General features: G+C 44.8%; 2 protein-coding genes across 2 annotated transcripts in view; both read left to right on the forward strand.

The window, feature by feature from the left end:
- Nucleotides 1–26,768, forward strand: part of TRIP11 (thyroid hormone receptor interactor 11) — a 105,688-nt gene extending 78,920 nt beyond the window's left edge. The window contains exons 16-20 of the mRNA XM_073609680.1: nucleotides 6,765–6,846; nucleotides 10,983–11,097; nucleotides 13,933–14,055; nucleotides 16,613–16,754; nucleotides 21,300–26,768. Of these exons, the coding sequence (XP_073465781.1) occupies nucleotides 6,765–6,846; nucleotides 10,983–11,097; nucleotides 13,933–14,055; nucleotides 16,613–16,754; nucleotides 21,300–21,511 (674 nt within the window). The 3' untranslated portion in view covers nucleotides 21,512–26,768. The remainder of the gene's footprint in view (nucleotides 1–6,764; nucleotides 6,847–10,982; nucleotides 11,098–13,932; nucleotides 14,056–16,612; nucleotides 16,755–21,299) is intronic.
- Nucleotides 26,769–40,266: 13,498 nt separating this feature from the next.
- On the forward strand, nucleotides 40,267–121,038 carry FBLN5 (fibulin 5; the record flags this gene model as incomplete). Its single annotated transcript, XM_073609686.1, is given in 10 exon segments — nucleotides 40,267–40,612; nucleotides 57,845–57,899; nucleotides 70,945–70,996; nucleotides 75,481–75,720; nucleotides 85,781–85,903; nucleotides 107,778–107,894; nucleotides 108,492–108,611; nucleotides 108,805–108,927; nucleotides 117,684–117,810; nucleotides 120,843–121,038. Coding segments are annotated over 10 exon segments (1,167 nt in total), but the record flags the coding sequence as incomplete, so codon positions are not given.
- Nucleotides 121,039–128,889: the final 7,851 nt, after the last annotated feature.

Raw genomic sequence — 128,889 nt, forward strand, 5'->3', positions numbered from 1 at the left:
AAGTGGGAACAGGTTGTGTCTGGGACGAAAGTCCCACCGGCAATAGGGGCAGATGCACTGGTAACACTTTAGGGACCAGTTCTGCCTTATTTGATGCTTTCCCTCTGTTTCGACTTCTCCCACATCTGTTGCGAAAAATCCAGGAGGTGGTAACACTGATAATCGTGTTAGTCGAATTAGCCCAGGAGGGTTTGGTACACTGACATAGCGAGGCTTGCGGGGGTCGCTCCTTGAACACTCCCAGTTCAGCGGGACCTAATGGTCTTGAGTCCTGTATCTCAGCACTGTTGAGCCCTGGAAGCTGGTTCCAGGGAACCTCAATTACAGGACTTGGAAATATTTTTTTCCTGGGGGAAGTGGCACCCACAGGAATATGAGTGGGAAATTTTCTTTTCTTTCTCCAATCAGTAGGGGAAAGGAGATTGGCCTTAAGTACCATTAAGGGTTTGAGTTCATTCCTATCCATTTTTTCCAGAGGCCATTGTTTCTCACTCCTGGATTCATACTTCATACAGCGTGTAGTGTAGATAGTTCCACATGTCATGCCACTCTTGTGTCCTTGGGACTGGGATTCGCTCTTGGCTGTCTTTGCAGAGACCATTTTTTTGAACCAATTGGGAGACTGTTAGTCCCTTATCTCGGAAGATGGCTTCTTTGGGGTGTTAGAGCTGGCGGCTCTTTCATGCAAGGAGCCGTTCTTGGTCGCACATCATAAGGTGATGTTGCGTCCTAATCCATCTCTATTGCCTAGAGTGGTTTCTAGTTTTCACTTGAATCAGGACAGTGTCTTGCTTTTTTATTTGTTCTTCTAATCCACAGTCGGCAGGAGAAAGATCGCTGCCTACTCTAGAGGTAGTTTAGACGCTCAGGATCTACATGAGTTGTCGCAGAGGTCAGGAATCCTGATTTGTGCAGCCAGAAGAGCCCAGGAAGGGCAGGCGGCATCCAGGTCGAATGTTTAGCAGTGGATCTGCCAGTTTACCAAGGATGCCTTTGGTTTTAAAGGGCAAAATACCATTTTTTTGTCTGGGAAGAGATTCACTACCAGGTGTGTGGGAGTATCTTGAGCCATCTGCCATCAGGTGTCAGTGGTCCAGGTGTGCAAGACCGCTATTTAGTCTTTAGTTTATACATCCACTGGGTTTTTACTAGGTGGACATCAAGAACATGGAGGAGACTGCCACATCTCAGCGTATTACAAACTGTAATAGTGGCAGTCTGGAGATGTCGGCTCAGATGCGGAAGACTGACGTTCTGTTTGTATTGCCAGAAGGACCCAAGAAGGGACAGGCAGCATCTAAGTCGAATATTTCCCAATGGATTTGACAAGTGATTGTTCAGGCGTTTGGTTTAAGGGGTAAGACCCCGCCTTTTCCAGTAAGGGCACACTCTACCAGAAGAGTGAGTGCTTCATGGGCAGTTCATCATCAAGCATCGATGGCTCAGATTTGCAAGGCTGCTACTTGGTCTTCGGTGCGTGCATTGACTAGGTTTTATCAAGTGAATGTTAGGACTCAGGAGGATGTTGCATTTGGACGCAGTGTACTGCAGGCAGCAATATAGATCCTGTTGTTCTGATGGTGTTTCTTTGGTCATAATAGGTTCCCTCCCCTCAAAAGCATTGCTTGGAGACATCCCAGTTATTATGGCTGCTCTGTGTCCCGTGATGTACGATAAAGAAATTAGGATTTTTTCTACAGCTTACCTGTAAAATCCTTTTTTTGGAGTAAATCGCGGGACACAGAGATCCCTCCCCTCTTGTCTGGGAAGTTTATTGCTTGCTACAAAACTGAGGTACTTCCTGTGTAGGAGGGGGTTATATAAGAGAGGACTTCTCGTTTGATTGGTTTACCAGTGTCCATTCACCAGTAGGTGGCGTATAACCCAGTTAGTTATTATGGCTGCTCTGTGTCCCGTGATTTACTCCAAGAAAAGGATTTTACAGGTTAGCTGTAGAAAAAATCCTAATTTCCCTGTTGACACCTGCAGTCTGCACATCACAACTCACCAACCACCACCTTCTCTGGTGACACCCACAGTCTGCACATCAGACTTTACCATCACCTTTCCTGGTGACACCGGCAGATCTCCACAACAGACCCCCGGCAATACCTCTGTTCCTCATCACACACTCAGGTCAGCACAACAGGCTCCACCACCAACTCCTCTGACGACACCCTCAGTTCTGCACATCAGAGCCCACCACAATCTCCTTCCTGGAGATATGCATATCAGATCGCCCCACCACCTCCTCTTGTGATGACACCTGCAGATGTGCACATCAGGCCCTGCCGTTATTTCCTTCCCGTGACACTTGTAGCATGCACATCAGCTTCCGCCCCAGCACCTTTACTCATAACACTTGCATACCGCACATAAGACCCCACTGCCACCTCTTTCTCTGATCACTCCCTCAGTCCAAACATCAGATACCGCCACCCTCTTGTTACACTTGCAGTACATACACCAGCCCCCCCATCACTAACTTCATCTCTGATTACACCCACATTCCACACATTAGACCTCGCTACTACCTTCTTCCCTGATGACACCCATGATCTGCATATCATACCCCCCCTTACTAACTCCTAACTTGATAATACCTGCAGTCTACACATTGGACCCTGCTACTAGCACTTTCCCTGATAACACTTATTGTCTGTACATCAGACCCCCCTTTGCACTTCCAGACCACACATTAGACCCTGCCACCACCATATCCGCCAACACCTGTAGTCCGCACATGTCACCTGGTAGCAGGAGTTTTCTTCGGCTCCCAGCAGCTGAACAGACGAGCGTGGGAGTGAAAGGAAGGAAAGTCTTAGCTGCTTTTTTGAGCTTAATGAAGGTAAACCTGTTGCTTGGCCCTGTATATGCAAAACATTGGTTCACTTAAAGTTCAGAATAGACACAGCTGTGTATAAGAAAAATGTCTGTATAGAGCAGGGATCTCCAAACTTTCTAAAGAAAGGGCCAGTTTACTGTCCTTCAGACTTTAGGGGGGCCGGACTGGTTAATGAGATTTGGATAGCCCTGGGTATTCTTTATGGGGAACTGGTGCCGAACTGTCTGGGTGGGCACTGACCTGAGTCACCTAGGCTTGTCTAGGTGACTAGTTGTTAGCTTACTGTTGATTAGATTACTGTTGGGTGCTAGCTGTTGAATAGCTTACTGTTTGTTAGCTGTTCATTAGATGTACTGATATTACTGTTTAAAGTTTGCATTGTTTAGGATAATGTGATGAAGCTCTTATCTTATCTTGTGTGGTATAAATTCTGGGTGAGTTTTTCAATAGAGTTCCAGTTCACATTTATGCTAGTGTCGTCTAGTTCTTGGATGTAATGCTCAGCTATAATTCTTGGTTCCAGTGGAGGAAGCTGTATCTTGGCGGAGACACCCAGGGTGGGTGCCTGGCGGTTTGTCACATTTTACACTGTCTCCTTTGAGTTGACTGTTTATGTATCAGCTTATGATATCTGGAAAATGCAACAGTCATGTCACACCTAATACATGTAGCGAGGTCCCCTGAGACCTAATGGTGACCTCCAGAGTTATGGATAGCTGACATCCTTCTGTGTAGAGTAGGTTACAAGGCATGGCGGGTGTAATGCAAGATGAAATGGTAGGTGCCAGCCACTTTTTGAATGCAAAGAGATTTATTGTCTCTTGAACAGAACTGTGGGAGAGAGGGTTAGGGCCAGGACACCCTTAAGTCAATGCAATGCTAATTGGCAGACTCCAAGACTTCTATAGGAGGACAGCTATACAGGTGAAGGCCTCCAGCCAGACACCACTTCTGTATAGGTAGGACCGCTGTCTCCTATGGCAACAATCTTGTAGCAGTTACTAACGGTAGTTGTATTCAACTATTGGCAACACAAACAGTTCTCCGCATACTCCACAGTCACTCACTGTGTATCTTCACTCAATAAACTCTCAGGCTTTCACTAAACTTTGGATCCAATAGCCACTGGATCCCCTGAGCTCTTCCACTTTTAGCACTCAGTATCTTCCTCAAGTGCCCCCCTCCGCTCCTCGCTTCCCTGCTGGGTCCCTGGCTTGGCACTCACTGATGCTCCGCAAGCATCACCTCTGCTGTCCCACTGGGTCCCTGACTTGGCACTTGCCGAAGTTTTCCCACTTTTTCACCGTCCCCGGCTGGTGAGAAGACTGCTCTGGTACTGGCTTCAGCTTACTCACAGTGGTCTCCAGTAATAAGGTGGATGGTCCCTTAGTGGGGACAGCTTCCCCTTCTACATCTGACCACAGCTGGTTCCCCGGCCGGCTGAACCGCTACTTCTGGTTGGACTACAAGCCAGTAGTCCCAACCGTATGCTACTTCTCCTGCTCCTCGATAGGCCTCAGGCAGCTTAGAAGCCAGGGGTGTCCCCGGGATAGGTCTATGCTTCCAGCCTAGCAGCCCGGGGCAGCATAACACACGTCCAACCAGACAGCCATCCAGGTGGCGCAGAACCCCGATCACCTGACCTCTCCCCAAATAAATAGGTTCTCCCAGCAGGCCAAGGGACCAAAGAAAATCCCTGCCCATTGACTGAGACACCCCATCATCCATTGATGTCTGAGCCTGCAGATCCCCGGTCTTATCTAATGTCACTAGCAGAGTGCCACCCAGTGACAGAAGAGAAAGGGTGCAACAAGTCCAGATTTAGAGAGGAGTCAATGGGTCTCCTAACAATTGACCAAGGCAACTATCGCCTGGCAACTAAATTTGATAGCAACCCTGCCTAAACATCAGGGTCCTACATACATGTGCTCTGGTGAGGGTGCCAGTCATATGACATGTCATACCTATCTTCATACAATGGTTGTCCAGTAGCCAATCAGAATGACGTTTTTAGCTGCTCATTGTCGGCAGGCTCCTGAGAGTTGATTGGTTGAGGTAGGTTCCAAATCCGCGATTGGTTTAGCTGGTAAATTATACTAAACAATAGCAGGGATGTGAAATCCCAACCCCCCCTCCCCCCCCATTTTACCCTTCACAAGAGAACGTTGTTGGCACATTATGGCTTACATAATCCATCCTCCAGTTTTCATAAATCATCCCGCTTGTTTATGATTCGTCTCAGCTGTTTCTCTAGTGGATTGGTGGTGGAATCGGTGTTACCCCTCACATGTCGCCTGGATCCAGACATTGACATATATGGACTTATTGTATATCATTCCCTTTTTTTTTTTTTTTTCCCTCAGAGAACTTCTCACGCCTTGATGCAGAATCCACTGGGGAATATTTAAGGTCATTTAGTAATCAGGCAAACATTCCATTTCTGTCGGGGAAAAAAAAAAAAATCAAGATATAGTATGAAAACAATAGAGAACTCCTGGCCCCGTCTGCAGGAATGAAATTAAGTCTTGGGATTTTCTTCTTGATAAACATGCGGATACAACATGCAGATACATACACCCCGGCATCCAACTGTCACACTTTTGTGGCTTACATTACAGTATATGGCACTGATTTTCTTTGCATTCATACATATCTACTTTTTATTGGTGCTTTAAAATCTAAATTATTTTTTTTAATTTTTCTGTTTTTATTTTATTAATTTTTTTTCTAGGTTATTTAAAAAATTCTACCTATTCTCATTCTACTAAATGTGTGTTAGATTCTGTTGGAAAGATTTCACATTACTTCAAGTGAAGGGATATTTCTACAGTAGTAGCAGCACACCCTGCAGTAGCACATGGCTCCCTCCTAGATTGTAAGCTCTAAAGAGCAGGGCCCTCAGATTCCTCCTGTATTGAATTGTATTGTAATTGTACTGTCTGCCCTCATGTTGTAAAGCTCTGCGCAAACTGTTGGCACTATATAAATTCTTTATTATAATAAATAATGACAGAAGCTTTAAACCTCTTCTCATCTCCCTAAGGCCCCTTTCACACTGGGGCGGTTTGCAGGCGTTATTGCGCTAAAAATACCGCCTGCAAACCGCCCCTAAACAGCCTCCGCTGTTTGTTCAGTGTGAAAGCCCTCGGGCTTTCACACTGAAGCGGTGCGCTGGCAGGAGAAGAAAAAATCTCCTGCAAGCCGCATCTTTGGAGCGGTGAAGGAGCGGTGTATTCAATCAATGGGACAGCGCGGCTATACCACGGTAATACCGCGGCTATAGCAGCGCTATACGAGGGGTTTTAACCCTTTTTCGGCCGCCAGCGGGGGGTTAAAACCGCACCGCTAGTGGCCGAATACCGCAGGAAAAACAGCGATAAAAATAGCGCTGTTTTACCGCCGACGCCCCCTACCGCCCCAGTGTGAAAGGGGCTTAACAGTTGGCCCAGCAGGACTTACACTGTTGAGATTTCAGTGCAGCAGAGGTACTGTGTTGTCAGCTCAAACAGGAAGTTAGGAGCTCATTGGATTTCTGACAGATCAGCAGGTTTTTTTTTTCTGCACTTGCAAATGTCTTTGCAAACCAAGATATCACCTTGTAAAATTAGAAGTGACATCATCACTGTGCTGTACATAGCCTGAGCAGAGCTGTGGGAGGGGCCCAGCAGGCTCCACCCACTACAGAAGACTACAGGAGGGGGGCGGAGACAAGACCAGTCACTCTGCACAAGGAGAGAGAGCACAGCAGTGAGTGGTCTTTATTACAGGAAGTCTCACACACGACTTCTGCACAGATCTGGAAGAAAATACAAAACACACCTTGAATGTGTATAGCTAACTGATTTTTTTTTTTTTTTTTTTTTTTTTTTGCAAAATTGGTACCCCAGTGACTGACTTAAATCTTTTCTGTCTCTTTTAGGAGATCTGAAGCAGGAGATGCTGGATGATGCTCAGAATAAGCTCATGAATCTGATCCACAGCACCGAGGGGAAGGTAGACAAGTAAGTGACTCCCTGCATTGTCAAAGACCTGTACTAATGTTCTACTCAGAGACGTGGCCACCTTGCCCGTTCATGTCTGTGTGAATTGATCCCTTTTATAGAGGATACAGATCGATCCTTCCTTGTCTTTTAGGGCTCGTACACATGCTTCAAAATGGGGCATTGGACACACTTTTCTAAAGCGCCCTGAATGGCAATCAAAGCCCCTGTCACTAAATAAAATGGTCACCTTACAGTCCTGTTCACACATTTTTTTTGCTTCACTTCCCTTGATGCTTTATTGGTGCTCCATAGCATCTCCAAAGCCTCCATAGAAGTCTGACAATGATCGCTTACAGCAGCTGCAGCTTTTTAGAGGCTTTTATTGAGTTAGCTTTGCTTTGTTTTGGAGGTATTGCAGGTATGAGATATCCCAGCATGCACTGGGAAACCTAGAAGGGAACTGGAAAGATATCGTCAGCAGTCATTCCCAGTTCATTTGTGTATATATTCTGGGAGTGTCTGGTGCGCAGCATGGAGCAGCAGGAAGGTGAGTGGGGTCCGGATTGGAGCAGAACAACTAGCAGATGGCACATGTGGTGTGGAACATAGGAATGCTATAGCAGAAGGTGAATGGGAATAAGGAAAGGGGACTGAGTGGCAGAGGATCAGCGGAGCTGGGGGACCAGTGCAGGAGAAACTAGCAATGTCACACGTGGTGCTAAGCATTGGAACAATATAGCCGGAGATGAGTGGGGCCAGAGAGACAGGAGGATCAGCAGAGCTGGGGGTCACTACGGAGCGGGGATCAGCAGAGCTGGCGGTTACTACGGAGCAGGGATCAGCAGAGCTGGGGGTTACTTCAGAGTGGAGGATCAGCAGAGCTGGGGGTTACTACGGAGCGGGGGATCAGCAGAGCTGGGGGTTACTACAGAGCAGGGCATCAGCAGAGCTGGGGGTTACTACAGAGCGGGGGATCAGCAGAGCTGGGGGTTACTACAGAGCGGGGGATCAGCAGAGCTGGGGGTTACTACAGAGCAGGGCATCAGCAGAGCTGTGGGGGTTACTACGGAGCGGGAGATTAGCATTGCTGGCTGTTACTAATGAGCGCGGGATCAGCAAATCGTTTTTTCAATTCTATTGGGAATACATTTAGTTGTTTTTATATTTATTTCTGCAAAAAAGGTCTAAATTAAATTTTTATATGTGATCTGTATTTTCTGCCACCACGGCCTGCAGCTTCAGTTTACATCCTGCTACTGCCACTAAAGGGAGCTACTGAGAAAACAGCCTCATGCAGAAGTACTCCTTTCTCATAACAGCTCCCTCTAGTGGCAGTGCAGCCTTCTGCATCACAGCAGGATGTGGAGGCTGCAGGCCATGAGTCCAGGAACATACAAATCTGATCAGGTAACTTACAGAGCCCAGCTTAGATTTTTTTTTATATATTTTTTTTTGCAACCTGCAGAGACCGTGGCCTCTTATATGCCTTCAGGGCTCTGTCATTGGTCTACTGATAACTGCTTCGTACCTCAGAGATCAGTGGCTTCCATCTGAAGAGTCTGTAATGCTACTTTTTTTTTTTTCCCAAAGATTTATAAACTTAAAATAGGCTGCATGTGTTCTGTGTGATTCATCTCCCCGTGGACTGCAGGGTCCGTAATCGGTTTATATTGTGTTCTTGCTAGCAGGAAGGGTAACAAGTTGTGAGTCCTGACTGACAGATATGAGGGAGGGTGGTTGTTGGTTTTTTTGTTTTTTTTTAAATAGATAAGCCCTTTAAACCTCCTGTATGGATCTCTCCCCGTCCTCCAGCCTCTCGTATCTTGTTTGTGGTCTTCATTTCCATCCTGGGATCAGAGAAATGTAAAATGTCAAACATGTTGATAGCCCGGGGCTGCCGGCGATTGATCCCACATGTGTGTTCTCGGCTTGTTGTAAACTGTCTGCAGAACCGAATCTTCCCAGTAAAGGAAAACGAGGATTATTATTTCCTGGGGATCATCTGCTACTCACTGTGTATAATGTGGAGGAGAAAGGCTTCCAGTGAGGGATTTTTCGGCAGTGTGTTGGGGGTTAGTGAAAGTCCGTTGCTCTGGGTTACTGCACATTGATACATCCCTATAAGATCGCCTGGCTCCTGTTCTCACTATTCCACATAGCTTGTTCCTTCAAATGTATGTAAAGGCTGAAGATTTTTTTTTACCTCCATGCATTCTATGAATGAAGGTAAAAATAAACCTTCTCTGTGCAGCAGCCCCCCCCCCCCCCCCCCAATACTTACCTGAGCCCCATCTCCATCCAACAATGTGCACGAGAGCCTCGGCTCTCCAGGGACTCTCCTCCCTCATTGGCTGAGACAACAGTGGGGGTCATTGACCCTGTATGACTCCCCTGTACTCCTCTGAATGTGTAATGCACATTACACTGCATTACATTCTTTCCTGGCCTTGATCGCTGAGGAAACTTACAACGGGGACCCGGAAGTGACATCACACGTCACTTCCGGGTCAGCAACAAGTGGGGGAGGAGAGCAGACGTGTGTCCTCTCTCCCTTCTACCCAGCTGCACCTGCTATGCCGGTCCCGGGCCCGCCGATGGGCAAGCGGAGCCCGTGATATAAAGCGCGGTGTGCAGCGCCAGGACGCAATTTCTTGTCACCATGGCAACTGGGCGCCTGGGGTTTGTCTAGCCCTGTTATATAGAGGCTACAAACTATAGGATATATGTTTTGAAAATCGATCTATCATAATGTACTGATGGCCTGTCCCATATCTTGAGGAAATTACCCCTTTTTGGAAAGTAGACAGTCTGAGGTATTTAGTACCGTAAGAGGCATGGCAAGTTTTTTGTTTTGTTTTTTAAGTAGTTTTTTATCACAATTTTTGGGGAAAATTAAGAAATATAATGAATTTGAATAATATATATATGACTAGTGTGTGTGTATGTATGTGTGTATATATATATATATATATATATATATATATATATATTTATATACACTAGTCAGTGTCCCTGATCACTGTCACACCAGTTATATGTTGATGCACTGCACTGGAGAGTAAGAAAAAAATCATATATATATATATATATATATATATATATATATATATATATATATATATATACATTTTTTTTTTTTTACATACACTTACCAGTGCAGTGTTACCATAGTGACACTGTACTGCTCTAGTAAGGTGATCAGGATTTTATTATTATTTTTTTTTACATAATGATCACTGTAATAAACTATCTCTTAACATTGTTCATTCATTAAACCTTGCTTATTACTGTGACGCTGTGATTGGTCACAGCTATTACATGGTACAGGTCTGCTGTCAATGGCCTCTGTACCATGTGATCACTGTGGCCAATCGTAGGGATCACAGTAGTAAACACAATGGCTATGAATGAAAGCCATTGTTGACAACTGACATGTGATCTCTGTGATTGGTCACAGCGATCACATGGTATTAGGGACACATACAGAAGCTCGGTGAAACGATCTGTGCTCCGCTGTGTACAGTGGATACAGCAGGTCACGGATTGCGCCACTACGCACCCCCTAGGGTGCACAAATGGGGGAGGACATTATATTGCATCCTCCCAGAATAAGTGTTCCCACTTTTTTTTTTTTTTTGTTTTTACTATGCTTCGGCTGGGAGGTGGTTAAAGGGTTCTGTAAACCCTAAAATTGAACTTCCTATTTTTTTTTTTCCTTTTCAGTCTATTAAATAAACCCTTTACAAGCATTTTGTTATCTGTCCAGTAAGTACAAAAAAAAACGTTCTGTTAAACCTGACAGAAATCTTTTGAGCTGATATCAGTTACATTGTCCTCTGCTATCTAAGTACTACAGAACCCCTCTCTGTTATAGAAAGGAGGAAAGTGGCGTAGTCATGTAGTCCTGTTTGTTATCCTGATACCGTACAGTTAGTGATCATTGTCATCTTAGGACAGGAAGAGTTTTGCTGGCAGGATCCCCCAAAAATGCAGCCGCCACATCCCAGAACTGTCAAGATGCAATATGTTGCATTTGTTTTTGAGTCTAGGGAAGCTTCTACTCTATTCTATTTTTTTTTTTTTTTTTTTTTTTTATCTATTTTTTTTTTTTATCTATTTTTTTTTTTTTATCAATTTTTTTTTTTTTTTTTCAGGCTCTTAATGCGGAATCTGTTTGTCGGGCACTTCCACACCCCGAAAAACAAGCGTCACGAGGTCCTGCGTTTAATGGGCAGCATCCTCGGACTCCAGAAAAACGAGGTGGATGAGGTGTGTATGACGTTCCTTGATTTGTAGTGTGTCCATCATTTATTGTGCGCACTGTCAGACCATAGCATTGTACAACTACCACAGGGGATGTGCTGTAATGAGACCACTGGCTGAATTAGATTGTGACTGCAGAGCTGACAATCCGCCTTATAACTTGATAGCAACAAAAAACGGTGTGTTAAAGCTGATTTCCAAGATTTCAGCTTCTTTGTAAAAAGCACAGGCATACCATGAGTCGAGTCCAGCGAGATGCATGACACCTCCTGGGCTTATCTGTATTATTTACATCTGGTTTATGGAGCTCCTGGACGAGCGCTATCACTATAATTCCAAGAACTCCAATACTGGATCCTTTTTGGTTTCAGCTCCTTCAGCAGCAGAGTTGATGCAGCAGCAATGCCCGCTACTCCCATGCCCAATCAAAGAAGCCTTTGTATGAAGTGAACTAATTCACAAAATACAAAGGCTTCTGTGAATGGGCAGCAGAGGGGAGGGGCAGGCATAAGCTGCTATGTGTGCTTCTCTCCTCTCAAAGGCCTAAGTCTCTCCTGTAGGAGTGCAATAAACCTGTCAGATGTAAATAATAGAGGTAAGTCCAAGAGGTGCCATGCACCTGGTTGGACTTAACTCAGTGTGGCTTCACTTTGACTGAATTTCTCCATTTAGATTTAGGTATTGCTGTGCGTACACTATATTTTCTTTCAGTCTTCAACATTGGTCATCATAATAAGCATTTTGTATTTTCCGCTACGTTATTTTCCCAGTTATCAACTCATTATTGTTTTATATTTCTTGTATAGCTAGTACACATGCTGTAATCTGTCTTTATATTAGCTCCCTGTAGTGCTATACCCAGCAGACTGGGAGGCAGAGAGGCAGCAGAATGAGAGCTAGTCGGGGCTCTATTGTGTTTGCTCTCTAACATTGCAGACATGCTTACAGGAGGGGAATCACAGGTACTACCTCATTTAACATTTTAAGGCCGGCGCCTCCCAGCCCTTTAAGAGGTTTATAATGCTGGGAGGCGGGGCTTGAGAACACATGACCGCCATCATTGGCAGTCACGTGATCCAAACACTCGATCACAAGCAGCAATCAGGAGCGCGCGTACTCTCAGTACAGCTCTTTGCACAGCAATTCACGTAGATATGTGGCCCCTCGGTGCCAAGGACCCGGCGCAGAGAGAGACCGCATGTTTACATGCTGCCAGCCCCAAGGGGTTAAAGGCTACTGCTTTTTCATTACCCAAACTGTAGTTTGGGGGTGGAGCTGTAAATGTACTTTAGAAATGATTCTTTTTTTCACCCCCTTGGATTTTTGGGGGGAGCTCTGCACATAAAGGGTTCCGGGAGCTACAAGAAAAGTTTGCAGATGCAAGAGGTATATGACGGAGATCCTAAAGTGTTACTAAACCCACAACAGTAAAATTAGTCTGTATATGCAGTAAAGCGTGCTTGTTATACTCGCTGAGGAACCTAAGGGGTTAATCCTCTGCATTGTGTAAAAAGGCTGTTTGATCCTGTCTTCTGTGATCCTCCCCTTCTTTTACTGTCCCCAATATATCTCCTAACAGTATAGACCCTTGGGGGCACTCTGCACATGCTCAGTTTGGTGTGTATTGCTAGAAAGTTTTATTTTTTTTCCTTGGGAGAGTGCGTGTGATTAGCACAGGGCCAATCAGCACTGTCCAGACAGAGGGTCCAGGGGGTCATGCAGCCTCATAGGACAGTCAGACGAGAATGAAAACTCTTACAAGCTTTAACCAGACACTGATAAAAGTCACAAGACTGCTATATACTGCTGATGAGAAAAGGTATTTAGCAGTTTATATTTATTAAAATAATTGCATTTGGGAGACCAGATATAGTGAATGCAGGCTCCTGGGAAGACCAGATATAGTGAATGCAGGCTCCTGGGCAGACCAGATATAGTGAATGCAGGCTCCTGGGCAGACCAGATATAGTGAATGCAGGCTCCTGGGCAGACCAGATATAGTGAATGCAGGGTCCTGGGCAGACCAGATATAGTGAATGCAGGGTCCTGGGCAGACCAGATATAGAGAATGCAGGCTCCTGGGGAGACCAGATCTAGTGAGTGCAGGCTCCTGGGGAGACCAGATCTAGTGAGTGCAGGCTCCTGGGGAGACCAGATCTAGTGAATACAGGCTCCTGGGGAGACCAGATCTAGTGAGTGCAGGCTCCTGGGGAGACCAGATCTAGTGAGTGCAGGGTCCTGGGTTTAGTAACACTAAAGCTGAAATCCAGGCAAACCGCTAAATACACAAATGAAATGCATGCAGTATATAGGAGCGTTTTTCCTTTCCAAAGGATTTGTTTCTGTCCACCAGTTCTGAGATTTTACACAGCTCTGCCACATAACACAACACTGAGACCTCAGTTTTCTGTGTTGCATTTAAGTAAAGCTTGTCCCCCTCTCCCAGCTCTGTGACTGAACAGTGAAGGGGTAAGCAGCAGACTGAGCTCATATGTCACTCTGCTTTCTTCCCTCAGTCAGCATGTACTTCGTCAGCACATGAACACTGCAGCACAGCTGGCTGCACCTCCCCTCTCTTAGTCTGAGCTCCGCTATAAAAGGACTGCAGTAGGACAGATGCTAGGTGAAATTCAAGGATTGGTACTGCTTGCAGAAGTCACCTATTTGACCCACCTCTATGTAACATTGATCAAGAAGAGGGTGCGATGTGACTGGGACATTTCTTCTCTCAGAATCTGGGGGGATTGGAGGTGACCCTGTCCTGGTCAGGGAGGTGTGGAGGTCCCAGAATGTGCAAGTTGTCTTTGCTGAGATCTTTCTGTGGTGGTTTCTTTATTGCAGCTTCTGGTGGAGGAAAACCGCGGTGTAACAAGGTGGGTGACTGGTTGGCTTGGAGGATCAGCCAGCGCCAAGAGTGTCCCCAACACCCCGCAAAGACCGAGTCCTGCATCCGCGCTGAACAATGTAAGTTTTCTGTATACAGTAGGATGATAATATTAATAAATAAATTATATATGTTTACACACACATTATCTCACAAATGTGAGTACACCCCTCACATTTTTGTAAATATTTTTATATCTTTTCATGTGACAACACTGAAGAAATGACAATGTAAAGTAGTGAGTGTACAGCTTGTATAACAGTGTAAATTTGCTGTCCCATCAAAATAACTCACCACCTCCCACCAAAAGCTCTGTATGAAAAAAAAAAAATGATAAAATTTTCATTTGGGTACAGTGTAGCATGACTGCTCAATTGTCTTTCAAAGTGCAACAGCGCTGAAAGCTGAAAATTGGCCTGGGCAGGAAGGGGGTGAAAGTGCCCCAAGTGGTATACCGGGGTTATGGCTGAAGCTATCAGCCATAATCCCGGTATTGTTTTTTGCAGCTTTCTCATGCAATCGGTCCCAGCGGCTCATTAGCAGCTGGATTGCTGTCCGAAGCGGGGGGGGGGTGTTGCGTCCACCCCCCAAACCCCCGTTCACGGTTTTTCTTAGGCTTACCGTTTTTACCAGCGCGCCTGGGAAACAATCAAACTGCGGCCAGCTGGTCACAGAGGTAGACAGAGACCAGATTGTCTATGATCGTGTTGATGGCTTTGGAGGACTGAACCGACGTTATGACTTCACTTCCGATCTACAGCGAAAGTAAACTATGTATATTTTTTTTTTTTTTTTTTAAGCAAAAGTTAAAAAAAAAAAGTTTTGGGATCCTTTGCTTTAAAAGGTAAATAAGAGATTTGGGGTCTTTTTGACCACAGATCTCTCCATAGAGAGGACCTGTCATCCTTATTTCTATTAAAAGGGATGTTTACATTCCTCGTAATAGGATTAAAAGTGTTAAAAAAAAAATTAAAATTAAAGGGACAGTGTAAAAATAAAATAAGAAAAACAAAAAAATATGTAAAGCGCCCCATTGCTCTGTGCTGGTGCGCAGAAGCGAACAAATAGATAAGTCGCGCATATGTTTGCACCACACATGTGAGGTATCACTGTGAATGTTTGAGGAAGAGCAATATTTCTAGCGCTAGACCTCCTCAGGTAACTTGTAAAAAATGTTAAAGCGTCGCCTATGGAGATTTTTACGTACCATAGCTTGTCGCCATTCCATCAGCGTGCGCAATTTTAAAGCATGACATGTTCGGTATCCATTTACTCGCCGTAACGTAAACTTTCGTTTTTTCCAAAAAAATTGGGGTATATCACACATGGGTGGTGATTTGGAGCGGTGACAGGTTCAAAAAATGCACCAACATCCCTGAATAAACAATATAGACAAGAGGGAGTTTTTAGCTGGATTCTTTAGGTGCTGAATACAATGAAGGACCATATACAATAAAAATATCACTTTGTATTTAAGTCCTATAAAAACACAGATATTTAGTGTCAGATAAGATTATACATTGGTACAACAGGTATAGAAAAAGATATATTGGCGTGCGGGTGGTGATACATTTATCCCGACATGTTTCGCCACCATGGGCTTCCTCGGGGGATATACCAAGGTAGCACGACACACATCACTAAATATATAGAGAGAACATACACTTAATATATAGAGAGAACATACACTTAGGACATAATTTAATTCATTCTTAAAGAAAAAAAACAAAACATAAACAAAAATGTCGAGAACACTGTCTGCCAGGGCCAGTCACCCAAACAGGACTCCACGTAACTCCACCGACGGGCGCCCGAGCCACTATGGAATCATATAATTTATTTATTTTTTGTATTATTTTCTATCTTTCTTACTTTATAGTTGGGGTGTGTGTGTGTATGTATATATGTGTATATATATATATATATATATATATATTATATGGAGAAATTTTTTTCTGCCATCACAGATAATGGACAGACACAGGTAGCTGAAATCAGCATTTTTGCATTTCTTGGCTGATTTCAGCTACCTGTGCCTGTCCGTCAGATTTTGGTATATACCCTGAGAAAGCCCATGGTGGCGAAACATGTTGGGATAAATGTACCACCACCCGCACGACAAGATATCTTTTTCCATACCCGACGCTTTTCCATACCCGACGCTTCTCCATACCAGTTGTACCAATGTATACCTTATCTGACACTAAATATCTGTGTTTTTATGTGTCTTAAATAAAAAGTGATATTTTTATTGTATATGGTTCTTCATTGTATTCAGCACCTAAAAACTCCTGTCTATGGGGTATATATTGTGTTTTTGTTTTTTAATTAATTAATTTTTTCCCCAAAAAATTGTATTTGAAAAACCACTGCGCAAATAACATGTGACTTAAAAAATTGCAACAATTGCTTTTTTATTCCTTAGGGTCTCTGCTAAAAAAAATAATAATAATGTTTGGGAATTATAAGTAATTTTCTAGCAAAAAATACTGATTTAAACTTGTAAACAAAAAGTGCCAGAAAAGGCCTGGTCTTCAAGTGGTTAATAACGTAAAATTTCAGTATTTTTACTGATTTTAATGTATTTAAATCTTCAATATTTTAGATTTTTAAAAATGTCTGTTTTCCCCGCTTCAGTCATTTTCAGAGCTGTTTGTCAAGTTCCTGGAGGTAGAATCACTGCCGAAACCTGCTCCACTCAGGATGACGATGCATGACATGGCACCCCCGGGCACTTCCAGCGGGACTCAGAGCTCCAGCGGGTCTGCAGCGCTGCCAGGTAAGTGGACGCGTATTGGAGAGGCATAAGCGTAAAAATAACAAATCGATAAATTATGGATAAAAATTGGATTTCCGCTGGTCTGAAGAAAAGTGCGGATGCTACAGGGCAGGAAGCTGAGGCTGCATATGTAATATGCAGATATGGCTGTCAATATAGATTTATAATAGGACTATATACAGAAACAATGATAAATGTAATTCATACATATGTGTCAAAACTTTATTTGTATCTACAGTTGGGAAAATAATTATTTAATCCCCTGCAGATTTTGTAAGTTTGCCCACTTACTAAGAAATGAAGGGTCTATAATTTTTATCCTAGGTGTATTATATATGATAGAGACAGAATATCAACCAAAAATCCAGAAAAAACACACGATACAAATGTTGTAAATTGAGTTGCAGTTCAGTGAGTAAAATAAGTATTTGATCCCCAAGCAAAACATGACTTGGTACTTGGTGGAGAAACCCTTGTTAGCAAGCATAGACTTTTCTTGTAGTTGGTGACCAGGTTTGCACACATCTCAGGAGGGATTTTGGTCCACTTTTCCTTACAGATCTTCTCTAAATCCTTAAGGTCTCTTGGCAAATCGAAGTTTCAGCTCCCTCCATAAATATTCTATAGGATTAAGGTCTGGAGACTGACTAGGCCACTCCATGACCTTAATGAGTTGAGTTGAATCTTAATATAGTGCGGTCTTACCCCGAAGGGGCTTCTTCTTGAGCCACTCCTTTGTTGCCTTGGCCATATGTTTTGGGTCATTGTCATGCTGCAAGACCCATCCACGACCCATCTTCAGTGTTCTGGCTGAGGGAAGAAGGTTCTCATCCAAGATTTTACAATACATGGCTCCGTCCATTGGCCCCTCAATGCGGCAAAGTCAGCCTGTATTTTTAGCACAAAAACTGCCCCAAAGCATAATGCGCTAACACTGGGTTATATGTAGCCTACGCGTTTCAGAAGCTTACAGATTATGTAAATGCTAAAGACCGTTCAGTGCACTATAAATAACGATGGCATAATGTAATAAACTTTTTAAAACAAAATATTATCACTAAATGACTATATTGTGAGTGGGCAAGGGGGCGTGTCTCCATTGCTTGGCGTCAGCAGGGAAATACATTCCTGTCTATGTGGGCTGTGTCAGGCAGGGCTGGGCAGGGGGTTGTGTGGTGGCAAAGCTGACTTTGGGACTACGGTTTCCCTGCAGGTCAGCACAGCATCCAGTAGCTGACTCTGCCAGTACAGATCTGCTTCCATGTCTGGTGTGATTAGATTGCTGCAGGAATAGAAGGGAACTGGCAGGATCACCAGGTATTTGCTAACAAATAAGTGTAGTGAAATTTTTAAAAATGGAAGTCATTAATAATGATTATTTAGGAGAGTAACATGCACTTTAAGAATGTCCCCTTCATCAAGACTTGAAGTATTGAAGGAGCTTGAAGGGGGCAGTTGGGAGGAGAACATGGTATTCTATAGCCATCAGACATGCTTCTCAGCAGGTGATTATGCCTCATATTTTATTTTTTTTCTCTTTGCTGAGATCTCTTGGAGCCTCTTTGTAGCCACTTCCTGTCTACATGCACTCCAGCAATGTCTTCGTGGCATTTCTCAGGGTAGGTTGCCTGAGAGTGACAACACATGAGCAACGCTGGGAGATGGGGACAGAGCATTGTGGCCCTGTAACAGGAAGTGCCTGAACAGGGACCTTCATGGCAGGATCATCAGGGATCATTTTAAGGAAAGCTGAACATTTTAAAATGTCATTTCCTAAATCCTGTTAAAGTTTGCAGGAGATTCTACGAGTGATTGGGTATCCCTTTCCCCTAAGGGAATAGCAGTCGTCTATGTATGTATGTATACGGCATGGCAGAACAGACAGATGTAACGCTAATCAGTATATTTATCATTTGAATGAGACAAAATAATGTATCTGTGGGCAGCGTTACTGTCAGATCTGGATTGATTTATAGATCATCTCTCCGGCAAGTAACCCTGTCATCAGATGGAGAACAGGCCCCAGTAATTGCTTCCAGACTGTAAAAGACACAAGAGATCTTCATTCCCCAATATGACCAGGAAAACCCAATCTCTGCAGAGCATCTCCTATGTCGTCTTTGTTTTGATGGTTAAAAGGACATTCCACCCAAATAGGATATTTCAGTTATTATTTGTCTTTGTGTTTCGTTCACTCTTTTGCGCTCTCCCTCGCTCATTTAAATAAGCTGTATTGGCAGGACCAAATACATTTTAGCATTGCCAAAGCAGTCTTTCTTTTTCTTTCTCACTGTCTCTTTCGCTCGCTCTCACTGTTTAGCTCCCTTGCTCTCACACGCTTTCTCGCTCGCTTTCTGTCTTGCTCTTTCTATCTCTCACTTTCTTTCGCTCTCGCACTCTTTCGCTCTCGCACTCTTTCGCTCTCGCACTCTTTCGCACTCTTTCATTCAACTCAAATCTGGCTTGCTCTGACGGCCGCGGTCTGGCTTGCTCTGACGGCCGCGGTCTGGCTCGCTCTGACGGCCGCGGTCTGGCTCGCTCTGACGGCCGCGGTCTGGCTCGCTCTGACGGCCGCGGTCTGGCTCGCTCTGACGGCCGCGGTCTGGCTCGCTCTGACGGCCGCGGTCTGGCTGGTTCGCTCTGTCTGTCGCGGTCTGGCTGGTTCGCTCTGTCTGTCGCTGTCTGGCTCGCTCACTCTCTCACTCTAGCTTTCACTGTCTGGCTCACTCTCGTTGTCTGGCTCTCTCGCTATCGGGCTCACTCTCAACTGGCTCGCGCTCTCTGGCTCGCTCGCTCTCACTCTCTGGCTCGCTCGCTCCCACTCTTTGGCTCGCCCGCTCCCACTCTCTGGCTCGCTCGCTCCCACTCTCTGGCTCGCTCGCTCCCACTCTCTGGCTCGCTCGCTCCCACTCTCTGGCTCGCTCTCACTCTCTGGCTTGCTCTCGCTGTTGCTATCTGGCTCTCTCGCCCTCGGGCTCGCTCGCACTCTCACTGTCTGGCTGGATCGCTCTCACTGTCTGGCTCGTTCGCTGTTGCTGTTGTCTGGCTCTCTCGCCCTCGCTCGCACTCTCACTGTCTGGCTCGATCGCTCTCACTCGCGCTTTTTCTCTCACGCTTTCCTTTGAACTGGCGATGTAACCCGTTTGCTATTCCAGTTTCCATCCCTATATTCTCTCCCCATGGTTTTTTTGAATAGAGTTTTAGAACCTCTTGATGACCTCCAGAATAGCCGTCTGACCCTCTCTGCTCAGCCCTGGGGACCGGCTGGGTTGTCTGCTGTGTAATCTGAACCTGAGAACACCTGCTTATTCTCAGCAATCTGAAAAGACATTCATAAGCCTAACTTAAAGGAAACTTGTCCTAAGAGAAATATGAAGGCTGCTATTGCTACTTCCTATTGTGCAGCCCGTCATGCTGTTTCAGTGACGTCATGATTTTTTTTAAGTTCCTTTTTTTTTTTTTTTTTTTTAAAAGCAGTTCAATAATGTTGTCAAGGTTTTACTACCATCTCACTGGCTGCTTGCTGTCAGGGCACACTGGTGTGATCACAGGTGTTTGCAGGTACACGTCTCCAGTTTGATTCCATTGGAGCTCCTTGGGTCCAGGCTGAATGGGGTTGACCAAGCTTACGTATGCTATGCCAGCAGCTATTGAATGGTCAGCAAATCATGAGAATTTTATTCTGCCTTTTTGAAGGACGAGTCGTTGTCGTCTTCGTCTTCATCACTGTCTTCTTCATCGTTGTCGCCGTTTTCAGTCTTCATAGTCGTCTTCTTTATCGTTGTCTTTGACAAATGTGCCTATATTTTTGTTCACGTATAGTCTGCTCGCTGCTGAAATGTTTGTTACTGTTGTCTACAGGGCAGTCTGATCCAACATTGTACACACCCAGCTGGAGCTATTGAAAATCAGTGCTATAAACATACCTGTAGAGTGTTTTACATCCATGTGGAAAAGCCTTTTAAATTTACTGCCAGAGTAGTGGTGCAGTGTATTGGTGAATAGGGTGAATTGCACAGTGAATGCTAGAAAAGATACAAATTATTGCAGCTTTGTAATCCTTAATACATCAATAAATGTATTTTTTAAATATAAGCAGTGTAAGTACGTGAACGTGACCTGGTATCAGCCTCTTGCAGTCTATGTACAGCAGAGCTGGTATGTGAGAGGAATAAGCAGTACAAGAAGAAGCCAATCAGTTCACGTTTTAACAAAAACGATGCTGATAGGAGGAGAGAGTGGCAGCCACTGTGCTGCTTCTCCTTTGACTGTGCAGTCACAGGTTGGGGGCTGGTCCGGGATGACCTGGGCTCAGAGGAAGTTGGGTAAGTGACCATCAGACTAAGGACGTCTAGCTGCAGGAAAAAAAAAAGTACAGCAGGGAAATCTTTTGGATTGAATGTAAATATTGATGCAAAAGCTGTTTAATATTTCAGCCTGCTGTTCATTTTTATCTTATTTCTGGCTGGCATTTGTGCTTTTAACTTCTGTTTTATGCATTTTGATGAGTCCATGCATATTTATCTTTATTTATATGTTTTTAAGGTTCTGGATCAAGTCGAAGGCAAGACTCGAACCCCTTCTTGGCTCCTCGTTCAGCAGCCATCCCCCTCATCTCCCCGGGATCCCTGGGAGGGGGCACTTCGGGGCATCTTCTCATGAAGCCTATCTCGGACGCCTTGCCCACCTTCACCCCCCTGCCTGTTTCCTCGGATGGCAGCGCTGGAGCGGTACTGAAAGATCTCTTGAAGCAATAACCCGGTGTAGACCCACCGCAGGGCATTGAAGCACTTTATAAGGAAGACACACTATTGTACATACCAGCCAAAGAGGCCTTTTGTATAATCCTAGCTTTATTTAAACAGAACAGTTTTTTTTTTTTTTTTTGTCCTCCAACTGCCGACACAAAGCTCCAACCTGAAACAACCGGATATTTAAACTTGACATAAATACTGAATTTGAATAATGAGCCTTGTTTCTGATTGGACGGGGACTTTAACCTGGGAGCTTTTACATATTGTACAGCCAGTTTCTTATCTTTATTCTATGTGAAAATGAGCACACGGTTCTCCTGCTCCAGAGGACGCGGTGGTAGCTGAACATTGTCCGTTTATGTTCTGGGGGTGGGGAGCAATTCCCCTTCTTCTGCCAAATATCTGCACCGATCAGTGTTCTCATCCTGAGCGAAGGGGATCGGTGAGCTGCACTGTGACATTTGCTGCAAGGTTGCAATGCTCTGCAAAATATGGACTCTCCCTGTGGGGGGGGGGGGCATGGAATGGTATCTAGAAAGAGGGATACAACGTAAAGAAATGCTGCTCTTCAGGGCTGCTAATAAAGTCAAGAACCAATGACTCTGCAGCAGTCACCACGGTAGCTTTATACGCCCTGCTGCCCATTCTGAGCAAAATGCCCCACAGCCCCCAACGCCGTCGTCCCACCTGGTGGCAGTGGAAGGGAAGCTGGCTTGGGGCCCCAACCCTGGGCAGACTGGAGTCAGCGAACTGCACTGGGGCTCCCCCTGCTGACCCAATTGGGCCTAGTACAGGAGTACTTGCCTGTACCCCCCCCCCCCCCCTCCTTCACTAACAGTCCTGCCACTGTTCAGCCACCTGGTGACCATGAAATGGGGAGCTGGCTTGGGGCCCCACCCTGGGCGGATAGGAGTAACTGAACTGTGGTGTTGCTGCACTGGGGCTTTCTCCCCCTGCTGACCCAATTGGGCCTGGTACAGAATTACTGCCTGTCGTCCCCGTCCCCCCCCTCCCCCTCCCTATTAGCAGCCCTGCTGCTGTTCACTGCTAGGCTTATACACACAATAGCAGGCGCTTCCTCCTCAGTCACTGAGAGAAGCATTGCTAAACTCTTGTAAGACAGGCAGCATTAAAAAAAAAGCCTTCGTAAATTACTGAGGGTTACCATTGGTGCAGAGATGTGTGTTTCACTCATCAGTGCCCAGTTTATAAAGGATAGAACAATCCTTCACACCCATCAATCACAAGGCCCCCACATCCTCTTCTCCTGCTGCCAGCAGTGATACATTGTAACAGTCACAGGAGGGAAAAGTGGCAAGCTGCAGCTTACAGGAGTGCAGAAGGCAGCAACCAGCAGCTCTGGGATCAGATTCTATGCAGCTTGTTCATTCTGAGTTTGTCTTCCTTTCCTCTTATGTTTGTACGATGCACTATTGCTCTTGGATGTAGCTACAAAAATGATTGTTTTTCTTTTGTCCCTACCAGAGTAATTGTATACTTCTTGTCTAACTCTTGCTGTGAGTCTGACACCAAAGGGATCCATTTATAAAGGTTTTTCACTCAACTTTCACACTTGGTCACGCCAAAATCGTTGGCAGAATCCAGCATTGTTCTTTGCATTTTCAGAAAACACACAACGCACTTGCAGGCATATTATTTTAATTTTTTGTGGAGGATGCGGGCAGTGGCATTATTTCTTAAAAGCCACCCCAACCGCAGTGCTTTTTTTTTTTTCCACGCAAAAATCGCAGCAAAACACACATTGTCAAATGTGCCTGGCTCTGTGCCAAAATTTGGTACATGAGCTTCTTTGGCCCATTCGGGTGAATGATCTGCCCTATGCGCAGCTCGCAATAAAACACAACCGGGAATGTGTGTTCTGCTACACAAAGTGTGAATGGGGCCCCACTTTTTTCTAACTGGACTCCTTTGGGACATGTGTGACACCTGGGTGAAAGTTGTGTTAATCTTGTGTAAAACTATTAATGGACCCCTAAATGTCAGATAAAGCATAAATTATAATTATCAACCCAATCTTAACCCTTTAAAGATGGTGTCTGTGGAAAGCTGTATTTCGGCTCGGTTCACACCTAGGCGTTTTTTTAGTGCTTTTTGCAGAAACCCACTACAGTCCATTTACTATGGTTTCCTATGGGACATGTTCACATCTATGCTTTTTTTTTTTTTTTTGGAAAGAGTCGAGGACTTTTTTTTAAAATGCATAAGCGTGAACCAAGCTTTAATGCCGAATTCCAGGAATTCAGCCACTTTGTAAAAAGTGATGGCACCCTGGAAGTTAAGTCCAAGGAGGTGTACGACATCTCCTGGGCTTATCTCTATTATTTACATCTGACAGTTTTATTGCACTCCCAGATAACGGCTATCGCTGTATTTCGTATTTCCGGGAGACCAATGCTGATGCTTCAGGTCTAAGCATCTTAAATGGAATGGTGAGAAACGCACAGAGCAGCTATATGCTATTCACAGAAGCCTTTGTATTTTGTGAATGTGTTGACAATATTACCAAGGCTTCTGTGATTGGGCAGGAGGAGGAGGAGAAGGGCATAGCAGCAGCAGTGACTCACCTGTTCAAGATGCAGAGCTCAGAAAGATCCAGTGTCGCTCTCCCATAACTACAGCGATAGCTGTCTTCCAGGAGTACTATAAACCTGTCAGATATAAATAATAGAGCTAAGCCCAGGAGGTGTCATGCACCTTACTGGACTTAACTCATAGTGTGCCTTCATTTTTTACAAAGGAATTCACCCTTTAATTCAATAGGTTTTTGTCACCTAAGGTCCACAGTTCAGTCCTCCTAGTAAGATGGACTTTTTCCATTCAGCAGCCAATGACTGGTTCTTGATGAATTGACCCGCTGAAAAAGGTGTACTGCCCAAAGCCATGAAATGGTATGGAATACAGATTGGTCGTCTGTTACTGAAAGATACTCTCACCTATCTACAGCCAATCGAATATCCTGTAGTTGCAACCAAGCTGCAACAATGTGTTAGTACTACAACCAATAGACGTGTGAGTATCTCTGGTCTGAGATACCGCCACTTGTGAAGCATCAGTGGTTGTGTTGAGGGCCACCTTAATGCTTTGTGTGTGTTTATTTTGTTCAGTAAATACTGAAAGTTAAAGGCCACGCTCTGACGTTTAATGAAGGGAAGAGTTTTTATTTGGTTTTGACTTTAGTTTTAATTTATTAGTGAAGAGTGTGTTTAAATGGGTCCTTCAGGAATTGGGGAAAAAAAAAAAAAAAACTTTATCACAGTGGGAGGCTATTCATTGATTTTCCAGCTTTTTAGCTTCAATGAGATAGTGAAGAGCTGTGTGAGGTCTGAGCCCCAAATCTGAAATCTGCTGTATCGGGGTGAAGATTTGTAGTGCAGACATAGATACCATTTCGATTTTTTTTTTTATGAAGAGGTGATACTACTTTGAGAAGGTCAACCTACAGTGGAGGTGTGATATATAGAGAGCTGATTTTGGTCTTAGGCTGCTATCCCTCTGGTCGCAGTGAGAGCGCTGGTCACAAGATGATCCATTTTTTGAGTAAGAGGCTAGAAGCGACTAGTGAGAATAGTCGGGTAGCATGATGATTGCTATAAAAAGTTTATTAAGAATGGGCACCATCTTCTTCAGGGATTAAAGTGGTCCTAAAGATATGAGGGTTTTTTTTTTTGTTTTTTTTTAACCTTAATGCATTCAATGCATTAAAGAGTAAACCTTCCTCTATACTTTGTACCTATAGATAAGCCTATAATAAGACGTACCTATAGGGTACCGTTAAAGTGGTTGTAAACCCCCCCCCCCCCCCCCCAAAAAAAAAAAAAAACCTGCAAGACAAAGGCATAATGAGCTAGTATGCATACTAGCTCATTATGTATTACTTACCTTAGATCGAAGCCCTTGCATCGGTCCTCGTTCACCACTCCGGCCGGCAACGTCTCTCCCAGAGTTACTTACGGGTATCGCGGGCTCCAGCGCTGTGATTGGCTTGGGCCGCGATGACGTCACTCCCGTCAGTTGTAAGGGTTTACAACCACTTTAATATCTCAATCCAAAGCACCAAGTGTTATTTCTGTCTGTTGCCTCCTTCCTCTGCTATCTGCATTAGTCACTTCTGATAAGTTTTCCTGACACCAAGAGAAAAAGGGTGACAGGACAGACCTCCAGCTGACAGCCTCAGCTCTGTTCCTCTGTGTGTGTGTGTGTGTGTGTGTGTGTGTGTGTGTGTGTGTGTGTGTGTGTGGGGGGGTGTCTCTCTTCCCTCCAATCAGCTCTCCTCACTGATGTAACTTCAGCTCTCCGCCCCCTGCTTTTCATAGCTGAGAAATCTTGTGTAAATTCTGCACTTTGAAGGGATGTAGGGGAAAGATGACTTCTGATAAACAGGTACAACTTATGTAGGATGATTTCTTTAATCTCTATCACCTGAGACCAGTCACTTCACTGGGTATATGGTGAGAGTTTACAACCACCTTAAGGTATGGTAAGGTGCAATTTATGACATTTTTGGGGTGTTTTAGATCTGAGTAACCAGGTTAAGAAGCAGCACACAGTTCCTTTCTATGGATTGGTGGGAGTATATGTCCTCTTTTTCTTGCATGCTGTATCAGCAGCTGGAGTCATACTTTCAAGGCAAAATGTCACGTGATTGGTGACCGTGAGATATCTCTCAGTGAGACATTGCTGTCCATCACATAGAAAAAAAACGGTTTCCAGAGTCTGCAGAGGGTGTATTTCAGAATTTCTCACCGGTGACAACAAAAGTGAGCCAAGTTGGCGGATGTGCCAAATGCCCAGACTAAATAGTGAGGGTACTGAGCAGGTTGGTAGGGCGACCCCATGTGCCACTCAAGCCTTCAGTTTTTATCCCAAATGCAGTTCATTGTGTAATGTAAAGGCAGGTGACTGAGAAGGGCTCAGGCCAAACACAGCTCTCCTGTGACAGGTGATCAGGTAAGGGCTGGAATTCACTAATCTGGCGGCGGTTACATTTCTGCACTTTCCTGAAGGATCTCTTTATTCTTTTAATACCATACCACTATCATCAGTGTGACTGTAGACTGAGAATGGAGTATGATTTATTTGCCGCTAAGTTGCATCACCCACCGAAAAATTCAACATTTGGGGTTTTCTGTGCCCTTTGCTAATGTATATTGGTTGTTTGTTATATAGCTGGGAAATATGATCATTACAGGGCTACCATGTCAATATTATGTATAGAAAATAAATCTAAATTAATTCCAGATTCGTGTTGTTCAGACCTGAAGTGATTGAAAAGGGTTTTTTTTTTTTCTAAATAACAAATATTCTACTTACCTGCTTTGTGCATAGAGCGACCCCAGACCTCTATTTCAGGTGTCCCTCTGCTGCACTCTTGGCTCCTCCTCCTCTTCCCTGAGTGCCCCTATAGGAAGCGGCTTGCTATGGGGGCACTTGTGCATGCTGGATCTTGAGCTGGGCTGTGTGCTTCTATAGACACACACACCGCGGCTCAGCCCCGCTCCCTCCTTACAGCTGTCTGACAGCAGCAGGAGTCAATGGCTCCTCTTGGGCAACAGCGTTGGAAAGTGTTTAAGGATGGGTGAGGAGGATCAACTCAGGTGGAAATACTCTGCTCCTGACCTGTTATTCCACCTACAGAGCGTCGCACCCCTCCATCAGATGGAAAATACTCTGCTCCTGACCTTCTACCTTTGTGAATACACTCACCACTGGGATATCACACTTCCAACATGACCCTCTGAAAGTTATAAAATATTCTGCTCCTGACCTCCTCTACCTTTCTGATTACTCACCGGTACATCACACCTTCTAACCTGACCTTCCATAAGGTGGAAATACTCTGCTTCTCTCCACCTTCCTTTTTCCACCAGCAGGATATCGCACCACTCCAACATGACCCTCCATCAGGTGGAAAATACTCTGCTCCTGGCCGTCTACCTTTCTAAATGCACTCATCTCCAGGATATTACACCCTCTCAAGATGGCCCATAAAGTGGAAAATTCTCTTATCCTGACCTCTCTGATTACATTCACCACTGGGGGAAAACACCCTCCAACCTGACCCTCAATGAGGTGGAACATAATCTTCTCCTGACCTTCTTTTTACCTAATTACACTCACCAGCAGGATATCACACCTCCAACATGACCCTCCATAACATGGAAATACTCTTCTCCAGACCTTCTCTCTACCTCTCCCATTCCATCAACAGGATGTCACACTCTCCAACATGACCCTCCATCAGATGGAAAATACTCTACTCCTGACATTCTCTCTACTTTTTTTGAATACACCCCCCCACCAGGATATAACACCTTCATTACCCTCTATAAGGTGGAAAATACTCTTCTCCTAACTTTCTCTCTACCGTTCTGATTATACTTCCCACCAGGATATAACACCTTCAACATGACTCTCCATAAGGTGGAAAATTCTTTGCTCCTGACTTCTAACCTTCTGATTATACTCATCACTGGGACTAAACTCCCTCCAACTTGACCCTCAGTAAGGTCAAAATGCTGCCCCTGACCTCTCTATCTCTCCGATTACATGCACCAACAGGATTATCATACCTCCAACATGGCATAAGGTAGAAATACTCTTCTTCTGACCACCTCTCTACCTCCCGTATTCAACCAATAGGATGTCAAACCCTCCATCAGATGGAAAATACTCTGCTCCTGACCACCTCTATACCTTTGTGAATACACACTCCACCTGGATATCACACTCTCCAACAAGTGAAAAATATTCTTCGGACTTCTCAACCTTTCTGATTACACTCACCATTGGGACAAAACACTCACCAACTCGATTAATAAGATCCGAAATATTTCTGACCTCCTCTGATTACACTCACCACCAGGATACCACACCTCCAATAGGCAGAAAATGCTCTGCTCCTGACCTCTCCCATTCAGATTTGTTCTACCTTTCTGCTCCCACCATGATATTCCCCCCCCCCCCCCCTTCAAGTTGCAGGATAAGGTGAGTATACAGAACATGGGGTTAGTTCAGTGGAAGGGCCTGGTTTACAGGGGGCTGGGAGGCTTGGATTGAAGTTGAAATGTAGGCAAACAAGTCCATTTACAGTTGAATTACATGATTGTGAACTGTTTAGCCTGCCAAAAATGTTGTAATTCCGTTCAGCCATTTTTCCAGTTCAGACATCCGTGTCAGACGGCGTGGCCAAGTTGTGACCTCATCTTACTCTACTGTGGTTAAAGCAATACAGCTTGATCAGGGACCGCCCCAGGCTGTGAATGGATGGTGAAGGAGGAGCTGCGCACTGATGAGGTCATCTTGTGCTCACTCAACCTATCAGCCTGCTCCCCTTTCCTCTGTACAATGTACGAAGACCTGATTGGCTTACAGTGCTGCCCCTTCCTCGCCCTGTCCAATTCCTGATCTGTAGGGAACAACCTTGTCAAAGCTGACAACTTCTCTGCCACTCCTTCCACATCCACCGCCTTTAACCTTTGGTGACTGGACGCTGATTATGTACAGTGGGGACGGAAAGTATTCAGACCCCCTTAAATTTTTCACTCTTTGTTATATTGCAGCCATTTGCTAAAATCATTTAAGTTCATTTTTTTCCTCATTAATGTACACACAGCACCCCATATTGTACACACAGCACCCCATATTGTACACACAGCACCCCATATTGACAGAAAAACACAGAATTGTTGACATTTTTGCAGATTTATTCAAAAAGAAAAACTGAAATATCACATGGTCCTAAGTATTCAGACCCTTTGCTCAGTATTTAGTAGAAGCCCCTTTTGATCTAATACAGCCATGAGTCTTTTTGGGAAAGATGCAACAAGTTTTTCACACCTGGATTTGGGGATCCTCTGCCATTCCTCCTTGCAGATCCTCTCCAGTTCTGTCAGGTTGGATGGTAAACGTTGGTGGACAGACATTTTTAGGTCTCTCCAGAGATGCTCAAAGTCAGGGCTCTGGCTGGGCCATTCAAGAACAGTCACGGAGTTGTTGTGAAGCCACTCCTTCGTTATTTTAGCTGTGTGCTTAGGGTCATTGTCTTGTTGGAAGGTAAACCTTCGGCCCAGTCTGAGGTCCTGAGCACTCATCTTTCCCTCGATTGCAACCAGTCGTCCTGTCCTTGCAGCTGAAAAACACCCCCACAGCATGATGCTGCCACCACCATGCTTCACTGTTGGGACTGTATTGGACAGGTGATGAGCAGTGCCTGTTTTTCTCCACACATACCGCTTAGAATTAAGGCCAAAAAGTTCTATCTTGGTCTCATCAGACCAGAGAATCTAATTTCTCACCATCTTAGAGTCCTTCAGGTGTTTTTTTTTTTAGCAAACTCCATGCGGGCTTTCATGTGTCTTGCACTGAGGAGAGGCTTCCGTCGGGCCACTCTGCCATAAAGCCCCAACTGGTGGAGGGCTGCAGTGATGGTTGACTTTCTACAACTTTCTCCCATCTCCCGACTGCATCTCTGGAGCTCAGCCACAGTGATCTTTGGGTTCTTCTTTACCTCTCACCAAGGCTCTTCTCCCCCGATAGCTCAGTTTGGCCGGACGACCAGCTCTAGGAAGGGTTCAGGTCGTCCCAAACATCCTCCATTTAAGGATTATGGAGGCCACAGTGCTTTTAGGAACCTTAAGTGCAGCAGAATTTTTTTTGTAACCTTGACCAGATCTGTGCCTTGCCACAATTCTGTCTCTGAGCTCTTCAGGCAGTTCCTTTGACCTCATGATTCTCATTTGCTCTGACATGCACTGTGAGCTGTAAGGTCTTATATAGACAGGTGTGTGGCTTTCCTAATAAAGTCCAATCAGTATAATCAAACACAGCTGGACTCAAATGAAGGTGCAGAACCATCTCAAGGATGATCAGAAGAAATGGACAGCACCTGAGTTAAATATATGAGTGTCACAGCAAAGGGTCTGAATACTTAGGACCATGTGATATTTCAGTTTTTCTTTTTTAATAAATCTGCAAAAATGTCAACAATTCTGTGTTTTTCTGTCAATATGGGGTGCTGTGTGTACATTAATGAGGAAAAAAAAATGAACTTAAATGATTTTAGCAAATGGCTGCAATATAACAAAGAGTGAAAAATTTAAGGGGGTCTGAATACTTTCCGTCCCCACTGTATCCCCTGCAAAGTAAGTAAGCTAAGCAGCTGAATCACGGGCAGGAGCAGAGTCACCGCTGGGAGGGGTAGCAGAGTGATGTGAGCTGCTGAGTCACTGTTGGGAGAAGGAGCAAGATTATCTAAGCTGCAGAGCCACTTTTTGGGAAGGAAAGGGGAGTAATTAAGCAGCTGATTCACTGTTGGGAGGGGGAGCAGGGTGATCTGATCTGCTGAGTCTCTGCTAGGAGGGGAAGCAGGGTGATCTGAGCTGCTGATTCACTGCTGGAAGAGGAAGCAGGGTGATCTGAGCTGCTGATTCACTGCTGGGAGGGGAAGCAGGGTGATCTGGAGCTGCTGATTCACTGCTGGAAGAGGAAGCAGGGTGATCTGAGCTGCTGATTCACTGCTGGGAGCGGAAGCAGGGTGATCTGATCTGCTGAGTCTCTGCTGGGAGGGGAAGCAGGGTGATCTGATCTGCTGATTCACTGCTGGAAGAGGAAGCAGGGTGATCTGAGCTGCTGATTCACTGCTGGGAGCGGAAGCAGGGTGATCTGATCTGCTGAGTCTCTGCTGGGAGGGGAAGCAGGGTGATCTGAGCTGCTGATTCACTGCTGGGAGGGAAAGCATGGTACAGGGTGATCTGAGCTCCCGGGAGGGAGCTCAGATCACCCTGTTTTAAAGCTCATTTACTGCTTTTTCAGAACTTGTAAGTATTTGAATACCCAATCCCTGGCCACGGGTTCACGTTTTTTTTATCCAACTGTTTTAAGTTACTTTAAAATATATGGAGCTGATTCTTCTACATCTGCTGTGTCCCCTATTATTCCAGTGTCCCATTTTATTATCTATTGGTAATGGTTTTATGTGACCTGTAGAAATTTAGGTTTTTGGCATTTTAATAATTACAGCAATTATGGTACGATCTAATAAATCACATGCTAATTGCAAGCACATCATCTCAAAAGCACGCGGAGGGGGGATGGGGGGGCTCTAAGTGGAAGAATCACCAGCAGAGCACAGAGATTCATTTACACCAGGTATTATGGGCCTCTATGTAGAGTTAAACCTCTCCTGATATTTCCAGCCATCCTTTGGCTGTACACTGTCCTCCATGTTACATGGCTGCTGAACCCCAGACATTATCATATCTAAGCGTGAGCAGTAACTCCAGACATGTAGTGCCTGAAACATGAAACTATTTGAGCTGGTGTGTTAGGAGGAGTCACAAAGCCTCTGTCATTCACCAGCCAGCACAGGTACTTTGAAGTCCATCTTTTTGAAAATAGTCAATGCACATTTTGTTTCTGCACATATATGTGCATTTATTATGTTTTTGCTGATGAGCCTGCAAAGCATTTCAACCGCCATCAGTGGATGACTGGTGCAATGCCCGGGCTCCTGCAGACTCTTCCTGCAGCTCTGTCTATACCGAGGCACAGGCTTTCCATTAGAGCAGGGGGTCCTCAAGCTTTCTAAACAAAGGGCCAGTATACTGACTGTCCTTCCATTTTTAGGGGGGCTGGACTGTGGGAGTAAACAATGCCCCATGATTGGTATTAGGGGGAGTAATAGTGCCCCACTATTGGTGCCAGTGGGAGGAATAGTGTCCCATCGTTGGGTGTCAGTAGGAGGAATAGTACCCCATTGTGGGTATCAATGGGCGAAATGGTGCCCCATCGTTGGTGTCAGTGGGAGGATTAGTGCCCCATCGTTGGTGTCAGTGGAGGGATTAGTGCCCCATTGTGGGTGTCAGTGGGAGGAATAGTGCCCCATCATTGGGTGTCAGTGGGAGGAACAGTGCCCCATCGTGGGGTGTCAGTGGGAGGAATAGTGCCCCATCGTTGGTGTCAGTGGAGGGATTAGTGCCCCATTGTGGGTGTCAGTGGGAGGAATAGTGCCCCATCATTGGGTGTCAGTGGGAGGAACAGTGCCCCATCGTGGGGTGTCAGTGGAAGGAATAGTGCCCCATCGTTGGGTGTCAGTGGGAAGAATAGTGCCCCATCGTTGGGTGTCAGTGGGAGGAATAGTGCCCCATCGTTGGGTGTCAGTGGGAGGAATAGTGCCCCATCGTTGGGTGTCAGTGGGAGGACTGTGCCCCATCGTTGGGTGTCAGTGGGAGGAATAGTGCCCCATCGTTGGGTGTCAGTGGGCGGAATAGTGCTTCATCATTGGTACAAATGGGAGGAATGCAATGTCCAAAGACATGCTGGTAGGTTAATTAGATCCTGTCAAAAAAAAAATTGGCCAAATATGTGTATGTGTTTGTAAGCGTGTCGGGACCCCATGGGGCAAAGGACTGCGCTATACCGCAGATGGACACCGGCAGCAAAAAGTGCCCTGAGGCGATTCAGTTCGCATAGGTAGCGCTATACAAGTCACTCATTCATTTACTCATTCATTCAATGGTGTGCCAATGAATGGCATGGAAAGCCAAGACACCAGCTGAAATCTGTCAGTAATTAGAAAGCAATCCTGCCCCTTGTCAGTGCAAATTAATATCAGCTGGTTCAGTCTCAACTGATGGCCTATAAAAAGGTGTCTCATTACCAAGAGTAGGTGTCTTAAGAGTAGCAAGAATGCGATGCAACTCAGCACATCACAGCACCCCCAAGGTGAATAGAACTCCCTTGAAATGTATAATAATCCTGCCATGAAGTTTTACCATAGAGGCATAGTACAACAGTTCCTCCACAGGTTGCTAGGGGTATGCCCAATTGACCTCCCATTTAATGGTGCCTGCATAGGGCCAACATCACTTGGCAAGGCCGGCTGCATGACGCCAATGATCTTTTTTTAGCGGTCTGTAGGGGTGGCATTCTGACCACCATTGTAAAGGTTTTATTCTTCCCACTAGCTACCAATGTATACGGCATTTTACCCATTGCTCCCACATGGGCTGATTTTCAGTAAGGGTTCCCCAAGACTTGAAAATTATTTTAGGGTTTCCCATAGGTGTGCATTAGGGTGTGCACCCCAAAGCTCAAACACACGTTTGTGTGTGGATATATAGAGCAGTGGACAATGTCAGTAGATTATTTTCTATATTGCTTTTATTATAACTTTTTTTACAATTTTATTATTTTTTTTTACAATAATGTTTTATTTATTTATTTTTACAATTTTTTTTTTTAGGCACCCTATTGGGGGGGGGCTTTGGTGACATATCAGGGGTCCAAACAGACCCCTGATATCTCACTTTTGAGACAGAGAAAGGGACAGAGATTCCCCAGTCCTTTTTTCTGCAGCCAGGCAGCAGGGGGAATCTGCCCAGCACAGGGTTATTAGGGTGGGCCCAGGCACACCTGGCACCCCCTGTGCGCACGCCTATGGGGTTCCTCTGGGGTAAAAAGGAAAGGCTGCCCTATTTTATTTATATATCAAAAGTCTAATGTTAAAAAATGTCATAACTAAGAAGTTCCTCTTAACCACCAACCGGACATAAACATTCCACGTTAGAATGTAAATGGTGGAATATTAGTCACATACAGTATATCAATATATTAAGTTGAAGCGTTTGTTACCCCAACACTTCATATTTCGGATATGCGCCTCCTGTACCATGTGCTCTTTGTATGATTTCCTTTGTGGGAAATCCCTGGGTGTTCCTGCCAGTCCCCCTGCTTTCCTATTAAAAACTGACCACACTAAGCAGGAGAGCACAACGTGGTCAGTTCTCAAGCTAGGCCGGGAACTCAGCCTGCTCTCCTCCAATGATCAGACTTGTCCTGACATACCCCCGCTGCGCAGCCATCCACTGGGAAGCTCTGTGTGCTGTTGCTTCTCCCCCCCCCCCCCCCAGCTCTTATGCATCTGAGTACAGAAGGAATGTGATCACTTATAGAAAAAAAGGTATTTATACAGTTTTTCTCATATCTATGCAAAAATGTTTTACCTTTCATTTCTATTTTAAACTGGGTTGTTTTACAGGGTGATTGCTTAGAATCACTTAAAGAGGAAGTAAATTTCCTTTACTGACTTTTACCTATAGGTAAGCCTATAATGAGACTTACCTATAGGTAGTGTAAATTTCTCCTAAACGTGCGCCGTTTGGGAGATATTTACATTACATGCAGCCAGTGAAATCACTGGTGCGTGCGCTCTGAAGGAACGGTCACCCGTGCCCTTCCTTCAGAACCCTGTGCCGTAAATGGTGGCTCCCATGCACATGCGTCATTGCAGCACCATCCATCCAGTCACAGAGCCGGAGCCCGCGAGCCCGGAGGCAAGACGGGTGAAGATGGGAGCCCCTGCAGCGCTGACATCGCGGCACTGGAACAGCTTTGTTTTAAGGCAAGTTTCACATAATGTGCTAGTATGCAATGCACATTATGACTTTACCTTGCAAGGGAAAAAAAAAAATGTCCAGTGGTATACAACCGCTTTAAAGAGATGTGCATGGTATATTCGCGATTGTTTCGTATATTAGTTGTCCCGAATCGATCTGTATTTTCAGGAGTGGCTGTATTAATTTTCACATGTTAACTTGTTATTTCGGGAGATTACTTATGTACTCTGAGTCATCCCTACTAGTCCAACCCACAAAGACAAATGGAATGAGCTGATTGGACAATATCAACTGGAGTTGCGTGCATCCAAATGTAACAATTAGAACAAAAGTAATTTTGGATTCATTTGTTGTATTATGATTGGGAGATTCTTTTGGATCCACCTCCATCCAACGCAAACACAATAGGTAGGACTTTATTTCACTTTATGAATTGTATTTTACCACATTTTATTTAGGTTTTTGTGATAATTTTATCTGCACCACCTATTGAATAATATTTTTGAGATATTATTATTCACCATTTCATCTGATGCTAATATTATTTTTATTTATTAGTTACTATTAATTATTTCTGTACGTTATTTATTTATTGATATATCACACACACTACTTGTGGTATTTGTCCAGCGCTGCACTCTTTCTCTCTATCTTTATTTCTTGTGCCCTTGTATCGGGGTTACAGTGTTCAGCTGCAGGACATCCTTCACGTTTTTTTCTAACATTTAAAAAAAAAAAGAAAACATTTTTACACCATTCACGCACCTAGCACAATTCTTTCTTTTATATTTTGCTCCCCATTCACACCTGGGACCTTGTAACACTAACGAGTCACATGACACCGGGGAGGGAAAATGGCTAATTGGGCCCAATTTGGACAGTTTCACTTAGGGGTGTACTCACTTTTGTTGCCAGTGGTTTAGACATTAATGGCTGTGTGTTGAGTTATTTTGAGGGGACAGCAAATTTACACTGTTATACAAGCTGTACACTCACTACTTTACATTGTAGCAAAGTGACATTTCTTCAGTGTTGTCACATGAAAAGATAGAATAAAATATTTACAAAAATGTGAGGGGTGTACTTACTTTTGGCAGATACTGTATGTGGTCAATGTGACATAGGATGGGGTCAGCAGGGCAGAGAATGAGGCGGCACTGGTGAAGTGGCGCTGATAGGTGGCGCTGATTGGCAGCACTGATTGTCACTGATGGGCACTGATGATCAGTGCCCTGATTATCAGTGTACATGTCTCCTTTACACTTGCTGGTTACTGACTCTCTCCTCATGTTGCGACAAGATAAGGAAAGAAATGTCGATATCTGGCAAATGTGTTTAGATCATGATCAGCTGCGATTGGACACAGCTGATCAACATGGTAAATAACCGCTGTCACTGGTTCTTTACCTTGATCCAAAGGGCACAGTAATCACAGATCACACTGGGTGCGCATCGCAGCAGGCGTGCAGAGGGTGCGGTTATGGGAGGGGTCAATAGACACCCTCCCAGAACTGTATGACCGCGCAGTAGCTGGCATTCGGCTATATCGCGAGCACCTTGTTTGCCTCGTGGCAGATATGCCCCCTGGTCATTATGTTATTGGGTTGAATTTAATTTCCCCATTCCCAACTGACTTTGTTGGGCAGCACACATACACATTAAACGAATGGTCTCAAGTTCAACCCCAATAGAAAAAGCCAAGAAAAAAACACCTAGTAGTGTGTAGCAGGCTTTACACACAGCTTGTTCCTTCAGTCCCCTTTATCTGACTGCAACACCTTATACACCGATCAGCCTTAACATTATAACCACCGATAGGTAAAGTGGATAACATTGATTATCTCGTTACAATGAGATGCATCTGAGAGTGGGTGGAATATTTTTGCAGCATGTGAACGAAGTTGCTACGTTCAAAGCAGAAAAAAATGGATGGGCAAGCGTATGGATTTGAGCGACTTTGACAAGGGCCAAATTGTAATGTCTAGACGTCTGGGTCGGAGCAACTCCAAAACTGCAGCTCTTGTGTGATATTCCCGTTCTGCAGTGGTCAGGACCGACCAAAAGCGGTCCCAAGGAAGGAAAAACTGGTGACAGGGTCATGGGCAGCCAAAGCTCATTGATGGAGGTGGGGAGGGAAGACACATTGATGGAGGTGGGGAGGGAAAACTCATTGATGGAGGTGGGGAGGGAAGACTCATTGATGGAGGTGGGGAGGGAAAGACTCATTGATGGAGGTGGGGAGGAAGACTCATTGATGGAGGTGGGGAGGGAAGACTCATTGATTGAGGTGGCGAGGGAAGACTCATTGATGGAGGTGGGGAGGGAAGGCTCATTGATGGAGGTGGGGAGGGGAAGGCTCATTGATGGAGGTGGGGAGGGAAAACACATTGATGGAGGTGGGAAGGGAAGACTCATTGATGGGAGGTGGCGAGGGAAGACTCATTGATGGAGGTGGCGAGGGAAGACTCATTGATGGTGGTGGGGAGGGAAGACTCATTGATGGAGGTGGGGAGGGAAGACTCATTGATGGTGGTGGGTAAGAAAGACTCATTGATGGAGGTGGGGAGGGAAGACTCATTGATGGAGGTGGGGAGGGAAGACTCATTGATGGTGGTGGGGAGGGAAGACTCATTGATGGAGGTGGGGAGGGAAGACTCATTGATGGTGGTGGGGAGGGAAGACTCATTGATGGTGTGGGGAGGGAAGACTCATTGATGGTGGTGGGAGGGAAGACTCATTGATGGAGGTGGGGAGGGAAGGACTCATTGATGGAGGTGGGGAGGGAAGACTCATTGATGGAGGTGGGGAGGGAAAACACATTGATGGAGGTGGGAAGGGAAGACTCATTGATGGAGGTGGCGAGGGAAGACTCATTGATGGAGGTGGGGAGGAAGACTCATTGATGGAGGTGGGGAGGGAAGACTCATTGATGGAGGTGGGGAGGGAAGACTCATTGATGGAGGTGGGGAGGGAAGACTCATTGATGGAGGTGGGGAGGGAAGACTCATTGATGGAGGTGGGGAGGGAAAGACTCATTGATGGAGGTGGGGAGGGAAGACTCAATTGATGGAGGTGAGGGGAAGACTCATTGATGGAGGTGGGGAGGGAAGACTCATTGATGGTGGTAGGAAGGGAAGACTCATTGATGGAGGTGGGGAGGGAAGACTCATTGATAGTGGTGGGGAGGGAAGACTCATTGATGGAGGTGGGGAGGGAAGGCTGGCCCATGTAGTCCAATCCAGTAGAAGAACTAATGGAGCACAAATTGCTGAAAAAAGTTAATGCCGATTCTGATAGAAAGGTGTCAAACACATAGAGCATCGCAGTTTGTTGGGTATGGAGCTGTGTAGCTGCAGAGACTGGTCAGGATGCCATGCTGACCCATGTCCACAGCCAAAAGTGCCTACAATAGGCACATGAGCATCAGAACTGGACCACAGAGCAAAAGAAGAGAGTGGCCTGGTCTGATGAATTCAAGAATGGTTTGAGGAGCACAACAACGAGTTTGAGGTGTTGACTTGGCATCCAAATTCTGCAGATCTCAATCCAATCGAGCATCTGTGGGATGTGCTGGGGAAAAAAAAATTCAGATCCATAAAAGGACCAACCTCACAATTTACAGGACTTAAAGAATCTTCTACTAACAGCTTGGTGCCAGATACCACAGCATACCTTCAGGTCTAGTAGAGTCCATGTCTTGGTGGGTGGTCCTATAATGATGGCTGATTGGCATATTCCTCAATAGTCACAAAGACACAAATACTGAATCCGGAGAGGCTATAGCTGCTGGGGCCGTTGCTTCTCCTCCCAAGCCGGACAGGAAGCGGGTCCTGAAACCCCTTTGGCTAGGCATCCTAAGGATCCCTGGCCAATATTGTCTCAGGACCAGCTTCCCGATTGGCCAGGAGGAGAAGCAGGAAGACATTAGCGAATATTAATTTGCAAATGTCACACAAGTGGGTGGCCTCGGGGCACAGTGCTCTGCGCCCCGAGCCCACCCTTTTTGACACCAATTAGAGCCTCCAGCTCTAATCGTGTGCTTAAAAAACAAACAAAAAACCCCACATTGAAATCCATGCTGGAGTTGGTGACTTTTCACTTGCATTACTAGCCAGGGTCAATTTTCAGACTTTCTACTATTGAAAGCTCAGGTAAATCTACCAAAAACCCAATGCGGGGGGGTCATTGTTATCAAGTGCTGCGGGGGGGGGGGGTCATTATTATCTAGTGCTTGGGGGGGGGGGCATTATTATCTAGTGTTTGGGGGGGAGGTCATTATTATCTAGTGCTTTGGGGGGGTCATTATTATCTAGTGCTGGGGGGGTCATTATTATCTAGTGCTGGTGTGGGGGGGTCATTATTATCTAGTGCTGGTAGGGGGGGTCATTATTATCTGTTGCTTGGGGGGGGGTCATTATTTTCTGGTGCTGGGGGTTATCTGGTGTTGGGGGTTGTTATTTTTTGGTGGTAGGGATTGTTATCTGGTGCTTGGGGGGGTCATTGTAATCTGGTGCTGGAAGATTATTATCGTAGGGTGCTGGGGTCATTATTATCTAGTGCTGGGGGGGGGGTCATTATTATCTAGTGCTGGGGGGGGGGTCATTATTATCTAGTGCTGGGGGGGGGGTCATTATTATCTAGTGCTGGGGGGGGGGTCATTATTATCTAGTGCTGGGGGGGGAGTCATTATTTTCTGGTGCCAGGGGGTTTTATTATTTGGTGCTGAGATTGTTATTATCTGGTGTTAGGGGGTTGTTTTTATCTGGTGTTGAGAGTTATAATCTGGCGCTGAGGTTTATTATTATCTGGTGCTTGGGGGGGTCATCATAATCTGGTGCTGGAAGGTTATTATCATCTGGTGCTGGGGATCATTATTATCTAGTGCTGGGGGTCATTATTGTCTGGTATCTTGGGGTTATTTTTATCGTCTGGTGCTGGAGGGTTATTATTATGCAGTTTTAGGGGTCCTTGTGCAGTGCTGAGGGTTATTGCTTGCCCTAACACTTGCAAAGGGTTATTGCTGCGGGTTACTGGGAACTCCTCCACCTCTTACCCACTTCCAAGGGTTCAGCATGTCCCTTGGCTCGTTGTGCTTCTCCCTCTCCAAATCTGAGCTCTGCTGTACAGGTACTACCAAGTATTATCCAGGTACTTACCCTTTGCATTTTACTGGTGCATTTATTTGTCTTTTATAACTTCTTGGAGTTGAGCTTAAAAAAAAAAAAATCTTTAAAAAGGGTGCAGTTTCTCTAATGTTTGTTCGGTCTTCCATCTCCCCGTACACTTCTGGTGCTGCTGCAGCCACAGGAGATGGGTCACTTGCAGTTAACGGGTTAAGTCGTTGAGCTCCCCCCCTTCTGCGCTTGGCAGTCACCCCAAGATTGTTGTGAGGAGTCTGGCCAGTGGGTGAACTGGCTAATCACAACCATCTGTGAGGCCCCTATTTTGCATTGTTTAGCATACTCTGAAAATGCTCATATTTTGCATTCCTCTTGCAGTTGGTCTGATGCAGAGTTCCAGCGAGAGGCTAAGCTGAACCAGGTGCCTCCTCAGCCTCCAGTCCAGTGTGCTCAGCCCCAGTGGAAGCTTCTCCTCCCTCCTGACACCAGCTTCTCCTCTACAAGACTGATCCTCAGCTGCCTCTCCTCCTCCAGCCTGGGAGCCCGGAGCACAAAATGCTGAAATTCAGGTACCATTTATGCTTCTCCTTATATGTCCTCCATGGCCGACGCTCGGGGATTGTTTTTCCCTTTGCAGGGAGACGATAAACTAGCAGTTGCTTCAATGCAGTTTTCTCATTCTGGATCAATGGAGAATTTGTAACTTTTTTTTGCCATTTTTACTTCCTCCTTAACTTTGCGATTCGTAGAATTTTTTTATAGCAGAATTTGATCGCCACTGCCTCGTTCTTCGCTTTATTATCCTTTTTTGTTACACAAAAATAAAAAATATTGCACTCACGCAGTGGGAGGGGCAGCTGAATAGTATCAAAGCACTTCAAAAGTTCCTAAACTGATTTTTTTTTTTAAACTTTTTAGCATTATATAGATGCAGTGAATGTGGCTTTCACCAAATACCAATCACTGACTTTTTAAGCACATGCATGTCATCCACTTTTGGTATTCTTATCTGCAGCCTTGAATCTGTCCACTTCTTTCCCTCAGTTATTAAGCTGTAAACATTATTTGCATGTCGGTTTTAATGACTCCCTTGTTCTGTGTGGTCAGTGAGGTGCTTTTGCTGCATGGGGCAATGAAGGAAGGAAAGACACTGACCTGCCCACTGACATTCGGGAAATGTGAACCCCCCCAAGGGCCTTGACCCTGGGGCTGTCCAGCTGCAGGCAGCGCGTCCTTCCCAACGTTTTAGTGCACCAGGGAGAGACAGGTGCAGCGTCCAGCAGCGTTTGGTTGGCCCCCGTGTATTTAATCCCTGAACGCATAGGGCTCTGAAGCCGTAAATACTCAGTAAAATGTTCAGCCCCGTCCATCTGCAGCCTGCCATAGACTTTAACAAGCTTCCTTTGGCCAGGGCTGGACGCTGCACCTGTCCCCGCCAGGCGCACTAAAATGCTGAGAGGGATGCACCGCAACCAGACAGGAATAGGTTTCCTTGAATTTTAATTAAGAGGTTTGCTTAGTAAAGCTACAGATATTGTACAATGCTAATTTTCTGGCAGGGAAGGTCAGGGGAAAAAAGAAAATACTTTCTAAATAGCATTTCTGATCTGGCCGGTTTGTACTGGCTCTTGAAGTCTCTTTGTAGCACAGAAGGAATTAAATGGATTTTTCACACCGCCACGGGAGGAACAGTGATCACAGGGAATTTTGTGTCTATATGAGCTCTTTATAGACAGCTGGTGATAAGTGTAGACCAGTGGTTCTCAACTCCTGTCCTCAGGACCCACTAGCAGGCCAGATTTTAAATATTACCTTGGGGGAGATGCAGACTAGAATACTGCAATCACTGAACAGCAAATGATATCACCTGTGGTGTATTTCAGTTGTCTTTCAAACCTGGCCTGTTAGTGGGTCCTGAGGACAGGCATGGGGGAATCGCTGCTGGTGTAGACAGACCTCTGCTGTGCAGTGGTATCAGTGGAGGTATCAACAGGCTGGACAGGCAGAATAAACTGAGGAAAACAAGGAAGCCCACATTTCCTCATGTCAGGCGGAGATCAGCCGCTCGCGTCAGGTGGAGATCAGCCGCTCGCGTCAGGTGGAGATCAGCCGCTCGCGTCAGGTGGAGATCAGCCGCTCGCGTCAGGTGGAGATCAGCCGCTCGCGTCAGGTGGAGATCAGCCGCTCGCGTCAGGTGGAGATCAGCCGCTCGCGTCAGGTGGAGATCAGCCGCTCGCGTCAGGTGGAGATCAGCCGCTCGCGTCAGGCACCGATCAGCTGCTCATGTCAGGCTGCAGTCATTTGCTCATGTCAGGCGCCGATCAGCCACTCACTTCAGGCACCGATCAACCGCTCATGCCAGGCTGCAGTCATTCGCTCATGTCAGGCAGTGATCAATGCGTTGCACTTACAGACGTCATCATCCAGTTCAGAGACTACAACTCCCACAGTGCTGTTTGGACTATGTTGGAGTTGTGTTGGCCACATCAGGCTCAGCCCAAGATTCAGGCTCCCAGAGATGACAGAGTGGGCGGGCACAGACAACATTACTTGGGGGGCGGAGATTGTGAGCCCCCACATCTGAACAAACATTGTCTAAGGCCTCTTTCACACTGAGGCGCTTGTAAACTGGCAGTAAAACACTGAGCACTTTTGAGGAGCTTTTCAGGCGCTTTTGAAGAGCTTTTCAGGCGCTTTTGAAGAAGTGCTTTACATTCATTTCAATGGAGAGGGGCGTTTTTTTCACCACACTGCCAGCCCACTGCCCCAGTGTGAAATCATTCATTGATTTTAATGGAAATAGGTTTTCGTGAGCTTTTCGGGCTCTTTTTTTTAGCGTGAATGCACCTGAAAAGTGCCTCAGTGTGAAAGGGGTCTAATTGAGATATTAACATCAAACAGCAATTTATCTGACCATCTACTCTCCATCATAAAATGATTTATCTATCTATCTGTCTAATCCTCATCATATCTAACCTAATTATATCTGTTTATCCATCTATTATTATCAGATCTACCTAGATTGTTTGTTTTTATTTGATATCTTTTTTTTTTACTTTATTTTTTTTATTCAAATCACTTTCCATAAATGTATCTATTTTTATTGGATGTTTAAAAAATTTCTTTATCAGTTTTTTGTTTTCTCTTCAGAGGGTTCAGGCAAATGCTGTGTTGTTATATCCAAACTATGATCAAATTTGTTGTTGCCAAAAAAAAAATAAAAATAAAATAAAATTCAACAGATTTTTTTTTTTGCATGCTCTAAAAAGTTTGAATTGATAACAAATAGTTTTGATTTCCCCTCATTGAATGAAATACCATGCAGCGTACATCAATCAGAAACATGTACCCCCCCGACCCCCACCCCCAGTTAGGGTTGCCACCTCATCCCTTTAAAACTGAACACATGAATTACTCGGGTTCTGTGGCTGATTAAGGTGGTAATTAAACTCGGTGCCTTAAAGGGGTTGTAAAGGTAATTTTTTTTTTTATTTAAAATAACAAACATATCATACTTACCTTCACTGTGCAGCTCGTTCTGCACAGAGTGGCCCCGAACCTGGTCTTCTGGGGTCCCTCGGCGGCTGTTTCAGCTCCTCCCCACAAGCATTTACCACCTTAATGCGAGCTCCCTCGCATGGTGGTGAGTGCTTGCGGGCGCGCTCCCGTGATACAGCCGGCGGCTATAGCCGCTCGCTGTATCACTCGGCCCCGCCCCCCGGCGCGCCGCGTCATCGGATGTGATTGACAGCAGCGCGAGCCAATGGCTGCGCTGCTTTCAATCCATCCACTGCAGCAAATAAGCGACCAGGCTGAGCTGCAATGAGGACGAGCAGCGAAGATTCGAGGCGTCAGGTAAGTAAAACGGGGGGGCTGGGGGCGGCGGTACTGTCAAAAGTTTTTTCACCTTAATGCATAGAATGCATTAAGGTGAAAAATTTTTTATCTTTACAACCCCTTTAACTGCATTAGATTAGTCTGTGAAATTCATATGTGTTCGGGTTTAAAAGGATGAGGTGACAACCCTACCCCCAGTTCAGTGCACTTGTTGCTGGGTTCTCCTCTGTAAAATCTAAATTGATTTTTTTTTCAGCTCAGCAGGAAATAATAGTATGCAAATTTAAAAAAAGAAAGCCCTAATGCTTAGTATGCAAATTGCAGACTTTTTTTACAGCCAATTACAAATCCTCTCTGCGGTTATTTTAAATGTCATTGGTTGCCCTGGGTTACAGATCTTCCCCAGCATCCTGGCTGTGTGCTCTGCGTCCAATGAGAACATCCTCCCCCTTGTGGTGGATTAGGGTACAGCTCGGAGTACCATTTGCCGTTGCGTAATCCGCTTGTGGAAAACAAAAATGTTGTCTTGTGTCAAACCGCTTCCTCTGTGACTTTTAACACAAGAGAATTTATACTTAGTAATACAAACATCCCCTGCAGATACTCCAAACCACACAAACCTCATAACCTCTCAGAGACTAAATCATTCTTGATTTATTCCATGATCAATTTTACCTGCCAAGATTAATGATCGTTCTACGGCTGGGAGGGGTTTTATTTGTGGCTGCAGATTATGTAGAGAATGCTGCTGTGTGTGATTCTTGAAGGAGGATTCCTCTGCAGTGTAGTGGTGTGCTCCACCCCAAACATCACAAAGTGGGAAGGGGGGGGGGGGGTCTCAGGCCCGCTGCTGGATTTTGTGTTTATTACATGTAGCTAGGTCCCAGGCCTCCTTCGGTCTAATGAGAACCTCCAGAGCCAGGGATAGCTGACATCCTCCTGTATTAGGTTGCAAGGCATAGTGGGTGCAAAGATGGTGAAAGTCATTGGGCGCCAGACGCTTTTTGAATGCAAAAGAAAGTTCATTTCCTTTTTAACAATATTTTTTTGGGGGAGAGAGGGTTAGGGCCAGGACACCCTTAGGTAGTTGCAAGATCAATTGGCAGACTCTGAGACTTCGACAGGAGGACAAGCCATGCAGGGAAAGGCATCCAGCAAGACGCCTCATCTGCATGTGCAGGAGTGCTGTCTCCTATGGCAACAGTCTTTAACAGTTCCTTTATCTTCGACTACAATCCCTCCTTGTAGTTCTTCAGCACACTGAGCTCCCGGTCTCTCACTAGACCCACTGATTCACTATCACTGAATCCCTTGAGCTCCTTCAATCTTCACGGTGGTATCTTCCTCAAGCCTCACCCCCACCTCTCTGTTGGGTCCCTAGCTTGGCACTCAAGATACTTCTGAAGCTTCACCCCCGCTGGCCTGCTCGGTCCCTGGCTTGACACACAAGGCTGTTCTGCAAGTGTCACCTCCGCTGGCTGGGTCCCTGGCTTGATGCCCACTGAAGTGTCCCGATTCTTAACCGTCCCTGGTTGGTGGGAATACTGCTCTGGTACTTGCTTCAGTTACTCACAGTGGTCCCTGGTAATAAGGTGGATGGTCCCTTAGTGGCGACAGCTTCCCCTCTACCTCCGACCATGACAGGTTCTCTGGCCGGCAAAACCGTCACTTCTGGTTGGATCCCAACCCTACGCTGCTCTCTTTCTTCTGGATAGACCTCAGACAGCCTAGCAGCCAGATGTGCCCGGGATAGGCCCAATTTTCCGGCCTAGCAGCCTGGGCAATACAACACATGTCCACCCAGACAGCCGTCCAAGTGGCATAGAACACAGATCACCTGTCTCCACCCAAATATATAGGTTCTCCCAGCAGGCCAAGGGATCCAAGAAAACCCCATATACCCATAACCTGACCTTGGGTTGCCCTTCTCGTATCTAGAACCCCCAAGTACCCGGCCACCTAGTGGTAGAAGAGAAAAGTGCAACAAGGTCAAATTTTAGAGAGAAATCAATGGCTCTCTATCAATCAACCAGGATAATTATTCCTGGCAAGTACATTTGTGAGGAGCAACCCTGCCTAAACTCCAGGGTGCTACATACACATAACAAAATTTAAAATAAAAAGGAGTCGTTGTAACTTTCAGGGATCCACCCATAAGTGAAATCAATTTTGGGCATCCAAAGCCTTAAAAACCCCCAAAAAAACGCTCCAAATATTTTGAGTTTCCCAATTTTTATCGAGGTGAATTGTATGTCCATAAATACCCTTAAAGGATATATAAATGTTCTATATTTTAAAAAATAAAAAAAAAAAGTCATACTTACCTCCTCTGTGCAGTTGGTTTTACACAGAGTGGCCCAGATCCTCCTCTTCTGGGGTCCTTCAGCGGTGCTCCTGGCCCCTCCTCTTCTCAAGTGCCCTGTTAGAGAAGCGCTCTCCCTCGGGGCACTTGTGCGGGCGCGCACCCGTGTCCTGCTGCTGCATCCATTGACACAGACAGCAGGACTCGGCTCCGCCACCCGACTCCCGCATCATTGGATTTGATTGACAGCAGCGGGAGCCAATGGCTGCGCTGCTATAAATCTATCCAATCAGGACTTGAGACACTGGCTGGAGCGGGTGTGCTCATCCCCGGCGCATGAACGATTGGGCTCGGGTAAGTAAAAGGGGGGCTGGTGCACTACAAGAGGTTTTTCACCTCAATGCATACATTTTTTTTCTATTCAATGGAAAAAAGCACTTCTGGGCTTCTCAACAAGGAACGAATGACATTTGCAGATGCAGGAGATGGTCAGAGACTGCACCCATACTACAGGAGATGGTCAGAGACTGCAGACATGCTGCAGGAGATGGTCAGAGACTGCAGACACGCTACAGGAGATGGTCAGAGACTGTAGACATACTACAGGAGTTCTTAGAGACTTGGGTATAGACTAGAGATGCATTACATGAGACTTCTAGAGATGACTGATGTTACATCATTTTTACAAATCAATGCTTCCACATTTGTGCTCCATACAGATCCCTTAAAAATGATATTGTGCCACACTTGATGTTTCTTAGCATGGTCCCTTATAAAAGAGCACAGGGAAAAAGCATAAGCAGAGAGAAGGCATGACGGCAACAGAAAAGAGTCAGACTAAAGAATATTTTACTAAGCCTGGCCTGAGTAAGGATGTAGACATGGGAAATGCAAACCACTTTCTGCAGAGGCCACAAGGGCCACACAATAAGTGCATGGAGGGCCACGTGCAGCTTCCGGGGGAATCGGGAGTGTACAGCCAGAGACCGGAGTGTACGCAGTATGTTCTGTGTGTGATATTTGGGGACACAGTGGGAAGTGAGTATCTAAAAGGAAAGCATCTCTCCTGCTTAGATACCTGTTTTTGCCTTGCAGAGCCGGGGTCCTGGGCTTCATTGCTTTGCAGAGCCCGGGGTTAGGGGCTTCATTGCCTTGCAGATCCCGGGGTCCTGGGCTTCATTGCCTTGCAGAGCCCGGGGTCCTGGGCTTCACTGCCTTGCAGAGCCCGGGGTCCTGGGCTTCATTGCCTTGCAGAGCCCGGGGTCCTTTGCTTCACTGCCTTGTAGAGCCCGGGGTCCTGGGCTTCACTGCCTTGCAGTGCCCGGGGTCCTGGGCTTCACTGCCTTGCAGTGCCCGGGGTCCTGGGCTTCACTGCCTTGCAGTGCCCGGGGTCCTGGGCTTCACTGCCTTGCAGTGCCCGGGGTCCTGGGCTTCACTGCCTTGCAGAGCCCGGGGTCCTGAGCTTCACTGCCTTGCAGAGCCCGGGGTCCTGAGCTTCATTGCCTTGCAGAGCCCGGGGTCCTGAGCTTCATTGCCTTGCAGAGCCCGGGGTCCTGAGCTTCATTGCCTTGCAGAGCCCGGGGTCCTGAGCTTCATTGCCTTGCAGAGCCCGGGGTCCTGAGCTTCATTGCCTTGCAGAGCCCGGGGTCCTGGGCTTCATTGCCTTGCAGAGCCCGGGGTCCTGGGCTTCATTGCCTTGCAGAGCCCGGGGTCCTGGGCTTCATTGCCTTGCAGAGCCCGGGGTCCTGGGCTTCATTGCCTTGCAGAGCCCGGGGTCCTGGGCTTCATTGCCTTGCAGAGCCCGGGGTCCTGGGCTTCATTGCCTTGCAGAGCCCGGGGTCCTGGGCTTCATTGCCTTGCAGAGCCCGGGGTCCTGGGCTTCATTGCCTTGCAGAGCCCGGGGTCCTGGGCTTCATTGCCTTGCAGAGCCCGGGGTCCTGGGCTTCATTGCCTTGCAGAGCCCGGGGTCCTGGGCTTCATTGCCTTGCAGAGCCCGGGGTCCTGGGCTTCATTGCCTTGCAGAGCCCGGGGTCCTGGGCTTCATTGCCTTGCAGAGCCCGGGGTCCTGGGCTTCATTGCCTTGCAGAGCCCGGGGTCCTGGGCTTCATTGCCTTGCAGAGCCCGGGGTCCTGGGCTTCACTGCCTTGCAGAGCCCGGGGTCCTGGGCTTCACTGCCTTGCAGAGCCCGGGGTCCTGGGCTTCACTGCCTTGCAGAGCCCGGGGTCCTGGGCTTCACTGCCTTGCAGAGCCCGGGGTCCTGGGCTTCACTGCCTTGCAGAGCCCGGGGTCCTGGGCTTCACTGCCTTGCAGAGCCCGGGGTCCTGGGCTTCACTGCCTTGCAGAGCCCGGGGTCCTGGGCTTCACTGCCTTGCAGAGCCCGGGGTCCTGGTCTTCATCACCACCAGGGATCTGTCTGTTTGCAGCTCCTATTCTCTCATCATTTGTTTCTTTTCATAAACCAGAAACATATTGGCAGGTTATTTGAGGTCTGACCAAACTTCCATCATTGAAATCGTGTGGGACATTAATATAGACCTAATAACATTTAGTGTGAATGACAGTTTGCCCCGTGTATTATTAACAATAATTTTTTTTATTTATTATGCTTATTTTTTCATCATTTAATGTATCTGGTGATGTATGGTGATCTACTGCAACCCCTTTGCGGCTATTTCCTGTTTAAATGCTGGCTGCATGGCGTTACTCGTGGCGGGCTTCCTGATGGTGGCAACACTGGACCAAGCCTGTGTAAAAACTGACACTTGTAGTCTCCATGGGAACCTTGAATGACAGGGTGACAATATGGGAGAACAATCGGGAGGTGGACAAAGCGTTGTCACCGTATAACAGGCAGTGCTTAAGCAAAGGATCAACATGGCGGAATCGCAGAAGATTATTTAAACAAAAACGGCAAAGTTTAAAATAATGAAAAAAGATTCAGCTCCAGCCGCTGTCTCAGGTCCTGATTGGATAAATTGATAGCAGCGCAGCCATTGGCTCCCACTGCTGTCAATCAAATTCAGTGACACGGGAGCCAAGGGGGCGGGGCCGAGTCCCGCTGTCTGTGTCAATGGACGCAGCAGCAGGATTCGGTAGCGCGCCCGCACGGGTACCCCCATGGAGAGCGGCTCTCCGTCGGGCACTCGATGCGGAGGAGGAGCCAGGAGCGCCACTGAGGGACCCCAGAAGAGGAGGATATGGGCTGCTCTGTGCAAAACCATTGCACAGAGGAGGGAAGTATAACATGTTTGTTATTTTAAATGAAAAAAAAAAACTAACCTTTACAACCCCTTTAAGGCTCCATTCACACTTGTACGACGCAAATTGAAAGCGACTTTGGCTTTGACCAATGATAATGGACAACTGTTGCACAACTTTGGCATTGTATTGCATTTAGGTGCGACTTTCATGCATCCTTAGAGAGTTTACATTGCAGTCTTTGGCCCTCAAGGACCAAAGTAGTGCAGGAACCTTTTTAAAGTTGCTGTGACTTTAAGTCGCACATATTTGAATGGTTGTCATTGAAAAATATGGGGTGTGTCACAGAAGTGTCAAGGGAGCCTAAAGCAGAACTCCGGCCTCCCCTTCAGTCTTGCACAGGTGTACCGGCTCCTCTCCTGGACTGAAATTGCTTCGTCTGATTTCACTGCACACTGTGAGCTTCTCACAATTAGATAAAACTCCTCATTTCCTGGATGGATAAAAGTCCAGCATCATCTAGCCCTTTCCATCCCCTGCCTGACTGTCCCTGGCCCGCCCCTTTCATTCATTGGGTATCTGTTCTTTCAATCATGGAGGCTCAGCACCGCATGTGGGCATTACCTAGGGTGGTCTGCATGCAAATACAACCTGCCTAGGAACGCACACTCCTCCAGACCGACACCCACCCATCAAGACATTTTTGACATTTGCATAACTCCTCCCAAGAGCCCGCCCACTGCTTGCATTAGGCTTGAGAGTTCTTATGAGGAGTACTGAGGCGGGGTATTTTCAGGAAGCTATGTATTGTAAAGCACCCTGCTGGCCCCTCCCACTAACCATGATCTGCCTGCATTGCATTGACAAGGGCAGAGACCCAGTGATGACTTCAGTGAGTCCAAAATAAGGTATATATTGGAAATAAAAATATTTTGTTTAACCGCTTCAGCCCCGGAAGATTTGCTGGCAGGCCATTTTTTGCGATTCGGCACTGCGTCCCTTTAACTGACAATTGCGCGGCCGTGCGACGTTGCACCCAAACAAAATTGATGTCCTTATTTCCCCACAAATAGAGCTTTCTTTTGGTGGTATTTGATCATCTCTGCGGTTTTTATTTTTTGCTCTATAAACAAAAAAAGAGCGACAATTTTGAAAAAAAAACACAATATTTTTTACTTTTTGCTATAATAAATATCCCAAATTTTTTTTTTTTTTTTAAAACACATTTTTTTTCTCAGTTTAGGCGATATGTATTTTTCTACATATTTTGCAATAAGTGTATATTGATTGGTTTGCGCAAAAGTTTTATAGCGTCTACAAAATAGGGGATAGATCTATAGCATTTTTATTATTTTTTTTTTTTACTAGTAATGGCGGCGATCTGCGATTTTTATCGTGACTGCGACATTATGGCGGACAATTTTGACACATTTTTGGGACCATTGTCATTTATACAGCGATCAGTGCTATAAAAATGCACTGATTGCTGTATAAATGTCTCTTCCAGTGAAGGGGTTAACACTAGGGGGCGATCAAGGGGGGGTTAACTGTGTTCCCTGCTACGTGTTCTAACTGAAGGGGGGGATGGGACTTGCTAGAGGAAGAGATAGATCGGTGTTCATACTTTGTTACTCTTTCTCGCCATGTCACGAGCGATCGCGGGAGCCCGGCGGTCGCACTTGCATCGGCTCCGGGGGAGAGCAGCGCGCGCCCCCTAGTGGCCATATAAAGAAGCGACGTAACATGACGGCAATTCGCGCAGCCGAGCCAATTCATAGGTGTGCACAGCTTATTGCATTAGGGTGTGCCCCCCCCAAAGCTAAAAACACATATGCGTGTGTGTGCATTTGTATATATATATATATATATACTGACTATGTCAGTAGAGCAGAGATTGGTGTCCTTTGGGGGGGTGACCGGTGTCACAAGTTTTTAATTTTTATTATTTTTTACAATTTTATTTAATTTTTTTTAGGAGCCCCGTTAGGAGGCTTTGCTGGAATACCAGGGGTCCAAACGGGGAATTTGCACCACACGGGGTAATTAGGGTGTGCCCAGGCACACCTGGCACACCCTGTGCGCACGCCTATGCGAGCCATGTTGCCGCAGTACAACTGCGGTGGCTGGTCGGCAAGCGGTTTTAACATTTATATAGCATGATGATGAGGGGGGAGGAACCAGAGAATGCCAAATATAATAAAATAATATAATATAATGAAATAATAATAAAATATTAAACCTCAGCATGTTAAACCTTCTATGAGATTTTAGACATTGACTTCACATCCAAGTTACAGATGAGGTCATTTCTGGAATATTTGCAGCGACTAAACCTCATAAAAGGATCAAAATGTGCTGACAGCAAATGGAGTGAGGTGAGCGGTGAGCAGTGAGCGATCTTCTCCGCACACCCAGTAAATATCTGATCACGATGGTATCGGGAGTCGCCGAGTTCTCATTCCGCAGATTCCAGCTCCGGACTGTCCAAATGATCATCAGTGAGATGAAATGTTTGGATTATGGGGCTCTCTTTCAAAAGACAAGTTTATTGAACTCATCCTATCAGTGAGTGATGATGACTTGCACACGGAGTCTCTGTGTATAGCTTACAGTGATATTTATATACGAGGGCAGATGTGTGATTAGGACATAGACATACTGAGCTTCCTAGTACTAGGACTGAATGAACCTCTAGGTTGAGGGATCATCCTCAGCATTCAGACTTTATAAAGAATGCAACAAGAAATGTAAGAATGCAATTAGGACGGCTAAGATAGAACATGAAAGACACATAGCGGAGGAGAGCAAAAAAAAATCCCAAGAAATTCTTTAAGTATGTAAACAGTAAAAAAGGGAGGACAGACCATATTGGCCCCATAAAGAATGAGGAAGGACATCTGGTTTCAAAGGATGGAGAGATGGCGAAGGTATTGAATGTATTCTTCTCCTCAATCTTCACGAGTGAATCGGGGGGCTTCAGTAACCAAAACTGTTTATCCTCATGACACAACACAGGAAGCACCTCCATGGTTAACAGAGGACAAATTTAAAATGAGACTTGAGAAACTTAACATTAATAAATCACTGGTGGTCTCAGCGGGGAGCATTGATAGCTTCAAGAAACTATTAGATGAGCACCTGAATGACCGCAACATACAGGGATATACAATGTAATACTGACACATAATCACACACATAGGCTGGACTTGATGGACTTGTGTCTTTTTTTAACCTCACCTACTATGTAACTATGTAACCGCCTGGCCAAACGTAAAAAAAAATCACTGCTGATGTTGCACCTATACCGTTTTTTTTTTTTTTTTTTTTTTTTTTTTTTTTTTTTTTTTTTACGAGTGCAGTAAAGTCCCTGGGCCCCTGAAGCCCAAATGGTGACCTCCCAGAGTTGGAGACAACTGACATCCTTCTGTGTAGAGTGGGTTGCAAGGCATGGTGGGTGTAATACAAGATGAAAGGGTGGGCGCCAGACACTTTTGGGATGCAAAAAGAGATTTATTGTCTCTTAAACAGAACTGTGGGGGAGAGAGAGGGTTGGGACCAGGACACCCTTAGGTAGATGCAATGTTAATTGGCAGACTCCGAGACTTCTATAGGCGGACAGCTGCTACAGGTGAAGGCCTCCAGCCAGACACCACTTCTGTATAGGTAGGACGCTGTCGCCTATGGCAACAGTCTTTTTATAAAAGTTACTAACTGTAATTGTATCCAACTATTTGCAACTCGAACAGTTCTCCGCTTACCCCACAATCACTCACTGTGGTTCTTCACTCAATGAGCTCCCAGTCTCTCTCGCTAGACTTCAGAGATCCACTAGCCACTGGATCCCCTGAGCACTTCCACTGTTGGCACTCAGTATCTTCCTCAAGCGTCTCCCTGGCTTGGCACTCACAGATACCACACCTCCCAACTTTTTGAGATGGGAACGAGGGACCCCTATCAGCAAAAGTATGTAGGCATAGGATACACCCATTGCCACGCCCCCTTAAAGGAAGAATTATACAAAAAATGATTAGTTAAAGCGGAGATCCAACTGTGAAATTTTTTTTTTTTTGGGATGAATATCTTCACATTTAAAAAGTTATTACTAGCACTCACATTTCCCTTTTTAAACGCTGCTCGATTGGCGATTTAATGAAGCAAGATCTCTTTTATTCCTTGTTCTTAAGTATTACCATCTTGCTTGTTGGCATGTGAAGCCCACAAGCACTATCTTCCGGGCTCTGGTGCAGCTGAGTGACCAGCATGCACCGCCCGTTTTTGCGCATGCGCTGTTTATACGGCTCGCAGCGACTTACACTTCTGACGTTGCCATCACAACGGGCGGCGGAAGTGCCCGCCCCGTTGTGATGGCAATGTAGATAAACTTAACAAAGAGAGAGAGAGAGAGAGCTATCTTCCCATTTTAAAAATGGCGCCCTTTTCCCACGTCATTTTCGGTATTCGAAGTAACGCGATTTTACCCCTCGGTGCTGCCCAGTGACTCCTGGGAAATGATGACAGACATCTCCCAGGAGCACTAGCGAGCACGGGCGCCGAGGGAAATTACGTCAGGTGCCAGGGAGAGGAAGAGGCAGATTACGAGGGACCCCTGAGCAACAGACATGAAAAGGCGAGTAAAAAAAAAAAAAAAAAAAAACCAAAAAAAAAAAAATAAATTTTTTTCCAAATGTTGTTAATTGTGTTTAATGCTGCTGAATAATGCAAACTTAATTTTATGAGTGGAACTCCGCTTTAAGAAGACAAGTCCCTTTTTTTTTTTTTTTTTTTTTTTTTTTTTACCATTAATATTTCTTTTTCCTTTATACTGAGTTTTGACATTTACAAATGCAGCAATTTAGAAATTGGATGAAAGGTTTAGCGCTGGAAAACACATTTTGGAAGATAAAAAGTGCATTTTATATACAACACTATAGATCAGAACAAAATGAGGGACAAATTAGGAGGAAAGAGAGACTTTGTTCCAAATCAGGGACAGTCCCTCGAAATCAGGGCCAATTGGGAGCTATGCAGATACACTTCAAGCGTCACCCCTGCGGACACCTTGGGTCCCCGGTTTGGCACTCACTGATGCTTCACAAGCGTCACCTCTGCTGTCCCGCTGGGTCCCTGACTTGGCACTTGCTGAAGTTTTCCCACTTCTTCACCGTCCCCGGTTGGCGAGAAGTCTGCTCTGGAACTGGCCTCGGCGTACTCGCGGTGGTCTCCGGTAACAAGGTGGATGGTCCCTTAGTGGCGACAGCTTCCCCTCTACCTCCGACCACAACTGGTTCCCTGGCCGGCAGAACTGTTACTTCTGGTTGGTCTACAAGCCCGCAGTCCCAACCCTGCCCTGCTCTCCTACTTCTGGATTGGCCCTCAGACAGCCTAGCAGCCAGATGTCCCCGGGATAGGCCTTAGGTTTATGGCCTAGCAGCCCAGGACAATACAACACACGTCCACCCAGACAGCCGTCCAGGTGGCACAGAACCCCGATCACCTGACCTCACCCAAATAAATAGGCTCTTCCAGCAAGCCAAGGGACCCAAGAAAATCCCTGCCCATACCCCATTCATCCATAATCTGTCCTTGCTTTGCCCTTGTCTTATCCAACGTCACCTAGTGACAGAAGAGAGAAGTGCAGCAATTCCAGAATTAGGGGGAAATCAATTGATCTCCTATAAATTGTCCATGGCAACTATCGCCTGGCAACTAAGTTTAATAGCAGCCCTGCTTAAACATCAGGGTGCTACATGAGCACCAATACTTTCGGTCAAGTACTCGTGGATACCGGGTACCGATACTTTACAGTGCGACTTGCATTAATACAATAAAAATAGGCGCAAAACGCACTGCAAAGGATCAAATGCGATTTGAACAGAAATGTAGTGCGATTCCTACCGGAATCGCATGCAAAATAATCTAAATAGGTGTCACGGTCCGCCGATGATAGAAAACCAGGGCCGCTGGGAGAAGAAGTTCCAGTACCCTGTAGGCATAGGGCAGAAGTGATGTCAGCTTGGGGGCGGACCGCCTATACATTGCCCCTGTGCCCTGTAAGCACCTCCAGCAGTGAGTTCTAACATTTTTTTAAACTGCCCGCTAGATGGCGCTTTAAACCCTTTATATATATATATATATATATATATATATATATATATATATATATATATATATATATATATATATACACACATATACACACACGAGAGGTGAAGGGTAATTGCACCGCATTCCTTCTTTGCAGTGCGATTTGGGCCCATTCATTTCCTATTGAATCACACCACAGTTTCGGTATCTGGAGCATTTGGGCGAGTACCGATACCCAAATGCTTGGTATCGGTGCATCCCTACTTGTTAGTGAGGCTTTGTCCGTGCAAAATGTTTCCATTTGCACAGTGTGACATCACTGAGAATGCAGCCTGTTTATTCACTAGAGACCAGTGATATCACTGAGAATCCAGCCTATCCATTCACTAGAGACCAGTGACCTCACTGAGAATGCAGCCTATCCATTCGCTAGAGACTGGTGACATCACTGAGAATGCAGCCTATCCATTCGCTAGAGACTGGTGACATCACTGAGAATGCAGCCTATCCATTCGCTAGAGACTGGTGACATCACTGAGAATGCAGCCTATCCATTCGCTAGAGACCAGTGAGCTCTAGGAATGTAGCATTTGGTTCAGTCATATAAAATGAATACTGAGGTGGAACTCAGAGGCTCCGTATAGGTAGATTTTGTCCCGGCACACTGATCCCGCTCGCACAAAGTGTTCCTTTAAGGCTGCTAAACACATTAGAGAGGGCTCACCTATAAGTGGGCGGGGAGGACTAGTATGTGAAATTAATTGAAAGGGAAATCGGTACGTTATTTTCCTGAGGTTTTTCCACAAATTAATGAATCATTACGGCAGACCGTTCCTTTCCCAGAGACCCCGGCGCTGAGAGCCAAGAATAATGTTTCATTAAGCCTGAACTGGCAGAACAATCCACACTGCGCTTTTCTGGCCCCGGGTCCCCGGCACGGCCCACGGAGAGGTCTTCTGATCGCCAGATGGAGCGGGAGAAGGGTTAAAAGACACATCTCTTTGGATTCCATATAACAAGAGAAAATGTTTTTTGTTTTTAATCTCGACAACCCTCCCAAAGACTCACGGGAACATTCTTTCATTGCCTCGGCGTGTTTTTTCATCATCGTCGTCTTCTTGAATACGTCAAAACAAAAATTTGAAATACTTTGTCTTTTTCTTGGCCTTGATGTTGATGAAGATTAATATAAAGTCTGCAAGCTATCAGACTGGGCAAATCAAAAGAAACTTGTTTATACCATGAATCACTGAAATAACATCTTTATATTTTCCAAAGAATTTAACTTATGTAGTCCCTAGAGAGTAAAGCCTATCCATTCACTAGAGAGCAATGACATCTCTGAGAATGCAGCCTATCCATTCATTAGAAAGCAATGACATCTCTGAAGATGCAGACTATCCATTCACTGGAGATCGGTGACATCCTTGAGAATGCAGCCTATCCATTCACTAGACTAGAGAATGGTGACATCACTGAGAATGCAGCCTATTCATTCGCTAGAGAATGGTGACATCACTGAGAATGCAGCCTATCCATTCACTAGAGACCGGTGACATCACTGAGAATGCAGCCTATCCATTCACTAGAGACCGGTGACATCACTGAGAATGCAGCCTATCCAATCACTAGAGAGCAGTGACATCACTGAGAATGCAGCCTATCCATTCACTAGAGAGCAGTGACATCACTGAGAATGCAGCCTATTCATTCACTAGAAAGCAGTGACATCACTGAGAATGCAGCCTATCCATTCACTAGAGAGCAGTGACATCACTGAGAATGCAGCCTATCCATTCACTAGAGAGCGGTGACATAATTGAGAATGCAGCCTATCCATTCACTAGAGAATGGTGACATCACTGAGAATGCAGCCTATCCCTTCACTAAAAAATGGTGACATCACTGAGAATGCAGCCTATCCATTCATTAGAAAGCGATGACATCTCTGAAGATGCAGACTATCCATTCACTAGAGAATGGTGACATCTCTGAAGATGCAGACTATCCATTCACTAGAGACCGGTGACATCACTGAGAATGCAGCCTATCCATTCGCTAGAGAATGGTGACATCACTGAGAATGCAGCCTATCCATTCGCTAGAGAATGGTGACATCACTGAGAATGCAGCCTGTCCACTACAAAGGGATGAATGACCTAATTTTATCAGCACTATAATGTGTGGGCTCATTGTATTTAAATGTAATCATTCAAGTTTGGTCCCATGTTACAGAGTCGGGGGTGGAAACCACCCACGCATCTCCTTTAATTTGGTTTGTCAACCAATCAATGAGCAGATCATCAGAGAAATTAATTTGTGGTGTTCTGAGGATCTTTTGAAGTCACTAAAACTGGTTTCTGTGTTTTTTTTTTTGCAGACTCGTGGCCCTATTCACACTCTCCCTCTGCCTCACAGATCCCGTACATGCTCAGGTAAGTTCCGAGCAATTTATAATCTTCAGAAAATAATTTTGTCCTCAAAATAAATAGTTAAAAATTGTTCAAATATCAGCCTCTGTTCCTGATTTTTTTTTCTGTAAAGCATTGCAAAGAACAATAATGATATGCATATCATAATATGCGGGGATAACCTCTCTCCTGTTTAGACTACAATAAAATTTTAGTCTGCCTGAGAATTGTCAGCGGTCTAATGAGGGGGGGGGGGGGGGGGTAAAAAATCCTTCAAAGATGGATGCATTTCCAGACTGCTTTAAAAAGGAAAGGATTAGCCAGCTGGAATTCTTTTTTCTTTTTTTTTATGTAATCTTTATTTTTATTTTATAAAGAACATATAAAACACATAATGTACAATTGGTCTTCTCACATAGCATTGTAGGCTGTGCATTTTAGACCTAAGAATCAGACGTTGTACAACCAAAAAGGGGGAAAAAGGACATGAAAACAGGGGGGCAAGGGAAGGGGGGGAGGAGAGTGGGGGATAAGGTTATCTCTACACCATTTCACATCATATAAAAGTCATAATGAGTTATAAAGAGTTTCCCGCCTCCGCGACCTCGGCCCGGACCCTTATCTTCTCTCAGCCCCCCACCTATGCACTGGGGGGCTAGATTCGGCCTCGAGGCCAGCGAAGACCCGGTAGGTGGGTCCCCCGGGAGGGGGGGCTACAAGCCTCCAACTAACCTCCAGCCAGCTGGAATTCTGATACTCCCCTGTATCACAGATCACATGATCACATGATCGCGGCACTGGAGGGAGCGTGAGGCAGCACTTTCCCCAGTAAATGTAGCTATCATTTCCTTTCTCCTTCAATCACTCTTTATTTGTGAATCCCTGGCTGTACAGGTCCTTGAAGTATTCATGTCGCTTGAAATTTTCCACATTTTGTCATGTTACAACCAAAAAACGTAAATGTATTTTATTGGGATTTTATGTGATAGACCAACACAAAGTGGCACATAATTGTGAAGTGGAAAGAAAATGATAAATGGTTTTCAAAATTTGTAACAAATAAATATGTGAAAAGTGTGGCGTGCATTTGTATGGCGCCCCCCCGGAGTCAATACTTTGTAGAACCTCCTTTCTCTGCAATTACAGCTGCAAGTCTTTTTGGGGATGTCTCTACCAGCTTTGCACATCTAGAGAGGGACATTTTTGCCCATTCTTCTTCTTTGTAAAATAGCTCAAGTTCTGTCAGATTGGATGGAGAACGTCTGTGAACAGCAATTTTCAAGTCTTACCACAGATTCTCAATTGGATTTAGGTCTGTTCTTTGACAGGGCCATTCCAACACATGAATATGCTTTGATCTAAACCATTCCATTGTAGCTCTGGCTGTATGTTTAGGGTCGTTGTCCTACTGGAAGGTGAACCTCCGCCCCAGTCTCAAGTCTTTTGCAGACTCTTAACAGGTTTTCTTCTAAGATTGTCCTGTATTTGGCTCCATCCATCTTCCCATCAACTCTGACCAGCTTCCCTTTCCCTGCTGAAGAAAAGCATCCCCACAACATGATGCTGCCACCACCATGTTTCACAGTGTGTTCAGGGTGATGTGCAGTGTTAGTTTTCCACCACACATAGCAATTTACTTTTAGTACAAAAAAGTTCAATTTTGGTCTCATCTGACCAGAGCACCTTCTTCCACATGTTTGCTGTGTCCTCCAAATGGCTTCTCACAAACTGCAAATGGGACGACTTATGGTTTTCTTTCAACAATGTCTTTCTTCTTGCCACCCTTCCATAAAGGCCAGATTTGTGGAGGGCAGGACTAATAGTTGTCCTGTGGACAGATTCTCCCACCTGAGCTGTGGATCTCTGCAGCTCCTCCAGAGTTACCATGGGCCTCTTGGCTGCTTCTCTGATTAATGCTCTCCTTGCCCGGCCTGTCAGTTTAGGTGGACGGCCATGTCTTGGTAGGTTTGTAGTTGTGCCATACTCTTTCCGTTTTCGGATGATGGATTGAACAGTGCTCTGCGAGGTGTTCAAAGCTTGGGATATTTGTATTATAACCTAATCCTGCTTTATACTTCTCCACAACTTTATCCCTGACCTGTCTGGTGTGTTCCTTGGCCTTCATGATGCTGTTTGTTCACAAAGGTTCTCTAACAAACCTTTTGAGGGCTTCACAGAACAGCTGTATTTATACTGAGATTAAATTACACGCAGGTCGGCTCTATTTACTTATTAAGTGACTTCTGAAGGCAACTGGTTCCGCTAGATTTTAGTTAGGGGTATCAGAGTAAAGGGGGCTGAATACAAATGCACCCCCCCCCCCCCGCACACTTTTCACATATTTATTTGTAAAAAATTTTGAAAACCTTTTATCATTTTTCTTCCACTTCACAATTATGTGCCACTTTGTGTAGGTCTATCACATAAAATCCCAATAAAATAATTTTCAGTTTTTTGGTTGTAACATGACAAAATGTGAAGAAAATTTCAAGGGGTATGAATACTTTTTCAAGGAACTGTGTGTTTAATATTTTAGTACAGCTCCGCTCCAAAAAATAAGTTGGTTTTGCATTTATCCATTGATAATAGAATGCAAACCAGGGAGTGCAGGATTTGGGGTAGGGAAGTATCTGGAGTCGGTAATGACTCTGCAAGCGATTGCATTGCAAATGAATATAGCAGATACGCCAAATAATAAAAGCAGATGTATTATGATGAAATGCGGAGAGATGGATATTTTACCAGTCGCAGAGGGAACCCCTGCAGGTCATACTAATAATACACATTGAAAACTGCTAACTGCAAATTGCAGGCACCAGGGAAGGCCTCCACATTATTATTATTATTATTATTATACAGGATTTATATAGCGCCAGCAGTTTACAAATGCATACTTACCGACAGTGTGTTCCCCAATCCTCACCCACAATTCCATTTCATCCACCCACTTTACGATCCCCACTTTGTGAGCTGGTCCTGCCCAGACCCCTCCTCTAAATATGCAGGGACCGCCCATTATGGACACTTTACAGGTTGGTCTTGCGCAGACACCGCCGCTAAAAACGCGGGGACTGCCCATTTGTGACCCGATCCCTACAAGTAACTCAAATAAGGTTGATGCTGTGATCCCAAGACAGCTCTGGATACAGCATCAGGGGACAGAATGCCAAGATGTGAGACTATCCCAGCAAATCCAGGACCGTAGGCATCTATATAAGTGGTTCAGCCCCCAAAAGCAGTGGTCCCCAACCTTTCAAGACCTCACGGACTACTAACTTCACAATTTTGAATCCCGCGGACCACTAACATGAATTTTACATGCCTTGTACACACAGTGCTCTGGCTCTCTGCCCCCCTCCCCCTGGATCAAACTGCTGCCTTATACACACACAATGCTCTGGGCCCTCTGCCCCCCTCTTCCTGGACACTGCTGCCTTATACACACAATGTTCCGGCTCTCTGCCCCACTCATCTGGATCACACGGCTGCCTTATACACACACACTGCTCTGGGCCCTCTGCCCCCTCCCCCTGGATCACACTGCTGCCTTATACACACAATGCTCCAACTCTGTCCCCTTCCCCTTGATCACACTGCTGCCTTATACACAGAATGTTCCGGATCTCTGCCCCCTCCCCCTGGATCACACGGCTGCCTTATACACACACACACACTGCTCTGGGCCCTCTGCCCCCCTCCCCCTGGATCACACTGCTGCCTTATACACACAATGCTCGGACTCTGTCCCCTGCCCCTCGATCACACTGCTGCCTTATACACACAATGCTCGGACTCTGTCCCCTGCCCCTCGATCACACTGCTGCCATATACACACAATGCTCTGACTCTCTGCCCCCCCCCCCCCACATCACACTGCTGCCTTACAGGGACTTATCATTGGATCTCACCTCCTTATCCAGCCATGTGTGCGAGCTCTGTACTCCCTCCCACAGTCTGTGATCAGTGCCGCCATTGGAAGTCCCCTCCTTCTTCACCTTCTGCTCTCTGAACTACTCCCGGCGCCTCCCTCTGTGTTCACAGGAGCCGGAACTACAGAGGAGGCATCAGGTATCAATGCGTGCTGACAGTATTGACTGTCAGCGCGCATTGAGAACACTGGAAACAACATTGGGCAGTATAAATCCACCTCAATGTTGATTTGCAGCAGAAACCTGGTGACCACCAAAAATTTTCTCGTGGACCATCAGTAGTCCACAGACCACTGGTTGGCGACCACTGCTCAAAAGCATTTATTGGTCGGTTAAAGGGTCTTTAAAGTAGATATACAGTGGGGCAAAAAAGTATTTAGTCAGCCACCAATTGTGCAAGTTCTCCCACTTAAAAAGATGAGAGAGGCCTGTAATTGTCATCATAGGTATACCTCAACTATGAGAGACAAAATGTGGTAACAAATCCAGACAATCACATTGTCTGATTTTTGAAAGAATTTATTTGCAAATTATGGTGGAAAATAAGTATTTGGTCTCCTACAAACAAGCAAGATTTCTGGCTCTCACAGACCTGTATCTTCTTTAAGAGGCTCCTCTGTCCTCCACTCATTACCTGTATTAATGGCACCTGTTTGAACTTGTTATCAGTATAAAAGACATCTGTCCACAACCTCAAACAGTCAAACTCCACTATGGTGAAGACCAAAGAGCTGTCGAAGGACACCAGAAACAAAATTGTAGACCTGCACCAGGCTGGGAAGACTGAATCTGCAATAGGCAAGCAGCTTGGTGTGAAGAAATCAACTGTGGGAGCAATAATTAGAAAATGGAAGATATACGAGACCACTGATGATCTCCCTTGATCTGGGGCTCCACGCAAGATCTCACCCCGTGGGGTCAAAATGATCACAAGAACGGTGAGCAAAAATCCCAGAACCACACGGGGGGGACCTAGTGAATGACCTGCAGAGAGCTGGGACCAACGTAACAAAGGCTTCCAGCAGTAACACACTACGCTGCCAGGGACTCAGATCCTGCAGTGCCAGACGTGTCCCCCTGCTTAAGCCAGCACATGTCCGGCCTGTCTGAGGTTTGCCAGCGAGCATTTGGACGATCCAGAAGAGGATTGGGAGAATGTCATATGGTCAGATGAAACCAAAGTAGAACTGTTTGGTAGAAACACAACTCGTCGTGTTTGGAGGAGAGAGAATGCCGAGTTGCAACCGAAGAACACCATACCTACTGTGAAGCATGGGGGTGGCAACGTCATGCTTTGGGGCTGTTTCTCTGCAAAGGGAACAGGACGACTGATCCATGTACATGAAAGAATGAATGGGGCCATGTATCGTGAGATTTTGAGTGCAAACCTCCTCCCATCAGCAAGGGCATTGAAAATGAATTGTGGTTGGGTCTTTCAGCATGACAATGATCCCAAACACACCGCCCGGGCAACGAAGGAGTGGCTTTGTAAGAAGCATTTCAAGGTCCCGGAGTGGCCTAGCCAGTCTCCAGATCTCAACCCCATAGAAAACCTTTGGAAGGAGTTGAAAGTCTGTGTTGCCCAGCGACAGCCCAAAAACATCACTGCTCTAGAGGAGATCTGCATGGAGGAATGGGCCAACATACCAGCAACAGTGTGTGACAACCTTGTGAAGACTTACAGAAAACATTTGACCTCTGTCATTGCCAACAAAGGATATATAACAAAGTATTGAGATGAACTTTTGATATTGACAAAATACTTATTTTCCACCATAATTTGCAAATAAATTCTTTCAAAAATCAGACTCTGTGATTGTCAGGATTTGTTTCCACATTTTGTCTCTCATAGTTGAGGTATACCTATGATGACAATTACAGGCCTCTCTCATCTTTTTAAGTGGGAGAACTTGCACAATTGGTGGCTGACTAAATACTTTTTTGCCCCACTGTAAACCCTAACTGAATAGCATTTAGTTTGCTAAAGTACTGTACTGTGAGAAACTGTGTTCCTGCAAAGCAGGGACTAAATCCTTCTCTTCCCTTAGTAAAAGCAGCACACATAGTAAACACAAATACTGGCTAGGCACAAAGTTAACCTTTTGATCACCCTAGATGTTTATAACCCCTTCCCTGCCAGTGTCATTAGTACAGTGACAGTGCATATTTTTAGCACCAATCACTGTATTAGTGTCACTGGTTCCCGCAAAGTGTCAAAAGTGTCACTTATGCAGCGTACACACGGTCGTACTTTTCGACTGGACTGGTCCGACGGACGCCGATGGACCAAATCCGGCAGACAATCCGATCGTGTGTGGGCTTCACCAGGCCTTCAGCGGACTTTTCCAGTCGCAAATCTGACGGACTTTAGATCTGGAACATGCTTCAAATCTTTACGTTGTAACTCCGCCGGACCCAGAAATCCGCTCGTCTGTATGCTAGTCCGACGGACAAAAACCGACGCTAGCTATTGGCTACTGGCTATCAACTTCCTTATTTTAGTCCGGTGTACGTCATCACGTACGAATCCGTCGGACTTTGGTGTGATTGTGTGTAGGCAACTCCGTTCGTTAAAAAGTCCGTTGGAAGTCCGTCGAAAGTCTGTCGGACCAGTCCAGTCGAAAAATACGTCCGTGTGTACGCGGCATTGGTGTCCGATTGTCCGCCACAATATTGCAGTCCTGCTATAAGTCACTGATCGCTGCCATTACTAGTAGAAAAATAAATAAAAATTCCAGTATATATCCCTTATTTTGTAGACGCTATAACATTCGCATTATACGTTTATTGGCATTTCTGTTTACCAAAAACATGTAGCAGAATACATAATGGCCTAAATTCATGAAGAAATTTTGATTTTTTTTTTGGATATGTTTTATAACAGAAAGTAAAAAATATTGTTGTGGGGTTTTTTTCGAAATTGTCACTCTTTTTTTGTTTTTAGCGCAAAAAATTTAAAAACCACAGAGGCGATCAAATACCACCAAAAGAAAGCTCTATTTGTGGGGAAAAAATTGCACCAATTTTATTTGGGTACAGCATCGCATGACCGCGCAATTGTCAGTTAAAGTAACGCAGTGCCGTATCGCAAAAAATGGCCTGGTCATGAATAATTGTTACAGATTAAAAAAAAAAAAAAAAGACTGAAAATGACTTTGGAAATGAACGTTTGATCGTTCAAGTCATTGTTTGCAGGCCACTTGTAGTTTTCCACCCTCTGCTAGATAAATGGATCCGCACACAGGGGAGGTCACTGCTGGAGCTCTGCAAAATGCACATTTTGGTCTGTGATTATCTGAGCAGCGAGTATCCGATGACAAATCCCTAACCGCCGCGCGCTGCGGCCAAGGAGCACAGCTGGCCGAGCAGAGATTCTGTTGGTCGGCTGACTGGTTGTTCTGGGAAAGACGTCCTGACACTGGAATGCTGCAGACAAGGACTGGAGTTTTCTAAAAGATTGTGTTTTGTTTTTTGTTACTAACTAATATAGCGCCAACATCTGCCACAGCGCTGTTCATAGTGAGCACATGCTGTGGCTATAAGAAGCAACATTGTAACTCATGCAAATTCTTTAAATAATAGGAATATGTGCCCAGTTCAAGTGTTACAGTGGAGATCAGAATTGAGAGATGCTGGAGGTAAATGAGACTTGGCAGAATCTGTGATGGGAGGAGTCAGGGAAACCAGATGGTCTAAATGGTGTTTTGTCCAATTTCCTATTTATTATATTTATTGTGTATGTGTAAGCATCTGCCATTTATACAGTATCTCTCAAAAGTGAGTACACCCCTCACATTTTTGTAAATATTTTCTTCTATCTTTTCATGTGACAACACTGAAGAAATGACACTTTGCTACAATGTAAAGTAGTGAGTGTACAGCTTGTATAACAGTGTAAATTTGCTGTCCCCTCAAAATAACTCAACACACAGCCATTAATGTCTAAACCGCTGGCAACAAAAGTGAGTACACCCCTAAGTCAAAATGTCCTATTTGGGCCCAATTAGCCATTTTCCCTCTCCGGTGTCATGTGACTCGTTAGTGTTACAAAGTCTCAGGTGTGTTAAATTTGGTGTTATCGCTCTCACTCTCTCATACTGGTCACTGGAGGTTCAACATGGCACCTCAAGGCAAAGAACTCTCTGAGGATCTGAAAAAAAGAATTGTTGCTCTACATAAAGATGGCCTAGGCTATAAGAAGATTGCTAAGACCCTGAAACTGAACTGCAGCACGGTGACCAAGACCATACAGCGGTTTAACAGGACAGGTTCCACTCAGAACAGGCCTCGCCATGGTTGACCAAAGAAGTTGAGGTCACGTGCTCAGCGTCATATCCAGAAGTTGTCTTTGGGAAATATACGTATGAGTGCTGCCAGCATTGCTGCAGAGGTTGAAGGGGTGGGGGGTCGGCCTGTCAGTGCTCAGACCATACGCCGCACACTGCATCAAATTGGTCTGCATGGCTGTCATCCCAGAAGGAAGCCTCTTCTAAAGATGATGCACAAGAAAGCCCACAAACAGTTTGCTAAAGACAACCAGACTAAGGACATGGATTACTGGAACCATGTCCTGTGGTCTGATGAGACCAAGATAAACGTATTTGGTTCAGATGGTGACAAGCGTGTGTGGCAGCAACCAGGTGAGGAGTACAAAGACAAGTGTGTCTTGTCTACAGTCAAGCATGGTGGTGGGAGTGTCATGGTCTGGGGCTGCATGAGTGCTGCCGGCACTGGGGAGCTACAGATCATTGAGGGAACCATGAATGCCAACATGTACTGTGAAATACAGAAGCAGAGCATGATCCCCTCCCTTTGGAGACTGGGCCGCAACGACCCCAAACACACCTCCAAGACGACCACTGCCTTGCTAAAGAAGCGGAGGGTAAAGGTGATGGACTGGCCAAGCATGTCTCCAGACCTAAACCCTATTGAGCATCTGTGGGACATCCTCAAACAGAAGGTGGAGGAGCGCAAGGTCTCTAACATCCACCAGCTCTGTGATGTCATCATGGAGGAGGGGGAGAGGACTCCAGTGACAACCTGTAAAGCTCTGGTGAACTCCATGCCCAAGAGCGTTAAGGCAGTGCTGGAAAATAATGGTGGCCACACAAAATATTGACACTTTGGGCCCAATTTGGACATTTTCACTTAGGGGTGTACTCACTTTTGTTGCCAGCGGTTTAGACATTAATGGCTGTGTGTTGAGTTATTTTGAGGGGACAGCAAATTTACACTGTTATACAAGCTGTACACTCACTACTTTACATTGTAGCAAAGTGTCATTTCTTCAGTGTTGTCACATGAAAAGATAGAATAAAATATTTACAAAAATGTGAGGGGCGTACTCACTTCTGTGAGATACTGTATACAGACTGACAATGGAACTCAAATGTCCTCTAATATCTATATATTTTATCCCTAAGGGCTCGTGCACATGTGCTTTAGTCTCTGAAGAGCGATCTGTATTTCGATTGCTCTACAGAGAGCATTTGACCGGCAGCGAGTCGGCATTATATCACCTCCTCACCTGCTTTAACCCGTCAAACCCTACACTTTAAAGTGGTAGTAAACCCACATTTTCATCTGTTACCTACAGGTAAGGCTTACCTGTAGGTACTGTAAATATCTCCTAAAGTTGCACTGTTTAGGAGATATTCAGAGTGCATGCATACTGTGCCGGACCTTCAGAGCCCGTGCTGTAAACAGCGGCTCTTGCACGCATATGAGGGAGTGACATCATTGTGCCCCCGGCCACTCATGTAGCTGGAGCCTGCAAAACCAGAAGGAAGACCGCGTGAAGATGAAAGCCTTCTCAGCAGTGACAGCCCGCAGCTCACCACAATACTCTGTGGGGGGGCAGTTGGGGTTGGGTTGGTCGGCGGTGTGTGGTGGATTGGTGGAGGTTGGATGGATGGAGCACTGTAGGAGAGGAGAGGCTAGGTGGCCCACAGTGACATGCCTGGCTCACAGCTGCCCAAAGCCTACGACAATGCTCTGTGAGGAGGAGGGTTGGTCGGCGGCACGTGTTGGGGATGGATTGAGGCTGGATGGATGTGGTAGTGTTAATTAACCCCTTCGTGCTGCATGATAGGGGTTATTATTGCAGAAATGGATGCCAATCCACTGGATTATTATTGCACAAACTAGCACCAATTCTGGTGGGGGGCCACTTTAGAATTCTCTTGCCTATAGGCTCCTGAGATGTAAATCCGGCCCCGAACGCTCACCCATGTTAGGGCCATTGCTTTGCCTCCAGGATCTTTCCCCAAGTTTGGGCAACGACAGCCAAGCACACAGCAACAGTCACTCTTCTGGTTCAATAAACAGTCTAGGCCTGGGGTTGCCTTTTTCCAATTTAATGCTGGGTAGGAAGTAGGAAACTGTCAGCAAGTAGGCCCCCCAGGTTAGCAAATCAGTAAGCTTGATGACCTCAAGTAGAACTTTAGCTGGGCTGCCCAGAAGGTCAGCAGCCATTCAGGCTTGGAACTTCTCCACCTGGACAAGACTCTGCTGCCCCAGACCTCAGACTATTTATGCACACCCCTAGCCACCTACTGGGCTTCATTGCTCAGGGATTGGCTGAGACCACATAAATATTCAAGCTGTGGGTCTGCCCCTTCCCTCCCACTACATTCTAGAATACACTAGGAGGCAGGGGGAAGCAGATGAAACCTAGAACAGGCCAAAATAATCACACACTGTTCCACCGGTTACAGGGGAGACAAAAATAACTACATTTACCTAGCCTATCCGAGACATGTGCAGAATGAAAAAATTGTTTTGTTTTGTTTCAATTTGTTGTTTACTAAATTTGTTTAGTTAAATTCATTTAATTTGTTTTCCTAATTTGTTTCCTTTAATCAAATTCGAATCAATTTGGAATTTGAATTCCATTTGAAACTGAATTTATTCTTTTTGAAATTCAAATTTTGGAAGATGGTGTTATTCTTTCTATTCTAGTCTTTTATTCTCTATTCTTTCTTTTCTATTATATTCTATTCTTTTCTATTCAAATGTATTCTATTCCAATTTTGGAAGATGGTTAGATTGTTGTATTCTTTCTATTACATTCTATAGTTTTTTTATGTTCTATTCTTTTCTTTTCTATTCTGTTCAAATTTCTTCTATTTGAATTAAAATTTCTTCTATTCGAAATTCAAAATTTCAGACAATGGTTATATTCAGTTTTACTCTATTGATTTGTTTTTTTCTATTCTAATCTATTCTATTTGAATTTTGGGAAGTGGTTAAATTCTGTTCTATTATTTTCTATTGTTTTTTTTTTCTATTCTATTTCTATCCTATCCTATCCTATTCAAATGTATTCTATTCGAATTTTGGAAGCAGGCTATATTTTTTTTATTCTATTCTACAGTTCTTTTTCTATTCTATTCTTTTTTTATTGTATTCAAAGTTATTCTACTTGAAATTTGAATTTCAGAAGATGGTTATATTCCATTCTATGGTTTTGTCATTCTATTCTATTGTATTCCTTTATTTTCTACTATATTTTATTCAGTTTTACGCTATTCTTTTCTATTCTTTTATTTTCTATTCTTTTATTTTCTATTCTAAACCTTTATTTTCTATTCTACTTTATTATCTTTCGAAATTTGAATTCTATTGGAAAACTATTTGAATTTGGTCTGAAATTTAGTTTTGTTATTTCGGATTTATTTAAATTACTTACTATTGCAATTCGGAAATTCAGATGTATCTGATGTTTAACGAAAAGTTTGCAGAATTTCGATTCAGAACGAAACAAACTGCACATGTCTAGCCTCCTCACTAACCTACCTAGGAAGGTGCTACAAATATATAAACACCTATAAAATGTGCTTCTGTGTATTGGAAGGATTTCTAAAATTGTTCATTGAGTTGCTGATGCGTAAAGCCTGCAAACTGCACACACAGCTTCATAATCCTTCCAACACGTTTCCTGGGAGAGGTTGGCAATGGCACCCTACACATTTCTCTCTCTAAAGTTCCCCATTAACTACTTACCGACTAGCCGCTGTCATTATACTGCGGAAGGTCGGCTTGTTCCCAAAAACTCGCCATAGCTTTGTCGGTCCGTGTTACAGCTATAGTAGGCGCAATTGCCCGCTGCACGGCGGGGGAGCTGATGCGCATGGCCTGCGCCTGCGAAGTCCGCCGGCCACCCGTGATCACTCCACAGCAAAAACGGGGCTCTGTCAATGTAAATGGATAAATCCCCGTTCTGTCAGGGGAGCAGAGAGAGATCTGCTGATCCTAGTGAGCAGGAACAGCGATCTCTCTCCTCCAATCAGTCCCCTTCCCCCCACAGTTAGAATCACCTCCCAGGGAACACATTAAAACCCCTCGATCACCCCCTAGTGTTAACCCCTTCCCTGCCAGTGTCATTTATACAGTAATCAGTGCATTTTTATAGCACTGATCGCTGTATAAATGTCACTGGTCCCAAAAAAAGTGTAAGAAATCTGTCCTCTGCAATGTCGCAGTCCCGCTAAAAATCTCTGATCACCGCTATTACTAATAAAAAAAAAAAAAAAAAAAAAAAAGGAATAACAAAAATGCCATAAATATATCCACTATTTTGTAGACGCTATAACTTTTGCGCAAACCAGTCAATATATGCTTATTGCAATTTTTTTTTACCAAAAATATGTAGATGAATACATATTATTCTAAGCTGATGAAGAATTTTTTTGTTTTGTTTTTTTCAGGTAATTTATTTTAGCAAAAAGTAAAAAAAATAAAATAAATAAAATTATATATTATATATTTTTTTTGTTTATAGCGCATAAATTAAAAACCGCAGAGGTGATCAAATACCACCAAAAGAAAGCAACGTCGCACGACTGCACAATTGTCAGTTAAAGCGACGCAGTGCCGTATCGCAAAAAATGGCCCGGTTCATTAAGGGGGAAAATCTTCCAGTCCTTAAGTGGTTAATCACATTCATATTTGTTTTGAGGAAGCAACTTCATAAAAGATTGTAGATCCTCTTTAGATAAAGAAGGACGTCTGATGCTTGACAAGTGCATGGATATTTGTCAGAAGAATTATTTCAGGACATAAGAATGTAACCGAACATAAAAATAAAAATCCAAGTCCGTTCCCTCGGTATATAATAATCTTTTATTATTTCTTTATAGGAACAGTGCTCAAATGGCTTCCAGATAGACAGAGCGACCGGGGAATGTTTAGGTAAGAGAATCTGTTAAAGTTCTGGCAATTTATGAAGATATTGTTATTGTTAACTTTATTAACAGCTGAAATATCAAAGTGGACCTGTCATTAAAATTCACATCTACTTACCCAATTACATTCAACTTTTAGTTAAAGTGGGGTTCCACCCAGGGGGTCCATTAAAAAAAAAAAAAATTAAAAGTCAGCAGCTACAAAGACTGCAGCTGCTGACTTTTAATTGGACACTTACCTGTCCCTGGGTCCAGCGATGCAGGGGATCGAATCCCCCTCCCCCTCCGCTCGTCGGCGCCAGCATTTCAACTGTGGGCTCCGGGCTGTGGCTTCACAGCCTGGCACCCACTGCGCATGCGCGAGCGGCGCCGCGCGCCGTGATTGGCCGCTCAATCACCTGGGACCTGTAATGGGTCCCAGATGATTGACAGGAGGGAGAGAACAGAGCGGAGCCCTTCCTGTGCCGAGGCGGAAGTGATGTCACCAGCCCAGGCAAAGGAAGAGGCAGACTACGAGGGACCACCTAGCAACAGGCATTTAGAGGTAAGTAAAAAAAAAAAAAAAATATCCAAATTTTTTTTGGTTTTTTTGTTTTTGAATTTTTCAGGTATGTTTGTTTTTTTGGGTGGAACCCCACTTTAAAGCCAAACTCTGGGCACAAAAACCTTTATGTATGTTTCTTAACTCCTTGGCCTTGAGCGGCCACATATTGGCGCGCATTAGTGCAAACAGCGCTGTGCTGAGAGCACGTGCCCTGCGAGCTCCCGGCACAGTTAATGGCAGCAGACGTAAAACTCCAGATGTGCTGCTTGCGATCGGAAGATTTCCGCGACAGCCAATCACAGCGGTCACATGACCTTAAGCCCTGCCTCCAGGCATGTAAAACCCCTTAGGGGGCCAACAGGTGCCGGTGTTCTATCAATTTGTGCTCTCCGTCGAAAAGTGCCCACGCATGTGCAGAACGGAAGGGCACTCCAGCTGATTCTCCGATCAGCTGGCGGGATGTCACCACAGCGCATGCGCACATCGTAGGGGGCTTTTTTTCGATAGGAGATACCAATTGACAGGCACAATTGAAAGCTATGCAAAGAGCGGAGGGAAACCGTAGTTGTCAGATTGAGCCTCGCTGTTGAAGGGCAGGTTTTGTCTGTGTTGCAATCCGCCCTTAGACGCAGGCAAAACTCGCCGTTAAACACACCAAACCCGCCGTGCAACACAGACAAAACCGGACCTTGAGCACACTAAACCCGCGCCGTAACAGCGAGGCACAATATGACAAAAACTTGTCCCTCCGCTGTTTGCATAGCATTCAATTGTGCCCTTCAAATGGTCTCTCCCATCGAAAAAAAGCCTCCTACGATGGGTGCATGCTCTACGGTGACGTCACACCAGCTGATCGGTAAATCAACTGAAGTGCCCTTCCATTCTGCACATGCGTGGGCACTTTTCAACGGAGGGCACAAATCAACAGGCTTCAAGGGGTTAATAACCACAAAGGATTTCACTTTGTGTGCACCAAATGCCTTTGCAAACCAAGATATTTGCTTGTAATAGTAACAGTGACTAAGGATGAGCTCAAGATCCAGACCGAACTTTGGCTGTTCAGGCATTTGTACCAACACTGGATTGTTGGCCCATTTGTCAGGAGCCGAATATCATATATAGTGTCTGTATTTCTACTGCTGCTTCCTATGACAGCTTCCTAGGTGTCAATGGTTGCTAAGGAAGCGGTGGGTGCTGGCACCTACTGCATTCCTCACCACCAGTGACAACACCCGGTCCTATTTATTTACTGGCTGGGAATCCCTGACCAAGTGCACAAAGGGGAGAGGATAATATGACATTGCTGACCAAATATAGACATAGGACCATATTTGGTCAATGACGTCACCCAGGAGATTCCATCCCTGGGAGATATTCAGTGCTAGTCAGTGACGAGACCAACGTGTCCATCGGTAAGCAGGATTTTTTTTTCTTTTGGAGGTTTTCATGCACCCCCCACGTTGAGAGAATGTGACCTGGTATGCTTTAGGAGAGGGGAATGCATACTGCCCCTTCCCAAAACCAGACTCAAAGCTCAAGTTTTAATCTGATGCTTCTCTATGCAATGCAGGCAGATCATGGCTGATTGGAGGGGCCGGCAGGGTGCTGTTCATACCTTCCTGAAAACATCACAGCACCCAGCCTCAGTACTCCTCTCAAGGGCCATCAGTCCTGATGCAACATGGTTGAAACAACTAATATCCAAAGATTGAAAGTGGCTGGCAGCTTCTAATGCACATAGTGAGACGCTCACAGTGTGCAGTGAAATCAAAGTAAGCCGTTTCAGTAGAGGAGAGGAGCCAGTACAACTGTGCAAGACTGAAGGGAAGGTCGGAGGTCAGTTTTAATTAATTATTCTGATTGCCCTAATGAACGCTAACTGGTTGCTGCAGGTTCCACATCAGTTCCTTTATTGCGCATAGAGAAAACAATGCCTTTTGTTCATTTGAATGGAGTTGTTAAACTGTATCCAACTCTGAATTGATTGCGATATTCTGAAATGTGACACTCCCTGAGCCTGTTCCCAGGCGGATATCGGGCTGCCAAAACTCTGCCAGCTTTTATGTGAATGTTTCACTTCATTGTTCTGTGTTATCAGGACAATACACCGCTGTGTTTTTTTTTCTTTTTGCCGTTTCTTGAAAATATAAGAAATTTCTGTAAGGTTTACTCCTATGTCAGGTCCCTTCAGAGCTTTGAGACTTTCGAGACTCTTCCCTGAGCTGAGTACCAAGGCAGAACATACAAGTCCTATGGTGCCCAGCAGAAGAGCCGGGGGCCCAGAGGGAGATTCTTTAACCTGTTAAAAAAGCCATATGTGCTGACAGGTCTGCCCTCTGGTGGTCACAGCAGTACCACTTCATGGGGTGTGATGGGTGAGGTCTGGCCCAGGCTCTGAAGATACATCTTTACACCTTGCTATAAGAGGTCAACCAGGAGATGGGAAGGCCTTCTCTAAGCTGGCCATACACTATACCAGAGCCTACAAATGTTTCAGTACTTTTCAGTATTTGTGGGCCAAAAAATCAGTTGTATAAATCATTGAATACAATTTAAATTTAATGAATACATTATAATTGGAACTTTGTTTTTAATCAGCATGAAATGATTCAGAACAGAGAAAGAGCTTCCCTTACATCTCGGTTCTCATCATTGTCCCCCCTTACATCAGTCCTTGTCATAGTTCCCCCCTACATAAGAGTAACCTTCAGGAACCCCCTTACCTGAGGGTCTACAGAGTCCCCCCTTAAATGAGAGTCCCCATCAGCATTGTTCCTTACTTGAGAGTATCCATCAGATTCCACCGTTACATGAAGGTCCTCACCAGGGTCCGCCCTCACGTCGGGGTCCTCACCAGGGTCCGCCCTCACGTCGGGGTCCTCACCAGGGTCCGCTCTCACGTCGGGGTCCTCACCAGGGTCCGCCCTCACGTCGGGGCCCTCACGTCGGGGTCCTCACCAGGGTCCGCCCTCACGTCGGGGTCCTCACCAGGGTCCGCCCTCACGTCGGGGTCCTCACCAGGGTCCGCTCTCACGTCGGGGTCCTCACCAGGGTCCGCCCTCACGTCGGGGCCCTCACGTCGGGGTCCTCACCAGGGTCCGCCCTCACGTCGGGGTCCTCACCAGGGTCCGCCCTCACGTCGGGGTCCTCACCAGGGTCCGCCCTCACGTCGGGGTCCTTCACCAGGGTCCGCCCTCACGTCGGGGTCCTTCACCAGGGTCCGCCCTCACGTCGGGGTCCTTCACCAGGGTCCACCCTCAAGTCGGGGTCCTTCACCAGAGTCCTCCCTCACGTCGGGGTCCTCACCAGAGTCCTCCCTCATGTCGGGGTCTTCACCATAGTCTGCCCTCACGTCGGGGTCTTCACCATAGTCTGCCCTCACGTCGGGGTCCTCACCAAAGTCCTCCCTCACGTCGGGGTCTTCACCATAGTCTGCCCTCACGTCGGGGTCTTCACCATAGTCTGCCCTCACGTCGGGGTCCTTACCAGAGTCCTCCCTCACGTCGGGGTCCTTACCAGAGTCCTCCCTCACGTCGGGGTCCTTACCAGAGTCCTCCCTCACGTCGGGGTCCTTACCAGAGTCCTCCCTCACGTCGGGGTCCTCACCAGAGTCCTCCCTCACGTCGGGGTCCTCACCAGAGTCCTCCCTCACGTCGGGGTCCTCACCAGAGTCCTCCCTCACGTCGGGGTCCTCACCAGAGTCCGCCCTCACGTCGGGGTCCTCACCAGAGTCCGCCCTCACGTCGGGGTTCTCACCAGTCTGCCCTTGTCCTGTATGTCGGGTGAAATTCTCGGTATCTGTTCTTATTCTGTATGTATGCACAGTAACTCTTCTCTTGTCCTGTATGCTGGGTTTAATTCTCGGTATCTCTTCTGATTCTCTATGTATGTACTTTGCACAGTACCACTTCTCTTGTTCCATAAACCTGTATTTTTCCCATTTATAGACATAGATGAATGCCGGATCATCGCCGATGCTTGCCGCGAAAACATGGTCTGTGTCAATCAGAACGGCGGTTATCTCTGCATCCCCCGGTCCAGCACATACAGAGCACCGTACCGCACCCCTTACCTCCCCGCTGTCTCGCCGCTTGCTCCTCCTCTCTCTGCTCCCAACTTCCCGTCACCAGCCCGACCAATCATATGTCGCTTCGGCTACCAGATGGATGCAAACAGCCAATGTGTCGGTAAGATACTCTTATTATTACCATGGATTTCGGGTAAAGGATAGAAGTCTACCTGTCACACATGCGCATAACCTGCCATTCTCGGTGTATTGGATGTGGCTGCAAGGGATTGCAGAGATCTGGGATAAAGTCAATTTAGTGATCTTTCTGACTCAAAGTGATAATAAACCCACAACAGTAAAATCAGTCTGTATATGCAGTAAAGCATGCTTGTTATACTCACTGTGGATCCTAAGGGGTTAGTCCTCTGTATTGTGTAAAAAGGCTGTTTGATCCTGTCTTCTCTGATCCTCCCCTTCTTCCACTGTCCCCAATACATCTCCTGGTAGAACAGAGGATAGGGGATAAGCTGTACATGCTCAGTTTGGTGTGTAATTATTTTTTTTTCTTGGGAGGGTGCATGTGATCGGCGCAGGGCCAATCTGCACTGTTCAGAGGGTTAGGGGTCATGCACCCTCATAGGACAGTCAGAGGAGAAGAAAACTCCTCCTACAAGCTTTAACCAGACAGTGATACAAGTCGCAAGACCGCTATCTACTGCTGATGAGAAAAGGTATTGAGCAGTTTATATTTACTAAAATACAGTGGAACCTTGGATTACAAGCATAATCTGTTCCAAGAGAATGCTTGTAATCCAAAGCACTTGCATATCAAAGCGAGTTTCCCAATAGAAGTCAATGGAAACAAAGATAATTTGTTCCGCTTTGACGTCTATTGCATGCAATACCCCATGTGGCCAGAGGTGGGGGGCGCCGGAGAGCCCCGGAAATACTAGGGGACAGCTCGGCTGAACTCGGAAACACTCGGTTCCGAGTATGGTGCTGTATTGGGATGTCTCTCTGGATGAATATCTGGTCACAACCCACCCCCTGCAAACGCCCGCCCCACATCTCCACCCTACTCCCCCCCCAGGGATTGGGCTGCCCAGTTTAAAATGCCCGGGCCCATTTTTTTTATCCCAGTCCGGGCCTGGCCACACCACCTCCTATTAGACTTTGGGGTAGGCCCAAGGAGCCACAACCTCCACCCAAGTGAGAAAAAGAAACCTAGATAAAAGTGCAAGTGAGAAAAATAAATTAAATAGTGCCAGTGTAGGTGCATTGGCTAGGCCCTTGAGGCCTGGTAGCAAAAATTGCCTAGGACTTAGCCAAAAGGCCTAAACCCAAAGAGGAGCTGTGCAGAAAAAAAGCATTTGGTGACGTGGCCTTGTGCGCATTCTCACAGTGGGGTTTTCACAGGCCCATGTGATACTAAGAGCACACCTGGGGGGGGGGGGCACTGACACCGTAGTCTCTCTGCCTTTTCAGCCCATGACCAGACCAGGTAGACCCTGGGTTCCTCCAGCCTTCCTGGGGTAATTACTCCCATGCCCCACATCTGGTGGATGCCCTGGTTTCTGTTCCAGCCAGTCCAACCTTCAGAGCCCCATTCATACCAGCAGAGATACCACCATACAGCCTGCCATTCCAAGCAAAATCTATCCCATGATTAAGTTACAGGCGTAACGAAACATGTCGGGGGCGTGGCCGAGCGAAGGATAACACCACGTACGACTGACAGGAAGAAGCGAGCTGTACGGTTTACCAATCGGGGGAGACGGTTGGTCCATCTAATAAGCAGGCGGGGAGAGGGTGAGAGAGACTTCTTAGACGCCGGCTGTAGTAGGGTCCGCCGTGACCGCATACCCCCTAGAAGGTTGATCCAAGCTGCTATGTTGATATTGCATTATACAGATTGCCGTGGAGTTTGCTGTGCTTTTTAATTATATACACAATGTGAGTGGAACTGTTGGAGTGTGGTTTGCAGTGTGTATTATTAAAATTTTTTACGTTATCACACTATTGGGAGTTTTTTTAATTTACATATGGAACGAACCTGCGGATGGAATTGGTTTAACCCTCGCCAGTAGCTACAGATATCTATGCCTTATAGCCTCATACGAAAGTGGAGGCATGAGGAGCTGGTGAGTGGCTGTCCATTGGGAGAGTGGTCACTGAACACAGAGGTGTGGTGGAAGAATTTGGTAGAAGAACTTACACTCCTGAAATAAAAGGACTTGCTGTGGCACATTTAAAGTTGTTTTGATCACGGACACTTTGCACATGTGTGTGCTTCCCACAGAGTTCTTACTATTGCAGTCACATAGGCATTGTGTGACACTTAAAGATTGTTATTAACTGTGATGGTATGCACTGTTCTTATGTAGTCACTACATGGGAACTGATGCATACTAGCATCTGAGCAGTATTGGCACAAAGTCACTTTATGTACTGTTTGGTGTTTTATAATCATTTGGTTCATTAATAGTGTTATATTACTATATATACTTATTCTTTATTTCTTATTTTTATTTAGATACACACCAGTAAATGGGTGCTCACAAGATTAGATATTTCACTGTAAGAGGTGGGAAAAGCTTTAGAAGATAGCGCCACGGTTTAATTCTTCACGTGGGGTGCAGTGCACTTATTACACGTCACAGATTTAAATATTTTTTATAATTCCAAGCAAAAGGCCAGAATAGTCGCATAGCACCTAATCCTACTGGACAATGATTAAGAATGAAATACTACACTTCATCTTAGCCAAAGGGCCAAAAAAGCGATGTTGCACTTCCTGGTTACTCTGATGGAGGTGCATGCATAGATGTGCCGCAGGGCTCCGGGACCCGCAAGAGACTTTCAACACATTTCCACACATGGGGGTTTCCTGCGCAAGCACAAAAACAACTGAGGTGTGAGGCATTGGCTGTCGGGGAGTCTGCGCATCTGCAACCCCCCCCCCCCCCCCCCCACTCCCGGCCGCGTGTGTGCAAATGTGTCGAAACATCTTTGCCAGGTCCCTTTTGGCACATCTGCACACCCACCGGATTTTTAAAGATGGTGGTGCCAGAGGAGTGGGGGTGGGGGGACCAACATTATGGGGAACTGCATTTCTTCTTTAAGCTGCAAAGGGGGTGGACAGGGGGTGTACACAGGTGGCAAAATCCCCCCCCCGTCGTGTTCAGAGGGTTGTAACACCCACTGAATGAGACACATCTAACTGAACCCAATGCACGTGATTGCGGCATGGTGGTGCAAGTTTTTAGGAGTTAAAACAGGCAGCGAGGAAGCATACATAGCTCCTCACTGCTTGTCAAATGCCCTCTGAAACGTGATCCACCACAGATTGCTCCTCCAGAGGACAATGCCAGTGTAGACAAGTCCTTATTGAAACATTTGTCTACGACCAGCTGGTCACCTGTTTGGCTTGGTGGTAGTGGAACAAACTCCAGACAGACATTGATGGGAGAACCCCCCCGGTCTCCCCTGCATTTCCTGAATAATTTCCTGTATTTCTGGAACGCTGTGTTCCCAAAGACAGCCCCGTGGTTGGTTGAGTTGGCTCTCAGTGCCTCTGTCCCTGTTACTATAGTATAAAATGAGCCTAATTCAAATGAATTTCAGCTTGCCCTGTCACTTTGAAGCAGAGAAGTCTTCATATGAAGGTGGAAAAATTAGAACTTGTTAAAGCCAATTGGCACAGCTTGTGTCAGCGCACCATAAGCTTACAGAACGTCCAAAGTATGACGATTAACCCAACAAGTTTTAGAAAAATTAAAAAGCCACACAACCGTTTTATGTCAGGAGTTACCCGGGACCCATTCTGTCACCGAAGGGTAACGACTGACTTCAGACAGGATCAGGCGTAGAGTCACGAAATAGGTAGACATGTGCGGTTTGCTTTGTTCCGAATTAAAATTCGGACGAATTACAAAATAACGAAAAAAAAAAATTCAGACAAAATTCGAATAGTTCTCAAATTCTAATTTGAAAAGTTTTGCTTATTCCAAAGAGAATAAAATAGAAAATAAAGGAATAGAATAGAAAAAAAATAGACTAGAAAAGAATATAACAGAAAAATAAAAGAATATCATAGCGTGAAACAGAACAAAATGGAATAGAAAATAAAAGAACAGAATAGACTAGAATATAATAGAAACAAATAGAATCTAACCATCTTCTGAAATTCAAATTTCAAATAGAATAAATTTGAATACATAAGAATAGACTATAATAGAATAGAAAAGAATAGCATTAAATAAATAGAATAAAAAGAATATAACTATTTCCCAAAATTCAAAAAGAATCAATTCAAATTTGAATAGAATAAAAAAAAAATAGAATATAAAATAACAGAATAGTATAGAAAAAAAAAACAATAGAATAGAGAAAATATCACTATCTTCCGAAATTTGAATTTCGAATAGAATAGACTTGAATTTGAATAGAAAATAAAATAGAAAAGAAAAGAATAGAAAATAACAAATAAAAATAGAATAGAACTAAAAAAAAGAATAGATTGGAATAGAAAGAATATAACCATTTCCCAAAATTCAAATAGTAGAATCAATTTGAATTTAAATAGAATAGAAAAGTATAGATTAGAATAGGAAGACGGTTATACTCATTCTATTCTGTCTTTTTTCTATACTATTGTGTTTTCTATTCTACTATATTCTATTCAAATTGATTCTATTTGAACTTTGGAAAATGATTTTATTATATTCTATTGTTTTTTTAATTCTATTCTTTCCTATTCTATTCGAATTGCAGAAGATGGTTATAATCTTTCGATTTTATTCTATTTTTTATTCTATTCCTTTCTATTCCCTTCTATTGTGCTCTTTTTATTTTCTATCCTATTGTTTTGTTTTACTCATATTATATTTTATTTTCTGTTATATTCTTTTCTATGCCATTCAATCTTTTTCTATTCTATTTTATTCTCTTTGGAAATTGGAAAACTATTCGAATTGGAAAACGATTCGAGTTTGATTAGAAAACTTTTTCGAATCGATCCGAAAAAGAATAAACGAAACAAATTCCCGAAAACGAAATAAAACGAATGAAACTAATTTAACTAAACAAATTTATGTAAATAACGAATCGAAACAAAACAAATTTTTTTGCGCTCTGCACATGTCTAAATTGGGGACCACACCTCAGGCCTTCATTAGAGAGGAGCACATACTGCAAAGTCCCCACCATAACCGCACAATTGGACAGGTTTGGTCAGGAAGCAAATTACACAGAAGTCAACAGCGGCAGCTCCCACTTTTACATTCTGGCAGGTTGCCTTTAATGCAGTTAGTCCTCCCTCTGCTACCATTAATGGTGGTGATCCCATAGACCAGGGTTCCTCCAGAGGTTGCTTGGGGTTCCTTTAGCAATAAGCGATTTCTGCTTCTCTGATAAGTTCTCACTGACACCATTGATCTTTTTAGCTATCTGTAAGGGGGTAATTCTTCCCAATGTCCACAAGTGTAAGAAGCATTCTTCCTGCAATTTCTCCCTATATGCCCTTATGGAAAAATTCTCAGTTACGTTAATTCTACGCCTATCCAGATCCCATGATTTGGACTAAGTATGGGATGAAAATGGTAGGATCTGTGGTGCGGAATGGAACATTGCTTGCACTTGACACCCTAAAAGCTCAATTTGGATCAAAGGGGTTGTAAACCCTCATTTTTTTTTTTAAATAACATATCATACTTGCCTCCACTGTGCAGTTCGTTTTGCACAGAGTGGCCCCGATCTACCTCTTCTGGGGTCCCCCGGCGGCACTGGTAGCTCCTCCCTGCATCGGGTGTCCAAGTCGGAGAAGCGCTCTCCTTGGTGGACACCCATGCGGGCGCGCTCCCGAGTCCTGCTTTTGCGTGTATTCACACAAAAAACAGGACTCGGCTCCGCCCCCTGGCGCCCGCGTCATTGGATTTGATTGACGGCAGTGGGAGCCAATGGCTGCGCTGCTATCAATCTATCCAATCAGGACATGAGACACCAAGCTAGAGCTGGTGTGCTCGTTCCCAGCCGGAGAAAGACAGCGCACAGGTAAGTAAAAACGGGGACTTGGGGCAGCTGCAGCACTACAGAAGGTTTTTCACCTTAATGCATAGAATGCATTAAGGTGAAAAACCTTCTGTCACTCAGCAGCCCCCCCAAGTCCCCGTTATACTTACCTGAGCTTTATGTTTCCCATGATGGGAACTAGCACACCATCTCCGGCCGATGTCTCAGGTCCTGATTGGATAGATTGATAGCAGCACAGCCATTGGCTCCTGCTGCTTTCAATCAAATCCAATGACGCTGTGGGGCGGGGCCGAGTCCTGCTTTCTGTGTCAATAGATGCAGAAACAGGACACGGGAGCATGCCCGCACGGGTGTCCACGAAGGAAAGCGCTTCTCTGGGACATTCGAGGTGGAGTGCCACTGAGGGACCCCAGAAGAGGAGGATCGGGGCCACTCTGTGCAAAAGCAACTGCACAGAGACGGTAAGTATGATATGTTTGTTTTTTTAAAAACCCCCGAACCGTTACAACCACTCACCTCTCCTGCTACATGCAGTTCAGACATGCCTTTCAGACTCGCCCGGTTTAGTAGTGCGTGTGACAACTATCATAGTGCAGAACTATCATCCACATATAAGTTCTGCCCCCCCCCCCCCCCCCCCCAAAAAAAAAATTAGCTGCTGACTTTTACTATTAGGGTACGTATCCCCAGTGGCGTCTCCAGCTTTCAAATTTAGGGGGGGCACATGGGGGGACAGGGACAAAAGTAGGGGGGCAACTATAAAATGTGTATATATATATATATATATCTCCTGGGGCCCTTTACTACGACCCCACAACGGGCCTTTTCACATGTTCTGCAGTGAGCTCCCTTCCTACTGTATTGGGGTCCCCCAGGGTGGCAGAAAACAAGAGATATATGTCACCAGCATATCAAGAAAATATAAGGATCCAAAGCAGTGGGAGAACTATCAGGGTTGCAAAGGTTGTCTTGCCTCCGGACCCTGGTGTTCTGCCACTGTGGGGTTCCCCAGCCTCCTCTTGCTGTCCTGCCCCTGCTATTGACAGCTCTGGTCTGGCATCTCTTGGAATTTACAGGCTGGTCCTCCTGTCCTAAGGACGGGAGAAATCAGTCTGTTTTTTCAGTAACTGAAAGTCCTGGTGGAGTCCTTCCTGCAACTCGCTCTTCTCCCTGCCAATGAGGATGCAGGTGAAGGAGCAGATCAGGCGGCCGTGGTTGTGTGAACGCTTGCATTATGCAGTGTCAGCGAGCAGGGGAGGGGGGAGGAATCACCCGCAGGAGCTGACTGGGGATTCTCTCCCTCTTAGACATTGATTTTTTGTAAAAAAAAAAAAAAAAATTTTTTTTTTTGGGGGGGGCACATGGTGGGGCACAGCATAATGTTGGGGGGGTCAGGGCCCCCTCTGCCCCCCCCCCTAGGGTCGCCATTGCGTATCCCTGACACTGGAAAGTTATTTCAAGCGTTCCTCAGTGTTGAAAAGGTTGCGAAAGGCTGCCATAGACTCTTAAATCGCCATATGCAAATACCATACCTCCCAACATTTTGAGATGGGAATGAGGGACACCTACTAGCAGGCACATGTAGGCATAGGACACGCCCCCCCTGCCACACCCCTTAAAAGGAGAATTAACCCAAAAAAAAGGTTTATTAAATCTACAAGGGTTTTTGTTTTACCACTACTATTCCTTTATATTGGCTTTTAGAATTTACAAATGCAGCAATTTAGACTTTGGATGAAAGGTGTAGCACTGGGAAACACTTTTTGAAAGATAAAAAGTGCATCTTATATACAACTATATGGATCAGACCAAAATGAGCGACAAATGAGGGGGAAAGAGGGACATTGCTCCAAATCAGGGACAGTCCCTCGAAATCGGGGACAGTGGGGAGCTATGAAATACAGGTGAGTTCACAATGTAGCTATCCATTCTTTGGGAAACGATCATGTGGCTCTCTGCAGGACGCAGTCGCTGGGGATATTGCATAGGGCTCTGCGCCAGGATGTTTTCGGAATGTGTTGGGTCCAGCGAGCCAAAAATGTTCAGATCTGATTTACGATTGCCTGAGAAGTGCATCTTGCTCCTGCTACATGTATTGGCTGGGAGTAGAGGAATGCAGGCACTTCGTACATGTATATCATCTCCAGTGTGGTGTAATGACTTGTTTATTCCTGAATTAACATTTAACATCTGGGGGAAGAACACTGAGCATCAAGGCGGCCACGGCGGGGACATGAAGACAATTCTATAGTGTCTCAGACTCTTGTCAGTAACCTGAATATTGCACTGATGTGAAGTGCAACTAGTGTGTATCTTGCACTTCACATCTGTAAAGGTGGTGATACTATGTGTCTTGTCAGATAGTGGAGGAGGAACCAGTGCTGGATCAGTATGCTGTATATAAGGTGACAGTGTGCTTCTTGTCAGATAGTGGAGGAAGCTGTGCTGGAAAATAAGCTGTAAATAAGGTGATTGTGCGTCTTGCTACATATGGACGAAGAAGCAATGCTGGATCAGTATGTATCAGATATATATAAAGTTGCAGTGTCTGTGTGCCTTGACAGATAGACAAGGAGGAAGCAGTGCTGGATGAGTAATCTGTATATACAGTTGTGCTCATAAGTTTACATACCCTGGCAGAATTTATGATTTCTTGGCCATTTTTCAGAGAATATGAATGATAACACAAACTCTTTTCTTTCACTCATGGTTAGTGTTTGGCTGAAGCCATTTATTATCAATCAACTGTGTTTACTCTTTTTAAATCATAAATCACAACAGAAACTACCCAAATGACCCTGATCCAAAGTTTACATACCCCGGTAATTTCGGCCTGATAACATGCACACAAGTTGACACAAAGGGGTTTGAATGGCTATTAAAAGGTAACCATCTTCACCTGTGATCTGTTTGCTTGTAATTAGTGTGTGTATAAAAGGTCAATGAGTTCCTGGACTCCTGACAGACCCTTGCATCTTTCATCCAGTGCTGCACTGACTTTTCTGGATTCTGAGTCATGGGAAAAGCAAAAGAATTGTCTAAGGATCTGCGGGAAAAGGTAGTTGAACTGTATAAACCGGGAAAGTGATATAAAAAGATATCCAAGGAATTGAGAATGCCAATCAGCAGTGTTCAAACTCTAATCAAGAAGTGGAAAATGAGGGGTTCTGTTGAAACCAAACCACGGTCAGGTAGACCAACTAAAATTTCAGCCACAACTGCTAGGAAAACTGTTCGGATACAAAGAAAAACCCACAAATAACTTTAGGTGAAATACAGGACTCTCTGAAAACATGTGGTGTAGCTGTTTCAAGATGCACAATAAAGAGGCACGTATAGAAAGATGGGCTGCATGGTTGAGTCACCAGAAGAAAGCCATTACTACGCAAATGCCACAAAGTATCCCGCTTGCAATACGCCAAACAGCACAGAGACAAGCCTCAAACCTTCTGACACAAAGTCATTTGGAGTGATGAGACCAAAATTGAGCTTTTTTGCCACAACCACAAACACTACATTTGGAGAGTCAACAAGGCCGATGATGAAAGGTCCACCATTCCTACTGTGAAACACGGAGGTGGATCGCTGATGTGTTGGGGATGTGTGAGCTACAAAGGCACAGGAAATGTGGTCAAAATTGTTGGCAAGATGAATGCAGTATGTTATCAAAGGATACTGGAGGAACATTTGCATTCATCAGCCAGGAAGCAGCGCATGGGACGTACTTGGACATTCCAACATGACAATGATCCAAAACACAAGGCCAAGTCGACCTGTCATTGGCTACAGCAGAATAAAGTGAAGGTTCTGGAGTGGCCATCTCAGTCCCCTGACCTCAATATCATTGAGCCCCTCTGGGGAGATCTCAAAACGTGCCGTTCATGCAAAACAGCCCAAGAATTTACAGGAACTGGAGGCTTTTTGCCAAGAGGAATGGGCAGCTTTACCATCTGAGAAGATAAAGAGCCTCATCCACAAATACCACAAAAGACTTCAAGCTGTCATTGATATTAAAGGGGGCAATACTCAGTATTAAGAACTGGGGTATGTAAACTTTTGATCAGCTTCCAGATTTTAGTTACAAAGCTTAATTAGACAAGCTGAAGTTAGAAGCTGATTGGTTACCATGCACAGCTCTGCCAGTCCCTGGCTTCTGATTGGTTGGTCTGGGTTGTCTAACAGTCTTTATTCTTTTTTTTTTTTTGCAGATATTGATGAGTGTGCAAGTGAATCCCATCACTGTAACCCCACCCAGGTGTGTATAAACACAGAGGGAGGATATACATGTTCCTGTACGGAGGGGTACTGGCTCCTCGAAGGACAGTGCTTAGGTGAGCCTTTTTATCCTTTTTTTTTTTTTTTTTTTTTTTTTTTTTTTCCTGTTTTGCATGTATGGATGAGATCAAAGCTTCCATAGACTTGAAAGCAGTGCCAGGATAGGTCCTCTGGCACCCAAGCATGCCAAAGTGCACGAACCCCCCCTCCCCCAGTTCTTTGTTTTGACACTACAAAAATGAACACAAATTTAAGATGGTAAAATAAGAAAAAAATACAAACGTTAGGGGAAGGGAATAAAGGAGGTAAAAAAAAAAAAATGTAACTACATATTTTATTCTGCAAATGTGTACCTTTTATAAAAGTGCAAGAATCCATGTTTCTGGGTACAAAGCATTTTTAAAAATTTGGTTCTACAAACATGAACACACACATTTAAACAGTTTACATGCTAATGATAAAAAAATAATCTAATACCAAGGGGTACATTTATAAAAAAAAAAAAATTGTTACAGGAATGTCACAAGCATTTATCCAGGCTGCACACATTTTATTTCTGTATTTTCTCCAATTCTATGGCTCCATCTAGTGGCCAAAATGAGGTATAATTTCTGATTGCAGTATTTCAGAAAAATATACTGTATTTTTGCCACTAGATGGAGCTGATGATCATAGGAAGCCATAATATCAGGGCTCATTCATTCTTTGTGGCTGGGGCTGCGTGCGGGCAGCCCGTGTTTCTCTGAGGTTTGTGTTCTTAGTGTGCGCTCCCAGAACCGAGCTGTGATAGACAACTCTCCGTCTCTAGTTATAATTCGAAGTTGGCGGGACAGACTCCTGATCATGTGACCACCAATCACAGTAGTCACATGATTGGGAAGTCCATCCCTTTTACCTGGGCATCAAGACCCACTGAAAGGGACACTGATGCTGGGTGGGCAAGGGGTTAAAGTAGGAGGTGGCCAAACTTTCTGAACAAAGGGCCAGTTTACTGTTCTTGAAGATTTAGAGGGGCCGGACTGTGGCCAGTGGGATTAGAAAATGTTGTGGTGTCGGTGAGAGCAACTGCCCCAGTGCCCTATTGTTGGTATCAATGGAAGGAATGGTGCCCCATTATTGGTATTTAAGGTAGGAATAGTGCCCCATTATTGGTATTTAAGGTAGGAATAGTGCCCCATCATTAGTGTCTGGGAGGAATGTTGGTGCCCCATTATTGGTGTCTGTGGGTGGAATGGTGCCCTGTTATTGGTGTCTGTGGCAGGAATGGTGCCCCATTATTGGTGTCTGTGTTAGGAATGGTGCCTCATCATTTGTGTCTGTGGGAGTAATAGTGTCTCATCATTGGAATCTGTGGGAGTAATGGTACCCCATCATACGTGTCAGTGGATGGCATGAGACCCCGAGGACCAGATATAGGCAAGCAAAGGGCCACCTCTGGCCCGCGGGCCACAGTTTGGACACCACTGTGTTAAACTATGAAGTCTGATTGGCGGCTAATGTTTATACTTACTGGGGAGAAGCTTAGGCTGGCCATACATGGATCAGTTTTTCTCAATCAGCCACTGGGGGGGGGGCAGTTTACTGTTCTTGAAGCTTTAGAGGGGCCGGACTTTGGCCAGGTCGGTGAGAGCAACTGCCCTAGTGCCCTATTGTTGGTATTAGTGGAAGGAATGGTGCCCCATTATTGGTATTTAAGGTAGGAATAGTGCCCCATCATTGGTGTTTGTGGGAGGAATGGTGCCCCATCATTGGTGTCTGTGGGTGGAATGGTGCCCCATCATTGGTGTCTGTGGGTGGAATGGTGCCCCATTATTGGTGTCTGTGGGAGGAATGGTTCCCCCATTATCGGTGTCTGTGGGAGGAATGGTTCCCCCATTATCGGTGTCTGTGGGAGGAATGGTTCCCCCATTATCGGTGTCTGTGGGAGGAATGGTTCCCCCATTATCGGTGTCTGTGGGAGGAATGGTTCCCCCATTATCGGTGTCTGTGGGAGGAATGGTTCCCCCATTATCGGTGTCTGTGGGAGGAATGGTTCCCCCATTATCGGTGTCTGTGGGAGGAATGGTGCCTCAGTATCGGTGTCTGTGGGAGGAATGGTGCCCCATTATTGGTATCTGTGGGAGGAATGGTACCCCATTATACGTGTCAGTGGATGGCATGGGGCCCCAAGGGCCAGATCAAGGCAAGCAAAGGGCCACCTCTGGCCCGCGGGCCACAGTTTGGACACCACTGTGTTAAACTATGAAGTCTGATTGGTGGCTAATGCTTATACTTACTGGGGAGAGGCTTAGGCTGGCCATACATGGATCAGTTTTTCTCAATCAGCCACTGGGAGGGGACTGATTATACAAATTAACAGATTCCCCCCATGCACGCTAGTGAGGTGAATGGGGGGGGGGGGGATCCTCCCTGCTGTGTTATTGTATTTTGACAGGGAAGACCCCTCTGCTGCCAGAATACACTGATCAGCGCTGCAACTGATTGACTGCAGTGCTGATCGAAGAAAAAATTTTCAACAAGCCCGTTCTTGAGAAGTCGATCGTTAGATTAACTTCTCAGGAACAGCTATAGACAGATCGAATTTACCAACTGAACCGACCGAATTTTAAAGCCATCTATCTCTTTAGATGGGCTTTGGATGTTTCAAGGGCTGCAAGGGGGTGCAAAAAAGTGCACTACACAAGCAGAGCCTACAGGATTTCCAACCCTCCTCTTTACTCCTGCTCTGAGCCGAGTGGAGGCAAGCATGCAGCTCCAGCTCTCTGTTCTCTGCGCTGCCTCTCCCAGACACGGCAGAACCGAAAACTGATAGCTCCTAATTAGCTGATTGCTCCTTTTGTTAAGCTGGCCATACATCGGTGGCGGCTGGTGCTCAATTTGGGGGGGCGGCAAACAAACCAACCCCCCTCGCTCGGGCAGTCGAAACCCCCCCCCCCCGTCGTTGGCTCGTCTGCCCACCAGCCCCGCACTTAACGTCATCTAGGTTGTGGGCAGCTTCGGCTCCTTCCGGCGTCTCTTCCTCCTTAGCGGATTCACAGTGGCTTCCTCTGCGTCCTCTCCTCGGCGGCTTCTTTCTCTGTGGCCAATGCGATCGCTTCTTTTCTCGGCCAATCAGGTCTTAAGACCCACTTACTGTCTGGCCGGGAGGAGAATCAGGAAAGACAATAGTGCATTTTAATTTGCTATTGTCACACAACTGGGGGGGCTCAGGGCGCATTGCTCTGCGCCCCGAGCCCTCCCTTTTTTTAAAGCCAATTAGAGCTTCAGGATTTAATCATGTGCTTCCAAAAAAAGAAATTTCTATTGAAATCCATGTGTCCGGCGCCCTGCTTGTAGATTAGGAGCCAGATGCATGGATTAGGGGGGCGGAGCCCCTCCGCCCCGTATGGATGGGCCACCGCTGCCATACATTATACAATTTCTTATTCAGCTTCCCTTAGATTGCTAGTACACAGGGGGGTGAATGTTGGACAGCATCGGCCGGTTCAATAGAAACAAGCCGACATTCGGCACATGTACTGCCGCCAGTCCGACAGAAACTTATCATTCGGCCAGCTTCTGTCGAAGGGGCATGACTGAAAAAAAGTCTGCCGAATGGCTCCCGGCTACCGGAGTGTTCTGACAGGGGGGCTGTCACCCTGTCAGAACACCCGTCACCCTGTCACATCACAATAGTTCTGTAAGAGGGATCACAGTACTAACATCGGATTTTTAGTACAGCAGCTCCGACCTGAGCTGTAGTGCAAGGGCCTGCCTGATTGCATACAAATTAAAAGTGTTTTGGTAAAGCTAAAGGAAAATTGTACAAGAACATCGCATAATGTTTGGCCAGCCTTAATTAGGAGCAGCCCATGCTCCATTTTTTATGTTTAGTTTGTGCTTGCACCACTCTTAAGAGTAGATGACTCCGGTTTTTAACCACTTGGCATCCGCGCTATGGCTGAATGATGGCCACAGCGTGGACCTGAATTCCCGGGAGGCCGTCATATGACAGCCTCCCCTGTGCACGCGCCCTGCAGGGCGCGCTGTGATCACCGAGTCACTGAGACTCAGGTGAGCACTGATCCAAGGAAGGGGCCGGTCCCGGCCCCTTACCATGTGATCAGCTGTCAGCCAATGACAGCTGATCACATGATGTAAACAAAAGATCGGTAATCGGTGACAGCGCGAGTAGAAAAAAAAGCCAATCACCGGCTCAGATGTGAGGGACATCGGTCCCGAAGTGGAAGAGGCACATCTGCCCCATCAGTGCCACCTAACAGTGCCCACAGTGCCAGCTATCAATGCCCACAAGTGCCAGCTATCAATGCCCACCAGTAGTGCCAATCAGTGCCACCTAGCAGTGCTGCCTATCACTGCCACCCATCAGTGCCCATCACTGCCACCCATCAGTGCCCATCACTGCCGCATATCAGTGCCCATCACTGCCGCATATCAGTGCCCATCACTGCCGCATATCAGTGCCCATCACTACCGCCTCATCAGCGTACATCAATGACGGAGAAAAATTACCGGTTTTAAATTTTTTATAACAAAATATAAAAAAATACATTTTTTAATTTTTTTTTTAATTCAGTTTTTTAAATTTTTTTTTAACAAAAAGTAAAAACTGCAGAGGTGATCAAATATCACCAAAAGAAAGCTCTATTTGTGGTGAAAAAATTATAAAAATTTCATATGGGTACAGTGTTGTATGACCGCGCAATTGTCACTCAAAGTGCGTCAGCGCTGAAAATTGGTCTGGATAGGAGGGGGGTTTAAGTGCCCAGTAAGCAAATGGTTAAACTCATCACTGTTCTTGCCCATGTGATTGAACTCCGCCATGTCTTAGAATGTTTTATATTATTATAAAGGAGGCTGATTCCAATTATCACATTGTACTTGTACAGCTGGATCCAATGTATTATAACACACCGTAATACCGTTACAGCAGTTGGATAATATATTGCCTCAGTGTAATTTAATACACCACGAACCCAGCTGTGCAACAATCGCTGCATGTGCCAGAGTGTAAAAACATCAGCGGCAGATATTGGACCTCATTCATCCAAACGTCCAACGCAAGAACTCCTGGCAATGGTACTTAATCCAGGAAACAGTTTCTAGGGTATCACTTGGCTTCCTTTTTAATAACGCCACCCAGTCTCCATAATGCTGCTTTAAGCAACGGGGAGGAGGAGATGACTTTGATGGAGTTTGGATGAATAATACACACATCTTTAAGAAGGACGCAAAGGGCCAAACAATGGACAGTGGAGCCCATAGAGCCGTACTCACTCCGGTGCTCTAAGAAGCTTGTGCGGGGGGCAGGAAACACACAGGATTTCGGCAGTAACGTTGTATTGCAGAACAGACCAGCAAAGCAACAGGTCCAGCGGGGAGCCAATCCCGACCGGAGCCACTTACAACTGAGAGAGCGGTGGGCCCACAATATGCATGTAGCACTGCCCCCCCTAAGGGACTGCTTGGAATTACCTGCTCATCTGCACGGCCATGACCTGGTGAACATCCCAACCCACCTGGCACTCTGGGTTCAGACATCCTGATACCGCTGCAAAGTAATGAGTCGGGGTATTTAGATTCTGATAGTATTTTCTTGAATCAACTGTAAAGGGTGGTACACAGCAAAGAGGGGATAAATCTGCTGAGCTTCAGGGCTTACAGCGCCAGCTCAGCAAAAGAATTCCTCTGAAAGTCAAGAAACAAGGTAACAAATATGCAGCACGTTATAAACGCTCTCTTTAAGAGGTAATACTTTACCCCTAGAGATGTATACAACTTTTGCAACTTTTAATTGCAGTAGAAATGCACTCACTCTGAGTTCAGTAAAAAAAACAGGCACATCAATTGAATGAGTCTGGATGGACGGTGAAGTAGGCGGCCGGGCTCCACAGTGGGCGATCCTCTTATGCTGTGGGGTCCTGTCTGGCGGCGCCGGTGGATTCCAGTGTCCCAGACTAGGGTCGGTGAGGTGCAGCAGGGATCGTCCGTCCAATTGGGTCCCGGGTCGCGGAGTGATGATGCCAATGGCGTGCACACGTTTGGAGCATACGTGCTCCTTCGTAAGGCATAGCGGTCCTCCATTTTGGAAGTGGTTAAGAAGGGAAAAGGCAGAGCGGGCGAGCCAATCATGTCATCGCACCGCCCTGTCTAAAATTCAGTGGACTGTTTGGCTCCAGGGAGCCGGGGGGCAGGATTGGGTGGGTTTTAGGAACTCTTTCATTCATAGCATTAAAAACAAGTGGCATAATGTAATAGAACAGGAGGAGACAAGAAAAGATAGTGAAAGAAGTTGGTGAAAGAGCGGTTGGTATGGTGAAATATACAGGGAAGACCTGGTTTGACTACAATGGCTCTAGTGATGAGAGATAAAGCCTAGAGGTTATAGTACAAGGGCCCTTGTGTAACTCTAACATTAAATGTCCTTCTTGCAGATCCGATGTTCTTCACAGATACGTTGGAGCTCCTTAATTGTAATCAGTTTATGTGTAATGGGGTGTATTAAGTTCCCTGTAGAGAGTGAAGTTGAAGCACTATAGCACTGTGTTACGCTAAATTCAAGAAAGTGTTCATAGGGTGGAGGTGTCTAATGCAAAGTTTTCCAGTGATGCCGTGACAAGAGTGCAGATAACAGATGGGCGATTAGCCCTCTCACCGACAACCAGGTAGATGTAATGTCTTCCAAACAGCTTGTGGTGTAGCGATACTTCCACAGTGAATCCGCCGCTTTGATCTTCCTCTTTGCAGCTACACACTCCAACTGGCTGGTCACTGTAGGGATGCGGTGAGGATGTCCGATGCAACCCGTGGAGCTAGGCCTTGCTGGCACGGGTGGGCAGATGTTACACCGCGTTGTAGGCCGCGACCTCTCTCTCCCTGCACGGAGAGGTCCGTCTCGTATCAGGAGGAAGAGAGGGACGGGCGAGTCTCTGGCTTCTTTTATAGCTCCTTCTAGCAATCCCTCTGATAGTAGCAAAGATCTCTGGGATATGTGGCCCAGATGCATAGGCAGCCAAAACGGTTATCAGTCTGATAAACTACCCATCCCACAGTTCCTTTAACTGGACTCACCAATATGATGTCATTTAATAGCCCTGGGCACCAAGGGACATGCAGTGCATAAAGACACCGGAGGATTACCATACCTTGCAATTGTAGGCTACATGCAGAATGGAAGATTAAGACATTGGCTGCCACAGAGGAGTAGAATGAGGCCTGGCTGGTCCACCGCACCCAAATAGGGAAGGCTTACTGGAAGATAAGAAGGTAGTCCCTGCACTGTCCTTTTCTCCTCTGGAACCTGTCCCTATCTCTAGTACTGTCCCAGACAGACAGGGTTCCTTTCCCAAAACTAGCCACTCGCATAAAGTGTACCAAGCCTGGGAGCCAGGGTCTTAAATAGGCTCTCCCCTACCCAAGATGGTTGCTCGGATAATCCAATAGGATAGCTGTCTCCCTGTGACCAAGGAAATCATAAAGGAACGGAGTTGTTCACAATACCCTCCTCCATCTGCATTGTCGCAGCGGTCAAGTGCCACCTGCAGAGAAGATATAGACTGCACCTGCCTGCGCACAGGTCTGGTGATGTACTAAGCAAGAGCACTACATAGCGCACTTGAGTTAAACTTGCTGTCTCCGTTCAGTTCAGTCCACCTAGGAAAGCCATTGGCTGCTGCTCTTCTGTTTAGTTCAGTAACTTTACAAACTGCACAAAAAAATTCCTGATAGTGCATAACATACAGCAACAGTATAATCTTTACAGTGGGTCCACATATGCGTGGTCCGGTTTTGAAAGACGTATTTCAGCCCCCTTCGGTGCGACTTTGTTCAGTGGTTCAGGTTCGATATGTCAAAGTGTATGACAATGGAAATCACACCTGAACCATGCTCAAAACCGTACCGCACTCTTTTTAACCACTTGCCTACTGGGCACTTTTACCCCCTTCTTGCCCAGGCCAATTTTCAGTTTTGAGCGCTGTCACACTTTAAATGATAATTGTGCGATCATGCAACACTGTACCCAGTGGCAGCTGGTGTTTTTTTTTTTTTTTGGGGGGGGGGGGGGGGACCTCAAACACCCCAGCCCCCCCGCCCGCTGTCTTGCCCCATATAAGTGGCAGGTGGCGGGTATGGTCCAACAGGATCGGGCAGCGGCAGCAGTCATCTCCTCCATTCATCCATCTCAGCGGCCATGTGTCACCCCCCCCCCCCCCCTCCTCCTAGGCGTCCAATAGGATCGCCCGTTCTTTCGGCCAATCGGGTGACGGGTCTCAAAACCCGCTTCCTGATTGGCCGGGGGGAGGATCGGTGTTAAAACAGCAAATATTCATTTGCTGTTGTAACACACCTGGGTGGGCTCCGTTTGCATTCTATGCGCCCCGAGCCCACCCTATTATGAAGCCTATTCGAGCCTCTGGTTCTAAATCAGGACCTTCAAATAAACCCTCCCCCCCCGCATTGGAATCCATGCGCCTGGCGTCCTGAAAGGGGCCAGACGCATGTATGGGGGGGGGGGGGGGGGGGCGGCGCCCGTGCACCCTTAATAGACGGGCCGCCCCCGACTGTACCCATATGAAATTTTTATAATTTGTTTCACATTTTATTTTGGTCTGGGTTTTTATTGTTTGCTAAACAAATGAAAAAAACAAACAAAAAAAAAACAAACATTTTTGATAGTTTGTTATAAAACGCATTCAATTCGCATATACACTATATTGCCAAAAGTTTTGGGACAATTGCCTTTACACACACATATGAACTTTAATGGCATTCCTAATCTTAGTCCGTAGGGTTCAATATTGAGTTGGCCCATCCTGTGCAGCTATAACAGCTTCAACTCTTCTGGGAAGGCCGTCTACAAGGTTTAGGAGTGTGTCTATGGGAATGTTTGACCATTCTTCCAGAAGCACATTTGTGAGGTCAGGCACTGATGTTGGATGAGAAGGCCTGGCTTGCAGTCTCTGCTCTAATTCATCCCAAAGGTGTTTTATCGAGTTGCGGTCAGGACTCTCTGCAGACCAGTCACGTTGCTCCACCCCAAACTCCCTCATCCATGTCTTTATGGACCTTTCTTTGTGCACTGGTACAAATCATTTGGTGGAGGGGGGGATTATGGTGTGGGGGTTGTTTTTCAGGGGTTGGGCTTGGCCCCTTAGTTCCAGTGAAGTGAACTCTTAAGGCGTCAGCATACCAAGACATGTTGGACAATTTCATGCTCCCAACTTTGTGGGAACAGTTTGGGGATGGCCCCTTCCTATTCCAACATGACTGCACACCAGTGCACAAAGCAAGGTCCTGCTGCAGACAGGAGGTAGCAATTCTCCTCTCCCACAGCATTTAGAAAGTTATATTTTAACTTTATAGCAAGGCAAGAGGCTACTGCAGGAGCTGATCAATGGAAGTGGATGGGTACCATCGATGATGCCCATAAAAAGATGGTGCTATCATTATAGAGAGAAAAGATGAAGGCATTGCCGGGGGGAAGCACTGTTCTCTTTGGGCAGGTAATGAATACCTGGAAGTGTTACAAAATGACACATTGCTGAGCATTCTGAACTTAATGTGAGAAAATATAAAGTGACTGTTGCCTCCAAAAAGGCTGCCAGCAGATATATAATGTGGCTCATATCTGTAGGAGTTTTAATTGTTACCTGCTGACTGTTGGGCTGTTCTGAATGGGCAAAACTCTGACACCACTGGGTTCCAGGTTTCATTCCAGAAGGCATGTAGAAGTGTTGTCCACCAGTTAAAATAAAGAGGAACACCAATATGGAGGCTCGCAGAATACAACATAATATTCCCAGGGAAACGTAAGATGCAAGTTAAATCCACAACTGGCTCATGAAAAAGCTGAAAAGCTAGCAACAATTATTGCATTATTTCTGCAATTGACAAGTTCATTGATTGATACAAAATGCTGTTTTTTAGTTTTCACACTAGAGGGAGCTATTCGCAGCCAGTGTTGCGTCAGATTAGACGACCCGTCAGATTTCGTCACAGAAGTGACTTTCGTTGCCGCCATCTTGCTTCACCCTGCACCCGTCCACAGTAAGGATACAGTGAGGAGGGGGCAAGTGGACATTTTATTACACCCACCAGAGTTTTGAATTTTACACTTATTTAAAACCAAAAACTGAGGTTATATTGTGAAATACAGTACTTAGAACTCCATCTGAATATTTAGATTTTGAATTTTAAAAGCAGCGAACTTCTGTCAGATTAGCAAACCTGTGAGATCAGCTTTTTAAAATACAACATCTAAACAGTCAGACGGAGTTCTAAGTACTGTATTTCACAATATAACCTCAGTTTACTGTTATAAATAAGTGTAAAATGCAAAACTCCGGTGGGTGTAACAAGATGTCCACTTGCCACCTCCTCACAGTATCCTTACTGTGGAGGAGTGCGGGGTGTAGCAAGATGGTGGCGATGGAACGTTCCGTTCCGTTACCTAATCTGACGGAAAGTTGTTTAGAATGCTTGCAATGCATTAAATAATGCATAGTGAGAATTTTTTTTTATTGCTTATATAAGGCTGAAATAGAATCTGTCACCAAGAAAAGTTTAGAATACAGTCATCGGGGCTGATCTGAAGAGTATTCATTTGTGCTGATTTGAAATCTTAAAGGGGTTGTAAACCCTCTTGTTTTTTCACCTTAATGCATCCTATGCATTAAGGTGAAAAAACACCTGGCAGTCACCGGCCCCCCAGCCCCCCCCATTTTACTTACCTGAGCCCTGGAATTTCACCTGGCGGAGATGCGCTCTTCCTCCTTTGCCCAGGGGTTCCTGGCTCTTGATTGGATAGATTGATAGCAGCGCAGTCAATGGCTCCCACTGCTGTCAATCAAATCCAAAGACGCGGGCGCTGGGGGGGCGGGGCCGAGTCCGGCATTCATGTCTATGGATGCAAATGCTGGACTCGGGAGCGCACCCGCAAGGTAACCCCCCCGGGAGAGCGCTTCTCCTAGGGGGGTATCTGATAAGCGGAGGATCCGTGAGAGCCACCGAGGGACCCCAGAAGTCGGTGTTCAGGGCCACTCTGTGCAAAACGAACTGCACAGTGGAGGCAAGTATGATATGTTTGTTATTTAAAAAAAAAAAAAAACAAAACATTGCAAACCTTTACAATTACTTTAAGTTTGTTCATTGGGGCTGACCTGAGATTTGAAGAGCATGTATTGGGGCTGATCTGAGGTCTGAGATGCATGCATTGGGGCTGGTCTGAAGACCATTTATTGGGGCTGAGCATACTTTATGTATGCACAAGTTAATCAATTTTAAAATCATAGTTGTATTGCTAATGACCAGTTAAACTCATTAATATATAATTGTTAACAAACTTTAATTGCTGATAGCAGTACAACTATAATGCCTCATGCACACTGGATGTTATAAAAACGTTATAAAAAAACGCCAGCAGCTTTGCAGTGAGTTTTTCAACATTTTTGCAATAGCGTTTTTTAGGTGTTTTTTTTTTTTTTTTTTTAACTCCTCTCAAACCACTAGTTTTGGGTTTTTTTAAAGCCAAAAAACGCTCCAGCCAAAAACAGTTGATAACAGCCTGTGTGTGCATGGACGCATAGGATAACATGCTGGAGAGTCACTGTAGAAAAAAGCCAAAAACTGCAGCTGTAAAAACGTCCAGTGTGCATGAGGCCTAAGTGCAAATACTGATAAGAAACAAAGACTGCAATGCACTATTTTTTTTACTGGCACACCACTTGTCTAATGCATGTAAGCATGACACTCAAAGTATAACTAAAGGCAAGCATGGGTGCTCAACCTGTGGCCCTCCAACTGTTGCAGAACTACGGGTCCCATCATGCCTCTGCTCTTGGGAGTCATGCTTGTAACGGTCAGCCTTGCAATGCCTCATGGGACCTGTAGTTCTGCAACAGCTGGAGGGCCACCGGTTGAGCGCCCAATGACGGGGTTGGAAGGGAAGGGAAATCTCCCCAAAGAGACACAGATGGCAAAAAAATAAATAAATCTGAGAAGGGTTATAACCCTGTCCTGGTCTATTCAGAATGAAAAAAAAAACAAAAAAACATTTGCCTTTAGTTCTACTTTAATGTGGAAAAGGTTGCTGACCCCTGACATAGAGGTGTTGACTTACTAAAGGCAAACAGACTGTGCACTTTGCAAAGTGCCGTTGCACTCTGCAAGTACAGCTGCTCCAGAGCTTAGTAAATGAGCTGAAGCTCTGCTGACTTCGATCGTTCAATCTCATGCATGCAAAAATGCTGTTTTTGGGGTTTTTTTTCCCCTTGCACGTGATTGGGTATTTTTTGCAAAGTGACTCTTTACCTCATTTACTAAGCTCTGGAGAAGCTGCACTTGCAAATTGCATTGATTATTTGCATTTAGTAAATCAACCCCAGTGTATTGTTAGTGAGCACATTTATTTAAGTGAATTCCGCAGGGTTTACTGTTAACCAAAGAGAACCTTAACATTTGTATTGCTTTCCACATTATTGTAATAAATAGAGATTTGTAGAGTAGCCACTAGTGGGAGCTCTTCATTCCATGGAGGTAGGGCAGGGAGGGGCCAATCCGCAATCTTATTTTCAGTTTTCGAAAGAGAAAAGCATCTGGCCTTGATTGGCTGTGATTTGGTGAATGTAGCCCAGTGTTATCCAGCAGTAGTGATGGGCTTGGGCATGTTCGGATCGAACCCACCAGGAGGCTGTCACTGTACACGGCCAATTGTAGGCAGTGAGGCATTTCCTGACCCGCAGCTGCACATACACACGCTGCCTAGGATTGGCGGTGTGCAATGGCGGCTTCCTGGCGGGTTTGATCCGAACACGCCCGAGCCCATCGTTATCCAGCAGAGACGGTCACACACAGAATGTGTAGTTGTAATACTATTATGTTAAGAGTACAAATTATTATCAGATGAACCGCACATACTGTATTTACCATTCCTCTAATATATTTGACACATTCTGTATGATAACCTCTTGTTTGTACAAATTATCCAGAAAACAATAAAAATTATGGAAAAAAAAAAAGACAAGAGAAAAAATATTGTGTTTAAATTAACCACTTCCCGCCCGGCCTATAACCAAATGATGGCCGGGAAGTGGTTCTGTTATCCTGACTGGGCGTCATATGACATCCAGCAGGATAACATGCCGGCGCGCCGCATCTCCGATCATGATAAGAAGCCTCTGACAGAGGCTTCTTACCACGTGATCAGCTGTGACCAATCACAGCTGATCATCGCGTGAACCAGGAAGTGCCGGTAAACGGCATTCCTCAGTTCGCGCTGACAGGGAGAGCCGATTAGCACACTGATTATCAGCACAGCCCCCATCAAATGTACCCATAAGCTGCCAATCGGTGCCCAGTCAGTGCCCCATCATAACCCCCTGCCAGTGCCCAATAAAGTGCCAATCAGTGCCCACCACAGTGGAAATCAGTGCCCACCATAGTGCCAGTGTTCATCACAGCGCCAATCAGTGCCCAGCATTAACACCTGTCAGTACCTGCCCAATCAGTGCTGCCCATCAGTGCCATCTATTAGTGTCCATCAATGCCACCTGTCAGCGCCAATCAGTGCCGCCTATCGGTGCCCATCAGCACCACCTATCGGTGCCCATCAGTGTTGCATATCAGTGTCGCCTATCAGTGCCCATCAATTCTACGTATCAATGCCTCCTCATCGGTGCCACCTTATTGCCAACTCATCAGTGCCCATCGGTGGTGCCTCATCAGTGCCCGTCAGTGAAGGAGAAAACAAAATTTTATAACAGAAACTGAAAAAAAATTTTTTTTTTTCAAAAATGTCGGTCTTTTTTAGTTTGTTTAGCAAAAAATAAAAACCACAGAGGTGATCAAATACCACCAAAAGAAAGCTCTATTTGTGCAAAAAAAATGATAAAAATTAAGTTCGGGTACAGTGTTGTATGATCGCGCAATTGTCATTCAAAGTGTGACAGCGCTGAAAGCTCAAAATTGTCCTGGGGAGAAAGTGCCCGGTATTGAAGTGGTTAAACACGCCAATATGACAAAAGATGTCATCATGTCTTATATGATTATTATTTGTGGACTTTTTTTGTGGGCAGAGTGACATCACTCAATGTACACATCTCAGTGATGCGCTATTCTCTGGCAATTTACCAAATTAATTTCGGTTTTACAATTGTGTAATTTTCTGCAGTTTCCCAGCAATAAATGAAATGTACAGCGTCATAAAATGTGATTGCATCTATCTTCTGTAAAATTGGCAATTAGGCACAGACATGAAATGCTTGTTTTCCAATACAGAGGTTGTATAATCCATCATTGGCATTTCAGCCTCTGTATGTTCAAGGTGTATGAATGACTTGCAGCAGATGACTTTTGGCAAAAAAAAATTTTTAAAAAAGGGAAAATAAATCAATTGCGTATTCTCCAACGATGAACAATGATTTCCAAGAGCATGCCCTAGGGGAAATCAAGTCAAGAATTTTAGAGAATGGTAGTTAGTGATTGGATATGCATGTGACGGTTGGCTGCGGTAGTCCAACCAAACCAGCCACTTCTCGCGGTCTCAAGATTTTTTTTTTTTTTTTGTCTAACAATCATCATATCTTTTTCTGAACGAGCCAAGATTATCCCTAAAGTAGTTTCTGAATGAGATCCTACATAAGGTATCTGTAGGAGTCCTAGGAGGTAAAACATCTTCCTGTTCTCAAATTGACCCCATCAGATGGCAGTGTCCTTTGGGACTTAAAGTGGTTGTATGCATTCTATACATTAAGATAAAAAGCCTTGTGTGTAGCAGCAGCCCCCTAATACTTACCTGAGCCTCATTTCGATCCGGCGATGTTGCATGATAGACTCGGCTGTCCGGGACTCTCTCCTCATTGGCGGAGACAGCAGCATGGCGCCATCGGCTCCCGCTGCTGTCAATCAAAGTCAGTGAGCCAATGAGGAGAAAAAGGGGGCGGAGCCGGGCCGCGGCTCCCTGCCTGAAGGGACACAGTGAGCTGCAGCTCAGCTCGGGGTTCCCCCATTGCAAGCTGCTTGCTGTGGGGGCACTCAACAGGAGGAAGGGGGCAGGAGAGCCAAAGAGGGACCCGAGAATAGGAGGATCCTCTCCAAGTCATTAAAGTTTTGAGGCTGGCGTTTGGTAACTCGAACCTTCAGCTCCCTCCACATATTTTCTATGGGATTAAGGACTGGAGACTGGCTAGGCCACTCCAGGACCTTAATGTGAATTCTTCTGAGCCACTCCTTTGTTGCCTTGACCGTGTGTTTTGGGTCATTGTCATGCTGGAATACCCATCCATGACCCATTTTCAATGCCCTGGCTGAGGGAAAGAGGTTGTCGCCAAAGATTTGGCAGTACATGGCCCCGTCCATCGTCCCTTTTGATGCGGTAAAGTTGTCCTGTCCCCTTAGCAGAAAAACACCCCCAAAGCATAATGTTTCCACCTCCATGTTTGACTGTGGGGATGGTGTTCTTGGGGTCATAGGGAGCATTCCTCCTCCTCCTCCTCCAAACATGGCGAGTTGAATTGATGCCAAAGAGCTCAATTTTGGTCTCATCTGACCACAACACTTTCACCCAGTTCTCCTCTGAGTCATTCAGATGTTCATTAGCAAACTTCAGAGGGGCCTGTACGTGTGCTTTCTTGAGCAGGGGGACCTTGCGGACGCTGCAGGATTTCAGTCCTTCACGGCGTAGTGTGTTACCAATTGTTTTCTTGGTGACTATGGCCCCAGCTGCCTTGAGATCATTGACAAGATTCTCCCGTGTAGTTCTGGGCTGATTCCTCACCTTTCGCATGATCATTGAAACTCCACGAGGTGAGATCTTGCATGAAGCTGCAGACCGAGGGAGATTGACAGTTATTTTGTGTTTCTTCCACTTGCAAAAAATCGCACCAACTGTTGGCATCCTCTCACCAAGCTGCTTGGCGATGGTCTTGTAGCCCATTCCAGCCTTGTGTAGGTCTACAATCTTGTCCCTGACATCCTTGGACAGCTCTTTGGTCTTGGCCATGGTGGAGAGATTGGAATCTGATGGATTGCTTCTGTGGACAGGTGTCTTAGGAGCACTCCCTTTAAGAGAGTGCTCTAATCTCAGCTTGTTACCTGTATAGAAGACACCTGGGAGGCGGGAGCCAGAAATCTTGCTGATTGATAGGGGATCAAATACTTATTTCGCTCACTAAAATGCAAATCAATTCGTAACTTTTTTGAAATGCATTTTTCTGGATATTTTTGATATTCTGTCTTTATCTGTTAAAACAAACCGACCATTAAAATTATAGACTAATCAATTCTTTGTCAGTGGGCAAACATGCAAAAATCAGCAGGGGATAAAATACTTTTTTCCCCTCACTGTAGCTCACACAGGACCTTACAAGGAGGCAGAAATACACAGTGTGTTGGAGGTGTAGGTGGAACAGACACACGCGGAGAGTAGGCGCACCCACAAAGCTTTTATTGAACGGTAGAGAGGTTGCAGGAATTACAGGCAAAAGCAAGAGTCAGTAACGCAGGGGCGGATGCACAGCGGGATTAACAGAGTTACGGCTGGTAAAGGATAATCCGCCACAGGACTGGACAAACAGGAGGGATAACAGAGTTCTGGCAGGTAGGGGTAGTCCATACACAGTTCAGGGCACACAGCAGGGTTGGTAGAGTTCTGGCAGATATAGGGTAATCTGTACACAGTTCTGGGTACACAATGGCAGAGTTCTGATAAGCAAAGAGTCACTCTACTCAGAACACTGGCAGGCACAGGGTTAATCCGCTCACAGGATGGAGTATGCAGGGTTGGCAGGCACAGGGTTAATCCGCTCACAGGACAGCACACAGCAGGGTTGTCAGGCACAGGGTTAATCCGCTCACAGGATGGAGTCTGCAGGACTGACAGGCTTGGTAGCTTGGATGGGGAGGACAAGGGGGGTGGTCTGGAGTCTATGGCCGTAGCCCAGGACCTCGCAGGCTGGCAGTGAAGAGAGAGAGAGCAGGAGCCAGGATGGGGTCTCTGATCTCTGGAGCCTGGCTCCAGTATTTATATCCAGAGCTGAGGCGCGTGCTGGTGTCTAGGCAACCCCCCAGTCTGGCGTTGGGTAACAAGCCTCGCCCCTTCACTTCGGGCCCACACAGGGAGCGTGGTCTTTGTCCCCCCAGCGGGCACGGAGCGCTGTGCCCACAGGGACAAGAGGGGGGTGCGCGTGGCAACAGGCAGGTAGTCTGCATGTGGCAGATCCACATGCAGGCATGGTGGGCAGACTTCCCGGCGCCTAGCGGGGGATGCTGACACAGCAGGGGGAAGCTCCCTGGCGCCTAGCACTGAGTTCTACATGTGGGCACCGGAGAAGGCAATGGGGTGAGTGGCTAGTGGGGAATCCCATGCTGGGGATGAGGGGCAGAGCTCTGGGGGTACAAGAAACAAGGAGGGGGGCAGAGACCGTGACAGCCCCTCACCCTTTTATTTTACAAGTGCTTGGAGGCACTTGTGAGGAGTATGCTCACCTACTGGGGGTCCTGCTGTCGGGATAATCCGTCAGCATTTTGGTGTTGGCTCCCACGCCGATACTGAATGGTAAAGTTGTAAGGTTGGAGAGCTAGGCTTCACCTCAGGAGGCACCCGTTATCCCCAGACACCCTACTGAGCCATGTGAGCGGGTTTTGATCCGTAAGGATTGTGAATTCTCGGCCATACAGATAGGGTTGACGTTTCTCCAAGGCCCAGGCAATGGCCAGACACTCTTTCTCAATGGTGGCGTATGCCACCTCCCTGTCCAGAAGCTTTTGGCTGATGAAGGTGATGGGATGCTCTTCCCCTGCATCATTCACTTGACTAAGGACGGCTCCCAGTCCATAGGTCAAGGCATCTGTTTATACCACAAAACGTCAGTTGTAGTCAGGAGCAGCCAGAACAGGTTTACTTGCAAGGGCAGATTTGAGCTTGTGGAAGGTCGGTGTCCAGTTTATCATCCTACGGCTGTTCTTCTGGGTGAGGTCGGTCAGAGGGGGTAGGCCAGTCATGGATGGCTTGAACTTTTGCATGTTCGGGTTTCATTCTGCCCCCCTACTCTGTGACCTAAGTACTGAAACTCAGCCATTCCCAGCTGGCATTTGTCTGGTCTTATGGTCAGCCCTGCCCTGCAGATGCGGTCAAAGATGGTCCCTACGATAACTTAGCCTGTGACAGGCCATTAGAGAGGGAGTCCTGTGCTGACGTGAGGATGGGCCAGGAAAGGAAAATTACAGTAAGTATTTGATAACAATTTTTTGTTTTCCTGGCCCACGTCACGTCACCACACAACGGAATATACCAAAGCTAATACAGGGTGGGAGAGAACAAATGAAAAGAGACACTGTTAGTAATTTGATCATGTGTAAGAAAACTGAAGTTTCCCTGCTTTGCACTCAGTGACTCTTGTGTGAAAACTCAGAGGGACTACTTCCCAGTTTTTCTGGAAACTGGATACCACTTTAAAATTGAACCTTGAGGATAGACGTGGTATCCCTATCTCTGGTAAAAAAAAGAAAAGGAAAGACACCAAAGGGTCCATGCAGGAAAGTGTTACAATCTTCAACATTCTTTTGTCTGAAGTAGTTTCTGTCAGGAGAACTAGTTTTACCATGAGGTACTTCAATGGAAATTAAACAATTGGAGCAAAGGGTGCTCTCAGATCCAAGCCTAAGTCCCGCAGAGGGAACAAGGATTTCCCTCAAGGTCATATATAGATTGTCATCTGGAAGAAGCATCTGGTCACTGACTTTTGCACCCATCTGCAGCCTGTGAAAAGATAAAGTAGAGGTCTGTACCTTAAATGGAGTTGTATGACAGACCAACCTCTAGCGCTGACTGTAAAATGTCAAGGATATTGGCTAGAGCAAGGAACACAGGAGTGAAAGCTTTTGCTGAGCAAACAAAACAACCTTCTTTCATATCCTCTCATAGATGATCTTCTGGTCACCAAGGTCTGAACAACCTCAGATGAGAATGCCTGCACCTCTGGTGTAGCCTATTCCATAGCCAGGCTATTAGTGGTCTCATTGGATTGGGGTGCTGTTACTGACCTTGCCATAAAAGATTTCATTTGACCAGACACAAAGATCAAACAGAAAATTCTATGGCACTGTGAACCTATCTTGTATGAAGGAGTCTTTGCATTGGTATCCTGTTGCAAATATCAGAAGCTGCATGTGCAGTGAAGTCTCCCTGAGAACTACTGCTGGAACGCCCCATAGGGCAAATATTGGTATGAGGCACTTGTTGAAAAAATATTCTGCCTAACTGAACCAATAATTTGATTTTGCTTCCCTGGCAAGAAGACCAACCTTAACTGACTAAGTAGTTCTCTGTCCCACGCAAAATTTCTTTACAAGATGTAACAAAAAAACTTGGTGTCCCCTTGTTGGGTAATGTAGGCTACTACTGTCTTGTTGTCAACCTTACTCAGCCCCCTTGAAGATCCTGAAAGGCTTGCAAAGCTAGAAAAGGCTTCCTTCCATTCAAGGGAGTCTGCACTTCACAGCGCTCAAATGGCCTTGCACTTGTTTCTTCAGATTGTGGACTCCCCAGCCCCAGAGACTGACATCAGAATCATCCTATCTCCTGGGCTGAGAGGCATGCCTCCGAAAGAAGCACAGTGCCGATGTCCAAAATTCCAGTTCTTGTTGAATTTGTATAGGCACAAAGATTTTCTGATCCATAGACAGCCCAGCTCATAGGTTAAAGAAGGCAAATTGAAACGCCCTCATGTGCCATCTGGCCCAATCCACCACTGCCAACAAGATGTTCAAAAGATTCCTGTGGCTGTGCCAATTCTGTAGAAGGCAGACACCTGAACTGGAAGTGACATCTGGCCACCGCAAATCTCACACGCCTCTGGTGCTCGGCATTGATCGGTACATGGAAGTACGAGTCGGCCGGTCGATTGATACCAACTGGTCCTCCTGCTGAACTGTCCCTTTGACTGTCCGCATGGACTCCATCTTAAACCTCTTGGTGTGTATGAACACATTTGATTCCTTCAAACTGAAACAGGCCAAAAGGCTCCCGCCTTAAGTACTGGAAAAACTGGGGAGAAAGGACCCCAGATGATTCTATGCTTCCGACATCACTGGCATGATGGCCTTGTAGCAGTATAAAAAAAATCTTGCAAACATTTTCTCTTCTGAGATCTGTTGAACATACTGTAAATTAAATGAATTCAGTCGTTAACTTTTAAAATCTCCCTTGTACTCCCACCTGTCTTCTGGACCCTCTGGTCTTTGATGATTGTCATTCAAACCCTCCAAAAGGAGGCTACAATCATCAACTTCACTCAGGCCCCCTGGCCCCAACTGGAAGAGACTGGTTTGATGCACCTTCAAAAAGAATTTCCAGCCATCTTAGCAGCTTGTTCTGGACTTGATTTAATGTCAAAAGTAACTTTGAGACACCTCCACTGTGATCTGTTAAATCTGCAGCCTGTTCTATAAGATTTGGCCTCCTGCACCTTCTGAAGTTCAGTAGGCTTGAGCAAAGGATGGCGGCTTCCTCTTACTAGTCTGTGGCCACTGTCCAGACTTTTCCTCCTGTCATTCATTTAATTTTGGTGCTCAGAGTTTGGCCAAACAATAACCTCCCATTATAGGAAATGTCAAAGGCTTGTGTAGAAGTTCCGCCTGCCCTCCAGCGGCCGTAACCACAATGCTTTCATAGCAGGGACTGAGTGCGCCAGCGCTTGTACTAGGTCTATCAAAAACATCAACCAACAGTCAGTTGCTAGGTTCCACTCTTTCCAGAAACTGTGCCAAATCTTATAGTTTCCAGTGTTGAATGTAATGCCATTTCTGAAGTTTATATAGCGACGTAAACTCTATTGCTGATTGGCAGGCAAAATCTGTCACTGTATAGATTCCATGCAAGCCTGATGGCCAGATCACATGCAACATTCTACCTTTGTTGACTGCACTAGAATGGGCTGTACTGCTGTGAACTAGGTAATTGGAATCAAAGTTAGACACTGTCCATGCATTCTTGATGCAGAAGAAAAACGCGCTGGACTGCCTCTGGTGTGAACAAGTCCACGTTCTCATCCATATGATCTCTGAAGGTAACCGAGTTATAAAAAGGCAAAGACACTTGCTGCCCCAGACACTAGAGGGCAGCATCCATCCCTGGAAGCGCAGTGCATAAACATACATCAGCCATCCTATTTGGATAACGCTTAGAGAACCTGTTACTGTAAATTGGTCTTCTGACAAGGTCTCTGTCATCCTTCATCAATGAGCTCTTTACGCTCCATCATTATGGGTGTTGCTTGTGACGTGGATATTTGCAGCATACTTTCTGCTATAGCCGCCTTAATAGGGTTGCATGGCTGTCAGGGTGACAATTTTTATGATTTATATCACTTGGCTCGGGCCAAATTGAACTTTCCTATATAGTAGGATGCCCAATGGGTATAAAACAAGTGAAATTTGGGTGAGCCAAGATGGTTTGCATATAGAAATAGCTTGGCTTCTTTTTCAAAATTTCCCATTGAAATGTATGGCTGTCAGGGTGCCATATTTTAGGCTTTATATCACTTGGCTCGGACCAAATTGAACTTTCCTATATAGTAGGATGCCCAATGAGTATAAAACAAGCGGAATTTGGGTGAGCCAAGATGGTTTTCATATAGAAAAAAATTATTTGTTCAGAATTACCCCTTTAAATACATGGCAGTTAGGGAGACAGAATTGTTGTTAAAGTTCACAATTTTATTATAAATGTTGCAGATGATTGTATTTAGTAAATAATCACTTTTGCGAATAAAGATCCAACCTGAATATGAAGCTGGCCGAATAAGGAGCCAACTTCTGCATTTGAATAAGAAGCTGGCCGAATAAGGAGCGAACATCAGGTTCATACAGGACCTTATTTATTGCTGTCTGTGGGGACATTCACCCTCCTAAATAAAGTTTTATTTTTATTTTTAGACATTGATGAATGCCGCTACGGGTATTGCCAGCAGCTCTGTGCCAACGTTCCTGGTTCTTACTCCTGCACGTGTAACCCAGGATTTTTGCTGAACTCAGATGGGAGATCCTGCCAAGGTACGTGGAGCAATAATACAAACCAGATGGGGGATTACAATGAGCAACACATGAGAAATTCAGTATATTTATTGTTCCCTAAAGGACAAACTGCATTGATGTCATTGGTCTCTAGTGAAGGGATAGGCTGCATTCTCAGTGATATCACTGCTCTCTAGTGATTGGATAGGCTGCATTCTCAGTGATGTCACCGCTCTCTAGTGAATGGATAGGCTGCATTCTCAGTGATGTCACCGCTCTCTAGTGAATGGATAGGCTGCATTCTCAGTGATGTCACCGCTCTCTAGTGAATGGATAGGCTGCATTCTCAGTGATGTCACTGCTCTCTAGTGAATGGATAGGCTGCATTCTCAGTGATGTCACCGCTCTCTAGTGAATGGATAGGCTGCATTCTTAGTGATGTCACCGCTCTCTAGTGAATGAATAGGCTGCATTCTCAGGGATGTCACCGCTCTCTAGTGTTGTACTACTGTTGACGTCATTGATTTGTAAGGAATGTATAGGTTTCATTCTCGTAACCAATGCTAACAATATTTTTTATCCAGGTGATTTTTTTTTTTAACAGCTGATACCTTCCTGTTTATTTTGTTCATCTAGACGTTGATGAATGTACCACACAGAATCCATGTGTCCAAAGCTGTGTTAACACGTATGGTTCATATTTGTGTCGATGTGAACCGGGCTATGAGCTGGATGAAGACGGCATCAACTGCACTGGTAAATCTGTTCAACTAATACAAAGTCCTCAGTGTACTGCCTCTTATACACTTTACAATACTCCTAAGTAATGCAGTGGATGTTGGGTAGCCACAAAGATTTTTTATTTTCAATGCTGGCAAAAGGTTGGCTCTGCCTATTAGATCTGTACATTGGCTGCGATTGTGCATGAGACACCTTCTCTTTATTCCAGATATGGATGAATGCAGTGTTTCAGAGTTCCTGTGCCAGCACCAGTGTGTCAATGAGCCTGGATCCTACTACTGCAGCTGTCCGAATGGCTATGTGCTGCTCGATGACAGCCGGACATGTCAGGGTGAGTGACCGGAGCCACAGCAATATAATGTTATAGGTCAGTGGTTTCCAAACTGCAGCCCTTTGCTTGCCTTTTATCCGGCCTTTGGGGCAGTGTTCCACTGACACCGATGGTGCAAATTTCCTCCCACTGACACCAACACTGGGGGTAATATTCCTCCCAATGACACCAATGATAGGCTACTATTCTACCCACTGACACCAACGATTGAGCATTATTCCTCCCCCTGACACCAAACGACCACCTCCCTGAAGTCTGAAGGAGCAGTAAACTGGCCCTTAGAAAGTTTGGAGTTCTGTTCTGTTTTTTTTTTTTTTTTTTTATCAATTTTTTTTTCTTTACAAGAACAGAATATCACAGACAAACTGTCACAAAGAACAAAAACTAAAAATAGAAGAAAAGAAAACATTTAACAAGTAGCAACAAAAAATACAGTACTAAGCCCACATGTTGCTATTAAATAGATCTAGCAATATATCACCTGTACCCCTCTATGATACTTGGCAAACGAATAATTACCCCACAAGTAACAATAAGAACAACATTCTCAACAAAAAGTAATAGACAGGCCCATTGCGTCTATCCAACTCGACCATATTGCAGAAAACTTATGTATAGCATTACGAGAGAGGTACGTATGTTTCTCACTCATCTACTGATGGCGGAGTAGAGAATATACCCATCGTGAAGTAATCAGTTTTCGTGCAAGAATAAAATCTTAACCAACCACTTTAACTGCTTGCTGACCGCCGCACACAGATGTATGTCGGCAGAATGGCACAGGCAGTCAAATGGGCGTACAGGTATGTCCCTTTAAATTTGCCGCCTTTCAGGCGCGCCCGCCACGGGAGCGTGCCCACAGGTCCAGGGAACTCGATGTTCTCTGGCGGCCCGCGATTGCGGTGTGGAGAGGTAGAACGGGGAGATGCCTATGTAAACAAGGCATTTCCACGTTCATGACAGTGATCTACTGCTTCCTGTCATCGGGAGCAGTGATCGCTGTCATGTCCTAGGTAGCCCCTCCCCCCCACAGTTAGAATCACTCCCTATTACACACTTAACCCCTTGAACTCCCCCTAGTGGTTAACCCCTTCCCTGCCAGTTTCATTTACACAGTAATCAGTGATTTTTATAGCACTGATCGCTGTATAAATGACAACAGTCCCAAAATAGTGTCAAAAGTGTCTGCCATAATGTCGCAGTCACGATAAAAATCGCAGATCGCCGCCATTACTAATAAAAAAAAAATAATAATAAAAATGCCATAAATCTATCCCCTATTTTGTAGACGCTATAACTTTTGAGCAAACCAATCAATATACGCTTATTGCGATTTTTTTTTTTAACCAAAAATATGTAGAAGAATACACATCGGGCTAAACTGAGGAAAAAATTGTTTTTATATATATTTTTGGGGAATATTTATTATAGCAAAAAATAAAAAATATTAAGTTTTTTCCAAAATTGTTGCTCTTTTTTTGTTTATAGCGCAAAAAATAAAAAACCGCAGAGGTGATCAAATACCACCAAAAGAAATCTCTATTTGTGGGGAAAAAAAAAAAAAGACGTCAATATTGTTTAGGTACAATGTCGCTCGACCACGCAATTGTCAGTTAAAGCAACGCAGTGCCAAATCGCAAAAAGTGCTCTAGTCAGGAAGGGGGTAAAATCTTCCGGGGCTGAAGTGGTTAACATTTTTCTGACCTTTCTTGCTTACAAGTTAAAATCAGTATTTATTGCTAGAAAATTATTTGGAACTACCAAACATTAATTATATATATATATATATATATATATATATATAAATAATTTTAGCAGAGACCCTAGATAATAAAATGGCGGTCATTACAATATTTTGTGTTACACTGTATAAGTGCAGCACTCTTGAAAACACATCTTTTGGGGAAAAATACACTTTAATGATTTAAAAAAAAAAACAGTAAAATTAGACCAATTTTTTTTGTACAATGTGAAAGATGATGTCACGCCAAGTAAATAGATACCCAACATGTCATGCTGTAACCACTTCAGCTCCGGAAGGTCCACCCCCCCCCTTCATAATCAGGCCATTTTTGTCGATACTGCACTGTGTTGCTTTAACTGACAATTGCGCGGTCGTGCGACGCTGTACCCAAATAAAAATTGTGTCCTTTTCTCCCACAAATAGCTTTCTTTTGGGGGTATTTGATCACCCCTGCGGTTTGTATTTTTTGCGCTATAAACAAAAAAAGACTGACAATTTAAAAAAATATATATACAGTTGTGTGAAAAAGTATTTGCCCCCTATCTGATTTTATTTTTTTGCATATTTGTCACACTTAAATGACTCAGATCATCGGACAAATTTTATTATTACACAAAGATAACCTGAGTCAATACAAAATGCAGTTTTTAAATGATGGTTTCTTTCATTAAGGCAAAAAAGCTGTCCAAACCTGCCTATGTGAAAAAGTAATTGCCCCCTAATCCTAATAACTGGTTGTTTCACCCTTGGTGGCAACAATTGCAATCAAGCGTTTGTGATAGCAATGATTCTTTCACATTGCTGTGGAGCAATTTTGGCCCACTCTTCTTTGCAGAATTGTTTTAATTCAGCCACATTGGAGGGTTTTCCAGCATGAACGGCCTGTGTAAGGTCATGATACAGCATCGCAATTGGATTGAAGTCCGGGCTTTGACTAGGTCGCTCCAAAACCTAAATTTTGCTTTGGAGGTGGACTTGCTGTTCTGTTTCAGACCATTGTCCTGCTGCATAACCCAAGTGCACTTGAGCTTGAGGTCACGAACTGATGGCCGGACATTCTCCTTTAGGATTTTCTGGTAGAGCTCAGAATTCATGGTTCCATCAGTTATGGAAAGTCGTCCAGGTCCTGAAGCTGCAAAGCAGCCCCAGACCATCACGATACCACCACCATGTCTGATTGTTGGTATGATGTTCTTGTTTTGAAATGCTGTATTAGTTTTATGCCAGATGTAACGGGACTCACACTTTCCAAAAAGTTAAATTTTTGTCTCATTAGTCCACAGAATATTTGCCTAAAAGTCTTGGGGATAATCAAGATTTTTTTGGGAAATGTGAGATGAGCCTGTGTGTTCTTTTTGGTCAGCAGTGGCTTTGGAACTCTCCCATGGATGCCATTTTTGCCCAGTCTCTTTCTTATTGTTGAATCAAGAACACTGATCTTACCTGAGGCAAGTGAGGCCTGCAGTTCTTTAGATGTTGTTCTTGGTTCTTTTATGACCTCCTAGATGAGTCTTCGTCGTCATGCTCTTGGAGTAATTTTCGTGGCCGGCCACTCCTGGGAAGGTTCACCGCTGTTCCAAGTGATCTCCATTTGTGGATAATGGCTCTCCCCGTGGTTCACTGGAGTTCCAAAGCCTTAGAAATGGTTTTAAACCCTTCCTAGACTGATACATGTATATTACTTTGTTTCTAATCTGTTCTTTTCGATTGTGGCATGATGTGTGGCTTTTTGTGATCTTTTAGCGTTCTTCACTTTGTCAGACAGCTTCTATTTATGTGATTTCTTGATTCAACAGGCCTGGGTGTGGCAAGTGAAATTTAAAGCGGGGGTCCACCTATCTATCGTTTTTTTTTTTTTTTTTTGAGTTCATTCACAAACTTTTCTTCTCAGCATTACATACTCACATATTGTGTGTAATATGACCGCCTGTGTCAGATTTCGTCGGAAAGAATAACTTATATTATTCACTGCAGGCAGTTTCCATCTTCATTGTGGGCATTTGAAGCCCACAAGCATTTATTTCCTGGATGTGGTGAATGCTGTGCTCCCAGCATTCACTGCTTGTTCCCGCACATGCTCAGTGGCATCCTGGGAAGCCTGAGACTAGCTCCCAGGAGAGGCTAGAAACACGCCTACTCCCACGGGAGGAGAACCAGGAAGTGCAAAGAAGAATAGAAAAATAAAAGGTAATTACGGCGATTTAAATTTTTTAAAATGGCATGTCAGCATCTAGGCAAGGAAGAGAATACATACAGATATTGTTCAAAATTTGGGTGGAACCCCGCTTTAACTCGGCTTTCCAAAAAAATTGTGGTTAAATCACAGTTCATTCATGATTCAGCACGGGAGGGGGCAATTACTTTTTCACATAGGGCCAGGCAGGTTTGAACTGTTTTTTTTTTTTCCCCTTTAATAAATTAAATCATAATTTAAAAACTGCATCTTTGATTTACTCGGGTTATCTTTGTGTAATATTAAAATTTGTTTGATGATCTGAATCATTTAAGTGTGAGAAATATGCAAAAAAAATAAAAATAAAAATCAGGAAGGGGGCAAATACTTTTTCACACAACTGTATATCTTTTACTTTCTGCTATAAAACACATCCAATAAAAAAATTTAAACAAATCAAATGTCTTTATTAATCTAGGCCAATATGTATTCTACAAACTACGGGATATATTTATGGAATTTTTCTTTTTTTTTAAACTAGTAATGGCAGCGATCAGCAATTTTTAGCGGGACTGCGACATTGCGGCGGACAAATCTGGCACTAAGTGACACTTTTTTGGGGACCAGTGACATTTTTACAGTAATCGGTGCTAAAAAATGTGCACTGTCACTGTACTAATGACACTGACAGGGAAGGGGTTAAAATCGGGGGAGATCAAAGGGATACTGTGCTCCCTGGGAGTGTTTTCTTACTGTGTGGGGATGGTTTAACTGTAGTAAGACAAAGATCTCTGTCATCCTTACTAGCAGAACATCGATCTGCCTTGTTTACATAGGCAGACCACCCTTCTGCCTCACTCGGAAAGATCGCCGGGTTCCCGGAGGACATCGGGTCTGCCAGACCCACTGATTGGCTCCCACAATATACAGTATATATATATATATATATATATATATATATATATATATATATATAAATATATTGGCTGTGATCGGCCTTAAATCGCGTCATTTCCTGTCGGGAAATAACACGATTTTTTGACACAGTCCTTCCTGCCCACTGGTGAGGGAGGAAGTGATGCTGAGCGCCGCGGAGCCGGAAGTGACAGATTAGGAGCCACCACCTAGCAACAGGGCACTTCTGTTTAGTTAAAAAAATTAATTTCTCTCCAAATGTTTTTTTAGTATCAATAAAGTACTGGGGAAATGTAAAAATATTTTTCAGGGTGGAACTCTGCTTTAAGAAGAAATTTTGACGACAACTATGTGTATGCCAATGAGATAAGCCCCTTAGTAGTCTCAGGCCCGGACTAGTATATCAAGCAAAGGCGTTGGGGCAAAAGAGGTGGATGGAATCGAGCCCTGTGCACGAAGTGCATGACGCATTTGTAAATATTGATAGAACCAATGCTGTTCCAAGTTAAACTCTGAACGCAGTTGTTGAAAAGATTTTAAAGTTCCATCAAAATAAAGATGAGAAGGAGCTGTGATGCCTGCTCTCTCCCGCCTTAAAAAGCCCTAGAGCTGAGAACATTCTGCCAATGTATCATTGGGCCAAAGTCGGCCTCTGTTATATATTATACCATTCTTTCTTCTATCATATCTAACAATACCTGTGCAAGGAGTCTGGTGAAGGCTTTTTATTGCTGACTCTCCTGTCACAGCTCTCTATCAATTCCTAGATCGCAGCTATAAATATTCGATTTACTTTTCCATACTTTGGCATCCTTCATCTGTCCTTTTTCCCCATTGGCTGAATTTTTTTTTTTATCTTTTATTATTGGCTGACCACTCATGTACAGTGGGGAAAATAATTATTCTTGCAGATTTTGTAAGTCTGCCCACTTACAAAGAAATGAAGGGTCTATATTTTTTGTTATCATAGGTGTACTTTAAAATGATAGAGACAGAATATCAACCAAAAATCCAGAATAAAATAAATGTTCAGTGAGTAAAATAAATATTTGATCCCCAAGCAAAACATGACTTATTTGGTGGAGAAACCCTTGTTGGCAAGCACAGGAGGTAAGACGTTTCTTGTAGTTGATGACCAGGTTTGCACACATCTCAGGAGGGATTTTGGTCCACTCTTCTTTACAGATCTTCTCTAAATTCTGAAGGTTTCTTGGCTGTCTCTTAGAAGACCCATCCATGACCCATCTTCAGTGTTCTGGCTGAGGGAAGAAGGTTCTCATCCAAGATTTTACAATACATGTCCATCCATTGGACCCTCAATGCGGCAAAGTCGGCCTGTACCTTTTAGCAGAAACAGACCCAAAGCATCATGTTTCCACCTCCGTGCTTGACTATAGGGATGGTGTTCTTAGGGTCATAATCAGCATTTTTCTTCCTCCAAACACGGTGAATCAAGTTAATACCAAAGAGCTCAATTTTGGTCTCATCTGACCGCAGCACTTTCTCCCAATCCTTCTCTGAATCATTTAGATGTTCATTGGCATGACTGTACATGTGCTTTCTTGAGGAAGGGGATGCGCCATGTTTGCAGGAAGAAAAATGCTGGCTATGACCCTAAAAACACAATCTCTACAGTCAAGCACGGTGGTGAAAACATTATTCTTTGGGGCGGTTTCTCTGCTAAAGGTACAGATTGACTTTGCCGCATTGAGGGGCGAATGGACGGGGCCATGTATTGTAAAATCTTGGATGAGAACCTTCTTCCCTCAGCCAGAACACTGAAGATGGGTCATGGATGGGTCTTCCAGCATGACAATGACCCAAAACATACTGCCATACTTAAGGCAACAAAGGAGTGCCTCAAGAAGAAGCACCTTAATCCTATAGAATATTTACAGAGGGAGCTGAAACTTTGAGTTGCCAAGTGACAGCTAAGAGACCTTAAGGATTTAGAGAAGATCTGTAAAGAAGAGTGGACCAAAATCCCTCCTGAGATGTGTTCAAACCTGGTCACCAACTACAAGAAACGTCTTACCTCCTGTGCTTGCCAACAAGGGTTTCTCCACCAAGTACTAAGTCATGTTTTGCCTGGGGATCAAATATTTATTTTACTCACCGAACTGCAACTCAATTTATAACATTTGTATTGTGTTTTTTTCTGGATATTTGGTTGATATTTTGTTTCTATCATTTAAAATTATACCTATGATAAAAAAAATGATAGACCCTTCATTTCTTTGTAAGTGGGGAAACTTACAAAATCTGCAGGGGATCAAATCATTATTTCCCCCACTGTAGGAAAGGAAAGATGATGCCGATGTATCCAGAAAGACTGTCAATTTTTGACTTTGCCTTCAAAAGTCTGATTTCTAGTCTGAGTTTTCACAGCTGCTATCTAGGGACAGCTGGAAAGTGACTTGCCCAGAGAACAGAAGTGTCTTCTGCTTCTTTAGAGGATTGAAGGATAAACTTGACTTCATAGAGATTTTCCCAAATGTTCAACAATCTCTGTCTGTGGTAATGAGCTATCCCAAGTATTCCCAAGTTGATAGGTGTGCGCAGCCTATTGCATTAGGGTTTGCACCCCAAAGCTCAAACATATTTGCTTGTGTGTGCATGTCTATATATACTGACGGTGTCAGCAGAGCAATGGACGGTGTCAGTAGGACAGAGACTGGTGTCAGTAGGGAAGTGGAAGGTGTCAGAAAGTTTTTTACTTTTATTATTTTTTTACACATTTTTTAGGAGCCACAGGGTGATTAGGGTGTGCCCAGGCACACCTGGCACACCCTGTGCGCACGCCTATGCCCAAGTTCATATTTCCCAAGTTACTGCCATTTAAAAAAAAAAAAAAAAAAAAACTTTTATATTGCCGGATGTTGCCTGAGAATTGCATTGCCCCATTGAATATGAACAAGACGGGACACATCAATGGGATTCCTTTGCTTATAATAAGGTGTAAATGCCAGCGAAATCCAACATGTGCAAATATTCACTCTTGCTGGCCAATGGAGTGGAATTTTGACTACTCTTTTGCCCACTTCCTGTTTATGGCTTTGCCGCAGTATAGGGTGGTATTACAGATTTCTGCCCATTATAATTCCATTTTCTATATCACTGGAGGGCCCCTGTAGCATTACCTTGCAAAAGATGAGTCTGTCTGTATATTTGGCAGGTTGGAAAGCTTGACTGTGTATTATCAAGGTTTTGAACCCCGCCCGTCAAGATCGGCTCTACATAATGTGCTTCTGCTGCAAGACTCCCTCTGCTGAACTATGTTGTTCTATTTCAATAAACATTAAAGTGGTATTCAATCCAAAACCAAAGATGTAATATATTGCAGCTTACCAATCATAAGATGCGGTGGCTGCATTCGTTTTCTTTTTTAGGCTTTTTTCCCCCCACTCTGTTTTCACCTGGTGATCTGGCCAGTAACACACCTCCTGTAATCGAGTGCCCCCCCAACTCTGAATAAAGGAGCACAGGGGGCACCTTTGGAGAGCAGCATTGTCAGTCGGGGGGGGGGGGAATGGTGTTAGGGTGGTACTAGCAGATTAAGATACACTAACAAATTGAAGCCAAACTCCAGCTCACACTTTTATACAGCAGTTACAGCAAATATTTTTTTTCTCCTATTGGGGTGAAAGTTTTACATACATAAAGCTGATCATTGTACTTTGTAAGCAGTCCTGTCAATGGTAAATGGTCATCCCTGTAATGGATACATCTGCATTTGAAAAGCGAGACTTACTGGCTAGATCACTAGGTAAAAATAAGAGAAAGAAAGCCTAAAAAAATTCAGCCATAACTAAGAATTGGTAAGCTGCATTTTATTAAATGTCTTTTGCTTTTTGGGTTCATTACCACTTTAAGTAAAAGAAATATTCACTCTTGCGATGTGATTTGTAAATTGTGGTTTTCCAGATGTCGATGAATGTGACACGCGGAACAATACCTGCACCGCTCAGCAGACGTGCCTCAACATCCCTGGAACCTACAAGTGTTTAGATCCCATGCGATGTGAGGAGCCGTACGTCCAGATCAATGATAAGTAAGTACAGGCGAATATGGAGGATGTTTATAAAAAGTTGTGACTGTAGAGTGCAGTCATAACATACAGGGTAACAAATAAGGGTCCAATCATACTTGGCACTTTACTGCGGGCCTCGTGCAGGTGAGCACGAGGCCTGCATTGTGTGTATCCCCGTGGGCAGGTGTTGTGTATCCCCGTGCCGGCGCCCCATTCATTTCTGTTGGGACATGTGGCTGCACAGACACTGCTACCATGTCCTAATATGACATACGGTTGAGGGTCCCTGAACCCACCCTGTATGTATTTAGGGACCCCCGCACTCACCTGCATGTCATATTAGGACACGGCGGCTGTGTCTGTGCAGCCGTATGCCCAGGGCTGTCTTTAATATTGATTGGACCCTGGGCAAATGTTTTCTTGGGGCTTCCCGAATCCACTTCACTTATTTTCGGGCAGGGCAGACTCAAGGGGCAGCTGCTTTGGGCCCCACAACAAGGACTGGGCCCCGGGGCAGCTGCCCCTTTTGCCCAGCATTAAAGACGGCCCTGCGTATGTCCCAATAGAAATAAATGGGATGCCGGCATGGGGACACACGCAACACCTGTGCATCCCTGTGCTGGGAAAACACAGACCTGCATTGGGGGCCCGCAGCAAAGCGCCCATGTAAATAATTCCAGCAGAGTTACATATTGTTAATTAGGTTTAGATTTCTCTCCTTGTGTGCTTTATTAGACAAGTGCGATTCGTTTCAGTCCGAATACAAATTCGGACAGATTTTTGGTTATTCGGAGATTCAGATGTATCCGAATGAAATGGTAACGAATTTAGTTTAATTTAATTTTGTTTATTTATTTTCTAACGAATTCCAAATTTTCAGAACTAATTGAATTCAGATCGGTCTAAAAATGATTGACCGATTAGAATTCTGTGTGCAGAATAGCTGGTTGGTAAGCAGCAGGCCGGGAAGCCGGCTGCCGCGTCCTTAAAGTGGAGTTCCACCCAAAAGTGGAAGTTCCGCTTTAAGGACTCCTCACCCCCTTACATGCCACATTTGATGTAATTTTTCTTTTTTTGAGGGAGGGAGTGGGTACCTCGTTTTGACAATTACCCAGCTCCCACTTCCGCTCGGGCCATCTAGGCGACTCGAGTGGACGTTCTCCCTCCCGGCAATCTTCTGGGACACATCGCAGGTCCCAGAAGATTCCCCGGCCATCGAGGAAGAGCAGCTGTCACTGCGGGGGTTCCCACACTTGTGATGCCGAGGCGAGGAAAAGAACCGAATGTTTGGGCGGCCGCATCGCTGGATCCTGGGACAGGCGAGTGTGTGTTTGTTAAAAGTCAGCAGATACACTTTTTTGTGGCTTCTGACTTTTATTAAACACAAAAACGGCTGGGACTCTGTTTTAACAACCGATGGCTGATCAGCTGTCAGCGGGCTTCCCCACTGACAGCTGAAATGTAAAGAAAAGAATTCTGGCAATAAAAAAATTCTAAAAAAAACAGTGTGGGTCCCCCCCCCCAACATCTATATCACACTCTTATCCAAGAATGCAGACCAGGAAAGGGGAAGGGGCGAGCGAGTGCCCCCCCCCTCCTGAACCATTCCAGGCCACATGCCCTCAACGTGGTAGAGTCTGCCCCCACCCACAGCACCTTATCCTGATGTTCCCCTTAAAATCCATACCAGGCACTTCAGGGGCTTTTTTTTTTTTTTTTTTTTTTTTTTTAATCTTTCATTGCCGGAATTCTTTTGTGCACATTTCAGCTTTCAGTGGGGAAGCCGCTGACAGATTATGAGTCACCGGTCATTAAAGATGCGGAGGCCGGATTCCCGGCCCGCTCCTTAACAAACAGCTATTCTGCACAAACAATTCGAATCGTTCGATCATTTTTCAACCGTTCCGAATTCGTATTGTTCCCAAAAATTTAGAATTTGTTAGAAAACGAATAAACTAAATGAATCAATGTAACTAAATTATTAACATAACAAATCAAATTTTTCCGTTCTGCACATGTCTGTGCTATATATTTCATCAAGTTAAAACTCCAACAAGTTTGATTTTGTATTTAGATTATGCCAGATTAGAAGGATCTTCCCCCCCGTTTTTTTTTTTTTGTTGCTAATTTATACCACTCTATGCCTGGTATAATCCATTACAATTAATAGCCGAGTTTGGCAAAGGAGCACTGCCCAAGGGCCCCATGCCACTAAGGGGCCCCATCAGGGTTGCCAGCCTCAAAAAAAAAAACAGGGACAGTATGTAAAAATCTGTGTTTTTAAAAAAATCCCAAGATTATAGCTGCCCCGCCTCTCCAGTACCTTTTCAGTGTGTGTATGTGTATTCTGTGTGTGTATACTGTGTGTCTGTGTGTGTATAATGTATGTGTGTGTGTATACTGTGTGGTCCCATAATCACCTATTGCCCGGGGGCCCCATAATCTCCTATTGCCCGGGGGCCCCATGAGTTGTCAGTCCGCCCCTGCCTCTGGGTGTCATGCTTGTGGCTGTCAGAGTCTTGCTATGCCTCGTGGGACTTGTAGTTCTGCAACAGCTGGAGGACCGCTAATTGCATATCCCTGCCCTAAGAATTACATTCCCAGCGACCTTGTGAAGAGCTGCAGGATGACTGCCTTCAGGAGATTACAGAAAACTCAGGTTAGCTAAACTGAGTAGACTTTGGGACTTTAGTACATTGGCAATATTTGACTCATGTACTTAACCTCATCCGACCTGTTACATGCGAATATAACCTCTGACTAACCCTGGACGCACACTGGCGTTTCTGCAGAGTATTGGCTGCAGATAATCGGCCAGTTTGTAGGCGGCCATAGCACATAGAGCGTTGCTTCCTCCAGAGGTGGCAATTAGCCATCACTGAAAGTACAAAACCAGCCATGGTCATTGGGCTGTCTGTATTTAGACTGAGTAGTCCACTGACTGGCTTCACTTGTTGCTTGGAATAGCTCAAGTACTATAGGGCCACACATTAACTAAATGACTACGCCACCAGCATCACAGCATTTCTTTAACTTTTATTTCTTGATCCTAGTCGCTGTATGTGCCAGGTGGAGAACCCTACCTGCCGGGACCAGCCATTCACCATTGTCCACAGACACATGGACATCCTCTCCAACAGCCGGGTTCCTTCAGATATCTTCCAGATGCAAGCCACCAGCCGCTACCCTGGAGTCTACTACATCTTTCAGATCAAATCTGGAAACGAGGGGAGAGAATTCTACATGAGGGTAAGAGAAGAATAGAAGATTACACATGAAAACACCAAATTTTTCCATACATATCACATCCTCGACGTGACCGACCACTGGACATGGTCATATTACAATTCTATTACACTCTATACATAAAACACTACAACCCCCAACATGACCAACCACTAGACACCATCGTAATACAATTCTATTACACTCTATACATAGAACACGACATGTCCAACATGGCCGATCACCGGACACCATCATTGTACAATTCTATTACAATCTATACATAGAACTACACTCCCCAACGTGATCTACCACTGGACACGATTATAAAACCATTCTATTACACTCTATACATAGAACACTACACTCCCTACATGTAAAATATAGGAAACTAAAGCGCTGAAATGATTGAACCTATGTGAACTTAAACGGTACCTTCATGAAAACAGCTGCAAACAATATAAGTGCTCCCACACTAAAAAATTGAGTAAAAAATGTGAACGATTGGTGCGCTATTATCAAAGAACAAAATTAAAATAAATTTAAAAAAATACACAGTGCTGTTTAAATAAATTGATAAGTGCAATGTGAATGTATGTGCAATAAAAAATATATATTAGTATGTTAAGTTAAATGAACACCTCCATGTGTAACTTTAAATGGCAAGAAAAATGGGTATTAACCTCCAAATATGCCCGCTGACAAGATGTTGGATTCAATGAAAAACACACTGCTAATGGATGTTAATATGCCCTTCCAAATGATCTTGGCACAAGAAATCTCTATGTAGAAAAACTTTGTATGCTGCACATACATATGCCGATCACTTAATTCAATCAGTGGTTTAAGTAGTGAAAAAAAAAACAAAACCTCCACCCCTCAGGTTCCTCGTTCGCTCCTAGAATGTCCTTTTCTCAATCCCCAAGCTCTGGTAGCTGTTATTGTTGTCCTAGGATGCCGATCTCAAACGAGAAAAAAGGAAACAAACTCATCGCGCAACACTGTGGCAAACAAACTGTTCGGGTAAGTAACAACAGATCCACTCACATGTATCCAGCTTCAACTAAGCGTGTATAATCAGTCAGGCTCGTGGACCACTCGTGGACTCACAAGCATACTCCTCCTCACTTCACCTCCGTGCTATTCCGAGCATTGGGGTGACGTCACTGGCTCCTCCGAGGAGCCAGTGACGTCACCCCAATGCTCGGAATAGCACGGAGGTGAAGTGAGGAGGAGTATGCTTGTGAGTCCACGAGTCTGGCTGATTATACACGCTTAGTTGAAGCTGGATACATGTGAGTGGATCTGTTGTTACTGGACAAGGGCGTTTTAATGGAATGTGGAAGCCCCCTTTAATAAGGGGGTCCCCAGATCCCCCCCCATGTGAATGAGTATGAGGAGGGGGGCAGCTCTTTAACAACTGCAAGTTTTCACTACTAGCGCATGTGGTATTATTGTAGCGTTTTGTAGTGAATTACAAACATTTTTTGGGGAAAATGCTATGAGCTATAAAACAGCTGATCTTAAAGCGGTAGATAATGCTCTGTGAATTAAACCCAGTGTCTTGTATGTGCACTGCCAAAAAAAATGTGTTCATTTTCGTTTCATTTGTTTTTTTTAGTATTTTTTTTTTAGTTTTTTGGGTCATCCATTATGATCGCAATTAGTAAATTCGCACATTCGTAAATTAGAAAATTTGTATATTCGTAAATTTGTACATTCGTAAATTAGAAAATTCGGAGATTCAAAAACCCGAAAATTAGAAAATCTGAAACAGTAACTATTAAATTATAGGTATTGTCATTTCCTTTCAAATTTGGCTGTCAGTGATAGTAACAAATACAAATTTATCTGAAGTTACGAATTATCCAAAATAATGAATGCTGCATCTAAACAAATGGAATGGAACAAATTAACAATAATAATAATAATAAAAAGATGTATTATTATTGTTATTTATTATTATTAATTCATTATGTTCCATTCGCTTGGATATGGCATTCGTTATTTCGGATAAATTTGTATTTGTTACGTTCACTAACAGCCAAATTTGAAAGGAAATTACAATACCTATAATTTAATAGTAATAGTTAAGTTATTAGTTAAGTGTTCTTGCATAGCAAGACCACTTACTGTTATCTCACATATATATTATTCTTATTATTATAGCCAAATTTACCACCCTAACTCCTCCCACAGTTTTTACACTACATAGACAAGTAATATACCGAAACGTGCGGATTGTTCCCGAATGGTGTACTATTATTTTGTGGAGCATTTCGCCGAATGGTTCACGAAATATCGTCATTTTTGCGGCAAAATTGGTCCCATAGGAATGAATGGGGAAACTAGAGTGGGAGATGACAAAAGCTGAAAAATCAGAACATGATTTCTAAACTGCCGCCACTCCCTCATTTTCAAGCCCACTTACACAAATCTTATATCAAAACGTTCAGCTATCCCTGCTGCCACTAAACATGTCCACGGCTAAGCCATAGTCCTGATAGTTTTCACAATATGACCATTTGTTTGCAACTCACGCCGTCCATTGACATTCATTGAAACTACACTCTAGCCCCCTCCAAATTTGAAGGGCAATTTCTAAACTGCGACTGTGCCTCCATTTTTAATATTTCAGAGACATACTATGTATCAAAATCTAGGTCTGGGTCTTGTGATTCTCACAATATAAATATCTTCGCTGTAGGATGTATAGTTTTTAAAATACGGCCATTTGTTTAGAGGTCATTTCAGGAAATTTTAGCCATTAATCAGAGTGTACTGTTAGTGTTTGTTTTGTTGCCATGGTTACCAAAGCTTCTGTTATACACAGGGGGGAGGTGGCTGGAGCATCTCAGCTCTGATTACAGAGCCCGGGGGAGGGGACAGACACACCATGTACTGATTTATAATAGAGGAATATTATGGGGCAGTTTTGATGGGGTAATTCTGATGGGGCAGTTTTGATGAAGCAGTATTTGGGAAGCATAAACAGGGCATGAGCGTTGCTAGGAAACAGTGGTTGTAAACACAAGATGCTGAGACACTCCAAATGCATGTGACTTCATCTGCTAGACTTGATAATGCTTGTAGACTCCTCCCACAGTTTTCACACTACAGAGACAAGTAATATACCGAAACGAGCGGATTGTTCCCGATTGGTGTGTTATTACTTTGTGGAATGTTTTGCCGAATGGTCCACGAAATGACGTTTTTGCGGCGAAATTGGTCCCATAGGAATGAATGGCGAAATGTTCAAAACTAGAGTGGGAGGTGACAAAAGCTGACAACCCCATGATCAGCCAAAACATTATGACCACCCCATGATCAGCCAAAACATTATGACCGCCCCATGTAAAAAAAAAATATTTTTGAAAAAAAAAAATAATTTTTGAAAAAAGTAAAAAAATAATTTTTGAAGAAAAAAAAATCATTTTTGAAAAAAAAAAAATATTTTTGAAAAAAAAAAATATTTTTGAAAAAAAATTACTTTTAAAAAAAAAAATATTTTTGAAAAAAAAAAAAATATTTGAAAAAAAAATATTTTTGAAAAAAAAAATTATTTTTGAAAAAAAATTTAAAAAAAAATAATTTCGAAAAAAAAATTATTTTTGAAATAAAAATTCATTTTTGAAAAAAAAAATTACCTTTGAAAAAAAAATCATTTTTGAAAAAAAAAATTACTTTTGAAAAAAATGTTCAGCTCTTTCAGCGAATGATGGAACTTTTTTACTACTATTTATACTTGTTAAAAAGCTTAATATTTTAAAACTTTTCACAGTTACTCAAGCCACTCCACCCAGTTACTCCGCCCACTCCAGTTGTAGAGGCAAGAACACTTTCACAATTTCCCCAGAAATTGTAGCTTTTCTAGTTAATTATTATTTCAGATTTCAGATTTTACAAATTTACAAATTTACGAATTTACGAATGTACGAATTTACGAATGTACAAATTTACAAATTTATGAATTTACGAATATTCGGAAAAATTTGCTAAACGGGTTTTTGTTCATTCGGATATTTCCGAATTAACCAATTTGTTGAAATTCGTTAAAAAACGAATTCGGAACTAAATGAATTGCACATGTCTAGTGTCTTGTGCATTGCGCTGTGCTACGAATAAATACAGTGGGTATAGAAAAGAATCCCCCCTTCCCCATTTAAAAATAGCCATTTTGTTGCTTTGCAGCCTGAAATGAAGACGGGCAGTTTTTATTTTATCCGTATATACTCAGTGCAACTTATAACAAGTGAAAGCTATAACATCAACATGTCAGAAATTAAAAAAAAAAAATTCAAAAACAGAGTCACTGAGTTGGAAAAAGGATCGCCCCCCTTATGCCAGTATTTTGTTGAACCACCTTTTTGCTTTAATTCCAGTCTTCAGTCTGTTGGGATTTGTCTCTACTAACTTTGCACTTCTTTGAAATATTTGCTCGCTCTTCTTTGCAGAACTGTTCAAGTTCAGTTACATTTGATGGTGACCGTTTTGTGGACTGCAGTCTTCAAGTCATTTCATAGATTTTTTTTTTAATGGGGTTTAACCACTTCTGCTCCGGAAAGTTTTTCCTGACCAGGCCATTTTTTTGCGATACGGCACTGCGTTACTTTAACTGCCAATTGTGCGGTCGTGCGACACTGTACCCAAATAAAATTGATGTCCTTTTTTCCCCCCACAAATAGAGCTTTCTTTTGGTGGTATTTGATCACCTCTGCGTTTTTTATCTTTTGCGCTAAAAACAAAAAAAAAAGCGCCAATTTTGGATAAAAAACAATATTTTTTATTTTCTGCTATAAAACATTCCGAATAAATAAAGAATGTAAAAAAATCTAATTTCTTCATGAATTTAGGCCAAATATATATTCTGCTACATATTTTTGGAAAAATAAAATCCCAATAAGCGTATATTGATTGGTTTGAGTGAAAATGATAGCGTCCAATAACTATGGGATATATTTAGGGACTTTTTTTTATTGTTTTTAGTAGTAATGGCGGTGATCAGCGATTTTTAGTGGGACTGCGAAATGGCGGTGGATAAATTGGACACTAAGTGACACTTTTTGGGGACCCGTGGCACCAATACAATGATCAGTGCTAAAAAAAAAAAAATGCACTCATCACTGTATAAATGACACGGGCAGGGAAGGGGTTAACATCAGGGTCAATCAAGGGGTTAAGTGTGTGCCTGGGAGGTGATTTCTAACTGTGGGGGGAGGGGGGGGGGCTGTTACACTGGAGGAAGTTTCGGCTTAGCTGAAACACAAAGATCTCTCCTTTTGCTCCCTGACAGATCAGCGATTTGCCTTGTTTACATAGGCACAGCGTTGATCCGTCTCTCCACAGAACGATCGGCGGGTCGAGGCGGCCATCGTGGCCGCTGGACCCACTGATTGGCTCCCGCTGTGTCCAATCACAGCGGGAGTGGCACTCCCCCTACACCACATGCACGAAATCGCGTAATTTGCGCACCTAGGCCGCCCTGCCACAGTATATGTATGTGGGACGGTCCGGAAGTGGTTAAAGTGGTTGTAAAGACAGAAGGTTTTAATGCATTCTATGCATTAAGATAAAAAAAAAAAAACTATGTGCAGCAGCCCCCCTAATACATACCTGAGCCCCATCTCAATCCAGCGACGTGCACGAGTGCCTTGGCCATCCGGGACTCTCCCTCCTGATTGCCAGAGACATAGCAGCGGCACCATTGGCTCTTGCTGCTGTCCATCAAAGCCAGTTAGCCAATTAGGAGAGAGGGCGGCGGAGTCGAGCCCCAGCTCCTTGTCTGAATGGGCACATGGTACTGCGGCTCGGGTGCCCCCATAGCAAGCTGCTTGCTGTGGGGGCACTCAACAGGAGGGAAGGAGCTTTGGCAGGGGACCTGAGAAGAGGAGGATCTGGGCTGCTTTGTGCAAAACCATCACACAGAGCAGGTACAGTGCCTTGAAAAAGTATTCATACCCCTTGAAATTTTCCACATTTTGTCATGTTACAACCAAAAACGTAAATGTATTTTATTGAGATTTTATGTGATAGACCAACACAAAGTGGAGCATAATTGTGAAGTGGAAGGAAAATGATAAATGGTTTTCATTTTTTTTTTTTTTTTTTTACAAATATCTGAAAAGTGTGGTGTACATTTGCATTCAGTCCCCTTTACTCTGATACCCCTAACTAAAATCTAGTGAAACCAATTGCCTTCAGAGGTCACCTAATTACTGAAGAGAGTTCACCTGTGTGTAATTTAATCTCAGTATAAATACAGCTGTTCTATGAAGCCCTCAGAGGTTTGTTAGAGAACCTTAGTGAACAGCATCACGAAGCCCAAGGAACACACCAGACAGGTCAGGGATGAAGTTGTGGGGAAGTTTAAAGCAGGGTTAGGTTATAAAAAAAATACCCCAAGCTTTGAACATCTCACGGAGCTCTGTTCAATCCATCACCCGAAAATGGAAAGAGTATGGCACAACTGCAAACCTACCAAGACATGGCCGTCCACCTAAACTGACCAGCCGGGCAAGGAGAGCATTCATCAGAGAAGCAGCCAAGAGGTCCATGGTAACTCTGGAGGAGCTGCAGAGATCCACAGCTCAGGTGGGAGAATCTGTCCACAAGACAACTATTAGTCGTGTTCTCCACAAATCTGTCCTTTATGGAAGAGTGACAAGAAGAAAGACATTGGTGAAAGAAAGTCATAAGAAGTCCTGTTTGCAGTTTGTGAGAAGCCATGTGGGGGACACAACAAACATGTGGAAGAAGGTGCTCTTGTTAGACGAGACCAAAACTTAACTTTTTGGCTTAAAAGCAAAACGCTATGTGTGGTGGAAAACTAACACTGCACATCACCCTGAACACACCATCCCCACCGTGAAACATGGTGGTGGCAGCATCATGTTATGGGGATGCTTTTCTTCAGCAGGGACAGGGAAGCTGGTCAGAGTTGATGGGAAGATGGGTGAAAACAAATACAGGGCAGTCTTAGAAGAAAACCTGTTAAGAGTCTGCAAAAGACTTGAGACTGGGGCGGAGGTTCACCTTCCAGCAGGACAACGACCCTAAACATACAGCCAGAGCTACAATGGAATGGTTTAGATCAAAGCATATTCATGTGTTAGAATGGCCCAGTCAAAGTCCAGACCTAAATCTCATTGAGAATCTGTGGCAAGACTTGAAAGTTGCTGTTCACAGACTCTTTTGAAAACCATTTATCATTTTCCTTCCACTTCACAATTATGTGTCACTTTGTGTTGGTCTATCACATAAAATCCCAATAAAATACATTTATGTTTTTGGTTGTAACATGACAAAATGTGGAAAATTTCAAGGGGTATGAATACTTTTTCAAGGCACAGCAAGTCATTCATTTTGAAGGGGCTGCCTAATGCAGTGTGCTGCAATGCATGCAAATGTGTGTGCTGCAGATCACTATGTTGTGGTGCAAATGGGATCCTAAATATACATTTTCCAAACTGGTTACAAGATAACGCCTACCATGACCTCCTTATTATCAGCCCTCTTTTCTGTAAACTTTTAACCTGTCCGTATAAGTAATGGATTTTCCATGCATTCGGAGTTTACTATATTAGTACGAGCACACAGTGCGTGACAGGCAGAGAAGCGGATTTTTATAGATCAGTAAATAAATGCTGTTTGGACGGCAACTGTTCACAGCCTGATATGCCGCAGTATGTTGGCAATAAACCACCTTGACATCTTATACTGTGTGTATATATAGAGACTTTGTGTATACAGTATGATATATAGAGTTGTGTACAGGAGAATGGGGACCTTGGGCAAACATCATGTTTTGTTGTTTTTCTTGGTTAACTACTTGACCTCCGGAAGATTTACCCCTCTTCCTGACCAGGCCATTTTTGC

This window comes from Aquarana catesbeiana, linkage group LG13, assembly GCF_042186555.1.
Source record: "Aquarana catesbeiana isolate 2022-GZ linkage group LG13, ASM4218655v1, whole genome shotgun sequence".
In the NCBI taxonomy this organism is placed as follows: domain Eukaryota; kingdom Metazoa; phylum Chordata; class Amphibia; order Anura; family Ranidae; genus Aquarana; species Aquarana catesbeiana.